This window comes from Microtus oregoni, unplaced genomic scaffold, assembly GCF_018167655.1.
Source record: "Microtus oregoni isolate MIOR12 unplaced genomic scaffold, Mior012 000006F_ref0000085, whole genome shotgun sequence".
Lineage (NCBI taxonomy): Eukaryota > Metazoa > Chordata > Mammalia > Rodentia > Cricetidae > Microtus > Microtus oregoni.
The window spans coordinates 20708907-20843921 of NW_024543065.1; the positions used below are offsets into that span (position 1 = coordinate 20708907).

Below are 135015 nucleotides of genomic sequence, written 5' to 3' on the forward strand. Positions count from 1 at the left end.
GGTAAGCCATAGCCACATGGTGAGACACGAATTAATGGTGATGTTAATATATAAGAGTTATCTAGTTAGAAGCTAGAGCTAATGGACCAAGTAGTGATTTGATTAATATGTTTTCTGTGTGATTATTTTAGTTCTGGGCAGCTGGGACAAATAAGCAACTTTCTCATCTAACAAATTGGTACCAATGTGAAGGACTAAATCCATGTAAAACCTGAGAAAGTTTAAAAAGTAATCCGAGACACAAAAGAACAGAGGCAAACATTGTTTGGTAGCAACAATTTGTTGGCTGGGCTCTGTTTGCTGGAAACAAGGCACAGATCCTTTAAGAGAGGTTTTCTTGATTCAGCCATAGCAGGAAAAAAGCCACACCATTTTGAAATGCCTGCATTCTGGTCATGCTGCCAGGGCAAACTCTGACTGTTTCAAGCAGGAGTTCAGCTACAGAGTATTTGAATGGGGTTTGTGAGCAGCATGCTGCAGCTTGTTTGATGGCAACTTAGACCAATGTGTGCCTGCAAGTGGGGTGTGTATGACTCTCAGAGGCAACAAGCAGCTCTGCCATGCTGGACTGTGTAGTGCAAGCAGGAAATGCTGTATTTTCACTACCAATAGCACAGCTTAAATTTTTAAGAAGTGCTTAGCATTTTAAGTAGCATTCCTGGGCACTAAAGAATTACTGATATACAATAAGACAAAATCAGAAGAAAATGAGCACAAAATGTAAATAGTCTTGAGAGAGAGAGAGAAGAAAAACAGTATAGAGAGTTATAAAATGAATAAGGACAGTTATAAAAAAAAGTAAATGGTTTAAAATAAGTTAAAGTCTTTAAAGAGACAGAGTAAAGATGGAAAATTCACAGAGACTCTGGATTATGTATATTATTGTTATTTTTTTTGAATTTTTTGACTGTGAAGGAGCTAAGTACAGGGAGAAATTTCATTATATGGGCACTAGGCTAAACCAGCATGTATATTATAAAGGTATCTTGACTATAGAATTTGGGTCTAAGGATATGCTGCTTTGGAAAAGAGGTTCTTTTGTCTCCACAGAGGATAAGAACCTGTAGATTGCTTCCAGACTAATATGGCTTGATTAACCAACACACCCTCAAAGGTCAATGTGAATACACCCCTCAAAATACTTCATCCAATAAATAGCAAGAAGCAGTTTGGAGAGCAATAACTACACCTATATTCCCAAATATTGTTTATAAAATTTTGTTTATATTTACAGGGGGATATGCTATAGAAATGGATACTTTGCATTGGTTTGGATCTTGTCTATTGATACAAATTTAGGTCAACTCTGTTATATATGTATATTTCTGCTCTTGATTAAGGTATTGTATTTGTTCAGCTAATTTAAAAAATAAGTGTAATATATAATTAAGAAATAGAGGTTAATAGATAATCATCTATAATAGTCACACTTGTAGTCATGTTAGCTAGATTTTCTAGATGTACAGAGATGTATTTCAAAACCATATTATTCAAACCTTTCAAAGACTACAGAATATGGCATTTAAAATGTTTTAAGAACTTAGGACTTTTCATGACAGTGAGACACATCTGCTCCTGGCAGCAACAGTTACTTAAAGGAAGATGGACATTGAAGAGTCTTTTTCTCGAGTTTGCTAGCCATTCGGGCAAGAAACTGTTCTTGCCTGGACTGCTCAACTGGACATGCAGGACCCACAGAGAAATGACTGCTAAACTTGCCTAAAGGTGATGCAATCCTTCAGTGTTCCTGTTTCATGAAAGAGTTTGCCAAACATTGTGCTGGACACAGAAGAAAATGACTAACAAACTGCCAATATAGGTGAAACTGTCATTGAAACTTCCCACTTCATGGAAAAGTCTATTGGAATCTATGGGCCTGTGGGCGGAAGATGGTGCCCCAATGGTATAAAAAAAACTTTGTGTGATTGTACAGGTAGCAAGATGTCTCTGTCAATTCTAGAGTTTTAAAAGTTGCTTACAATGAACTTACTGTTTACTTAGGTAATATTCTATCCTTCTGGAGTCTTTGATGGAATTGAAGAGTAGATAGTAATAATATAGCTTTCCTTCATTATTATAAGAGATAAAGTAGATATAAATATTGTAACTGTAATTCTTGTTTGATACCTGTTTTGTTATATTTAATTGTGCTATATTAAAGTTAAAATCTTTCTTTTTTATTTATACAGAAAAGGGGAGATGATGTGGGATTTAACTCTGTATGCTATGAATACTATTAGTTAATACTACTTTGAGCCCATAGCAGAGCATGGCTTTAAGAGCTGGGTAGGGTAGATAAAACTGGATGCTGGGAAGAAAAAGGCGGAGTCAGAGAGAAGTCATGGAGCCAGTGCCTGAGATAGACATTTTGAAACTTTGCTGGTAGGCCATGACCTTGTAGTGATACACAGATTAATGGAGATGGGTTAAATTAATATGTAAGAGTTAGCCAATAGGAAGCTAGAGCTAATGGGCCAAGCAGTGATTTAAGTAATATGGTTTCTATGTGATTATTTCAGTTCTGGGTGGCTGGGACAAACAAGCGGCTCCCTTCTTACTATACCCCTCATTGACTGTACCAGTCTGGACAGCAGGCTCTGGTTCTCCTTAGAACAACACAGGAGCTGTCCCTGCTCATGCAGGTTTGGGTGAGCAAACCCTGAAACCCTTTGCTCCTTGTTCCTCACCCATCAAAACAGAGCTTAGCTGTGATTAGACCATGGATTTAGACAGAGTTCTTTGTACCAGCCCTGGCTCAGATGTCACCACAATTCTAGTTGGCAATGCATGTCACTCAAATGCCATGGACCCAATAGAAGCACGGCTCTTTTACCCCCATATGTCTCCAGGTGTGAGCCCAGATCCTGGGCTTCCACACTTAAACCAACATATTTCTAATCTTTGATTATTATGTCTTTACTGCAAAATAAAATCCATTATATTATTTTAAAAAGCATATATGTTTTCATATGATATCTCTCTTTATTTCACATAGTACATTTAAATGAGTATATTGATTTTGAAAGCAATCAATTAAAGTTAAGTATAAGAGTAATTGGATTTTTAGTGTTTATTTTATCCTAAATTAATTAAAGGTAAAGAAAATGTGAACTATCAAAGAATCTCTGACGACTACAGCCATTTTTTATGTTTTCTGTTAAAGCATTTTTGTGAAAGATACCAATGCTAGTAGCTACCTTTGAAATCAATATTATGGCCAGCAAGCATAGCTTAAGTTAATTTTCTCATTCAAGAATTATGCTTTATATTCATAGTTAAGTGAGAGGAAGAAATTATTTTTAAAATTTAAGTACATTTTTATATGATTAATTCACATGTTAATTAAAATTCTACTCATTTATATCCCAGATGAACTTTAAGGGAATGTTTTTCATGTTCCTGTTGAATATTCTGTCAAATCTTTCATTCTGATCCACAGTCAAGTGATGCTTCCAGTCTCCAATGGTACCTAATGGGAGAAGCACAGAATAGCACCAACATAAGTAGCAGTATTGGGGCAAGTCCACCCAACTCACTCTACTATCTACAGCTCACACTGTTCATCACTCTCAGGAAGGTTAGGTTGGCTATCTCTCCTCTCTTCACAGAAGAAACTTCCGAGTAGCAACCTAATAAATAGGTATCACTAGCTACTACCACTGAACTGTAGACAATTTTTACTCACTCAACTATCTACAGCTCACACTGTTCATCACTCTCAGGAAGGTTAGGTTGGCTATCTCTCCTCTCTTCACAGAAGAAACTTCCGAGTAGCAACCTAATAAATAGGTATCACTAGCTACTACCACTGAATTGTAGACAATTTTTAGAAAGAAAAAAAATCTTTTTTTTTTTTCTTTTTTCAAGACAGGGTTTCTTTGTGGTTTTGGAGCCTGTCCTGGAACTAGCTCTTGTAGACCAGGCTGGTCTCGAACTCACAGAAATCCGCCCGCCTCTGCCTCCCGAGTGCTGGGATTAAAGGCGTGCGCCACCACCGCCCGGCTTGCCGGTTGTGGTGGCGCACGCCGGTAGGATTTGCTGAAGGAGGCAGAGGCAGGAGGATCACGAGTTCGAGGCCAGCCTGGGCTACACAAGAAAAAAAATCTTAAAAGTTTAAAAAAAAATTAGAATTTTAAAAGTACATTTTACTATGTGTCAATCATTATACTAAGAAAACACTTAGATTTCAAGCACAGTATATTTCAAACACAGTCTTTTGAGGTATAAACTGTTTGGTTCTTCATTTTTAAACAGAAAAAAATGAGACCCAGAGGTTTTTAGCACATTAGGTCAAGGCTACATAGATCTTCAGAGTGGTTACTGTTGTTATTTTACTGAGTAGGAATTTGAAATGATCACTACACTAGTTAAAATGAAAACAGCCATTTGGGGTCCTTAGTTGTCTGAGAGGATGTTATTATTGTTTGCATTTGGAACCGATGGCGGGCTATCCGTGGAAGGGTCTTTTTTTTTTTGTGATGATTTCATTGGTTAATAAAGAAACTGTCTTGGCCCATTTGATAGGCCAGTTCTTAGGTGGGTGGAGTAGACAGAACAGAATGCTGGGAGGAAGTGAGGCAGTCGCCATGCCTCTCCCCTCTGGGTCAGAGGTGATGGAATTCCAGCCCAAGATGGACATAGGCTAGAATCTTCCTGGTAAGCCAAACCTCATGGTGCCACACAGATTATTAGAAATGGGTTAGTCAAGATGTGAAAGTTAGTCAAGAAGAGGCTGAAACTAATGGGCTAGGCAGTGTTTAAAAGAATACAATTTGTGTGTTGTTATTTCAGGTGTAAAACTAGCCATGTGGGAGCTAGGTAGGACGAAAAGCAGGCCTGCTCGTCTGCTTCTACATCATGGGTAATACATTAAGGCTTGCTGATGAATAAGATATGAGAATCAATGTTAAATGGCAGAAGAGACAAAATAAAGGAGTTCTTAAAATATAAAAACACAGAAAAATTTAAATATATGCTAATTCTCACAGCAATGATAAGTTAAAAAAGTATCAAGAGGGAGATATTCATTCTTACCCATATCTCTAAGTATATAAGGAGATCATAATAAGTTTATTGCCTGTTTACTTTATTTAATTCGTGTCAGATAAAGTTATTAAGACATCACTCTAATTTTTATGATGAAAAAAATCTCACACATGAGGAAGCAGCATTTTAAACTTTGTTTTCACTATAAGCAGACAGTGAGTTTATTTGTTCAGTATCCTAGGAAAATAGTAAATAATATTGTTCTTGTCTAAGGAGTGCATCACCATGACTGGAATCCTAGCTTTCAGGGAGCATGTGCAGTAGAGGCAGGAGGATTATGAATTTAAGGTAGCTATGGTTGCTCAGACCAAACTGAGAAACACACATTCTCTCTCTCTTAGAAACACACACACACACACACACACACACACACACCCAACAAAACAAAATAAAACCAAAATAAAGCACAAAACAAAAGAAACAACATCAAGAAAACAATAGCACAATATCAATTAGAGTCTTCTAACACATCTATTGCCTAGGACAAGCCTGCTGACACCTTTGAAAAATTGAGTTGTGTTGCCTAAAATGTAGGAAACTCATATTTATTTAGTAAGTGAAATTGTCAATTTTAACTAAAACTATTATAGAGCCTTCAGGTTCTCTGTTTTCTAAAATGCTTGATGCTTCCAAATGTCATTATCACCTGGAAAAATATTTTAGAAACAGATATTATTTCTCCAAAGTACATCAGGAAAACTCAACAGTTTTTTTTTGTTTGTTTTTGCCTCTACAGACTAGTACATTTCACCTTTGCGGAGGAATGTTCCCTGATCATTTCTTGTCCCAATTTCCTTTTTTATAATATCGTCATAATTTGCTCGTGGTTCAGATTTCATGTTCTGAAATGTAGCTTGTCTCACAACAGCATCCACATCTTCTTTACTCAGTTCTTTCTCCAGAAAACTGCAGATTTTCAGCACTGAGCCCCTGAGGTCCTGAAAATGTCATGGGTTAAGAAGTTACTGACCTTATAATGGGGGTGTGAGTTACAGCGCAGTGTGTAACATGAACAGCTAGAATTTACTTTTGGAATGCAAAGATTGTTCAACACATGAAAACATCATAGAAACAGGGTGTATTAAAACTGAAATTATTATTTATTGTAACGGATACAGAATAAACCGTTAATAAAACACAGCTTTTTTGAGACTCTGTAGTCTAAGCTGGCCTGGAATTCAGAATGAAGTCTATGCTGCTCTCAAAATTAGGCATGGTCTTCCTTTCGTAGTATCCTGTGGGCTGGGGTTAGAGGTAGCAGCTACTACTCCTGTCTCAATATCATCATAAAATAAAATAATCAGCAAATGAGCAGAAGAACTCAGGTATCTCCATTCATATCACTGTGCTTTCAATATTTTTGGCTAGAAACATACTTGGTTGAGAAGAATACGATCATTTTTATCTGATGTCTGCAATCAGTCAGATGTTACTACTTCCATTTAACATTTACTGGGAAATAATAGGCAGATAATTTCGTCAAGAAAAAGAAACATAGCGTCTAAATTACAGGCAAAGAAGTAAAACTTTCTCTGTAAAATGGACGGCAGTATGATCTCATATGTAACACAAAAACTAGGGAAAGCAAAGCATCTGCTAGAACAGTGAGATTTTACAAAGCTGTGAGATATAAATCAAATCAACACACAAGTATTAGTTGAAATTATAAATACAAGTGATGAGAAATGCTAAAGTAAGGTAAAAATACATGAAATTTGAAATGGTAGCATTAAAATCTTAGGAATAAATGGAGAAAATGTTAGTGACAGATCCATTGAAACCAACAAAACATCAATGAAAGAAAAAGAAACAGAAGCAAACAGAACAGCATCTTACAATTATGAATTGGAGGACAGTTTTTATTTATTTATTTTGTTTTATTTTATTTTTTTTTTTTTTGTGCTAGGATTTCTCTGAAGTTTTGGAGCCTGTCCTGGATCTCGCTCTGTAGACCAGGCTGGCCTTGAACTCACAGAGATACCTCACCTCTGCTTCCTGAGTGCTGGAATTAAAGTGTGCACCACCACTGCCCAGCTGAGGACAGTTATTTTAAAGATGCTATACAAAGTAATCCACAATTTCTATGTAGTCTGTAACAAAATTGCTGGTTTTTTCATTTTTGCAAAAAGAAAAGAAATCTGTGCAAAATTCATATGAAATTTTGACACCTCATAACAGCTAATTCTCTTCTTTCAACATGTGTGCCTCAAGGACTGCAGTTAGCTCATCAGGTCTGGCAGGAAACCCTTTACCTACTGAACCATCTCTACCCACATGAAGTATTTGAATGTCATGGTGATTCTAACAGTGTGGTTATGACTTGAATACAGAAATGCACCAACAGAACAGACTAGACTTCCCAGGAAATTATTTCTCATTTATAATGGATAAATAATTTTTAATATGGGCTACCAAGGACGTTAAGTGGGAAAGGTCATTCATTTCCACAATTGTTCTTGATAAATCAGATGTCCATAAACTGAATTCTCACCTTACAATGTATTTCAAACAAATGAAAATTGGCCAAACATAAAAGCAAGGGCCTAAACTATGATGCTCTTAGAGAGAGTTAAAGGGAATGATTTACCACACAGGATTTCACAGTTCTGTTCTGAATATCCCTCCACAGGTATAGAGACATGGAGAATGATTTACATCATGTAGGGTATATCTCTAGAAGTACAGACAGCAAGAAAAAACTTATTAAATTGATTATATTAAATTCAGTAATGCCCTTATAAAAAAGGACAGATTCAATGAAGTGAAAAGTTTACCTATAGAATTGGAGCTTCTAAAGAGTCTATACATTTACTACAAAAAAAAAACAGAGATGGTTTTACATCTGGGGACCAGATATTTAGGGCCCTGCTAAGATGACTTAAGTATATTAGTCTCCATCTTTCTGTGTGGTCATTTGAGGAAAAAACTTAGAGTGTTGTGGTTAATAAAATAATAGGATCCTACTGCTAAGTGATTTACACAAATGGCTTTGATGAACAATGACTGACTACAAAACCAAGAACAGAAAGAACATTCTAGAGAATATTGGGAGTTTTCTCTCTCTTTAAAAAATAATGATGTCAATTATAATTATGGGCATGATGTGTGAGTATAGTCAGTAGGTAAATCTTCACCTTTTTTTGTTTACTCACATTTAGCATTTTCACTTTTAAAGTCATGGTAGGGAATGATATTTCAAAGAAACTAATTTTGCTCCATTGCTGTGTTTTTAAAAAATAACTCTTAATGTCTCTTCATTACTTTGGGATTACAGAAATAATCATTAGCATGACCCACAGATCTTGCGCAGTCCTGACTCCAGTCTCACATACTAGTTTCTTGTTCCCTACCCAACACCTTTGATGTTCAAGTCCTTTTCTTACTTGGTTTTAAGTACTGTATTGCTTCAAATAATATTATTCTTGTGTTTTGCCTTTACCCATTTTCTTTTTGTGATTTTATATATATCAACTTGTAAATCCTGTGTTACATTTACCCCCAAGAAAAGCCATTATCTTTAGTTATACCAGAAAACTTCGTATGAATGCTGACATTATATTTGGCATTTCTTTAATAACTACACTTACTAGTCTAAAATCTCTAAAAGTTTAATAATCATACTGTGTCTGTGTGTGTGTGTGTGTGTGTGTGTGTACGCGTGTGCGTGCGTGTATGTATGTGAGCATGCATCGTGATTGCTGTTTGATGGGAGCTTGTGCCATGGTGCATGGGTGGAGCTCAGAAGATAAATTTAAGGAGTTATTTCTGGCCTTCCACCTTTATGTGAGGATTGAATTTGGGTTTTCAGGCACACATTGGAAGGCCCTTTATCCACTTTGCCCTGTCACCAGACAAGATACACTTATGGATTTTTTACTTTGGGTATTTGCTTTTTGACTGTTTGCCTTCCTTGTTAACTCATGGATTCTACAAAAAGATAAGTCCTTGTTTACTCTTGTTGTGCAGCCTGTCACAGAGAGGACATTCACTTATTTTTCATTAATTAATATGTCAATAAGTACCAGAATTTGGTGAACTTTAATTCTCTTTTCTTTGATTTATAGATACTGTTTAATTGTGAAAAGTCAAAAATTATTCTCCATATTCTCTGAGAGTTGCTCCAGATGAAGCAATTAAAATTTAAAATAATTGCCCACCCTAAAGTGGCTCCCTTAACTAAGAATTGTGGTTCCGTGCTCCCCTATCCACTCTTCCTTTATCCCAATCCTCCTGTTTCCCCAAGTCCCTCCCTCCTTCCCTTCTACCTTTTCTCTCCCCATCTCTTCTTACCCCTATCCCACCCCACTCCCAAGATCCCAATTTTCTCCCCGGCAATTTTGTCTACTTCCCTTAGTCAAGAGGATAACTATATGTTTTTCCTTGGGTTCACCTTCTTACTTAGCTTCTTTAGGTTCACCTATTGTAGACTCTGTGACCCTTGTTTATGGCTAGAAACCAATTATGAGTGAGTACATCCCATGTTCATCATTTTGGGTCTGGGATACCTCACTCAGGATAGTGTTTTCTATTTCCATCCATTTGCATGCAAAATTCGAGAAGTCATTGTTTTTTACCGCAGCGTAGTACTCTAGTGTGTATATATTCCATACTTTCTTCATCCATTCTTCCATTGAAGGGCATCTAGGTTGTTTCCAGATTCTGGCTATTACAAATAATACTGCTATGAACATAGTTGAACAAATGCTTTTGTCATATGATAGAGCATCTCTTGGGTATATTACCAGGGACAGAGACCCACACTGGAGCACTGGACTGAGCTCCCAAGGTCCCAATGAGGAGCAGAAGGAGGGAGAACATGAGCAAAGATGTCGGGACCACGAGGGGTGCACCCACCCACTGAGACAGTGGAGCTGATCTACTGGGAGCTCACCAAGGCCAGCTGGACTGTGACCGAAAAAGCATGGGATAAAACTGGACTCTCTGAACATGGCGAACAATGAGGGCTGATGAGACGCAAAGGACAATGGCAAGGGGTTTTGATCCTACTTAATGTGCTGGCTTTGTGGGAGCCTAGCCAGTTTGGATGTTCACCTTCCTAGAAATGGACGGAGGGGGGAGGACCTAGGATTTACCACAGGGCAGGGAACCCTGACTGCTCTTTGGACTGGAGAGGGAGGGGGAGAGGAGTGGGGGAAGGGGGAGAAGGGTGGGTGGAGGGGGAGAAGGGTGGGAGGAGGGGGAGGGAAATGGGAGGCTGGGAGGAGGAGGAAACTTGTTTTTTTTTCTCCTTTTCTCAATAAAAAAAAAGTTAAAAAAAGAAAAAAAAGTTAAAATAATTAAAAAATTATTTAAAAAAAACCAGAGAACTTGTCCCATCAGTCAAATTATTGTCTATGGCTCTAATTGTTCACATTTTATAGTAGATACAAGCCTCACTGCTGTTTGCTGGCCTTTAGTGGTGAGCATGGGAAATATAGTAAAGTGGGTTATTATGTCAGTTCTAGCCTCCCTGAGAATATAGCCAAGAGAAATGAAGTCACCATTCAAAACCTTACTGCTATCTAGTGTTACTGCTATACATCTTCAACTACAAGACATGGACTTGGCCTGATGTCCACCAACAGATGAAAGAGTAAAGAATTTATAATATACATCATATACAATAATAATATAAAATATTTTTCAGACATAAAAATGAAATAAAATTCTGTCATTTGCAGTAAAATGTATGAAATTAAGGACATCAGGTTAAGTTAATAAGCTAGACAATGAGACAAATTTCTTGTGTTCTCTTTAAAAACTTAAAAGTCAACCTTAAACGACTTTTAAGTGTTTTTGTGTTTAGCAGTAATTGGGGAAGGTCTGAGGGGCAAGAAAGGAATGCCAGAATGTGACAAGATAAGATCAATGCATATTCTATTCATGGACAAGAATATAACATCAAATTTCACTAATGAATGTAATTAACATGTGATGATAAAGTTTTTAATTATGGAAGCCATTTGTGCTGTGAAGTTTAGGGGTTACCTTTGATACATAAAAAGGGATCACAAACGATGACTTCAAAGGGAGAAGAGAGCACAGAAGAAGTCCAGTGAACGAGGCAGAGGCTGGACATTAGGAATGATCTCCAACAAAAAGCCCAAAGAAGAATTAAAGTATGAAGATATCTTGGAGAATATGCTTTTAATCAAGAGAAGTGCTGTGTAAAAGAAATCATTTAAAAATACAACTTACCTTCTTCATATCTTCATAGCTCAGGAACATAATATTGAAGTCATGTCTGTGTCCATACCAGCCTCTTATGTGGTCAAACCAATTGCTTCCTACTACTGGGAAGAAAAGTAACAAGTGAGAATGCCAAGCTGTGTGTCCATGTAGTGGACAACCAACTCTGAGCCTTTTTTTTTCTGGTTTGGAATTTTTAGAAATAAAATGGAGGGCCTGCGATGGAAATCTAGATCCCTATTTTTAAAATGTTTAATGGTTTGTGGGAATAATTACCTGACATTTATAGAAACCTGTCTATATAATGTTACTAAAGGAGTATGAAAGAAATAATAGAGAAATAAAGGGCCTGAGGCTGCAGGTGGCTTTAAGGCACACTGGTTCTTTTTCCTTCTTCTCCACAGAGGGCACACGTCTCTGTTTTCTCCTCTTGTTTACTGTCAACAACCGTCAGAATCTATCATCTTACAAACCAGCGAAATTCTGATTCCACGTGTGTTGTGCTGTGGGATAATGCTCTTGTATCCTGTAAAGATTTGTCACTTGTATTGGTTTAATAAAATGTTGATTGGCCAGTATCCAGGCAGGAAGTATAGGGGGAGTGCCCACACTAGGAGAATTCTGGGAAGAGGAAAGGCAGAGACAGTGGTCATCCAGAGAAAGCAAAATGAAAATGCTGCACTGAGAAAAGATACCAAGTCAAGTAGTTAAATATATAGAAGAATTATGGGTCAATTTAAGTTGTAATAGCTAGTTAATAATAAGCCTGATCTAATAGGCCAAGTGGTTTATGTAATTAATATAAACCTCTGTATTTTTTGGGGGGACTGAATGGACTATGGGACCATGTGGGACAGAAACTTCTGTCTACAGTGTTGAGCCTCTTTCCTTAATTAATCCACCTATGCAGTAGAATGAACAATTCCACTGTTGCGGTATAAGCCAAACACAGGCTCATGCAAAACATTCAACCACCCTCAGCATTTTCTCTGACAGAATGGATTATTCTACCTTTGCACTAGTTGAAAGTAATTGATAGAATATCTGTAAACCAAAATAATTTTTACATGATATGCCTTTGTAATCCTGGCAATCCTCAAATGGTGCATAAAGATAGAAAACCCAGTTGATAGCATACAGAGTTGACATACCATTGTCACTAGATATTAGTTCTTTTTGTTTTGTTTTTTGTTTGTCTGATATTGATTTTTCTTGTCTTTTATTTTGTTGTTGTTGTCGTTCTTTTAAAAAAGAAGTGCCTGGGTCCATTTCTTTAAGTTATGTTCTGTAAGTCTGAGAATTTGGCTTACTGTTACTTTTCGTGTGATTCATTTGATTCTGGGTTGATTAATTAATGCTTACCTTTTCCATGTAGAAATGTTTGCATAAATGTTTCTATAGTGTTTGAGGCTTCAAATATAACTATCCAATTTGAAAAATGAAAGTAGGAGGTCAAAACATCTTTAGGATTTCTGTAGATATAAAGAATCTGTAGATAGAATTATGGAATTATTTCTTTAAGCAAATCTTGGTTATGCTTATAAGTTTTTTAATACAATTTTATAATATTTGCTTCTGAAAATAAGTGTAATTATTTATTCTAGTCTTTGAACTGTACAAAGTCAAGTGGTTATTATTTATATTTTGGTGTTCCAGAGAATACTGTAATGAACAACCTTTCTCTATGGCATTTCATGTTTAAGAATGTAGCTCAAAAGGAGATCAAGATCATAATTGGTACACCCACTAAAACAGTCTACCTGAGCTAATGGTAACTCACCAACTCCAGCCCGATATGGAAGGAATAAGCATATGTCCAAACTAGTCCCATTCAGTGGAACTGACAGTTTTATGGGTGGGGCAGTCTGAGGGGCCTGTGGCAGTGGCACCAGGATTTATTTCTACTGCTTGTACTGGTTTTTTGGGAAGCTTTTCTCTTTGGATGGATACCTTGCTCAATCTAGATAGAGTAGGGAGGGCCTTTGGACTTTGCCCAAAGCAATGTACCTTGTCCTTTCTGAGTGAGCAGTGGTAAGTTGAGTGAATGGGAGGAGGGGAGGGTTTGGAGATAAAACAAGACTAATAATCATATTGGTATAACTAGTAATCTACTTATAATCTTCAAAAATGAGTTTTTCCTTCATATCTTTCAGAAAATTAATTTAAACATGAGTTAAGAGCATAAGTAGTATAAAAACTCACATAGAAATAATAATCTGTGGGCATCTGTCCACAACATTAAAACGTGGGTATCTACTGCAGGAGGAGGAGCTCATGCCAGCTGTGGCTACATGAAATACTCTCTTAAAAAAAGGAAATAATGTAAGTGAAGGAGGAAAAGAATAAGAAAGAAAAGCCCAAACTCAAAGAACATATCTCAATAAACCTCTTAAAGAAAGTAAAGAATACCATGAAAAAAACAATCAAACAAGTGAAGGAAATAGTTCAAGACTTGAAAATTCAAATAGAGGCAATAAAGAAAACAAAAAAATTGAGGAAATTTTAAATGTGGAAAATCAGGGTAAATGATCAGGAACTACAAATGCAAGCATAACCAACAGAATGAAAGAGATGGAAGAGAGAATCATGGGCATTGAATATAAAGTAGAGAAAATAGATTCATTGGTTAAAAAAGAAGTTTAATCCAACAAATTCTTATCACAAAATATCTAGGAAATCAACGACACCATGAAATGACCAAACCTAAAAATAATAGGGATTGAAGAAGGCGAATACCAGCTCAAAGTCACAGAAAATATTCAACAAAATCATGGAAAACTTTCCCACCCTAAAGAAGGAAATGCCTATGAAGGTACAAGAAACATACAGAACACCAATTACAATAGAACTCCCTAAAAGTCCTCTTGCCATATAGCAATCAAACCACTAAACATTCAGAATAAAGAAAGCATACTAAGAGCTGCCAAAAAAAAAAAAGGACAAGTAACATAAAATGCAAACCTATCAGAATTACACCTGACTTCTCAATAGAAATTCTGAAAGCTAGGTGGTCCTTGGCAGATGTTCTGCAGACACTAAGAGACCACAGATTCCAGCCCAGACAACTATACCCAGCAAAGCTCTCAATTACCATAGACAGAGAAAATATGATATTCTGCGACAAAACCAAATTTAGATAATAGTTATCCACAAATCCAGCCCCACAGAAAGTAACAGAAGAAAATATCCAGCCAAAGGAAGCTAGCTGTACCCACAAAAATCACAGGTAACAGGAAACCTCACACCAGCAAAATCCAATAGGAAGCACACATACACTACCACCACCACCACCAAAACCAAAATTGCTAACATTAGCAATTAGCAATTAACAATCACTAGTCATTAATATCTCTTAATATAGGTGGTCTCAATTCACTTATGAAAAAAGGCAGGCTATCAAAATGGATACAAAAACAGGACTCATCTATCTGCGGCAGACAAGAAACACATCTCAATCTCAAAGACAGAGATTGTCTCAGAGTAAGGGTTGGGAAAAGATTTTCCAAGCAAATGGACCGAAGAAACAAGCGAGTGTAACTATTCTAATAGCTAAGAAATAGATTTCAAAATAAAATTAATCGAAAGAGATGGAGAAGGACATTTCATATTCATCACAGGAAAAAATCCATCAAGATGAAGTCTCAATTATGAACACCTATGCCCCCCAAACAATGACACCCTCATTTGTAAAAAAAAAATCACTTCAGCTTAAATCACTCATCAAACCCCACACGCAAATATTGGGAAACTTCAATATTCCACTTTCACCACTGCACAAGTCTACTAGACAGAAGCTTAACAGAGAAATAAAGAAACTAACAGACGTCATGACTCAAATGGACTTACCAGACAGCTATAGAACATTCCACCACCAAATAAAAGAATATACTCTCTTCTCAGCACCTCATGGAGCCTTCTCTAAAATTTACCACATACACCATTGCAAAGCAAACCTCAGCAGATACAAAAAAAAAATTGCAATAGCCCCCTGTATTTTATCAGCTCACCATAACTTGTAGTTGGACTTCAACCACAATGCTAATTGTAGAAAGTCTACAAATTCATGGAAATTGAACAATGCTCAAATGAATCATCAATGGGTCAAGGAAGAAATAAAGAAAATTTAAAGACTTCCCAGAATTCAACAAAAATGAAAGCACAACATACCCAAACTTATGGGACAGTATGAATGCAGTACTAAGAGAAAAGTTTGTCTATTATGTTGATTTTCTGAAAGAACCGACTTTTTGTTTTATTGATTCTTCGTATTGTTCTCAGGAAGGTGTGATCTACTGGCTTCTGCTCTAACTTGACAAACTACTAATATTCTGTATTACCCTTCACCTCGGTTTCAATTAATATAGGATCATAACCTAGGAAATTAAATGCTTATACAGGAAAAAGCCTGAGTCACTAAAACTAGCTTCAGAGAGAAAAATTCTCACTTGGGCACCCTGCCGGAGTCAAAAGCAAAGTCCCAAGAAGAGATTCCTTTATTTCAACTAGCTAGATACTAATGAAAATCAAGCCTGCAGGGTAGTATAGCTACCAAGGCTATGTTCCCAGCCACTGTGGAACTTCACAGCCACACCTGCTCTGAGACATAAGGCACCTCCTTGTCAGTTTACTGGTTTCTTGTGACTCTGAAAACACATGGTTGATACTATTGTTATCTCCTATGGGATTGCTAACTTGTCTGTATGCCTATAAACAGAAAGTTTTGTAATCATTCTTCTTCTTCCTCTTCTTCCTCTTCTTCCTCTTCCTCCTCTTCCTCCTCCTCCTCCTCCTCTTCTTCTTCTTCTTCTTCTTCTTCTTCTTCTTCTTCTTCTTCTTCTTCTTCTTCTTCTTCTCACTGCTTCTTCATTCCAAGGAATAAAGAACATGTAGTAGTAAAGTACATGAGTTGATTTATTAGATTTACCCTCAGATCCAATTAGCCAGGCTTTTGCCTGCCATAGTGAGTCTTTCTGGATCCTACCAGGTTTAATGTGCTTAACCCCAAAATAAATCTCTATACAATAAGGAAGGTTCAACATATGAAAATCTGTCATTTTAATCTATCATATAAATAAACTACAAAAAACCCACAATCATCTCATTAGATGCTGAAAAAGCTTTCAACAAAACCCAATACCTCTTCATGATAAAGGTCTTTGAGAGATTAGGGTTACAAAGGACATACCTAAACATAATAAAGGCAACATACACCAAGCCAACAGCCACCATAAAACTAAATGAAGAGAAACTTAAAATGATTCTACTAAAATCAGGAAAAAGACAAGGCTGTCCACTTTCTCCATATCTGTTCAATATAGTACTTGAAGTTCTGATTATAGCAATAAAACAACAAAAGAAAACCAAGGGGAAATGTATTGGAAGGGAAGAAGTCAAACTTTCACTATTTGTAGATCATATGATAGTATACATAAGTGACCCCAAAAATTCCACCAGGGAACTGCTACAGCTGATAAACATCTCCAATAATGTGGAAGGACATAAGATTAACTAAAAAAAATCAGTGACCCTCTTATATACAAATGATAAATGGGCTGAGAAAGAAATAAGAGAAACATCACCCTTTAGAATAGCCACAGATAACATGAAATATCTTGGAGTAACCAAAGAAGTAAAAGATCTGTATGACAAGAACTTTAATAAGTTTTTAAGAAAGAAATTGAAGAATATATTAGAAAACAGAAAGTCAGAAAAAAAACCATGCTCTTGGTTACTTAGGATTAACATAGTAAAAAATACAATATTACCAAAAGCAATCTACAGATTCAATCCAATCACCATCAAAATCCCAACACAATTCTCCATGGAGCTTGAAAGAACAGTACTCACCTTCATATATATATATAAAAAAAACCCAAAATCTCAGGATAGCCTAAACAACCCTGTATACTAAAGGAACTTGTGGATGCATCACCATCCCTGACTTCAGGCTCTACTATAGAGCTACAGTATTAGAAACAGCTTGATACTGGCATAAAAACAGATGTGTGGATAAATGGAATCAAATTGAAGACCCTGACACTATTCCACACACCTATGAACATTTGAATTTTGACAAAGAAGCCAAAACTTTACAATGGAAAAAAGAAGGCATCTTTAACAAATGGTTCTGGCATAACTAGATGCTAACATATAGAAGAATACAAATAGACCCATATCTATAACATGTACAAAACTCAAGTCCAAATGAATCAAAGACCAAATCCATTTACACTGCACCTGATAGAAGAGAATATGAGAAATAGCCTTGAGCATATTGGCACAAGAGACCACTTTCTAAATATGAAGCCAGTAGCACAGACTCTGAGAAAAACAATCAATGTATGGGACCTACTGATACTGAGAATCTTCTCTAAACAAAACAGCAGCCTCCAGAATAGGAAAACACCACCAATTCCACATCTGACAGTTGATCTCCAATAAATGTAAAGAACTCAAGAAACTAGACACCAAATTACCAAACATTCCAATTAAAAATGGGGTACAGATTTAAACAGAATTCTCAACAGAAAAACCTTAAATGTCCAAAAGACACTTGCTCAACATGCTTAACCCTCAGGAAAATGCAAAGCAAAATGACTCAGAGATACCATCTTACACCTATCAGAATAGTTAAGACCATAAACACTGATGACTGCACATTATGCTAGAGATGATGTGGAGTAAGGCAAACACTCCTCTGTTGCTGGAGGGAATGAAAACTTATACAGCCACTTTGGAAATCACTATGGCATTTTCTTAGAATGTTTGGAATCAATCTACCTCAAGACCCGGTAATACCATTCTTGGGCATATACCCAAAGGATACACAATCATACTGCGAGGAAATTTGCTCAACTATGTTCAAAGCAGCATTATTTATAAGAGTCAGAACCTGGAAATAACTTAGATGTCCATCAATTGAAGAATGGATAAGGAAATTGTGTTATATTTTCACAATGGAGTATTAGTGGTAAAAAAAATAATGACATCTTGAAATTTGCAGGCAAATGGATGGTACTAGATAAAAATCGTCCTTAGTGAGGTAAGGTGTCCCAGGTCCAGAAATACAGACATGGTATGTAGTCACTCTTAAGTGGATATTAGATGTAATCAAAGGATAACAAAGTTATAATCCACAGCCCCAGAGACGCAAGCTAAAAAGGGGGACTTTAAGACGGACACACATGGAAAGAGCCAGGAAGGAAAATATTAAGATCTCTTGAGTAAATGGGGAGGAGGGTAAAAGGGAGGAGTTGGAGGATAAGAATATGATGAATCAACAAGACCAAGTTAGGAGAGAACAATGAGGAAGATATCTTGATAGAGGAAGTTAGGGAGAAGAAACCTGGTACTAGAAAAATTCGCAGGAATCCATGAGGACGACTCCATCCCAGTCTCCTAGTAATAGTGTCTGAAAGGGCCTTCTTCTTTATTCAGATTAATGACTACCTTAATTGTCATCATTGATTCTACATCCAGTAACTGCTGGAAGCAGATGCAGTGACCCACAGTCAAGCATTCAGCTGAGCTCCTGCACTTCATCTGAAGAGAGGAGGATGGATCAAAATAACAAGGGAAGTAAAGAGCATGATGGGTAATCCCAGAGAGATAGCTGACCTGAGCAAGTGGGAACTCAGAGACTATAGACTGACAGGTGGGGAACCTGCATGGGACTGAACTAGACCTTCTAAATGTGGGTGACAAATATGTGGTTTGATCTTTTGGAGGGGGCTCTGGCAGTCACACAAGGACCTATCCCAGGTGCATAAATCTGCTTTTCAGGGTCAGTTCCCTATATTGGCTTGATATTAGGGGTAGGGGCTTGCTCCTGCCTCAAGTTAGTATTCCAGACCTTGTTGATTTCTGAAGGAAGGCCTTTCTCCCTCTGAGTAATGGATTGGAAATGGGAAGAGGGGAGGTGGGGGATGGAAGAAAATATTAGAGGGGGAAACGGTGTTGGGATATAGATTGAAAATTACTTTTTAACAAAAAATATGAAAAATAACAATAAAAAGAAAAATCAGTTTTCTAAAACTAAAATTAAGAATGTTGTTGATAAAAACACAAACAATGGGGATGAGGTAAAATAGATTCATATCTAGAAGTGATAGAAAGCATACTGACCAGAAGAATGTAGTAAAATATTGGGCTAATGATAGACACTTTCCACACAAACAAAAATAATGATGGCCAATAAACATCCTACATGCTACTTCCAATATAAGGATGAGGATGCAACTTAAGATACACTTGAGACACCTCTTCCTAGATGCCATGTTTATAAACATCTAAAAGTCTGATATGTCACATTACTAGGGAAACCCTAAGAAGACATCTATTGAGCATTTCTGCAAGAAATGACAAATACACTTTCTTCAGAATTACTGCACCACCTATGTAAGTGGAGTACTCTGGTCACTGTGGCTCTGCAGTCTATTCCTGGGTGTGGGTTCTAGGGAAGCTGCTGGGAGAGTACCAGGAGACACACTCAAGAACGTTCATAGCAGCTGCATCACAGTGGCAAAACATTGGAATAGCCTAATTATTCAGTACTTAGAGAAGGCATTTCATGGATACAGTAAGTCACTAAGCTCTATGACATACTTTGACTTTTTTGTTCTTGAAATCTTTTGGCACTAAATAATACGGGAGGTGGGAACAAAAGATACGAGGTGATGGCATTTTGGCAAAGTCCACATTATGAATATTGTACTCAAAGGATGGTACTCTGTCTATTATTTGGATGTTTTCAGTGTTGTTCCTGTGGCCCTCAAAATAAATCAGGCTGAGGATCTGTTGTGTCCAGGCGGTACCTGTAAGAACAAATAACAACCCCATTTTCAGTGCTGAAGTAGGTTTTAATAATACCAATAGTAATGTATCCGTTTTACAAATAATTTGGAGCTTTCTTTTCCTTTAGCATGCTAGGCATGCTTAGATATGCCACTTTTTCATTCCCCTTTGTCTGTAATGAACACTCACATCAGTAAGGCTGAATTCTACACCTCTTTGCTCCGTTCTCACTTACAAAGATGTGGTTATTGGTAATGAGAGTCCAGATAATTCTTGTAGTATTGTTGAAATGACAGTATGTGGAAAGGAGAATATTTATGCACTTATTATTAAACCAAAATACCACACAGTTGTAGCACACACCTTCAATGCCTGCAATCGTGAGGCAGAGGTAGATGTATCTCTGTGAGTTCGAGGCCATTCTTGTCTACAAGAGGTAGGTGTAGGACAGGTTCCAAAGTGACAGAGAAACCCTATCTTGAAAAACAAAACAAAATTGATGTGAGAGTCCCCTATGTTTGCTGTGATTACCATTAATGAATAAAGAAACTTCCTTAGCCTGTTAATAGGGCAAAACTTAGGTAGGTAGGGAAGACTGGACTGAATGCTGGGAGAAAGAATGGTTGTGTCTAGGACATGCCATAGCTCCTCTGCCAGAGATAGATGTGCTGAAACTTTGCTGGTAGGCCATGACCTTGCGGTGATATACAGATTAATAGAAATGGGTTTAATTAAGATGTAAGAGTTAGCCAATAAGAAGCTAGAGCTAATGAGCCAGGCAGTGGTTTAATTACTACAGTTTCTGTGTGATTATTTTGGTTCTGGGCAGCTAGGTCGAATAAGCAGTTCCCTGCAACACAAAATAAACAAAACAAACAAAACAAAAAACAAAGACGAATGCCATATGACCTATTTATGCCACTCACCAGATTTTGGATATGTGACTATGAAGACATCATCATCTCTAATTTCCTGATCATCCATGTTTTCCTCTATGTTCATGTTAACTAAACTTCTTTCAAAGTTATGGCCTCTGAAGTTAAGTACATATTCATCTTGATTGTCCATAGTGATTTACCTAGAAGGAAAAATTACAAAATTTTCTTCACTATCATAGCATTTTCCAACAGTGAGTAATGCTTTTGCGTGGTCTACATGTGTCAAGCACCACTGAAATGTCCCTCACATATTAATATTTACTATAATAAGCACTTATATATGCTATATTATTTAAATTTAAAAGAATCTTATGTTTTTACATTTTTATTATCACTCTATAAAATATGAAGAAACAAACATAGCAGGAATTTAGAAAGATTTTTCTGTCATTCCAGATGGAAAAAGTGATCTTAATTCTAAACATACAGGAAATTAGGGTACAGAGGATGCAACCGATCAAGTTATTCAAGGTTGTTCAGTTTGTCAAGTTAGAAAGAAGACAGCAAACAATTGGGGTAGAGTACATGTTTGTAACTGAAATGTTTCTTTGTAAAATAAATTTTTATTTTTTATATAGGGGTCATATTATACAGGCCCATATATCTACATTGCATGGCAGCTATAATTCTGAGCCTCCTTCAGGGCACAATTTACATCTGCCACACAGAAGGTGGTCACCTAGCCTTTTTAGGCAACCTGATGCCACCCTAAACAAAGGGTTATGATATGCTAATGTCACTCTGCTCCTTTTTTGTAATTTAGGAAGTTGCATGAGGAAGAGGTGTTAATTCAGTCTACTTGACAGAGCAGCCATAGTTGTGGAAGTTACCTAACTCATTCAGACCTGCTACCCAAGAAACAGAATGCTAATGAATTCCCCCTCAGTTTTCCTTTTGATATAAAAGCTGTTTGTATAATAAATGTGGGTGATCTTCAGGAATTGAATGAACTCTGAAATGCCCTCCTGATATTGCCCTGTGAACTCTGCTTCAATTATTCCCATGCCTCCACTCTGGTTCAAGATATAATGTTATTGTGGTTGGACCCCGACATAGTGGCATCCAATGTGGAGCTGATCAGTGAACCCTTAAAAGCACTGTAGAAGTGACCAGATATATGGAGGAGAATTTGAGAAACCCATTAGAAAATTACACTACACGTGGATATGTAAGTAGTGAGCACTCAGAAATAAAGAATAGAATTAAAAAAAAAGTATAGAATAAAGCAGGACAATAAAATTGGGAGTAAAAAGTTTGTAAATATATTGAACTATGGGTGAAGGAAGAAGCAATAAAATAGCATACAGTTGATTGGAGACATTTTAAAGGATAGAGGAGCAAGAGAACAGCAACATCAGATACAGGATTTTTTAAAATTTATAGGGCATCTATGTTCTTGGTTTTCTGAGTTCAGGACTTTACATGCCATGACGTGGAAAGAAGTTGGGATAAAGATTCAACATTATTGTGATTATGGATCAGAAATCATCCCCATAGATACACATCATTTCTGGATCCTAATACAGGAAAGGTTGGACTAAAATCCTGTACATCAGGAGATATTTCCCTCTGAGTCAGTTAGAAGGGAGACAATTTCTGCACCCTCTGTACCACCAGAGGAGTTGCTAGATGCTTTTACAGAACTGAGTGGTTCCAATCATTCAGAGCCTATTGAATTAGAGTATTATGAAGAGGAATCTTCATCTCCCTCATTAATAACCAGCAATGCTGAAAGACAGGAAAATGATAACGAGGTTCAGAAAGAGCTAAAAGGCTTGAAAAAGTTGGTAACCTCACTATTGCAGGGACAGGAAACTCTGCGGATCCAGGACTCTTGCCAGAAGAGTAATTCTCTTCCTACTGTAATAACTGGTTTAGATTCACTGATGGTACAAAATGCTACGAAGGCGAGGCAAATGCCTAACTATAATAACGAATCTCCTTTACAACTTTACAAGCCACTAACAGAGGGGAAGAGATGCAAAGATTTCAATTGTATCCCATAATAGAACAAAGAGATGCTCAAGAGAATTTGCTTAGGATACATACTCCCATATCATTTATGTTACCCAAAGAATTAAAAACTGACTGAGCTCAGTATGGCCTAATGGACCCATTTACCCAAATGCTATTAGAAAATATAGCAATAGAAGTACTGCCCCCAGGGGATTGGAAGCAGATAGCCGAAGCTTGCTTGACAGGAGGAAACTATCTATTGCTTAAACCAAATTTGCATAACAATGTCAGACCACTGTTAAGAGAAACAGGGCTCAGCAGGTTCCTATTTCATATGAAATGCTTGCAGGTGAGGGACGTTATATAGGAGCAGATCAGTCATTAGACTTTGATATGGCAGTGTATGTCCAAATTAGTGCAGTGGCCAAGAAGGCCTGGAATAGACTTCCATCATCAAAAGAAAAGACTGAGGAGTTGTCTAGTATAAGACAGGGACCTGTAAGAGGAAGGGCTGCTTGTTTGTCCTGGCTGACCACAACTGAAATAACCTCAGAGAAACTGTATTAATTTAATTACTGCTTGGTCCATTAGCTATAACTTCTTATTGGCTAACTATTGAATCTTAACTTAACCCATTTCTATTAATCTGTATATCACCATGAGGTTGTGGCCTAACAGCAAAGTTCCAGCACTTCTATCTCTGGCAGCAGATTCATGACTTCTCCCAGACTCTTCCCTTCTTCCTCCCAGCATTCAGTTCCATCTTTCCCACCTACCTAAGTTCTGCCTTATCAAAAGGCCAAGGCAGTTTCTTTATTTATTAACCAATGAAAGCAACACATAGACAGAAGGACCTCCCACACCAGGGACCAGATGAATTATTTCAGGACTTTGTTTCCAAACTAACACAGGCATCTTATAAGTTGATTGGAGACAAAGAAGCAAGACAGTTAACAATTAAACAGCTAGCCTTAGAGAATGCTAATGCTAAATGTAAGGTGGCTCTAAGACCTTGTAGAAAGCAGAATAACATTACAGATTATATCTGAATTTGCACAGATATTGGCCAATCATATACACAGGGAATGGCCATAGCTGCTACCTTGCAAAGAAAGACAATTAATGATGTCCGATCCCAACAAAGAGTTCTAGGCCCAGGGAGAATGGAAGCTACAGGTCTTCCTGGAAGCTGTTTTGGATGTGGTCTTACAGGGCTTCAGGTCAGACAATGTCCTGATAGGAGAGTAAACCTGAGGACAAGAAGAGAACCAAGAATATGCAGGAGATGCAGGAGAGGAAAACATTGGACTAGTGAGTGCAGATCAAAAGGAGATGACCTAGGAAATCCCCTTTTATGGGCTAGCCTCAGGCCCTGAGACAGAATTAATTGTGGGGCAATTCAGCAATTTGTTCTCCCATAAGGAAATCCATTCAGGACCTTTATAGAACAACCACAGGAAGTGCAGGGCTTGACCTCAGTTCTTCCATATGCATGGTTCAGACACCCAAAGTGGGGATGCAAGCTCTCCCCACTGGGGTTTATGGACCCTTATCAAAGGGCACTGTAGGTCTGTTACTAGGAAGAAGTTGCACCATTATGCAAGGAATTATTGTTGTTCCTGGAGTCATTGATGCTGACTTTGAGGAAAAGATCAGGGTGATGACTCACTCACCAATTTGAGTTTCTGTAATAAAAGCAGGTCAGAGGCTTGCACAATTAATTTTACTACCTGATATGCAAACCAAAAATCAGGTTAAGAAAGATAAGAGAGGAAAGGATGAATTTGGTTTATCAGATGCCCATTGTCTACAAGCCACAGGACCTCAGAGAGAAGAACTCACTTTGTTTATAAATGGAAGAAGATTTTCGGGTTGTCTATATACTGGAGTGGATATTTTGGTTATAACTTCTATCCAGTGTCCTTCTAAGTGGCCAAAGACAGATACTATTACACAACTACAAGGAATTGACCAGACTCGAAATCCTGAACAAACAGTAATGAGCTGCACTGGAGAGGGCCATGAAGGAACTTTCCAGCCACACAGTATTCCTCATTTACCTATGAATTTATGGGGCTGAGATATTATGTCCAGAATGGAGGTATATTTATATTCCCTCAGCACATCTATTACTAATCAACTGTTTCAACAAAGATTATTGCCTAATCAAGGTCTAGGCAAGGAAAATAAGGGAAGGATCGAACCTATCATACTGATGGTAGACATCCTAGGGCAGGATTGGGGTATTTTTAGGAGAGATCACTGAAAATCTGCACTCCATGCCTACCCAGTATCCTGGGAAATGACGAGCCTGTATGGATAAATTAGTGACCTCTAACAGAAGAAAAATTACAAGTTGCCCAACAGTTAGTGCAAGAACAACTGAATAATGGACACATTACACCATTAATTCACTATGGAATTCTCCAATTTTTGTCTTTAAAAAGAAATCAGGAAAGTGGAGATTGATTCAGGATTTAAGGGAGGTTAATGGAACCATGCAGCTGATGGGAGCATTATAACCAGGGCTGCCTTCTCCTACCACAATACCAAAAGGCACCCATAAAATTATTTTAGACTTAAAAGATTGTTTTTATACCATCCCTTTGGTGCCACAAGATTGCCAAAGATTTGCTTTTAGTATCCCCTCAGTTCATTTCAGACAGCCAATGTAGAGATATCAATGAAGCATCTTACCCCAGGGTATAACACAGTGCCACCTTATGCCAGAAGTTCATAGCTCAGGCTATACGAAATGTCAGAGATCAATTTCCACATTTTGTCCATTATATGCATATCTTGGTTGCCCATAGAGATGTAGGACTTTTACTTGAGATGTATGAACTACTACAACAGAGCCTTAGCCATGTGGGGCTAGTTACTACTCCAGAGAAAGTGCAGAGGCACCCACTTTTCCAGTATTTAGGTCATATGTTATACCCCAAAGAAATTAAGCCTCAAAACGTTGAATTCAGAAAGAATGGTTTAAAGACAATAAATAACATTCAAATGTTGTTAGGAAATATATAACAGCTGAGACCTTATGTAAGGTATCCTATAAGAGACCTTGAGCCTCTAACTGAAATCCTTAGGGGGGACAGTCACAAATTCCAGCAGACAGCTTTCAGAAACTGCCAGACAGGTTCTCTCCCAGGTAAAGCAGGCTATGCAAGATGAATAGTTACATATATTAATTACAGCCAGAAGTGGCAGGTGTGTATTTTACCCACAAAACTAGACCCTACAGTGGTTTTAGGGCAAAACAAGCCACTCGTATGGATGCACCTTCCTGTATTATCAGGTAAGGTATTAAATCCTTATTTGAAGCAGTGGCACACTTAGTCTTACTTGCTTTTCTTCTGTCCATGTCTCCTTTACCCAACACTGTTCCTTTATTTACCCTTATTATTTAAGTTGAGAGAGTTACATATTTTTAACAGGCTATTACTTTGTTTTCCTTATTGAAACACCCACCAGGTGTGGCTATTTCTGGAGTGTTCTGCTCTTGAAGTAGAATTGAAGCTCAAATGGGGTACCTTGAAACTACGTGGGAGGTTTTAAATGCTGAGCTATTCCTGAAGTCCAATGGAGCAGAAGGATGTCTCAACTTTAATAAAACTTGTTTTACATCAAATTGCAAATGCTACCACTGAAACAATACCAGCAACTAAAACATTACAATCAATCCCCCAAATAGAAGTCCCCAGACAGTACTGTGAGGAGTCAGGACTGCCAGGAATCTGAAAACTACTAACCCACTGTCATGGAATCTAAGAAGAGAGTTTGGTGAAAGATTCCATACATGGAAGAATGAAGCCAGATCACTATCACTCACCCTATATAAAAAGCAGTTCATAATGGGTCAAATACCTTAAAGTAAGACCAGAAACTCTGAAAATGCTAGAGGGAAACAGAAAGGAAACCTCTTTTTGAGGTAGGCAAGTGTTTGGCTTAGTCTTAAGAAAAGTCAGATTAGACCGAATTAAAATGGCTGTGTTTAATAAATGTGACACTCTTGGGTGGACCAAGACAGCATGGCAGGGAGAGGAGCCCACACAAACCCAAAACTATGTGTTTCTTTTTCTGAACTAAGCCTAATTACCCTGTTGCTTAAGTCCTGACCCTCCTCGGGGATGGGTTAGTGCTTGGCAGGCTGAGAGTTGGAGTCAAACTCAATATTACATTCCAGACTCTTTGGATATAAGAGTGTGTCACTTTTAAATTGGGGCTCCCTAACCTAAATTAACAATGCTACAAAAGCTCATGGTTTCTAAATGTGCATTCTTGTTCAGTCCCCACTACAGTTTCTCTCTCTCTGTCTCTCTCTCTCTGCTTATTCATGGCCCGCAGTTTGTCCTATCCCACTTCCATTTCTCTGTACCTTGCAGGCTTCCAACACACCACCTGGAGGTGCTGCTGGCTCCTGTCCTGCTCTGAATTTGGGAATCTAAACCTGAATCCCTTTCCAATAGGCCAAGGACAGTGGAGGCTAATGCCCATCACTTTTGTAATGGTGCCCGCTCATCAGCTGTTTTCCTGGCCTTTGCCACCTATTCTCGATCACTCTTAGCCCCACTCTGCTCCTGACCTTCCCTGCTGTTTCCCACTTGGGCAGCCTTTTACAAAAATTTCTTTTAAATTGGGACTAATGCCTAACTTAAACAAGGCTCCATAAGCCCGTGGTTTCTGCCATGTGCTCCTGCCCCACTATCAGCCTCACTGTTTCTCTAAACTGTTTTTAGTTTGTCTCACTCTAAATTTTTTTTTTTCAGGAAAGGAAAGGTTTATTGGCTTACAATTCCAAATCACAGTCAGTCATGAAAGGAAACCAGGTCAGGAGTTCAATCAGGACCTGAGGCATATTCCTTTTAAAGTTGCTTGTTTCTTGTTTGCTTAGGTAATATAATATCCTTCTGAAGTCTTTGATGGAGTTGAAGAATGGTTAGTTATAGTTTTCCATTGTTATGATAAAAGATAAATAGATATAAATATTGTAACTGTAATTCTTGCTTTATAACTGTTTTGTTATATGTAATTTTACTATTCTAAAGTTAAAGCCTTTCTTTTTTGTTTAAACAGAAAAAGGGGAAATAGTGTAGGAGGGTCATCTGTCTATGTGTTACTTTCATTGGCTAATAAGGAAACTACCTTGGCCTTTTGATAGGCCAGTTCTTAGGTGGGCAGAGTAAACAGAACAGAATTCTGGAGGAAGAAAGCAGAGTCAGGCAGATGCCATGAAGCTCCAGCCCAAGATGGACATGGGTTAGAATATTCCTGGTAAGGATCACTTCGTGGTGCTACACAGATTATTAAAAATGGGTTAATCAAGATGTGGGAGTTAGCCAGTAAGAGGCTAGAGCTAATGGGCCAAGCAGTGTTTAAATGGAAAAATTAAATTCCTTTTAATTTTACATCTACTAACATTGAAAAATGATAAGTAATTGGATAACATGCATGCCTAAATTTAGCTTATTTGACTAGTTTGAATAACAGGTAACAGTACCTTATTATCATGTGCCTTAACAGATCTGAGGGCATGGCATTCTAACAACAAGAGCTTCTAACACAGACATGCAACATCCATAGCACCCTTTAGCTCTTCAAAGATGACAGAAGATTTTTTTTTGTTTCCAGGCTTTGCCTCTGGTTTTGGCAAAACAACCCACACACCAGAAAGCAGCATTTTACCTCTTCAGCTTTCTGATTGCTTCTTCACCTAGGCAATCAATCATCTCATCCTGCCAAGACAGGTAGACTAAAATCTTTCCCCCACAGAAAAAATCTTTGGGCCTCTTGTACTCAGCAGCTAATGGTAAGAACTGCTTCTGAGACTGGTGCTGTCCAAGAACTAAGGAGAGTATTTGTGATTGCCTGTATTGCTAAAAAAGATGTCTCATATTTACTCATTTCCATTTGACAACTTAAAGCACTGTTAACTTATTACTTCATCCATGACACTAACATACAGACAGGTATGCCCCTTTTACAAGCTTCATAGTTTAGGACTAACAGGTTTCAGGTACGTCTCCAGAGGTTCAGAGTTCCCAATTTCCTTTATCTTTTAACCTAAAGCAACAGCCTTTTGCTATGGTACCAAGATGTAAATCTGTTCCAGCTCTCAAAACCAAGTCTAGGAAAAAAAACACCTAACAAGTCTTCAGAGCCTTTTGCTAACCCCAGCCAGTTTCAAGCATATTTTTTTAAGTTAATCCTGCTGTCTGGGCCAAGACCAACCTACAAAGTGCACCCCAGACAACACCAAAGACATGCAGCAGCTCCTGGGACTTCACCATTGGTCCCAACTCTCCTGGATTAAAAGCACCTGCCAATTAAAATCTGGTCTTAAATAACCCTGGGTTATCTGCTATTGTGTCCCATCCTATGGCTAGCCTCATTTCACAGGGCCAATAATTACAATGTTTTTTCTTCTGACTACCTTCCTTCTCATACTCCAGGATGACAGCAAACCATATGCTGCCCCAGCCATACCTCTCGCCAAGCATGAGCTCAACTCCCAGCTGTCCTCTCTCCCACATTGCCCCCGTGCACACAGGATATAGCCAGACTTGAGCTGATACCCCTATGTCCAAGGAGTCTAGTATGTTTAGTCAAAAGTGAAACCCCAGTCCTCTAACATCCCTATATCCAAAGAATCTGGAATGTGATATTGAGTTGGACTCCAATTCCTAGACTGCCAAGTGCTTGGACTCCAGCTCCTAGCCTGCCAAGCACTGACCCTTCTTCGGGGAGGATCACGGCCACTTCAACAGGGTCTTTAGGCTTGCTTCGGGAAAGGAAACATGTGGTTTGGGTTTATGTGGGCTCCTCCCCCTGCCAACCTATCCCAGCCTGCTAAGAGCATCACAATTATTAAACATGGGCATTTTAATTCGGTCTAATCTGGTTTGATTGGCATTCTTTGGGTTGGTGGCACAGCTTTTCTTTGGATTAAACCAAATGGTAAGGTTTTCTGAAAAGGATTTAATAGCTAAGAAAATAATACAACTAACAATGTAAGTTAAAAAGTTTCTAAACTCCAAAGTAACAATTAATTCAGTGAGCATAAAGCCTAGAAAATGAAGTTGTTGCTTGGTATACCAGTTATATCTAGAATTTATAAAAAAACTAAAAATTCCCATAACTATAAAAAACAAAGGCCCAATATAGAAATAATTGAATGAAATGAAACTCTTATATATTCATGTTATTTCTCATTTTTAGATTCTAGATTTTCTGATACATAAAAACGCATACAAATGAGGGTCTGAGAGAAGAAAGGAGAATGGCATTAGGGGTAGAGGAAAGGGAAATAAAGGGGGCATGGAAGGAGATGGGTTCAAAATGCATGATGAATTAATCCTTAAATGATAATTTCTTTATGAAACTTAGTGCAATAAGGTTATGCCACTAAACACAAATAATAGCCATTTGTGTATGCACTAACATCTCTGTTATATGATATATTGTCATAAGGGATATGAATAGGTATAGACTAATAGGAAATACAATGAAAATAAATAATTAATATATGTAAACATATTATTTGATAGACTAAAATAGATAAAAAATTCACCTATTAGTAATTACCAGCAAAATTTCAATGAACATATTATCAGTTAACAAATTTTTCACATTAGTAAGATTTTTGATTAATTATTATTTTTATCTGAAATTAAACACAAGAAAGGAATAGCTAAAATAAAATGAGACTAGCTACGCAAATTCAATAAATTTACCTTCATTCAGAGAGGGAGAGAGAGAAGAGAGAACTTAAAGACATATTACACCTTTGCACAATTCAGTGCATGCAAATATCTGCATAGCATCTGTCAGAAAAATCTCTACTTAATACTTAAATTGGTAAGAGGATATGCCCCCTTTATTTCCCTTTCCTCTACCCCTAATGCCATTCTCCTTTCTTCTCCCAGACCCTCATTTGTATGTGGTTTTTATATATCAGAAAATCTAGAATCTAAAGATGAGAAATAACACGAATATATAAGAGTTTCATTTCATTTGTTTATTTCTATATTGGGCCTTTGTTTTTTATAGTTATGGGTTTTTTAGTTTTTTTTTTATAAATTCCAGATATAACTGGTATACCAAGCAACAATACCATTAGAATGGTTTATTTCCCACAACCCACCCTGCCCTCAAGTCTGTTCTTTCACCTGCAAGGTCCTTGGACCTCTGTAATACTGCCCACTCCAGTGCTGAGGGGACCAGAGAGAACATTGCAACAGAGTTTGCTCCAATACTGAGGGGACCAAGTGAAGGCAGACCAAGAAAAACTCCCAGGTACTCAGACAGTCACAGCAAAAAGATCAGACTAAGACGCCAAGACTCTGCTGGCCTCATTTGAAGGAAGAGATGAGTAGGCGCCAATGCAAGAATTCCTCCAACATCCTAAAAAGAAACATGGTAACACTAGAACCCAGTGGACACACAACAGGAAGACTTGATCATCCTAATCCAAAAGAAGTAGAAGAAAATGATTTTAAACATAACTTTATGAATGAAGGAGACCTTAAAAGAGGAAGTAAAAAACTCCTTTAAAGAAATGGAAGAAAAGACAAACAAAAATGTAGAAGAAATTAGTAAGTCCCTCAATGATGCTCAAGAAAACTATGGAAAAGCAATCAAACAGGTGAAGGAAACATTTCAAGACTTGAAGACCAAAATAGAGGTAATGAAGAAACAGAGACTGAGGGAAGGCTGGATATAAAAAATCTGGGTAAATGAACAGGACCTAAAGAAACAAGTATAACCAACAGAATACAAAAGATAGAAGAAAGAATCTCAGGTGCTGAAGATACTATAGAGGAATTAGACTTCCTGGTTAAAGAAAACATTAAATCCAACAAATTCCTAACACAAAACATTCAGGAAATCTGGGACACCATGAAAAGACCAAACCTAAGAATAATAGGGGTAGAGAAAGGAGAATAACTCGCAGCTCAAAGGCACAGAAAATATATTATAGAAGAGAACTTTCCCAACCTACAGAAAAATATCCCTATGAAGATATAAGAAGCTTACAGAACACCAAATAGCCCAGATCAAAAAAAAAAAAAAACAAAACCCTTGCCCTATAATAATCAAAACACATAACAAACATAATAAAGAAAAAATATTAAGAGCTGTCAAAAAAATGGTCAAGTAACATAAAGGTAAACCTATCAGAAGTACACCTGACTTTTCAATGGAAACCATAAAAGTCAGAAGGTCTTGGATAGATGGCTGCAGACACAAAGACACCATGGATGGAAGCCCAGCAAAGCTTTCTTTTACAATCGATGGAGAAAATAAGATATTCCAGGACAAAAACAGATTTAAACAATTCGTATCCATAAACTCAACCTTACAGAAAGTACTAGAAGGAAAATCACAACCCAAGGAAGATAACAATACCATAAAAACACAGACATCTGATAATCCTCAATCAATACAACTCAAAGAAGGGAAACCCACAAACAGTACCAGCAAAAAATAACCAGAGTTAACAACCACTGGTCATTAATATCACTTAATATGAATGGACTCAATTCACCTATAAAAAGACACAGGTTAAGACGTGGATACAAAAACAGGATCTAGCATTCTGCTATTTCCCAAAACATACCTCAACCTGAAAGATAGATACTACTTCAGAGTAAAGTGTTGGGAGAATTTTTCAGTCAAATGGACCTAAGAAACAAGCAGGTGTGGCTATCCTAATATCTAACAAAATTGATTTCAATCTAAAATCAATCAGAAGAGAAGGAGAAAAACACTTTGTACTCATAACAGGAAAAACTCATCAAGATGAAGTCTCAATCCTGAATATCTATGCCCCTATTATAAGAGTACCCACATATGTAAAGAAAACATTACTAAAATTTAAATCGCACATCAAACCCCACAAACTAATAGTAGGAGACTTAAACATTCTTCACACACCAATGGACAGGTCAATTAGACAGAACTTTAACAGAGAAATAAGAGGACTAACATACGTAATGAATCAAATGGACTTAACAGACATCTATTGAACATTCCACCCAAACAGAATAGAATATACCTTTTTCTCAGCACCTCATGGAACCTTGTCTAAAATAGATCACATACTTTGTAACAAAGCAAACATCCACAATACAAAAAGAAATGGAATAACCATCTGTGTTTTATTGGGTCACCATGGAATGATGTTAGAATTTAAAAACAACCCCCAGAAAGCCCACGATCTCATGGAATCTGAACTATCATCTACTGAACCACCCATGGGTCAAGGAAGAAATAAGAAAGAAATAAAAGTATTCCTTGAATTCAATGAAAATGAAGAAACAACATATCCAAACCTATGAAGCACTATGAAAGTGGTGTTAAGAGAAAAGTTCATAGCACTAAGTGCTCACATAAAGAAAACAAAGAAAGCTCACATTAGTAACTTAATAGCACACATTAAAGCACTAGAAAAAGAAGAAGCAGACTCACTCATGAGGAGTAGAAGACTGGAAATAATCAAACTGTAGGATAAAATGAACAAAAGAGAAACACAGAAAACAATCCAAAGAATCAATGAAAGAGCTGTTTCTTTGAGAAAATCAACAAGATTGACAAACCCATATCCAAACTAATCAAAAGGCAGAGAAAGAACATTCAAATTAACAAAATCAGAAATGAAAAGGGGGACATAACAACACATACTGAGGAAATTCAGAGAATCATTAGGTCTTACTACAAAATCCTGTACTCCACAAATTGGAAAATGTAATATAAGTGGACAACTTGTTAGATAGATACCATATACCAAAATTAAATCAAGACCAGATGAGCATTCTAAATTGACCTATACATTGAGAGGAAATAGAAGTTGTCATCAAAAACCTCCCAACCAAAAAATACCCAGGGCTGGATGGTTTTAGTGCAGAATTCTACCAGAACTTCCAAGAAGAGCTAATATATATACTCCTCAATGTGTTCCAAATAATAGAAACAAAAGGAACATTGCTAAACTCTTTTTATGAGGCTACAGTTACCTTAATACCAAAACTGCACAAAGACTCAATCAAGAAAGGGAATTACAGACCAATCTCACTCATGAACATGGAAGCTAAAATTCTCAATAAAATTCCGACAGACCGAATCCAAGAACATATCAAAAAATATACATTATGATCAAGTAGGTTCCATCCCAGAGATGCAGGCCTGGTTCAATATATGAAAATCTATCAATGTAATTCATCATATAAATGAATTGAAAGAAAAAAACCCATATGATGATTACATTAGATGCTGAAAAGGAATTTGACAAAATTCAACACCCTTTGATAATAAATTACTGGAGATATTAGGGATACACAGATCATATCTAAACATAATAAAGGCAATATACAGCACGCTGAGAGCTAACATCAAATTAAATGGAGAGAAACTCAAAGTGATTCCGCTAAAATCAGGAACAAGACAAGGCTGTCCACTTGCTTCATATCTTTTCAACATAGTGCTTGAAGTTCTAGCAATAGCAATAAGACAACATAAGGAGATCAAGTGGATCCAAATAGGAAAGGAAGACGTTAAACTTTTGTTATTTGCAGATAATATGATAGTGTACATAAGTGACCACCAAAACTCTACCAGAGAACTCCTATAGCTGATAAAGACCTTCCATGTTGTGGCAGGATACAAGATCTATTCAAAAAAAATCAGTAACCTTCCTATACACAAAGGATAAAGAACCTGAGAGGGAAATCAGAGAAACAGCACATTTCACAACAGCCCAAATAGCATAAAGTATCTTGGGGTAACTCTAACCAAGGAAGTGAAAGGCCTATTTGACATGAACTTTAAGTCTTTGAAGATAGAAATTGAAGAAGATACCAGAAAATGGAAATATCTCCCATGCTCTTGGATAGGAAGGATCAACATAGTAATAATGGCAATCCTACCAAAAGCAATCTATAGATTCAATGCAATCCCCATCAAAATCCCAACATAATTCTTCACAGACCTTGAGGGAATAATAATCAACTTATTATGGAAAAACAAAAAAAAAACCAGGATAGCCAAAACAATACTGAACAATAAAGGAACTGCTGGAGGCATTACCATCCCAGCTCTATTATAGAGCTACAGTACTGAAAACAGCTTGGTATTGGCATAAAAACAGAGATTTTGGCCAATAGAATTGAATTCAAGACCAGGATATTAATTCACAAACCTACGAATACCTGATTTTTGACAAAGAATCTAAAATTATACAATGGAAAAAAAGAAAGCATCTTCAACAAATGGTGCAGGCATAATTGGATGTCAACCTGTAGAAGAATGAAAATAGATGCATATCTATCACCATGCACAAAACTCAAGTCCAAATGGATTAAAGACCTAAATATAAACCTGACCACACTGAACCCGAAAGTGGACAAAATGGGAAGTAGCCTTAAATGCATGGGCACTGGGGGGACCACTTCCTAATTATAACCCAGTAGTACATACAATAAGAGCAACAATGAATAAATTGAACCTCATGAAACGGAGTAGCTTCTGTAAAGCAAGAGACACAGCCAATGAGAAAAAAAGTCAACCTACTGAATGGAGAATAACTTCATCAGCCCCACATCAGACAAAGGACTGATCTCTAAAATATATAAAGAACTCAAGAAATTAGATATTAAGAATCTAAATAACCCAATTAAAATGGTATACTGAACTAAACAGATTTCCCAACAGAAAAATTTCAAATGGTCAAAAGATACTTAAGGACATGATCAACTTCATTAGCTATCAGAAAAATTCAAATCAAAACAACTTTGTATATACCATCTTACACCTGTCAGAATGGCTAAAATCAAAAACACTATGATTGCTTATGCTAGAGAGGATGTGGAGTAAGTGGAACGCTCATCCATTGCTGGTGGGAATGTAAACTTGTGCAACCACTATGGAAATCAGTGTGGTGATTTCTCAGAAAATTGGAAATCCACCTACCTCAGGTTGCAGCAATACCACTCTTGGGCATATACCCAAAAGATGCTCAATCATACTACAAAAGCATTTGTTCAACTATGTTCATAGCTGCGTTAGTTGTTATAGCCAGAACTTGGAAACAACCTAGATGCCCCTCAATGGAAGAATGGATAAAGAAATTGTGGCACATCTACACATTAGTGTACTACTCAGTAGTAAAAACTAATGACATCTTGAATTTTGCATACAAATAAATGGAATTAGAAAACCCTATCCTGAATGAGGTAACCCAGCCCCCCCAAAATGAATATGGTATGTAGTCACTCATACGTGGATTCTAGCCATAAACGAAAGACATTGAGCCTATAGTTCATGACCCTAGAGAAGCTAACTAATAAGGTGAACCCAAAGAAAAACAAAAATAGATCCACCTGGAAATTAAAAGCAGATAAGATCACCAGACACAGTTTGGAAGCATGGGGTTAAAGGGGTAGAAGGAAGGGGAGAAGGTGAAAAGAAGGGGAGAAGGGGGAAGTTAGGGAGAACTTGAGTGAATCGGATAGTTGAGATGGAGGAAGGACAGATATGAGTGCAATGAAAGAGATATCTTGAATGAGGAAGCTTTTTTCGGATTAGCGAGAAACCTGGCTCTAGAAAAATTCCCAGGAATCCACAAAGATGACCCCAGTTAAGATCCTGAGTAATAGAGGAGAGGGTGCCTGACCTGGCCTTGCCCTATACTCAGATGATGATTATTGTAAATGTCACCATAGAACCTTCATCCAACAACAGATGGAAACAGAGGCAGAGACCCACATCAGAGCACTGGACTGAGCTCCCAAGGTCCATTTGAAGAGTGGAATGAGTGAGATGATGAGCAAGGAGGTCAAGACCATGAGGAAATGACAAAATGTACCTGAGCTAATGGGAGCTTACCAACTCCAACTGGATGGGAAATGAACGATCATGGAATCAAACTAGTCCCTCTGAATGTGGTTGACAGTTGGGGCAGACTGTGTCAGCAATGGCAATGGCACTGGGATTTTTCTCTACTGCAAGTACTGGATATTTGATATCCTATTCTCTTTGGATGTATTCCTTTCTCAACCTAGTAGTGGGGAGGGCCACGAACTTTCCACATGGCAGGGTGCCTTGTCCTCTCTTAAGATTGGAGGTGGTTGGGGGTAGAGTTTGTGGAGGTAGAGGGAGGGGAGGGGGAAGAGGGGAGGAAGTGGGAATTTGGATTGATATTTTTTAAAGTAACAAAAAATGCGTTAAAAATTCATATAGAGCCTTGATAGTCGTTTTGTAAAGTGGTCTGTATTTCCTTACTATCATTTAATTCCAAGGAAAGGAGAAAGACAGAAAATTCGAGAGAAATGAATAAATAAGGCATGCAGAAGAGAAAATGAGGCTTGAGAGATGCCATTTACCTTTACTCACGGCTCCAGATTAGTTGAAGAAATAAAATCAAGTCAGCTCAAGTGATAAGAATGACAGGGATCAAGGGGTTGCTGAGGTACAAATAGCCTTGACAGAGTTTGTTTTGGCAGGTGCATAGTGAACTAGGGAAGGCATGGGTACTTCAGCCTTGATAAGTTGGGTAAAAGTTGACTTTTATAGAAACCTATCATGTTCCTCCAGGAACCACAAACAACCACAGGAAAACAAAGTTCATATTTACTCAGTTACTGATATCCCCAAGTAAATGTAGGATGTATTTGAAAGCGATAGCTGCAATGTGCTTTGATGACCTCCTTGAATAAAAGGTGATCTAGCCTGTCTGGGATTCTGGGCCTGGTTCCATACCCTAAGGTTTTATCTTCAGTGTCCCATGAGGCTCTCCTGTTGTTCATAAAGCCCATCTCTTCTGTTAGAAACAGTGTATAGTAACAGAGGATTCTGCGTTTTTTTTTTAAACCTTGCTGAGTAAATACATTCATTTTCAAATTCTCAAAGTGCCCTTTCTTAGCAATGCTTCCCAGTCCTGTCTGTTTCTTATTAGTAGATAACCTGCATTTTATTTTCTACAGTAGTGGGCTTTCGCTCCAGTTCTGTCCTACCATCTTCTCTCATCTCTTAATCCATTGTTCTGTCTTTTGTTTCTTACATAAACTGCTATTGAGTAATTTAATAATGACTCTCATGTTCCCACAAAACACAGAATTTGACCCCAGAAGAGATTCTTAATCTGTTGAATGTAAAACTTTCCCTGATAAGGGAACAGGACATAATCTGGGGGTAATTTAATCAAGGCGATTCCTATGTGCTCAGTGTTGCAAACTGAAGAAGTGTTTGCAAAATAATCCAATTTGTGAGGGCCCTACAGTGCCAAGTGTGGAAATCGGTATAGTAAATGGCTTACTCAAAGGAGCAGCCGAGCTAAGCATTTCTGACTGTGTGACACTAGACACTAATTGTCACTGAGCTGAATGCTTTCAGGGTCCTATGATGCAATAGAGATTTGTATTGGTATGGATCTTGGTTTACTGACACCAACTTAAGGTCAATGTTGTTATGTGTGTGTGTGTGTGTGTGTGTGTGTGTGTGTGTGTATTTCTGCTCTTGCTTAAGGTATTGTGATTGTGTAGATCATCTAAAAATGTAATGCATATTTAAAAATATAAGTTAATAGATAATCATCTATAATAGTCAAGCTTGTAGTTATGTTAGTTAAATTTTCTAGATGTAAAGATATGTATTTCAGTTACACAGGTATTCTTCAAATTTTTCAGAGACCTTCAGAATATGTTATTTAAATATTTTAATAACTTAGGACTTCTCATGACAATAAGACACATCTGCTCCTGGCAACAAAAGCTACATCAAGAGAAAGATTGGAGTCACAGAGGCTCCTTATGAAGTTTTTTATTCATTTAGGCAAGAAACTGATCCTGCCTGGACTGCTAAAATGGATATGCAGGACCCACAGAGAAATGACTGCTAAACTTGCCTAAAGGTAAGTTGGTTTTTCAGGGTTCCTGCTTCATGAAAGAGTGTGCTAGACATTCTTCAGGATACAGAAAAATATAACAAACTGCCAAGATAGGCAAACCTGCCTTTAAAATTTCCTGGTTCATGGAAAAGTCTTCCGGATACTATGGGCCTCTAGGCTTAAGATGGATGCCCCCACAGTACAGAAGAACTTTGGGTGACTTCCTAGCCAGCAAGATGTCTCTGTGAATTCTAGAGTTTTGGAAGTTACTTACAATGTACTTCCTGTTTACTTTGTTAATTTTGTATCCTTCTGGAGACTTTGATGGAGTTGAGGAATAGATAATTATTATTATAGTTTTTCTTAGTTATGATAAAAGATGAAGCATATATAAATATTGTAACTGTAATTCTTGCTTGATAACTGCTTTGTTATATGTAATATTACTATGTTAAAGTTAAAGCCTTCCTTTTTGTTTAAACAGAAGGGGAAATTGCATGGGAGGTCCTTCTGTCCATGTGTTGCTTTTATTTTATTTTATTTTTTGTTTTTTTTTTGAGACAGGGTTTCTCTGTGGTTTTGGAGCCTATAATGTGTTGCTTTTATTGGTTGATGAATAAAGAACTTCTTTGAACCTATGGCTCGGAAGAGTAGAGGTAGGCAAGAAGGATTGGAATGAATGTTAGGAAAAAGAAGGGTGGATTTAGGAGAAGCTATTGAGCTGATGCCAGAGTCAGATATGCAGAAACTTTGCCGGGAAGCCACTGTCACATAATGACACACGGATTAATAGAAATGGATTAAATTATTATCTAAGAGTTAGTCAATAAGAGGCTAGATCTAATGGGCAAAACAGTGATTTAATTAATATAGTTTCTATGTGATTATTTCTGGGGTCTGGGCAGTCAGGAAACAACAAATGGCCAAGTGACTTCCTCCTACACTATGAGACATTTGAAATTTATATATAGAATTTGGAAGTTATATATAGAAGGAACAAGATAAACCATATGCATACACGCATAGGGGTGGGACACATACTGTTGGAATAAAACACAAACAATTGTTGATTTAATGATGGTGAAAACATGAACAAAATTGCTTTTCTCTCAAATATCTTTCATTGAATTTGGAAGTATATAAAGATAAGAAAGGTTAGCTGGACATTGCAATGTGTACATTTAATGCCACCACTTAAGAAGCAGAGGCAGGTGAATCTCTATGAGTGCGAGGCCAGCCTGACCTACATCACAAGATCCCAGTCAGTTAAGGCTACAAAGTCAGACTCTGCCTTAAAAAAAATAAAAGGTTTTATCCAACACACAACTATCAATGATTGTTATTCCTTTTACATTTCTTTAAATTAGTAAGATAAATAAACCACCCAATAGAACATAAGACTAAAAGCATGAATAAGTAACAATAAAAGTAATCTGAATAAAGTATTAAGCTATACACTGAAATTTCTATTTTGCCATATTTATGGATATAACTTAAAATATTTCACAGAAATTAAGACATTGTATCAATGTTTTCAATTAAACTATCCAATTTGCTTGTATTGCTTAGGTCTATTAAGGAATATTATATAATAGTATGTGATGATTCTGTATCCTTTATGGGAATTTTATTCAATTTCAATCTTTTTATTTCTCAGAAATATTAGTTTTATTGTTGATAGATATGTAAACTAATCGATTTTTACCCACACTGACTTTGCAACAAGTTTATGAATAACAGCCTCGTGATTTGAAATGACATATTTAGCTTATGCACAATGGTCTCTAATTTACCATGGCTCAAATGAAATTTATTCCCTTTGTCAATTTTATCTAACTTTTATTATTGTTTTGCAGAATTTGACATTTTTCATTTCATTTATTTATTTATCTATTTATTTGTTTTGACTTTTCAAGCCATGGTTTCTCTGTAGCTTTGGAACCTGTCCTGGAACTAGCTCTTGTAGACCAGGATGGTCTTAAACTCACAGATATCTGCATGCCTCTATTCGCCGAGTGCTGGGATTAAAGGTGTGCACCACCACTGCCCAGCTTCTTTTGGAAAATTTTGTATTATGTGTTTAATAATATTCAGCCACCCGGTGTAAACTCTTCTCATTCCTCTCTCACCCAACTTTTGTTTTTTCTTTTTATTTCCTTTACCAAACAAGGTTAATGTATACTGCCCAAATATTATTGGGTTTGTGGTCTTCTACTGGTTTATAATTAATTTACCAGCATTACTTTTAGAGAAAACTGACCTTCCTCTCTCAGCAGCTACAGTAGCAAATAGCTCCATGGTGTAAGCTGGAACGTCCTGCCCAGTGCCTCCATCTTGGGATCCAGTCTGCCTTAGACTTGCACAGATCTTGTGTATGGTGTCACAACCAATGTGAATTCACATGCACAACTGCACGGCTGTTTCCAGAAGACACCATTTCTTACCATCCACTGCCACTGGCTCTGATACACTTTCTGCCTCCTCCTCTGCAATGTTCCCTGAGCCTTTGCAGGAGGGTGCACAGTCTGTATTCTCCACTGAGGGTTGGGCATTCTGTTGTCCCTTATGCTCTGCACCTTGGTGTGTGTTGCAGGTATAGTGAACCAAAGCAAGCCTCATGCATATGAGGCACATGCTGTTCAAATGAGCTTTATTTCTATGTCCCAACATGCAATTCTTTTGATTCTCAGTATCCAGAATAAAACAGAGTCACAGAAAACCCTGGAACTCCACAGTGCACTGTGTCACTGGGCTCTGTTTTCCAGGAAGGTGGGTGTGTCAGATACACTGTCAGCCTAGCACATTTTGAGAGTAGCTGCAGGCCCCTGAGCCTCCATTCTCTCTTGCACCGAGGAACATCTATACTGGCTTTCATTTCTGCCCATTCGTCTCTTTAGTCTCCTTTCATCCCATATTGATTTTTGTTATAATGTCTTAATACATGCATGAGTACATTTTTTTCCCAATCTCCCAAGGAATGTGTAAACAAGGTTAGGGGATGACTCAGTGGGTAAAGGCACTTGCTGCACAAGCATAAGGATTTAAGTTTGGGATACTCAGCATTATGTAAAAAAAAAATGGTATGACTGGGTGTGTTAATTCCAGTTCTATGAAGAACAGAGCCACAAGAGTTCTGGGGCTTGCTGGCCACAAGTTTATCTGAAAGACAAAACTCAGTGAGCTCGAGGTTAAAAGGGAGATCCTGTTTTTAAGTAATAAAGCTAAAGGTAATAATAAAGCAGGACTTGTGACACACTTCTCTGCTTTGGGTGGGGTAAATTATATTGTATGGTAAAGGGGACAGAAAAAAAGTGTAGAATTGTTAACTACCACAGACTTTTCAAATTATAGTAGGGCTCAGGCCCATTGTCTATGGTTGTTCTCCCGTGAGAGCTCCTCCAGCTCCTTCAATGAATTGCCTTTAAGATACCACCCTACTTGCCCATAATCTCTTATAGTATAAATACAGCTTTAAACTGTGAGCTCTCTCTTGCTTTTTGGTTCTTCCTTCTGGGTGCTAGATTTGATTCTTGTTCCCCATTCATGCTGAGGAGTGTGATCTAGGACAGTGATCTCTGTGTCTTCCCTAAATAAATAACCTTTATTATACGTAATTCTGAACCAGTGTGGGATTGTTTTCTGTTTTCCACCAGCATCTGGTGCCTGAAGGAGGGGCCCAGTCCACACTTTGGGATTGTTCCACCAGTTGCATGGCACATTGGGTACTGATTCTCCTGCCTGCAGCTTTAGCCAGCCCTCAGATGCAGCAGGCTGCAGTTCAGTCATCCCCAGCTAGTGACCCACATGCTGCCCCTATGTGTATTACATGCCAGCCAATAAATTGCTGCCTGCTATCCCTGTGATACAAACAGTCTGCCACTCATACTGATGGAAAACTTTGGGTCTTCATCCTGGGTCCCAACTCTCAAAATTATTTGATTGCCTTGTTAACTGCTCTTAATTTGTTAAACAAAGCATATTTTTAATTACCTAAGAAAGGAATACATGCTGTTCTCTACTGCTAGTGTCTCTCAGCCATGTGGCCGCAACTGCCACACCTGATGGCCAATAGCAATTATTACACCTACTCCATTCAATTCATTGTAATTGCCTTATAAAAGGTAAGATCTAAAATGTTATAAAAAGACTAATAACAACCAGGAGTTCATTAACTCTTGATTATACTAATAGAAGGGGTTTTGCTCTTGTTTTCACAAGAAAAACTATGGATACTGTCAAAATTAGTAAAAATTCAGTTTGAAAAAGAGAAGCCTCTTGAGAAATAGAAATAACAGCTCATTCACAGAGGTGACAATCATACAGGTTGTAAGAAAACCTCTTAAGGGTTGGGGCAGGGTTCTGTTCTTCTCTTTCCAGGAAAAAAATTCTCATCTTCAATGAATTGAGACACCTTGGATATCTAGATGCCTAAAGACAAAATGATACCTATCCAGAAGGAATCAACAAACAAATGGAAATCTGACTTATGGGGCTGTATTTTCTCCAGGGTTAAATTTAATTATCTGGGGCTATAGAGATGGCTCAGTGGTTAAGAGCACTGACTTTTCTTATAGAAGTTCTGAGATCAATTCCCAACAACTACACATTGGCTCTCAACCATCTGGTGCCCTCTTCTGGCCTTCAGACAAACACAATATACATAATAAATTAATTCTTTTATTATCTGGACATGTGGTGTACATCTCTACTTAAAATCAGAGCTGGCTTTGTAGTTGGATGATGGCTATATCATTCTCCAAATTCCAGTATATTGTTAAAAGAAAAATTCAGAATTTCTGCCTCATGTCAGGAGCTATCTGGTATGTGATAGAAAAAAGATAGATTTTAAGGAAATATTTTACTTTTCTCCATGCCAATCTTGTTTATATTGTATCTTTCATCGAATAATGTTTAAGTTTTCAACAATGAACAGTAAATTTTCCTGCAATAATCCTTGAAGCTTCTAAGAAGAAGATGGGGACCCAAACAATGACTCTATCTGGTTAGTATGATGTCATGTTGTTGGTAGCGTTACTACGAGACCCGTTTTTTGGTACCAGCTGTGGAAATGGTGCACCTTGTTACATCGTTCTGGTCTGAACTTCAAACAAGAACTTCAAAAACTTCTATCAACTACTCAGAGACCATATGCTACTATACAAAACAGCAATCTTGAAACTTAAACATAGTTTTACTATTACCGGAAAAAGACATCACCCCAATGACAGAAGGAAGTAATTCTAAAAGACCATCTTTCCTCTCCCAACAAAGTTTGTCCTCATGGATAGAGACACCATTTAGGGGCTGATTATTACTCATATAGGGTTAGGGGTTGGGGTGAAAATTAGGTAAGTCCACAGATCAAAAAAGAGGGAAAACTGAATGACATAATAGGTAATTTAGTGTGAACTTATTCACACTAACAATAATAGTGGTGATTAATAGAGTGAATATTTGTGAGCTATTATTTATGGCCAATTTACATTGGTATAGATTTTTTTTTGTATATTGGTACAAGTTTAAATGATATTTGTTATATTGAATAGGCTCCTATTTTTATTTACAATATTTGTACACCTATACAAAGTTATTTTTTATTTTGTATGCATGCATGTTTCTACCGCTATTTAAGACATTTTGTATATTGATACAATTTTAGGATATATCTATCATATTGCATTATATATTTCTATTTTTGATCAAGATATTTATACATTACTCATATTTTGAGGTCATTGTCTTCTGTTTTATTACTTTATAAATAATACCATTCAAAATTTCCACTTCTTTCCCTCGTCCCACTTCCCTCCCACTTTAGTGAACAGTTGTTTCTGATAGAAAGTCTTAATGTTTAAGTTATACAGCTATTAAGTATTATAGGTCAATAGTCACTCATGTTTGTTTTACTTTTAGTCAGACTAATCTGCTTTTTTAGATACATAGAGATTGTATTTTGCATAGATAGGTAACCTTCAAACTCTAAGTTCTGTAGAACATGGCATTTAAAAAGGATTCTGTTGATGTGAGACATGATTGCTCCTGGTAGAGCCAATCTCTGCCCGAGAGAGAATTGAACATTAAGACACTTCACCTAGAGGTGGTTTTATTCTTGGCACAACTGGCCTTTGGGCAAAAAACTGTCCATTACTTGAGTACTGACAAAGTGCTAGATGTCCAGACTGGACATCAGGATACAAGAAAAAACACCATCAAATCTTACCAAGACAGGGTAAGATGTTTTTAAAAATTTTCCTGCCTCTGAAAATTGTCTGTCAATTACTCTAGGCCTTAGCCAAATCTGGTTGCTTCAACATTGCAAATGAGACTTTGGGTGATTGCTCATGCAGCCAGTTATCTCTGTCATCTACTGCACATTTTGGAAATTGCTTGATTGCACTTCCTGCCTACTCAAGTACTATTTTCTTCCTTCTCAAAACTTCGATGGGTTGAAGATTAGATAGGCATAGTTACCTTCCTTTTATAAGACATTTATCCAAGACATTTCCAATGCAAGACTTAGACTCCTTAGCATAGGATGTTTATTAAAACATTAGGATATCTTCCTTGTTTACTATTGTTTATGTTAATTGTAATTCTAATCTTATACTTGATATCTTTTTCTAGTGTATATAGTTTTGTATTGCGTTTAGACATTTCTTATTTAAATGAAAAGCTTAAATTATTCTTCCATTGTGCCCTATTCCCTTGTCAAAGAGGTGTTATACATTAGATACTTTATAAATCTCTTGATGAGTCAAATTGTATAATTTGTGGGAACCTTAAAATCACTATTAAAGAGTGGCTTATGTAGGTAAAAGAAGATTAGAAAATGGCCAACAGTTAAAAGAACATTTTAGAATAGGGTAAACACACACACACATATACACACAAACACACACACACATGGTGTAGAAGGTCCTTCTGTCTTTGTGTTTATTTTATTGGTTAATGAATAAAGAAACTGCCTTGTCCTGTGATAGGGCAAAAAAAAAACAGAACTAGGCATGGAAAACTAAAGTTAATGCTGGGAGAAAGGAGGTAAAGTCAGAGGGACACCATGGAGTCACCACTAGAGGTAGACTTGTTGACACTTTGCTGGTAGGCCACAACCACATGGTGATATACAGATTAATAGAAATAGGTTAAATTAATAGAAAAGTTAGCCAAGAAGAAGCCAGAGCTAATGGGCCAAGAAGTGATTTAATGAATACAGTTTCTGTGTGATTTATTTCAGTTCTGGGCAGCCAGGATGAACTAGCAGGCCCTCCTCCTACAGATTGGCACACACGTGGCCAACTAAATCCACATAAAACCCAAGAGGGTTTGAAAAGGAATTCAAAATAAAATACAGAGTTGAACACAGCTTCTTGTTGCTTGCTGGTGGCATGCTGTGGCTCTCTTATGAGAGATATTCCTGATTCAGCAGGCAAAAGAATAAACCACCATAGCTGTTTTGAAATGCCAGCTTTCTGGACTTTGCTGCCAGCATGACCTCTGGCTCTTCCAGGAGTTGGAATATTTAGATGGGGTGTATGAACAGCAGACTATGGCTTTATTGATGGCTACTTGGCCTGCCTGTGTGCCTAGGGATGGGTCACTGTGCAGGTTGCTTGAAGTCAGCAAGTAGCTCTGCTATGCTGGACTGGGTACGGCAAGAAGGCAATGCCATATTTATTCTAGCAATGGCACTGTTTAAGTTTTTAAAGAAGCAATTAGCATTTTAGAAAGCACTACTGGACAGTAAAGAATTACAATATGCAATAAGCACAAATTCAGATGAGTCACAGTGTTGGACAAATGTATGTAGGCTTGGAAGAGAGAAGAAAAGAGTATAGATAGTCATAAAAAAGGTTAAAGTCCTTAAAGAGACTGTACAGATAGTCATAGTTTAAAAAACTGAAGACAAATAAGTCACATAAAAATGGAAAATTCATAGAGAGTCTGGATTATGTATATTATTGTGTTATTTTTGAAATTTTTGACTATGAATGAGCTAAGTACAGAGATGCATTTCATTGTGTGGACTGCTAAGCTAAACCAGAATCTAAGGATATGTATCTAAGGATATGTTGCTTTGGAAAAGAGGTTCTTCTGTTGTTTCCCCAGAGGATGAGAACCTGTAGATTGTTTCCTATCTGGTGTGTTTTGATAGAGTATGACCCCCTGAAAGGTTGCTATGAACACCCTCAAAAAGTTACTTTGCCTAACTACTGAATATGCTGAACCTAGCACACAGGATACACTATGAAAGACCTAATTAATAGCACACCCAAAGCCAGAGTTAAGGGGCCAAGCAGTGCTATAAATAATATGATTTCTGTGTGATTATTTTGGATCTAAGTGAGCTGGGTGGCCTGAAACAACCAACATGCAACTTCTCCAGCACACACACACACACACACACACACACACACACACACACACACACACCAGTTACTATAGAAAACATAAAGCCTGATGATTTGCACATTTGAAAAATAATGCGGTATGGAAGGGCATCCTTGAGGAAGAAAACCTTGAGGCTTTGGAACTGAATTAATATATTCACTTCACAAACCCCTGGGACTTTCCACTGCTGTGATGCACTTTTACAAGAAAGAAAACAAAGGTAGAATGAGGTCAGAAATTATAAGTTAAGCCCTAAGTAGGAACTAGGAACATACCTCAGTGGTAAGGGAACTTGTCACCAAGGCTGACAACCTAAGTTCAGACTTTGGCATTCTCATGCTCAAGGAAAGATCTGATTCTCAATAGTTGTCCTCTGAAGCAGACCTCCTGAAGCCTGTCCTCCCTCTCTATTCATTCCCTGGGGACTCCATATACCACTGCTGTAGATTCAGCTTCCTTCTCTTACCCCATCTATTTGTGTCACCTACTGATAGCTGTAGGGAAAAATGGGAAGTAGAAAACAACAAGATCTCCTGAGTGAATCAGGAGCACGGGGACCATGGGAGAAGGTTGAAGGGGAGAGGAGAGTAAGGAAGAGGAATAGAGAAAGATGTATAGCTCAATAAAATCAATAATAAAAAAATTTAAGAAGACAGGTTTTCCCCGTTTAACAGTACTGGCTGTTGTGGAACTGGCTTTGTAGAACAGGCTGGCCTCTGCCTCCTGTGTGCTCAGATTAAAGGTGCAAGCCTCCACACTTAGTTGTGTTTAGCTTAACTTTAAATCAGGATTATGTAACTTATTCCAGGTCTTTCTCTGCATATTCCCAAATATAGTTTACAGCAAAGATTCTTTCCAAGTCCATATAGCCAAGAACACCTCACCCTTCCTTGTTGATGGCCCTCAACATCTGACTAGACTCCTTATCCATCCTCTTCATGCAGTTGACAACAGGTTATCCTGACCTGGCTTCAGCCAGGATCCCATTAAGTCAGTTTGCATGGTATTTCCCGCATTCCTGAGTTGTTCACTAATAGGGTTTTCACTGGCCCATTCCTAAATTTTTCCATAATACATTCTCAGTTGATCTCAGTCTCATTGCAAAATCTTACTGTGCAGGTTCCCACACCTGTCAAGTTAGTCTTCTTTAAATCACATTTTAATGGCTGTCATTAAAATAAAATTTTATGAACAGTGAACATATCACCTATAGATGATAAAACACAAAATGCCAAAATAAGAAACCAGAAAAGAAAGGTTGATAAACTGTAAATCCCTTTCTGCTTCATATTTCTCATTTATGGCTCTGCACTGGCTCAAGAAAATTTCTTTTACTCCATAAATCACAGATGAAATACTACATAGTATGTAAGTTTATTGGAACCAAATCATTCATATTTGCAAGAAATATTTGACTGATACTCTTCTGCAAAAGTTTCAAGCCATCGTGATGCTCTGTGTGATCATGGGTCCTGCAAGAAATCCAGTAAACCATGAGCTAAAACATCTGAACTGTCAGGGTCTGGTGGCTAGCCCAGATCATAAATCATTTTCTCTGAACCAGACCCCAACATAACTGTCTCTCTGGCTTGGTGTGGATGTACGGAAATAAAGACACAGCTCACCTGGTTTTATTGGGAAGGAGATTCTCAGTGGTTCCTCATGAAGTCCTGAGTTCACATCCTGAAGAATTCCTCTCATTTATTGTCCAAAGAGGTTTTATACCAAAACATGAACTGAGTGGGAAATACACCAGCCTTCTGTCTCCTAGGTAACAAGGTGAATGGCTTTTTGTCACATCCACATCTACCTGTCTGCCCTGATGCTAGCTGTCACATAGGCTCGAATCAGCATTTCTATCAGGCATCCTCTAAATTACAAAGAAAGGATCAAACAACATCTTAACCTTTTCTTAGGTAGTGATAGCCTGTCTGGAAGGATACATGACCATCCTCAGATACTGACTATGGCTTTAGAGCCTGGCAGCCACACCATATAGAAATATGGGCCTAGCCAGGCAGTGGTGGCGCACTCCTTTAATCCCAGCACTCGGGAGGCAAAGGCAGGTGGATCTCGGTGAGTTCAAGACCAGCCTGGTCTACAGAGCTAGTTCCAGGACAGGCTCCAAAGCCACAGAGAAACCCTGTCTCGAAAAATCAAAAAAAAAAAAAAAAAAAAAAAGAAAGAAAGAAAGAAAGAAAGAAATATGGGCCTACAATCCACTCTCTCTTAGAATTTTAATAAAGCCTGTGCTTCTGCAACAGGACACAGAATGATCATACCTGGCTTAGGCAAAGACATCTTCATTTACCCAAATTTTTCCATCTTTTTCATATGCGAGCTCCCATCTTAGGCATCTGGGGAGAAGGAGCTTCAAACCTGTCATTGACTGCTGATCTCTGTGAAGAAAAGAGATTAATGGAGAGAGATACCTTTTGGGCTCTGTGTCTTGGAGCCATACTTTCTTGTCAGGATAAATTATGATGCTTTATGAATAATCATGCTCCTAAAGAATATAGTCTCCTGTTTAAAGGAGAAGAGAGTCACCTGAGTTGAGAATGCTTCTTCAGGTAGTTTGGTACAGTTCTTAAATCTTTTGCATTGTATTAAAATGTAAAATTCTTAACATATGCATTAAGACCCAATATTTATGGGATATGTCAAACTTTTCTCAGCAGTTGACAGTCATTATCATAATTCTTAGCATTGTTGGTCAATACCAACTTTTGCAAATATCTTTGTCATTACCATAATTCTCAGCATTGTTGGTCAATACCAAATTTTCCAAATATTTTTGTCAGTACCATGATTCTCGGCATTGCTGGTCAATACCAGAGTTTCCAAATCTTTGGGTCAGTACCATGAATCTCAGCATTATTGCTCAATACCAGAGTTTCCAAATATCTTCAGGTCAGTACCATGATTTGTGGAATTATTGATCAACACCAACTTTTTTTCTTTTTTTTTTTCTTGCAGTCACAAACATCAGATCAATGCCGGTAAGAGTACAATGACATTGCTGTTATCAAATACCAGTTACAATCTCTGAACAGCAGTTAAATTTTTAGTTTGCCCCCTTCTTAAGTGAAGAGGGGCTTCAGTCATTTATTATTTTGAGTCTTTCTTTCCCTAAGGGGAAAGCTTAGTTCTTAGTTCTCAGGTCCAATATTTTAACCTAAATGAGTTCTGTGTCTTAGAAATTAAAAACAGACAAATGTTCAGTCTGCGTCTTAGTTCCAAAGCAAACAGGATTCAAACTGCAGAATATCGTAGCAATCATGGTCCAGTCATCTCACCAGGGCCTCTGGGTCCGTATGTGTCCCAAGTGTCTGGAAGCATCTCAGCATCTGTTCTTCAGAGCAGCATGGAACCCTGCAGTGTAGAGTGGTGGCAGTAGGTCCTGTAATCAAGCACTCCTCTCTGTGCAGGCAGGGAAGACTGGGCCAGGGACACTTCTCCAACTCCTTTCTCCATCTCCTCTATGGGGTGTTTGCAGCTATGATGTCAACAGGTCTGCCACTTCTTTACAGTATATGCAGTCATCTCATCCAGCTTTTATTTTCTTTCTGTGAAAAAAGAACATAAACACATCCTTGACCCCAAGTACATATGGGTTGGGTCTTTTTTATAATTCATTGCAAGGAATTTTTTTTACCTTGCCTTACCAAAGTCACCTTGGCGCCATTATGTCAGATCTGTCTACAACATTTATAAGTTGTTCTTATGCAGCCATATCATGATCCACAATTCCTTTTCATTAGTAATCATATATGCAGTTCTTTTATTGGAAGAACCATTTGTATAATTCAGCATAACATCCTTTAAGGGATCTTTAGCTATAACATTAGCAAAATACAGAAGGGCAAATTGCAGCAATAATCATCTGGGAAAAGACCATTACTCTGGTCTTTAAACTTAGCAAATACAATTGTCTAAGAATCGTTACCTTAAGACTAATTTTTAATTAATTAGGCTATTGCTTAATATAGGAAACATTTATCACAGTAAATACTCTGTTAAACTATCTCCTAGATTCCATCCTGATGGAGGAGGGTCATCTGTCTATGTGTTACTCTCATTGGTTAATAAAGAAAACTGCCTTGGTTTTTTTGATACGGCAGGATTTAGATAGGTGGAGTAGACAGAACAGAATGCTGGGAGAAAAGAAAGCATAGTTGGTCAGACACCATGGAGCCAGCTACTAGGTCAGAAATGCTGATTCTTTCCTGGTAAGCCACCACCTCTTGGTGCTACAAAGATTATTAGAAATGGGTTAATCAAGATGTGAGAATTAGTCAATAAGAGGCTAGAACTAATGGGCCAAGCAGTGTTTAAAAGAATACAATTTGTGTGTTGTTATCTCGAGGCATAAGCTAGCAGGTGGCCAGTAGCCTGGTGGCAGGAAAGCAGGCCTGCCTGCAGCTCCTCACTACACCATCCTGTTCTTTTATATTAGACAGGCTATTGCTTTAAATTAAAAGTTTAATATCATTTTTTTGTGTTTGCTGATTTATTTATTTATATTTGATTCAGTAAACTGTTAAATTGAATTCATATGGAAAGTCATTCTTGGGAAATGCTCCCTGATCAGACAGGCGGGGTTGTAAATTGTAACTTTTATTTTCTCATCATGAAAGCCCTTGATGTAAATAAAAGCTTCATTGATCAGATATAAAATTACAACATTAAATGTCAGGTTCAGTTAAAAAAAAATCTTTTTTTGGACAGGCAGAATGGAATGAAATAAAATCTCCTTTGCCAGTCATGCAGATCTCTTGAGTAATATATTTCCCACAATATTGTCTCCCATATTTCTTTTTTTTTTGTTTCTTTTGTTTTTGGTTTTTCAAGACAGGGTTTCTCCATAGCTTTTTGGTTCCTGTCCTGGAACTAGCTCTTGTAGACCAGGCTGGCCTCGAACTCACAGAGATCAGCCTGCCTCTGCCTCCCAAGTGCTGGGATTAAAGGCGTGCGCCACCACCACCCGGCTTTGTCTCCCATATTTAATGATTCATCTAGAACCATGAAATTATTTCTGGGTTTAAAATCTGGGGAGGCCACAGAAGAATAATGAAAAACTTTAGATCTATCTGGGAACTCTTAGTATTGTATTGCTGAAATATGTTTCCTTTCAAAACTAATTGTCAATTTTCAGTCTTTTTTTTCCTATTCTTTTTTTTCTTTATTTTTTGTTTAATTTTTTTTAGTTGTTGAAAAAATATTTCCGCCTCCTCCCCATTTCCCATTCCCCTCCCCCTCCTCCCACACATTGTCCCCTCCCCCACTCTCCTCCCCCTCTCCCCCCACTCCATTCCCCCTCCCTCTCGAGAATGAAGAGCAGTCCAGATTCCATGCCCTGCAGGAAGTCCAAGGTCCTTCCACTTCTATCCAGGTCCAGGAGGGTGAGCATCCAAACAGGCTAGGCTCCCACAAAGCCAGTTCATGTATTAGGATCGAAACCTAGTGCCATTGTCCTTGGCTTCTCATCAGCCTTCATTGTCCGCCATGTTCAGAAAGTTCGGTTTCATCCAATGCTTATTCAGTCCCAGTCCTGCTAGCCTTGGTGAGCTCCCAATAGATCAGTTCCACTGTCACAGAGGTTGGGTGCCCCCCTCGTGGTCCTAACTTCCTTGCTCATGTTCTCCCTGCTTCTGCTACTCATTTGTATCTTAAGAGCTCAGTCCGGTGATTCTATTTGGGTCTCTATCTCTATCTTGATCCATCGCCAAATGAAGGTTCTAAGGTGATATGCAAGATATTCATCAGTATGGCTATAGGATAGGGTCATTTCAGGTTCCCTCTACTCAGTTGCCCAAGGTACTATCTGGGGACATCTCCCAGGACACCTGTGAGTCCCTCTAGTAGTAGTCTCTTGCCAACCCTAAGGTGACTCCCTTAATTAGGATATATATTTCTCTGCTCCCGTGTCCACCCTTCCTTTATCCCAACCATCCCATTCCCCCAAGCTCCCCCAGTCCTCCCCTTCACACGTTTCTCACCCCAATTCCCCTTAGCCCCATGCCACCTCACCCCCAAGTTTCCAGTTTTTGCCCGGCAATCTTGTCTACTTCCCATATCCAGGCAGATGACTATATGTTTTTCTTTGCATTCACCTTCTTATTTAACTTCTCTAGGATCACAAATTATATGCTCAATGTCCTTTATTTATGGCTAGAAACCAATAATGCGTGAGTACATCCCATGTTCATCTTTTTGGGTCTGGGATACCTCACTCAGGATAGTGTTTTCTATTTCCATCCATTTGCATGCAAAATTCACGAAGTCATTGTTTTTTACCGCTGAGTAGTACTCTAATATGTATATATTCCAAACTTTCTTCATCCATTCTTCCATTAAAGGGCATCTAGGTTGTTTCCAGGTTCTGGCTATTACAAATAATATTGCTATGAACATAGTTGAACAAATGCTTTTGTCATATGATAGGGCATTTCTTGGGTATATTCCCAAGAGTGGTATTACTGGATGTTGGGGTAGGTTGATCCCAAATTTCCTGAGAAGTCGCCACACTGACTTCCAAAGTGTTTGCACAAGTTTGCATTCCCACCAGCAAAGGATGAGTGTGCCCCTTACTCCACAACTTCTCCAGCAAAGGCTATCATTGGTGTTTTTGATTTTAGCCATTCTGACAGGTTTAAGATGGTATCTCAAAGTTGTTTTAATTTGCATTTCCCTGATCACTAAGGAGGTTGAGCATGACCTTAAGTGTCTTTTGGCCATTTGAATTTCTTCTTTTGAGAATTCTCTGTTCAGATCAGTGCCCCATTTTTTTAATTGGGTTAATTAGCATTTTACAGTCTAGTTTCTTGAGTTCTCTATATATTTTGGAGATCAGACCTTTGTCTGTTGTGGGGTTGGTGAAGATCTTCTCCCAGTCAGTGGGTTGCCTTTTTGTCTTAGTGACAGTGTCCTTTGCTTTACAGAAGCTTTTCAGTTTCAGGAGGTCCCATTTGTTCAATGTTGTCCTTAATGTCTGTGCTGCTGGGGATATACGTAGGAAGTAATCTCCTGTGCCCATATGTTGTAGAGTACTTCCCACTTTCTCTTCTATCAGGTTCAGTGTGTTAAGATTGATATTGAGGTCTTTGATCCATTTGGACTTGAGTTTTGTGCATGGTGATAGATATGGATCTGTTTTCATTCTTCTACAGGTTGACAACCAGTTGTGCCAGCACCATTTGTTGAAGATGCTTTCTTTCTTCCATTGTATACTTTTAGCTCCTTTATCAAAAATTAGGTGTTCATATGTTTGTGGGTTAAAATCCAGGTCTTTTACTCTATTCCATTGATCGACTTCTCTGTTTTTATGCCAATACCAAGCTGTTTTCAATACTGAAGCTCTGTAATAGAGTTTGAAGTCAAGGATGGTAATGCCTCCAGAAGTTCCTTTATTGTATAAAATTGTTTTGGCTATTCTGCATGTTTTCTTTTTTCTATATAAAGTTGATTAATCTCCTCTCAAGATCTATGAAGAATTTCGTGGGACCTTGATGGGGATTGCATTGAATCTATAAATTGCCCTTGGTAGAATAGCCATTTTTACTATGTTAATCCTCTCAATCCAAGAGAAAGGGAGATACTTCCATTTTCTGGTATCCTCTTCAATTTCTTTCTTCAAAGACTTAAAGTTCTTGTCAAATAGATCCTTCACTTCCTTGGTTAGAGTTACCCCAAGATATTTTATGCTATTTGTCGCTATCGTGAAAGGTGATGCTTCTTTGATTTCCCTCTCTGCTTCCATATCATTTGTGTATAGGAGGGCAACTGACTTTCTTGGAATTGATCTTGTATCCTGCCACATTACTAAAGGTGTTTATCCGCTGTAGGAGTTCTTTGCTGGAGTTTTTGGGGTCGCTTATGTACACTATCATATCATCTGCAAATAATGAAAGTTTAACTTTTTCCTTACCAATTCGAATCCCTTTGATCCCCTGATGTTGTCTTATTGCAATTGCTAGAACTTCAAGCACTATATTGAAGAGGTATGGAGAGAGTGGTCAGCCTTGTCGTGTTGCTGATTTTAGTGGATTGGCTTTGAGTTTCTCTCCACTTAATTTGATATAAGCTGTCAGCTTGCTATAAATAGCTTTTATTATAGTTAGGTATGACCCTTGTAACACTAATCTCTCTAAGACCTTTATCATAAAGGGATGTTAATTTTGTCAAATGCTTTTTCAGCATCTAATGAAATGATCATATGATTTTTTTCTTTCAGTTTATTTATATAATGGATTACATTGATAGATTTTTGTATGTTGAACCAGCCCTGCATCCCTGGGATGAAGCCTACTTGATCATAATGGATAATTTTTCTAATGTGTTCTTGTATTCGGTTTGCTATTATTTTATTGAGATTTTTTGCGTCGAAGTACATGAGAGAGTTTGGCCTGTAATTCTCTTTCTTGGTTGAGTGTTTGTGTGGTTTTGGTAGCTTCATAGAAGTAATTTGGCAATGACTTTTCTGTTTCTATACTGTGAAATACATTAAGGAGTATAGGCATTAGGTCTTCTTGGAAGTTCTGGTAGAATTCTGCATTGAAACCATCTAGACCTGGGCTTTTTGGTAGGGAGGTTATTTATAACAACTTCTAATTCTTCGCGACTAACAGGTCTATTTAGATTGTTCACCTGGTCCTGGTCTAACTTTGGTATATGGTACTTATCTAAAAAAGTGTCAATTTCTTTAACATTTTAAAATTTTGTGGCATACAGGCTTTTGTAGTAAGATCTAATGATTTTCTGAATTTTTTCTGTGTCTGTGGTTAAGTCTCCCTTTTAATTTCTGATCTTGTTGATTTGTGTATTTTCTCTTCGCCATTTGATTAGTTTGGATAGGGGTTTATCAATCTTCTTGATTTTCTCCAAGAACCAGCTTTTTGTTTCATTGATTCTTTGGATTGTGTTCTGTGTTTCTATTTTGTTGATTTCAGCCCTTGTTTTGATTATTTCCAGTCTTCTACTCCTCCTAGGTGAGTCTGCTTCTTTATTTTTTTCTAGAGCATTCAGGTGGGCTGTTAGGTCTCCAATGTGTGCTTTCTCTGTTTTCTTTAAGTGGGCACTTAGTGCTATGAACTTTCCTCTTAGCACTGCTTTCATAGTGTCCCATAGGTTTGAGTATGTTGAGTCTTTATTTTCATTGAATTCAAGAAAGTCTTTAATTTCTTTCTTTATTTCTTCCTTGATCCAGGTGTGGTTCAGCAGTTGACTGTCCAGTTTCCATGAGTTCGTAGGCTTTCTTGGGGTAGCATTGTTTTTGAATTCCTACTTTAATCTATGGTGATCCGATAAGACACAGGTGGTTACTAATATTTTTTTGTAACTATGGAAGTTTGCTTTGTTACCGACTATGTGGTTGATTTTCGAAAAGGTTCCATGAGCTGCAGAGAAGAAGGTATATTCTTTCCTATTTGGGTGGAATGATCTATATATGTCTATTAAGTCCCCTTGATTCATTACCTCCCTTAATCCTCTTATTTCTCTGTTAGGTTTCTGTCTGATTGACCTGTCCTTTGGTGAGAGAGGAGTGTTGAAATTTCCTACTACTAGTGTGTGTGGTTTGATGACTGCCTTGAGTTTTAGTAATGTTTCTTTTACGTATGTGGGTGCTTTTATATTAGGGGCATAGATATTCAGGATTGAGACTTTGTCCTGATGAATTGTTCCTGTTATGTGTAAAAAATGTCTGTCTCCATCTCTTCTGATTGATTTTAGTTTGAAGTCAACTTTGTTAGAGATTAGTATGGCCACACCTGCTTGTTTCTTTGGTCCATTTGCTTGATAAACCTTTTCCCAGTCCTTTACTCTTGAGTAGATATCTGTCTTTGTGGTTGAGGTGTGTTTCTTGTAAACAGCAGAATGTTGGATGCTATTTTTGTATCCAATCTCTTAGCCTGTGCCTCTTTATAGGTGAGTTGAGTCCATTGATATTAAGTGATATTAATGACCAGTGGTTGTTAACTCCAGTCATTTTTTCTTTCTTCTTCTTCTTCTTCTTTTTTGGTATTAGAGTTTGTGTTTCCCTTCTTCATGTTGTTCTGGTGAAGGGTGATTAGATGTCTGAATTATTCTGGGCATTGTTAGATTCCTTGGGTTGTGATTTTTCTTCTATTACTTTCTATAAGGCTGGATTTATGACTACGTATTGTTAAATTTGTTTTTTTCCTGGAAAATTTTGTTTTCTCCATTTTTAGTGAACAAAAGCTTGGCTGGGTATAGTAGTCTGGGCTTGCATCCATGGTCTCTCAGTTTCTGCAGTACATCTACCCAGGACCTTCTGGCTTTTATGGTTTCCATAGAGAAGTCTGGTGTAAGTCTGATAGGTTTACCTTTATAAGTAACTCGGCCCTTTTCCTTTGCAGCTCTTAATATTCTTTCTTTATTCTGTGTGCTTTGTGTTTTGATTATTATATGGCGAGGAGATTTTTTTTTGGTTCATTCTATTCAGTGTTCTTTATACTTCTTGAACCTTCAAAGGAATATCTTTCTTTAGGTTGGGAAAGTTTTCTTCTATAATTTTATTAAATATATTTTCCGGACCGTTGAGCTGCACTTCTTCTCCTTCTTCTACCCCTATTATTCTTAGATTTGGTCTTTTTATTGTGTCCCAGATTTCCTGAATGTTTTGTGATGAGAATTTGTTGGTTTTGCTGTTTTCTTTGATCAGTGTGTTTATTTTCTCTATGGTATCTTCAGTGTCTGACATTTTCTTCTATCTCTTGTAATCTGTTGGTAGTACTTGTCTCTGTAGTTCCTGTTCGTTTACCCAGATTTTCCATCTCCATCCTTCCCTCGGTTTGGGTTTTCTTCACTACTTCCATTTCATTCTTCAAGTCTTGAACCGCCTTCATTACCTGTTTGATTGCTTTTTCTTGTTTCTCTTGGTTTTCTTGGGTATCTTTGAGCAATTTATTCATTTCCTCTACCTTTTTGTTTGTGATCTCTAATGTTTATGGCAGTTTTTCACCTCCTGTTTAAGGTCCTCTATTATTTTCATATAATTCACTTTTGAGTCGATTTCTTCTAATTCTTCTCGAGAAGGGTGTACAATTCTTCTTATTTCAGGATCTCTGGATTCTGGTGATGTCATGTTGCCTTTCAGGTTGTTAGAGGAATTCTTGCATTGGCGCCTTCCCATCTTTTCCTTCAAATAGAGCCAGGAGAGGCCTGGTGTCTTGGTCCATTTTGCTGTGACTGACTCTCTGGGTGTAACTCCTCAGTGTAGAAGCAGGAACCATTCCTGTGCAGATGGAACTCCTCAGCACCCTCCAGATGGAGCTCCTCAGCACTTAAACAGGGGTGCCTTGTAGCCCAATGTGCCAGGGACAAAAGGAAGAACATGGTAGGCAGGGCGGGGTCCAGTGGAGCACAAGAGACCCTGCAGCACAAGCTCAAGGTTCCCGGGCTCCCTTGCAGGGGACCTTGAGGCCTGTCCGGTATGCATGCACTTACCGCTCTGGGACAAAAGTTTAATATCTTAACTGGAAAAAATACAAAGGTATAACTATAAAAATCATTCTGTTTTTTTTCATAAAACTACTGTAGAATAAGTTTTGTACTCAATACACACTTAATATATACTTAATGTAATTGTTATAGCTGAATTATAATGAATATACTGTATTTGCTGATTATTTTATCCTCTACCTGTTGGAGTATCCATTTGGCAGCTTCTATAAAATCTCTATTAAAGATTGGCTCATTGCTCCTTTTAAGAATTTTACTAAGTAGCTTAATATCTCTCATAAGAATATTATAACTAAGGCCTTAACCATTGAATATCTAATTAAAAATTTTTAAACTATTCTCTCTTTAGTTCCAAGTCTGCATAGCTGATAGGAAAATGGAAAAAGAAAGCATATTTAACTAGTGTTGCTGGCCTAATTAGATATCAACATGTAGAAGAATGAAAACAGATCCATATTCATCTCTATGCACAAAACTGAAATCCAAATGAAGCAAAGACTAAATGAATCAACAATACTGAATCTCATAGAAGAAAAATTTGAAGTAACGCTTGAATGCATTGGTACTTCCCAAACATAGCCTTGGTGGCACAAACAATGTAGGAAAAAATTAATCAATGAGATCTCCTGAACTGAGAAGATCCTGTATAGCAAAGGATATAATCACCAAGATATAATATCAGACTATATGATGGGAAAATATGTTTGCTAATCACCAATCCACTCCAAAAACAAAAGAACTCAGGAAATTAGTCAGCAAAGAACAACCAATCCAATAAAAATATTACAGTCCTAAACTGAAAACTCTCAATAGATGAACTTAACATGACTGAAAGACACTCAAAAAATGCTCAAATGTATCATCCTTTAGCCATTAGAGAAATGCAAATCAAAACAACTCTGCGATTCCAGCTTGTCCCCTTAAGAATGACCTGTAGTAATATGAGCAGCAGGGCTGCGTCCCCAGCACCCCGCTGCCTGCTCAGCTAGCTTATGCCCCGAAATAATTACACGGACACTGTATTCTTTTAAACACTGCTTGGCCCTTTAGCTCTAGCACTTACAGGCTAATTCTCACATCCCGATCAACCCATCTCTAATAATCTGTGAGAACTGGTCTTACTGGGAAGATTCTAGCCTAGTCCATCCTGGGTCGGAGCTTCATGGCGTGTGTCTGCCCAGGAGCGGGGCATGGCATCTCTCTGAGGCATCTGCTCCCGAGAGGAGAGCTGTGGAGTCTGAGCTCACTTCCTCTTCCTCCCAGCGTTCTGTTCTGTTTACTCCTCCCACCTATCTTCTAACCAATAAAATGGGCCAAGGCAGTTCCTTTATTAGCCAATGACCTTCCTCCATCAATGACCCAAGATTAAAATACTGCTAATAAGTTATGCTGAAGAGAATGTGTGGTAAAGTAAAAATTTTCCACTGCTGGTGAAAGTGCAAACTGACACAGCTGCTTTGAAACTAGTGTGGCAATTCTGTGAAAATTAGGCAAACATCTACCTTAAAACTCAGCAATACCCCTTTTGGCCCTATATACAAAAGATGCTCAACCATAACATAAAGACATGTGCTCAGCTATGTTTATAGCAGAATTACTTTGTTATAGACAGAAACTGAAAACAACCCAAAATACACCTCTTCTACACATAAGGTAAATGAGAGAAATAATCTTATACAATAGCTACAATACCATAAAATACCCTTGAGTAACTCTGACCACACAAATGGAAAAACCTGTATGATAAGAACTTTAAATCTTTTAAGAAAGATCAGAATATTCAAAGATCTCCTATTCTCTTGTGGAATGTAGAACGAACATAGCAAAACTGACAATCTTACTGAAATCAACTTACAGATTTAATGCAAATGTCCATTAAAATTATAACAAGATTTTTCACAGTTCTCAAAAGAACAATCCTCAGCTTTACAAGAAAAAATAAAATATCAGGATGGTCTAAACAATCAAGGAACTTCTGAAAGCACCGCAATCTCTGACTTTAAAACATCATTACAGAGCCACAGTACTGAATCAATCCAACTTGGATACAAATTCACATGCCTACAAACAGCAGACTTTTGACAAAGAAGCAAAATTGTGAAATGGAAAAGAAACATATTTAACCTACTTATTTACTTTTAATCGACCTGAAGCTGCAGTTCTCAGAAGCTACTTCATTTCAAAACTGCCTTTCACCTTCCAATTGAAGCTGTACCTTTGTTGATAACATGTGCCCCTTGGCAGCGGGTAGGACACAGGCTCTCTCTGTCTGCTAGCCTGCCTTTCCAAGCTCAGGCAGGCAGATTTTTAACTATCTTTTTAATTTTAACTTGTAAATCATAAAATTAGAAGAATTTCGGAATCCTCTCCTCTGTTCTATTGACTGACTCTGGGGTACTGACTGTGTGAGGTTAAATTTGCTCTCTATACTTACTCTAGCTCCTGCTTGCCTTCTCCCACCCTCCCACATGTTTTAGATGTGTTAGATTCGCTGGCTATTGTGTGCTTGTGGTGCCTCAATCTTAGCAGTAACCTGGTGATTCTTGGGCCAAAAGCCGTTTTTCCTTCACTTTTTCTACCCATTTAGCAATCAATAAAGGTTACAATTCTGCGTCTATCACTCTTTCAGATTCTAAATATCTCTGCCATTGTTTCTGTTCTACTCTTAAAACTCCCTTTAGCTATCAACACATATAACTGAATAATTTTTATAATTTACATATTTAAATTTTGTCCTGCTTCTCTACATTTCTTTAAATTCTGATCCTTATTTCTGAGCACTCAATACTCACACATCCAGCTGTGGGAAAATTTTCTCTCACGGGTTCCTCATGTTTGGTCACTTCTTCCTTGTTTTGGGGGTTTGCGGATCAGCCTCACGTCTGTGTCCTATTATGCCAGGGTTCGTGGATCAGCCCCACGTTGCAGGCACCATTATGTTGGTATCTGGTGCTAGCCAAGACCCTCAATTATTTCTCTCAAGGGCACCATTATGCCAAGGTCCAGTGGATATCCCGGACCATAAATCATTTTTTCTGAACCAGACCCCAACATAAACTATCTCTCTGGCCTGGCGTGGAGGTACGGGAATAGAGACACAACTCATATTGTTTTATCGGTGGGGAGATTATCAGTGGTCCCTCATGAAGTCCTGACTGTGTTCACACCCTGAAGAATTCTTCTCATTTATTGTCCAAACAGCTTTTATATCAAAACGTAAACTGAGTGGGAAATACACCAGCCTTCTGTCTCTTAGGAACCAGGTGAATGGCGTTTTGTCACATCCACATCTACCTGTCTGCTGGGATGCTAGCTGACACAGGCTTGAATCAGCATTTCTATCAGGCATCCTCTAAATTAAAAAGAAAGGAGCAAGCAGCATCCTGACCTTTTTCTTAGGTAGCAAAGGGCTGTCTGAAAGGATACGTGACCATCCTCAGATATTGACAATGACTTTAGAGCCTGGCAGCCACACCATATAGAAATATGGGCCTACACTGAACCCAGGAACCAAGATGAATCTTTTTCTTCTAAAATGGATTCTTTCATGTATTTGCCACATAGATGTAGTGGCACAAACTGTAATCCCAGCACTCAGGACTTACAGGCAGGGTAGTTTGAGGCCAGCCTGGTCTACATAGAGAGTCTGGGTCAGCCAGGACTATGTAAAGAGACCCTTTCTCAAAATAACAAGAAGAAGGCCTCAAATAACAAAAAATATGACACACCTCGCTATCATCTGATGTGTTATTAATTTCCATATTTCTTCAGCTTACATGCATGATGAAATCTATGTTATCTTAACAAGTTTCCCACAAATGGACATATGGTAAAGCTTGAGCATTCATGGTTATTAGGATTTACTGCAAGGGTCTAAAGAGAGGAAATCAGTCACAGTGGCATGTCATTGAGTGGGATATTTAGCCCTTAGCCTCCATTTTCTTCTCTTTGTATCCAATGGTTCTGAAGAGGTCTGCTTTGCTGTACCACTTTCTACACTGTGCAATTCCTTGACACAGACTAGAAAGCAACAGCGCACTGAAATAGTTGAAACCACAAACTAAAATAACACTTTGGGACCCACAAATTAGCCGTCTTGTGTATTTGTTGCAGTGATGACCAAGTTTTTCTCGTTCCATCTGCTGTCATGGATGCTGCTACCATATATATATTCATGATTCAAATACAGTAGATTTTTAAGCATCTACAATTGCTTTATTAATTAAATTTTTTTCTCCATTGAAATTTTTTTTCTCATTATTAAAATGACTTTTTTGGCACGGGTTTAATGAGAATATGTTGCAGACAGAACTGTTTTCATCCTAATACCTTGTAATTAAACCAGCAGGATTTTTTATTTAACTTTTTTATTGATTCATTGTGGATTCCACACTATGTATCCCAATGCCACTCATCTTCCTATCTCCTCATTTCTACCTTCAGCTCTTGCAACTTCCACCCACAAAATAAAATCAAATTTAAAAGAAAAGCATAAAACAAAAACAAAAAAAAAAACAAGAAGTCTTTCAGCGTGGATGGTATTGGGTGAAATAGTGAGTCACACTGTATACGCTTTAGTCCATACACCTTAACTTGTAAGTGTTCATTGCAGTGCTCATTGGTTTGTTTTGAGGCCTCTGGCTTCTGCTATGCCTTGGATACTGGGCACTCACTGGGTTTGCTCTTGGATATCCCATTATTGCCTTGTATCATAGAGATCCAGTAGCTCTGGATCTGCAGGTCTGGCCTCATCACATGCTCCAACAATTCATAGATTCAGTGGATGTTGGGGTGGGCCAACTCAAAGACCAGTGTTGTAATATGAGCGATGGGGCTGCATCCCCAGCACCCCGGCTGCCTGCTAGCTTATGCCCGAAATAACAACACACAAACTGTATTCATTTAAACACTGCTTGGCCCATTTCTATCTAGCCTCTTCTAGGCTAATTCTCACATATTAATTTAGCCCATTTCTAATCATCTGTGCAGGCCACAAGGTGACTTACCAGGGAGATTCTAGCCTACGTCCATCCTGGGTCGGAGCTTCATCGCGTGTGTCTGCCAGGGAGCGGGGAGCATGGCGTCTCTGCTCCAGAGAGCAGAGCTGTTGAGTCTGAGCTCACTTTCTCTTCCTCCCAGCATTCTGTTCTGTTTACTCCACCCACCTATGTTCTAAGCTATGAGGCCAAGCAGTTTGTTTATTGCTTAACCAATGAAATCAACAGATTGATATATGACACTCCCACATCAGACCAGGTTCTGGATCTGGTGGTGGCTGAATTAGTCAGCATGCCAGCTTTCCTTCACCCTCACTACCTGGGAGAGCTCTCCAACACAGCCCTGGCTCGCTCACTCAATGCAGTAGACAGCAAAGAACAGGGCCAGTTTTCCTGTTATTACACCCTCAGGTCCAGCCTACCCATACTTACACTGCCAAGGCCAGCTCCACTGCTTTGCCCAGTCACTGGTGAAGGCAGAACCAGCTCTTCCATTCTTGTGCCCCCCAGGTTGGCTCTCCTGTGTGATTTAGGTGGCAAGGGGTGGGCAGTGAGGGCACATTTCCCTTACCCTTGCCATTCCTTGGCATATGAGGGAGGGTGCAGCTTTCCTGCTCTCATGCTCACAGGCCTGGCTACCTGCCCCCTGCCAACTGCGTAAGCTCTAGTGTTCTGCACAGGTGACATGTTGTGCACGCTCTGCTGTGTGCATGGACTGTAGAGCCACTAAGGGCCACACAAGCATCAGGAGTCTGGGCTGTTACCTAGGGTCAAGTTACTGTCCAAGGATTGAGTCTCTGTTGAGGCCATGTAGATCTGAGTAACCTGTGCTGCCACTCAGGGCCATGGGGTCATCTGGGCCTAGATTGCTATCAGTGGCCATATCAGGGTCCATGACCCTGCCATGATTGCCATTGTGTTGATGCCCATGATTCCTTTATCCTCCTAAAGGAATGAGGACAGGGCTTGACAGAGTTGGCCCTGCCCCTCACTGACTGTACCAGTCTGGAGAGCAGGCCCTGGACCTCCTCAGGGCAGCACAGTAGAGCTGTCCCTCCTCGTGCGGGTGTGGGTGAGCAGACCCTGAAGACAGAGAGTGAGAGAGCTAGCCCCACGATCTGCCACATGGTGGTGTGGGCAAGGGAAAGATACCCCCTTGCTCCTCACTCCTCACTGATCAATACAGATCCCAGCTGTGACTGGATGATGGATTCAGACATAGTCCTTTGCAGCAGCCTGGGCTCAGGTGTCACCATGAACCTGGTTGGCAGTACAGGTCAGTTAAAATGGCATGGACCCAATAGCAGCATGGCCCTTGAACCCCCGTATGTCTCTAGGTGTGAGCCCAGATCCTCGGCATCCACCCTAAAACCAGCATATGTTTAATCTTTGACTTTAATGTCTTTACTACAAACTAAGATCTGTTATATTAATTTTAAAAGGCATAAATGTTTTATATGACACCTCTGTTTATTTCACACAGCACATTTGAACAGTCATATTGATTTTGAAAGCAATTAATTAAAATTAAGTATAAGATTAAATGGATTTTTAGTGTTTATTTGATCATGAATTAATTAAAGATAAAGAAAATGTGAACTATAGAAGAAACTCTGAAGACTACAAGCCAAGTTTTATGTTTTTTGTTATACGATTTTTGTGAAATATACCATTGCTAATAGCTAACTTTAAAATCAGTGTTATTGCCAGTAATCAAAACATAAGTTAATTGTATTGTTCGAGAATTGTGCTTTATAATTCATAGTTAAGTGAGTGGAAGAAATTAATTTTAATATTTAAGTATGGCCTTTGGCTAGTACATTTTTATATGATTGATTCACATGGTAATTAAAATTCTACTCCTCATTTATATCCCAGATGAACTTTAAGGGAATGTTTTTCATGTTCCTGTTGAATATTCTGTCAAATCTTTCATTCTGATCCACAGTCAAGTGATGCTTCCAGTCTCCAATGGTTCCTAATGGGAGAAGCAGAGGATAGCACCTATATAAGTAAAAGTATCAGGAAACAGTCCACCCAACACACTCTATTCTCTACAGCTGACGCTGCACATCCCTCTCAGGAGAGTTAGCTTGACTATCTCTCCTCTCATCACAGAAGAAACTTCATGAGTAGCAACAAAATAAATAGATATCACTAGCTACTACCACTGAGTTGTAGCCAATTTTTAGAAAAAAAAACCTTAAAAGTTAAAAATATATATTAGAATTTTAAAAAGTACATTTTACTATGTGCCAATCATTATACTAAGAAAACACTGAGACTTCAAACACAGTACATTTCAAACACAGTCTTTTGAGGTATATGCTGTTTGGTTCTTTATTTTTAAACAGAAAAAAAAATGAGACCCTGAGGATTTTAGCAAAATAAGTCAAGGATATAAAGAGCTTCAGAGTGGTTACTGTTGTGGTTTTACTGAGTAGGAATTTGAAATGATCACTCTGCTAGTTAAAATGAAAACAGTTATTTAGAGTTCTTAGTTGTCTGAGAGGATGATATTATTATTTGATTTGGAACGGATGGTGACCTATCATGTGTAAGATATTTAGGCTTGCTGAGAAATGAGATGTGAGAATTGATGTTAAGTGGCAGAAGAGACAAAATAAAAGAGTTCTTGAAAAATATAAAAACCCAGCAATATTTAAATATAAGCTAATACAACAATGATAAGTTAAAAGGGTATCAAGAGGGAAATGTTCATTCTTACTCATATCTCTGGGCATATAATGAGATCATAATAAGTTTTTGCCTATTTACTTTATTGAATTCATGTCAGATAAAGTTATTATGACATAACTCTAATTTTTATGATGTAAAAAACCTCATATATTGAAGTAATAAGGGCGGCGGCGGGGCTGCGTCCCCAACACCCCAGCCGCCTGCCCGGCTAGCTTATGCCCCGAAATAATTACACAGACACTGTATTCTTTTAATCACTGCTTGGCCCATTCTCTTCTAGGCTAATTCTCACATATTAATTTAGCCTATTTCTAATCATCTGTGTGTAGCACCCCAAGGTGCGCTTACCGGGAAGATTCTAGCCTATGTCCATCCTGGGTCGGAGCTTCATCCCGGGAGCGGGGCATGGCGTCTCTCTCAGGCGTCTGCTGCTGAGAGGAGAGCTTTCGAGTCTCTGACCTCACTTCCTCTTCCTCCCAGTGTTCTGTCCTGTTTTCTCCTCCCACCTATCCTCTAACCAATAAAATGGGCCAAGGCAGTTCCTTTATTAGCCAATGACCTTCCTCCATCAATATATCAGGAAGCAGCATTTTAAACTTTGTTTTCAATATAGATAGACAGTAAGTTTACTTGTCCAATATCCTATAAAAATAGTAAATAAATTGTTCTTGTCTAAGCAGTGCATCCCCATGTCTGTAATCCTAGTTTTCAGGGAGCATGTGTAGTAGAGACAGGAGAATTATAAATTTAAGGGAGCTGTGGTTGCTTAGACTACACTAAGAAACACACATTCTCTCTCTCTCTTTGAAACACACACACACACACACACACACACACTCCAAACAAAACAAGATAAAAAAGAAAAATAAAGCAAAATAAAAAACCAACTCCAACAAACCAATAGCACAATATCAATTAGAGTCTTAACTTCTAACACATCCATTTCCTAGGACAAGACCACTGACATACTTTAAAGATTCATTTGTGTGGCCTAAAAAGAAGGAAAGTCATATTTATTTAGTAAATGAAATTGTCAGATTTTTAACTAAAACTACTACAAACCTTCAAATTCTCTGTCAATTAAAATGCTTAAAATTTCCAAATGTCATTATGTCATTATCACCTGGAGAAATACTTTAGAAACATGTATTATTTCTTCAAAGTATTCTAGGAACCACTCAACATTATTATTATTATTATTATTATTTTTGCTATTACAGACTAGTAAATATCACCTTTGCGGAGGAATGTTCCCTCATTATTTCTTGTCCCAATTTTTTTTTTTACAATATCGTCATAATTTGCTCGTGGGTCAGATTTCATGTTCTGAAATGTAGCTTGTCTCACAACAGCATCCACATCTTCTTCACTCAGTTCTTTCTCCAGAAAACTGCAGATTTTCAGCACTGAGCCCCTGAGGTCCTGAAAAAGTCGTGGGTTGAGAAGGTACTGACCTTTTAATGGAGGTGTGAGTTACAGCCCAGTGTGTAACATGAACTCGTCCGATTTACTTTTGGAATGCAAAGATTGTTCAACACATAAAAACATCATAGAAACAGGGTGTATTAAAACTGAAATTATTATTTATTGTAACGGATACAGAATAAACCGTTAATAAAACACAGCTCTTTTGAGACTGTAGCCTAAGCTGGCCTGGAATTCAGTATGAAGTCTATGCTGCTCTCAAAGTTAGGCATGGTCTTCCATTAGTAGTGTCCCATGGGCTTGGATTAGGGGTTGGAGCTACTAAATCATAATGTGTGTGTATGTGTGTGTGTGTGTGTTTGTGTGCGTGTATGCATGTGAACATGCAACGTGCTTGGTGCATGATGGGAGATTGTGCCACATGGGTGAAGCTCAGAAGACAAATTTAAGGAGTTATTTTTGGCCTTCCACCTTTATGGAGGCTGTGAGGATTGAATTTTGGTTGTCAGGTACACATTGGAAGCCCCTTTATCCGCTTAGCCATGTCGGCAGCCAAGGTACACTTAGGGAGTTTTGACTTTGTGCATTTACTTTTTGCCTTCTTTTTCAATTCATAGGCTCTACAAAAAGGTCAGGCCTTGTTTACTCTTGTTTTGGAGTCTGTCACAGAGAAGCCATTCACTTAGTTTTCATTAATCAGTATTTCAATAAGTACCAGAATTTGGTGAACTTTAACTATTTTTCTTTGATTTACACAGCATTTTAAGATACTGTTTAATTGAGACCAATCAAAAAATATTCTATAGATTCATAAAAATGGAGAACTTGTCTCATCTGTCAAATAATTGTCTATAGCTGTAATTGTCCACAATTTACAGTAGTTACATGCCTCACTGCTGTTTGCTGGCCTTCAGTAGTGAGCATGGGAAACTTTAGTGAAGTGGGTTATCAAGTCAATTGTAGCCTCCCTGAGAATATAGCCAAAAGAAATGAAGTCACCATTCAAAACCTTACTGTTATCTAGTGTTATTGCTACACATCTTCAACTTCGAGATATGGACTTGGCCTAATGTCCACCAATAGATGAAACAGTAAAGAATTTATGATATATGTCATATACAATATATTATTAACAATACAATAAATATATTATGTATTTATATTATATAATAAAATATATTATTATTCAGAAATTAAAAATGAAATGAAATACTGTCATCTGCAGTAAAATGTATGAAGTTAAGTGTCAGGAGCCATTTCAGGCTTCTCCTTTCTCACTTCTCACAGGGCCTTGAGGTGGAAATCTTGAGACAGAAAACTTAAAGTTAACTAAGACATTGTGGGCTGACCTTGGAGATTCAAGCTTCAGAGGGCACCTCAGAGTGTCTCCTTTGTTTGCTGCTTATCACTAACAGCAGGTGTTCTAGCCACTGACCTTGCAACTGCCTCACTTAGCTGCCTAGCTACTGAGCCCCTCTTTTCCTTCCCCCCTTCCCTCTTCCCCAGTTCCTTCTGCCCAAGCTCCTCACTGAGGAGTATTTAAGACATAGAACTTGCTTCAATTAATGGGATGCCTTGACAAAAGAATACTGCTTGGCGTCTGTCTCTCTCTGTCTCTTTTTCTTCCTCTCTCTCTCTCTCTCTCTCTCTCTTGCCCATGTCTTTCAGATAGTGCCTCTTCAGACCCTGGAATAACTTAGGACCTGCTGGGAGGGTCAAGTTAAGGATATCAGGTTAAGTTAATAAGTCAGACAATGAGACAAATTTCTTGTGTTCTCTTATATGTTGAAATTTAAAAGTCAACGTTAAAATAGAATTATTTGTAATAGTGACTGGGGAGGGTCTGAGTTGGAAAAAAGGAATGAAAATGACAGAAGTGTTGCAAAATAAGATCAATGCATATTTTATTAATGGGCAAGAATTTAACATCAAATTCCACTAACAGATGTAATTAACATATAATAATAAGTTTTTTAATTATGGAAGCCATTGGTTCTGCGAAGTTTTGAGGTTGCCTTTAACACAAGTGTTTGTATAAGAAGGGATCACAAAAGATGAGTTTAAATGGAGAAGAGAGTACAGAGAATGTCCAGTGAATGAGGCAGAGGCTGGACATTAGGAATCATCTCCAACAATAAGCCCAAAGAAGAATTAAAGTATGAAGATAGCTTGGAGAATGTTCTTTCAATCTAGAGAAGAATAGTTTAAAAGAAATCATTTAAAAACATAACTACCTCATCTTACCTTCTTCATATCTTCATAGCTCAGGAACATAATATTGAAGTCATGTCTGTGTTCATACCAGCCTCTTATGTGGTCAAACCAACGGCTTCCTAGCACTGGGAGGAAAAGTAACAAGTGAGAATGCCAAGCTGTGTGTTGCATATCATCTTAATAGTAAGTAAAATTCTGACTCCACATGTGATATGATGTGGGATAATGCTCTTGTACTCTGTAAAGATTTGTCACTTGTATTAGTTTAATAAAATGCTGATTGGCCAGTAGCCAGACAGGAAGTATAGGTGGGTGAACAGACTAGGAGAATTCTGGGAAGAGGAAATACAGAGAAAGTCGTCATTCAGAGGAAGCAAGATGAGAATGCTGCACTGAGAAAAGGTCATGTAGTTAAACATATATAAGAATTATGGGTTAATTTAAGTTGTAAGAGCTAGTTAATAATAAGCCTGAGCTAATAGGCCAAACATTATATATAATTAATATGTCTCTTTGTTTCTTTGGGACTGAGTGACTGCGTGACCAGGTGGGACAGAAGCTTCTGTCTACACTGATGAGCCTTTGGCTTTAATTAATCCACCTATATAGTAGAATGAACAGTTCCACAGCTGCAGTAAAAAGCCATACACAGGCTCATGCAAAGCACAACGACCTTCACCGTTTGTTCTGCCAGAATGGATTATTCTACTTTTGCCACTAGTTGGAAGGAATTGATAGAATATCTGTAAACTACAATATTTCCTACATGACATGTTTTTGTAATCCTGACAATCTTCAAATGGTGCAAAAAGATAAGCCAGTTGATAGTTTGTAGAATTGACATACAATTTTCACTAGAGATAAGTTCTTTGTGTTTTTTTTGTCTGCTATTGTTTTTTTGTTGTTCTGGTATTTTTTTTGTTGTTCTTTTTGTTCTTTTATTATTATTATTATTAAAAATTTCTACCTCCTCCCATTCCTCCCTCCTCCCTTTCTCCCTCCCTCTCCAGTCCAAAGAGCAGTCAGGGTTCCCTGCCTTGTGGGAAGTCCAAGGTCCTCCCCCCTCCATCCAGATCTAGGAAGGTGAGCATCAAAACAGACTACGCCCCCACAAAGCCAGTACCATTGTCCTTGGCTTCTCAGTCAGCCCTCACTGTCAGCCACATTCAGAGAGTCTGGTTTGATCACATTTTCCATCAGTCCCAGTTCAGCTGGCCTTGGTTGTTCTTTTTAAAAATGCCGGGTTCCATTTCTTTAAGGTATGTTCTATACGTCTGAGAATTTGGCTTTCTGGTACTTTTTGTGTAATTCATTTGAGTCTGGATCGATTAATTAATACTTACCTCTTCCATCTAGAAATGCTTGCATAAATGTTTCTATACTATCTGAGGCTTCAAATAGAATGACCAAATTTGAATAATGAAAGTAGGAGGTCAAAACATCTTTAGGATTTCTGTAGATATAAAGAATCTGTAGACAAAATTATAAAATTACTTCTTTAAGCTAATCTTGGTATGCTTATAAGTTTTTAAATAAAATTTTATAATATTTAATTATGACAATAAGCATAATTATTTCTTCTCATCTCTGATCTGTTCAAAGTCAAATGGCTATTATTTATATTTTGGTGTTACAGAGAGTAATGTAATAAACAACCTTTCTCTATGGCATTTCATGTTTTAGAATGTCACTCAAAAAGAGGTCAAGATCATGATGGGTGCACCCACTGCAACAATCTACCTGAACTAATGGGAACTTACCAACTTTGGCTGGACATGGAAGGAACAAGCATAGGTCCAAACTAGTCCCTCTTAATGAGGTTGATAGTTGTATGGCTGGGGCAGTCTGAGGGGCCAGTGGCAGTGGTATCAGGATTTTTCCATACTGCTTGTACTAGCTTTTTGGGAAACTATTCACTTTGGATGGATACCTTGCTCAACCTAGATATAGTAGGGAGGGCCTTTGAACTTCTCCAAAGCATTGTGCCTTGTCCTTTCTGAGGAGTGGTTGGAGAGTGGGGAGTTGGTAAGTGGAGTGAATGAGAGGAAGGGAGGGAATGGGAACTTGTATTTGTATGTATAATGAAAAAAGGATAGCTTGTTTTCTATCTTAAAAAATAAATATTAAGTTAAATTAAAAAGAATGTAGCTCAAATCTTAAAGAGCAGTATTAATTGTAATGTTCATAAATACTGAACATTAATTTGCCTCATATGATCAAAATATATTGTATAATATTTTAAATGTAAATTAATTACCCATGAGTGTCAATAGATGAGCATTATGTGATATTAGAAAACTAAGGTAGCAGAGGAAATAAATCTGAAAACAAAATCTAATAATCATATTGATATACCTAGTAATCTACTTATAATCTTCAAAGAACAATGAGTTTTTCCTTCATATCTTTCAGAAAAATAAGGTAAACATGAACTATGTGCATAAGTAGTATAAAAACTCACATAGAAATCATAATTTGTGGGCATCTGTCTATAACATTAGCACTTGAGTATCTATGGCAGGAGGAGGAGCTCATGCCAGCTTTAGTTACACAAAGTACACTTTTAAGAAAAAAAAAGGATGGGGCTGCAGAGATAGCTCAGAGTTATAATATTTAAAAAGATAAGTTCTTTCAAATACTTAATCTGACTGATATTCCTAACATTTTGCAAACATGGCCCAGAAATATCACAATAACACATAACTACTATGGTACTCGTCAAAGAGCGAAAGTGGCTGCTACTGTTGGCAAGTGAAGCCTGAAGTGTCTTAGTAAGCATACAAAATACGATCTAAATCACACAAAAACATTTTGAGGCTCATGAATCATTTTTCTACTTTGCCCTGACCCCAAATGTCAACCCTTTATGACTATTTCCTTCTTCCTGCTGTGGGATAATAACTTATACCCTGTCAATTGTGTTTTAATAAAACGCTGGTTGGCCAGTAGCCAGGCAAAAAGTATAGGCAGAACAACCAGGCAGGAAGTAGAGATAGGGCATCAAGAACAGGAGAATTCTGGGAAGAGGAAAGCTAGGTCCACAGTTGTGATCCAGCCACAGAAGAAGTAAGGTGTGATTACCTCGCTGAATAAGGTACCGAGTATTATCTATGTGGCTAGCATAGATAAAAATAGTGGGTAATATAAGTTATAAGAGTTAATAATAAGTATGAGCTAATGGGCCAATCAATTTATAACTAAAAAAAAAAGAAATTAAAGTAAGGGAGGAAGGAAAAGAATAAGAAAGAAAAGCCAAAATCCAAAGAACATAACTATAGGCTTAAAGCAAGGAAAATTTTAAAAATGTGAATTTATTTAAAAAAAAATAGGGCAGGCTCCACCGTCTGGAAAGCCCTGTTCTCTAGGCCCTAAACCCAGCACCTCCCCCACCCACAGAACCCCCAGCAATCAGGCAGAAGCTCTCTCTCCCATCAACCATCTCCTGCCCCAGGACCCACTGGCCCCATCTACACATGAAGGGAGAGCAACTCCTGGAGCCACAGGCTCAAACTGCACCCAGAGGAAGAAGCCCTAACTGCACCTGGATGAAGAGCAACCATGGGAGCTACAGAACCCACTTGTACCAATTAGAGGATAAGATGGGTAGATAGTAGTACATACAACTATGTAAAGAGCAACATGACATCACCAGAAATGAGTGGTTCTACAGCAACAAAACCTGAATATTCCAACACAGATGAAGGAGAAGAAAATGACCTTAAATATAACTTTATGAAAATAAAGGAGGCCCTTAAAGAGTAATTTCAAAGTTCCCTTAAAAAATGGAGGAAAGTTCTATGGTGGTATGCAACATATTCGTCAGTATTGCTATAGGATAGGGTCATTTCAGGTTGCCTATCCTCAGCTGCTCAAGGGACTAACTAGGGACATCACCATGGACTCCTGGGAGCCACTCTAGGGTCAAGTCTCTTGCCAACCCTAAAGTGGCTCCCTTAACTAAGAATTGTGGTTCCATGCTCCCCTGTCCAACCTTCCTTTATTCCAATCCTCCTGTTTCCCCAAGTTCCCCCCCTCCTTCCCTTATAACTTTTATCTGGTGATGGATGGAGATAGAGACAGAGACCCACACTGGAGCACTGGTCTGAGCTCCCAAGGTCCCAATGAGGAGCAGAAGGAGGGAGAACATGAGCAAGGAAGTCGGGACCACGAGGGGCGCACCCACCCACTGAGACAAGGGGGCTGATCTAGTGGGAGCTCACCAAGGCCAGCTGGACTGTGACTGAAAAAGCATGGGATAAAACCGGACTCTCTGAACATGGCAAACAATGAGGGCTGATGAGAAGCCAAGGACAATGGCACGGGATTTTGGCCCTACTTCATGTTCTGGCTTTGTGGGAACCTAGCCAGTTTGGTTGTTCACCTTCCTAGACATGGACGGAGGGGGGCGGACCTTGGACTTTCCACAGGGCAGGGAACCCTGACTGCTCTATGGACTGGAGAGGGTGGGGGAGAGGAGTTTTGGGGGAGGGAGAGAAGGGTGGGAGGAGGGGGAGGGAAATGGGAGGCTGGGAGGAGGCGGATACTTTTTTTTTCCTTTTCTCAATAAAAAAAAAGAAAAAAAAAAAAGAAAAAACCTATACAGTACAATGTATTTGTTAACTAGCAACATTACCATCCCACAATGTATTTCAAAATACTGTGTTCTATATGATAAGATCACATGATTATCTATACATTTAAAGCTATTCAAATAAAAAATCTCCAGAGTGTTAAAAAAAATGGAGGAAAAAGCAAACAAAAAACTGGAAGAAATCAATAAATCCTTTAAAGAAAATCAAGAATACCATGAAAAAGCAATCAAACAAGGGAAGGAAATAGTTCAAGACTTGAAAAATCAAAAAAAGGCAATAAACAAAATACAAACTGAGGGAATTCTGGATGTGGAAAATTGGGGTTAAATGAGCAGGAACTACAGATGCAAAAATAACCAACAGAATGAAGGAGATGGAAAAGAGAATCACAGGGGTTGAAGATACAATAGATGAAATTGCCTCATTATTCAAAAAAGGGTAAATCCAACAAATTCTTAGCAGAAAACATCCATGAAATCTAGGACACTGTGAAATGACCAAACCTAAAAATAATAGGGATAGAAGAAGAAGAATACCAGCTCAAAGCATAGAAAGTATTCAACAAAATCATAGAAAAATTTCCCACCCCAAAGAAGGAAATGCCTATGAAGGTACAAGAAGCATACAGAACATCAGTTACATTAGACCCCTCAAAAAGTCCCCTTGTCATATTTTAATCAAAACACTAAATATACAGAATAAAGAAAGAATACTAAGAGCTGCAAAAAAAAGGCCAAGTAACATAAAACAGCAAACCTATCAGAATTACGCCAGACTTTTGTCTTTTTTCTTTTTTAAATATTTTTATTCAAAAATTTACCCTTCCTCCCCTCCTCCAATTCCCCTCCCCCTCCACCACTCTTTCTCTTCCTTCCCTCTCCCTCCTTAAGAGAGATCAGGGTACCCTGCACTGTGGGAAGTCCAAGGCCCTCCCCCACTCCATCCAGGCCTAGGAAGGTGTGCATCTAAATAGATCAGGGTCCCAAAAAGCCAGTGCATGCAGTAGAAACAGGTCCTAGTGACATTATCGATGGCTTCTCAGTCTGCCCCCATTGGCAGCCACAATCAGAGAGTCCAAAAAAGATCGCTGGGCAAAAGTTACACCAGACTTTTCAATGGAAATTTTGAAAGCAAGGAGGTCCTAAGCAGATGTTCTCAAGACACTAAGAGACCACAGATGCGAGCCCAACTACTATACCCAGCAAAGTTCTCAATTGCGACAGAGAAAATAAGATATTCCACAACAAAACCAGAGTTAAACAATACCTATCCACAAATCCAGCCCTACAGAAAGTACTAGAAGAAAAACTCCAACCAAAGTACTAGAAGAAAAACTCCACAAAAAACACAGGTAACAGGTAACCTTACACCAGCAAACCCCAAAAGGAAGCACACAAACACTACCACCAAAACTAAATAAAACAGCAATTAAAAATCACTAGTCATTAATATCTCTTAATATCAGTGGTCTCAATTCACTTATGAAAAGATGCAGGCTATCAAAATGGATACAAAAACAGGACCCATCCATCTGTTGCATACAAGAAACACATCTCAACCTTGAAAACACAGATTACTTCAGAGTAAATGTTGGGAAAGGATTTTCCAAGCACATGGACTGAAGAAACATGCAGGTATAACTATGCTAATATCGAATTAATAAATTTCAAAATAAAATTAATCAAAAGAGATGGAGAAAGACATTTCATATTCATCACAGGGAAAAACCATCAAGATTAAGTCTCAATTATGAACATCTTTGCCCCAATACAAGGACACCCTCATTTGTAAAGGAAACATTACTCCAGCTTAAATCGCACATCAAACCACACACAATAATAGTGGGAAACTTCAACACTCCAGTTTCACCACTGCACAGGTCTACCAGACAGACACTTAACAGAGAAATAAGGGAACTAACAGATGTCATGACTCAACTGGACTTAACTGACAGCTATAGAACATTCCACCCAAACATAAAAGAATATATCTTCTTTTCAGCACCTCATGGAGCCTTCTTTAAAATTCACCACATACTCTGTTACATAGCAAACTCAGCAGATACAAAAAAATAAAAAATGGAATAACCCCCTGTACTTTATCAGCTCACCATGACTTACGTTTGGAATTCAACCAAAATGGTAATTGTAGAAAGTGTACAATTACATGGAAATTGAACAATCCTCAAATGAACCATCAAAGGGTCCAGGAAGAAATAATGTAGGAAATTAAAGACTTCCCAGAATTCAACAAAAATGAAAGCACAACATATCCAAACTTAAGTGACAATATGACAACAGTACTAAGAGAAAAGTTTGTCTATCTTTGGAAATCAGTATGGTAGTTTCTCAGAAAGTTTGGAATCAATTTACCTCAACACCTGGTAATACTACTCTTGGCCATATATCCAAAGGATGCACAATCATATCACAAGGACATTTGCTCAACTATGTTCATAGAAGCATTATTCATAAGAGCTGGAACCTGGAAACAACTTAGATGCCCATCAATTGAAGAATGGCTAAAGAAAATGTGGTACATTCTTACGATGGAATATTACTCATTGTTAAAAAAAATAATGACATCTTGAAATTTGCAGGCAAATGGACGGAACTAGATAAAAATCATCATTAGTGAGGTGTCCCGGGTCCAGAAACACAGATATGGTATGTAGTAACTCTTAAGTGGATATTAGATGTGATCAAAGGATAACCAAGCTACAATCCACAATTCCAGAGAAACTAGGTAAAAGGGGGAACCCCTAAGAAAGACACACACGGAGGGATCCAGGAAGGAAAATATTAAGATCTCTTGGGTAAACTTGTAGGAGGGTAGAAGGGAGGAGTTGAGGTATAGGAACATGAGGGATCAACAAGAGTGAGTTAGGAGAGAACAATGAGGAAGATACCTTGGCAGAGGACGTTATGGAGAAACCTGGTACTAGGGAAATTGTCAGGAATCCAAGAGGATGACCCCAGCTAAGACTCCTAGTAATAGTGGAGAGGGTGTCTGAAAGGGCCTTCCCTTTTATTCAGATTAATGATTACCCTAATTGTCATCATAGAACCTATATCCAGTAACTGATGGGAGCAGATGCAGTGACCCACAGTCAAGCACTCAGATGAGCTTCTGGAGTTCATTTGAAGAGAGGGAGGATGGATCAAAATAACAAGGGGAGTAAAGAGCATGATTGGGAAGCCCAGAGAGACAGCCGGCCTGAGCCAGTGGGTGCTCAGAGACTATGGACTGACAGGTGAGGAACCTACACGGGACTGAACTAGACCCTCTAAATGTGGGTGACAATTATGTGGTTTGATATGAGGTTGGGGACCCTGGCATTCACACTAGGACCCATCCCAGGTGCATAAACCTGCTTTTTGGAGTCCATTCCCTATAGTGGGATATTTTACTCAGGCTTGATATTAGGGGTAGGGGCTTGCTCCTGCCTCAAGTTAATATTCCAGACTTTGTTGATTTCTGAAAAAAGGCCTTACTCCCTCTGAGGAATGGATGGAGAATGGGAAGGGAGGCTGGGGGAGACAGGGAAAGAGAAGAGGGGGAACTGGTGATGGTATAATAAGATGAAAAGTAATTTTTAATAAAAATATGAAAATAACAACAAAAAGAAAAATCAGTTTTATAAACTGATAAAATTAAGAATGCTGCTGATAAAAACACACATGAGAAAACAATGAGGATGAGCTAAAATAGATTCATAACTAGAGGTGACAGAAAACAAACCAACAAGAAGAATGTAATAACATATTAGACTAATGATAGAACCTTTTCACATAATCAAAAATAATGATGGCCAATAAACATCAAACATGGTTACTTCCATTATAAGGATGAAGATGCAAATTAACATACATTTGAGACAACTTTTTCTAGCTGCCATGTTGAGAAACATCTAAAAGTCTGATATGTCATGTTACTGAAGAAACACTAAGAATTCATCTATTGAGCATTTCTGCAAGAAATGACAAATACACTTTTTTCAGAATTACTCCATCACCTCCTAATGTGGAGAACTATGGTCACTGTGGCTCTGCAGCACTATTCATGGGTGTGGGTTCTAGCTGCTGGGAGAGTACCAGTAGACACACTCAAGAATGTTCATAGCAGCTGCATCACAGTGGCAAAACATTAGAATAGCCTAATTATTCAGTACTTAGAGAAGGCATTTCATGGGTACAGTAAGTCACTAAGCTCTATGACATACTTTGACTTTTTTGTTCTTAAAAACTTTTGGCACCAAATAATATGGGAGGTGGGTAGAAAAGATACGAGGTGATGGCATTTTGGCAAGGTCCACATGATTACTGTACTCAAAAAATGGTGCTCTGTTTACTGTTTGGATGTTTTCAGTGTTGTTCCGGTGGCCCTCAAAATAAATCAGGCTGAGGATCTGCTGTGTCCAGACGGTACCTGTAAGAACAAATAACAATCCTGTTTTCAATCTTGAAGAAGGTTTTAATAATGAATACCAACAGCAATGTCATCCATTTTTCAAATAATTTGGAGCTCTCTTTCCCTTCAGCAACCTAGGCATGCTTGGATGTGCTCCTTTTTCAATCCCCTTTGTCTGTGTTGAACACTCAAGTCAGTAAGGCTAAATTCTACAACTCTGTTCCTTTCTCACTTACAAATATGTGCTGATTGGTAGTGATAATCCAAATGATTCTCATAGTGTCTGTGTGTTCTATGCTTCATGCCAAGTCCTTTCGTTAATATTTAACTGCTATTGACATATAACATTTGCAGACATTAACCTGTAAAGTGCAGTATTACTACATGTGGATACATACAGTATGGTCAGATCACACCAGGGATAGCAGCACTTCTGTCTTGCTGACAGTTTTTTCCTTTTTGGAACCTTCTACTTTATTTCTTAATTTTCATAAGATATATAGCAGGATACTGAATGCTACTTTATTGCTGTTCATGGGCAATTCTGACTCATTTCTGAAACTACTTTATTATTTACTTATCTTTTAGAACGGTGAGAAAACTAATAGAATTAAATATTTCCAGTTTCAATTTCTTATCTTGCTTTGCACCTCAAATACTGCCATATTCCCAGTGATTGATCATAATACACACGTAGAAAGAGGAAACCAAAGATTTCAGTGTTATTGATATTTGGTCTCTGGACTATTAAATCAAGTCACACAGTGGAAGTATTTTGGAAATACATGCAAAATTCCAATTCTATTCCCTTTAAGAATGGATCCTATGTGATCAAATACCGTCATGCTAAGATTTAGCTTTAATTATTAATGGCTACTCCAGATAATTTATTAGTGGCAGTGTAGATTTGATTAACTCTTAATTATGAATGACTATTTCAGATAATTCATTGGTGACAGTGTAGATTAGATTAACTCTTAATTATTAATGGCTATTCCAGATAATTTGCTGGTAGTTGTATATATTGGATCAACCAGTCACTATTTCCAGTGAGGAGTGATGATGCACCATATGAAGCAGATCCTGAAATTTTGAAAGAGCTAATCATGCCAAGACATCCCCGACTCCAGGGCTTCTGACAGTGAATATGTCAGTATCCTGTGTAGCACAATATCAACACTTATAGCCCATTACATTCTTTCTGAGGACCTCCAGAAGCACCCAGCATCTCTTCAGCAGCTGAGTTATTTAGTTATTATCTACAGTGAACCAGTGACTGACTCTCTGTCTCCTTCAAGTTCTGTACCACATTAAACATCACAAAGACAGAAAGCAAAGTATGATTTAATATGAACAAAAATATTTTTGCAAAGCATCTTTATTTACTGAAATGGTCAAATACAAACATATAATCTTGGTGTTGTTGTACAAGGACAATTGGGGTGGGGTGCGAATGTGACTCTTAACACCTATAGCTTTACTATTTAGTCTGTGTTAACCACTGCGAAAACTTACACCAAGACTTGTAAGTTTCACCATCTGCTGAAGTAGAAGGAACTTCAGTTCATCTTCATGTCCAACAGAAAACAGGAGTCAAATGGAAGTGCTTGTGCTTTCTTGTCCTGATTAGCTTCGCAAACCTCAAGGCTTCCAGGCTTCCAGGAAGTCTCACTGTTTTAATTTTTTTTTTTTGAAAATTTTAAGTACATTACAGCTGTCTTGGAAATCTTGTCAACAAAATTGCATGTGTTGGAAATTTAATCATTGTCTGAGATTAAAGTCTCTACATAATAAAGCATGTATCTTTTAGAGAAAAGATTTTTTGATTATCTCAGATTTGTTCAATAGGGTAAGGAATGTTGCCATCCTTTACCAATAGGCTTTTGTTGGCTCCATATTTGATTCCTACCCCCCAGCATTTTTCCACAATAAATTACAATTTATGTATGGCAGGTGTTCTTAACCTTAGACACTTGAGTTTTATTTGTGTTTTTATCATACATTGTTCTAAATTTTAGGTTGCTGTGATTACAGATACTGTTGTCTGATGGGATTTAGCATATTGATGGAGACAAATCATTGGACATGTATGAGGGGTTATCTATATTAGGTTCATCAAGTTGTACTGCAGGTGTAAGTTGACAAGGTAGCTTCAGCTGCCATTGTGGCTTCTCCAACATGACGATGTATTCTGTTGCAACAGTGAGAAAAGTCACTGATATTGTTGAAATGACAGTGTGTGGAAAGGAGAATATTTACGCACTTATTATCAAACCCAAATACTGAGAGTTGGTGAAGCACATTTTTAATTCAGGCAATTGGGAGGCAGAAGCAGATGGATCTCTACAAGTTCAAGGCTAGCCTGGTCTACAATCACTAGTTTCAGGAAAGACTCCAAAGAGACAGAGAAACCCTATCTCAAATAAACTAAGCAAAATAAAGAAACAAACAAGAAATAAAACAAAATCGAATGCTATTCGGACTATTTGTGCCACTCACCAGATTTTGGATATGTGACTATGAAGACATCATCATCTCTAATTTCCTGATCGTCCATGTTTTCCACTATGTTCATGTTAACCAAAGATCTTTGAAAGTTATAGCCTCTGAAGTTAAATAAATATTCATCTTGATTGTCCATAGTGATTTACCTAGAAGAAAAATTATAAAGTTTTCTTCACTATCATAGTATTTTCCAATAGTGAGCAATGCTTCTTGAGTGCTCTACATGTACCAAGTACCACTGAAATGTCCCTCACGTATTAATATTTACTACAATAATCAATTACATATGCTAGATTACTAAAATTTAAAAAAATCTTATGTAGCTACATTTTATTATCACTCTATAAAATATGAAGAAACAAACATAGTAGGAAGTTAGAAAGAGTTTTCTGTAATTCCAGATGAGAATGGTGATCTTAATTCTAAACATTCAGATGAGGAAATTAGGGTACAGAGAATACAACCAAGTTATTCAAGGTCGTCCATCAGGTCAAATTAAAAAGAAGAAAACAAACAATTGGGTCAGAACATGTTTGTAACTGAAAAGTTTCTTTGTATAATATGTTTTTATTCCTTATAGAGAAGCCATATTATAAAGGCCCTTATTTCTACATTGTATGGCAGCCATAATTCTGAGCGACCTTCAGGGTACAATTTGTACCTGGTCACCTAGCCTTTTGAGACAACTTGATGCCATCCTAAACAAAGAGTTAGGATATGCTAATGTTGCTGTGCTCCTTCTATTGTAATTAGGTGGTTGCCCAGGGAAGTGGTGTTAATTCAGTCTAATTGAGAGAGCAGCCATAATTCCATATGTGAGCTAACTCATTCTCTCCTTCTACCCAGGAAACAGAATGCTAATGAGCTTCTCCCTCACTTTATCTTTTGATATGAAAGCTGTTTTGATAATAAAAGTGGGTGATCTTAGGATTTAAATGAACCCTAAGACTCCCTCCTAGTATTGCCCTGTGAACTGTGCCTCAATTATTCCCATGCCTCAACTCTGGTTCAAGAAATAATATATGTTGTGGCTGAACCCTGAAATAGGGGCTTTCTATGTGGAGGTGATCAGTTAACCCTAATAAACACTGAAGAAATGGCCAGACATACAAAGGAGAATGTGAAAAAATCCATGAGAAAATGGTACCACAGTTGGATACCTGAGTAATGAGTGATCAGAAATAAAGAATAGAATTTGAAGAAGCATAGAATAAAGCAGAACACTAAAATTGAGAGTTAAAAATTTGTAAATATATTGAACTAAGGGGGAAGATAGAAACAATCGAATAGCTATACAGTTGATCGGAGCTATATTAAAAGATAGAGGAACAAGAGTACAGCAATATCAGATACAGAAATTTTTAGAATTTATAGAGCAGCTATGCTTTTGGTTTTCTGAGTGCAGGACTTTAGATGCTGTGACATGGAAAAAAGTTGGGATAAAGATTCAAGAACATTATTGTAAGTATGAATCAGGAAGTATCTCTGTTGATATGACTCATTTCTGGATCCTAATATAGGAAATGTTGGACTTAAATACTGTATGCAGGAGATACTTCCCTCTGAGTCAGTTAGAAGGGAGACAATACCCTCTGCACCACCAGAAGAGTTGCTAGATACTTTTATAGAACTGAGTGGTTACAATCAGTCAGAGCCTAAAGAATTAGTGAATGATGAAGAGGAGTCTTCATCTCACTTGTTTATAATCAGTAATGCTGAAGACAGGGAAATGATAAAGAGGTTTAGAAGGAGCAAAAAGGTTTGAAAAAGTTGGTAACTGTGGTGGGAGGTCCTTCTGTCGATGTGTTGCTTTTATTGGTTAATGAATAAAGAAACTGCCTTAGCCCATTGATAGGGCAGAACTTCGGTAGACAGAGGAAATTAATGGCATGCTGGGAGAAAGGAGGCCAGGTTGGAGAGATGCCATGAGCTGCTGCCAGAGTCAGACATGCCAAAACTTTGCCAGTAATCCACTGCCACATGGCTATACACAGATTAATGGAGATGGATTAAATTAATATGTAAGAGTTAGCCAATAAGAAGTTAGAGCTAATGGGCCATGGAGTGTTTTAAATGAAATCGTGTTTTCTGTGTTTATTTTGGGGCTAAAGAGCTGGGAACCCACAAGTGGCTCTCTCCTCCGACAGATTGGCACGACAATATGGGTAACTACATCCTCATAAAAACCTGAGAATAATTAAAAAGTAATCCTAGACACAAAAGAACAGAGTTAAGCATGGTTTGACAATGGCATTTTCTTGGATGGGCTTTGGTTGCAAGAAGCAAGCAGAGGCATGGCCCTTTAAAGAGTTTTCCTGACTCAGCGATAGCAGAAAAGCTGCACCATATTCAAATGCCAGCTTTCTGGATCTTGTTGCTAATGTGTCCTCTGGCTCTTTCGGGAGATGATGCATTTGGTTGGGGTCTGTGAGCAGACTGCTTCAGTTTGCTTAATGGCAACATGGACTGGCTGTGTGCCTGAGAATGGGATTGTGTGCATGGCTCTCAGTGGCCTGAGTGGCTCTACCATGATGGACTAGGTAGGCAAGTAGGAAGTATCATATATACCGTAGTAATGATGCAACTTAAGTTTTAATAATTTCTTAGCATTTTAAAAAGTGCTCCTGAACAGTAACAAATTAGAGATATGCAATAAAGACAAATCCAGATGAGTCAAAGTGTTGGACAAATGTGTGTAGACTTGGAAGAGAGACGAAAAAGTGTATAGAGAGTCATAAAAGAAAGTTAATGCTTTAAAAAAAGGGTAAAGTCTTTAAAGAGACAGAGTACAGATAGTCATAGATTAAAAGGAGTAAAGAAAAATACGCCACATAAAAATGGAAAATTCAGAGTCTGTATTATGTATATTATTATGTTATCTTTAAATTTTTGACTGTGAATGAGCTAAGTATGGAACAGTATGAAGAAAACTATGCCCATATTCCCAAATATTGTCTATAATGTTTGTTTACATTTAAATGGGGGTATGATATAGAATGAGACATTTTATTATATGGGCTGCTAAGCTAAACCAGATGCATATCATAAAGGTATCATGACTCCAAAATTGGGTTTAAGGATATGTTGCTTTGGATTGAGGATCTTCTCTTGTTTCACAGAGGATGAGAACCTATAGATTATATTCAGACTGTTGTAGTTTGATGGAACAAAGACCCCCAAAGTTCACTGTACATACCCCCAAAATTACTATGCCCAACAATCAGCAGAAAGCAGTATGGAGGAAACTTTGCCCATATTCACAAATATTGTCTATAAATATTCGTTTACATTTAAATGGTAGTATGATATAGATATGAACAATTTGCATTGGTATAGATCTTGGTTTATGGATACAAATTTAAGGTCAATCTATATATATATATATATATATATATATATATATATAAAATTTCTGCTCTTGATTAAGGTGTTGTGATTTTATAGTTCATTTAAAATTGTAATGTATAATTAAGAAATACAAGTTAATAGATACTCATATAAAATAGTCAAGCTTGTAGTCATGTTGGTGTTAGTTAGATTTTCTAGATGTATAGAGATATATTTCAGTTAGATAGGTATCTTCAAATCTTTCAGAGACCTTCAGAATATGGCTTTTAAAATGTTTTAATAACTTAGGACTTTTCATGACAATGAGACACATCTGCTTCTGGCAGTACCAATCTACTTTAGGAGGAAGATAGGCATCGAAGAAGCTTCTTATGACATTTGTTAGATGAACTAGACATGCAGGATCCACAGAAAAATGAGCACTGAACTTGCCTAAAAAAGAGACAATCCTGTGGGGTTACTGCTTCATAAAAGAGTCTGAAAGACATTCTGTAGGATACAGAAGAAAGTGATTGACAAACTGCCAATATATGTGGAACAATCTTTGAATTTTCTTGCTTCAAAGAAAAGTCTGCTGGATACTATGGGCCAATAGACTGAAGATGGATGCCCCAATGGTACAGATGAACTTTGGATGACTATCCATGTAGTGATAAGTCTCTGTCAATTCTAGAATTTTGAAAGTTGCTTGCAATGCTCTTTCTGTTTACCTAAGTAATATTATATCCTTCTGGAGTCTTTGATTTAGTTGAAAAATTGATATGGTTTTCTTTAATTATGATAAAAGATAAAGTAGATATAAATATTGTAACTGTAATTCTTGACTGATATATGTTTTGTTATGTATAATTTTACTATATTAAAATTTAAGCCTTCCTTTCTGTTTAAACAGAAAAGGGGAAAATGGTGTGGGAGCTCCTTCTATGTGTTACTTTTATTGATTAATGAATAAAGAAAATTCCTTGGCCTGTTGATAGGGCAGAAGATACATAGGTGGTGAAAACTAAATGGAATGCTGAAAGAAAGGAACAGAGTTAGGGAGATTCCATGGAGCCACCATCAGAGTCAGACATGGCAAAACTTTGCCAGTAAGCCACTGGCACAGATTAATGGAGATGGGTTAAATTAATATGTAAGAGTTAACCAATAAGAAGCTAGAGCTAATGTGCCAAGCAGTGTTTTAGATCATATAGTTTCTGTGTGATTATTTCAGGGTTAAGCAACCGGGAACCAACAAGCAGCCCCTCCTCCAACAGGTGACCTCACTATAGTGGAGACTAGAAATTGCAGATCCAGGAGTCATGTCAGAAGAGCAATTCTCTTCTTGGTGTAGGAGGTCCTTCTGTTTATGTGTTGCTGTCATTGGTTGAATAAACTGCTTTAGTCTTTAATAGGGCAGAACTTAGGTAGGCAGAGTAGACAGAACTGAATGCTGGAAAGAAGGGCAGAGTGGCAAACATCATGGTTCTCCTGCCAGAGATGGATGCTGGTTAGAATTTCGACAGTAAGCCACATTCATGTGGTAATACACATTAGTGGAAATGGGTTAAACTAATATGTTTATAGTTAGCTAATAAGAAGTTAGAACTACTGGGCCAGGCAGTGTTTAAATGAATACAGTTTCTGTGTGTATTTATTTCGGGTGTAAGCTAGTTGGGTAGCCAGGACAAACAAAGGACCCGCTCTCCTTACAAAGTCTTCCTACTGTAATAACTGGTTTAGATTTACCTACAGTACAGAGAGCTTCAAAGTAGAGCCAAACACCTAACAATAGTAATGAATCTCCTTTACAAGCATGTACCAGAGAAGCCAATAACAGAGGAAAATAGATGAATGGATTTCATGTTTTCCTCAATAGAACAAAAGGATGCTCAAGGAAATTTGCTTAGGATACATACTTGCATAATCAATTAAGTTACTCAAAGAATTAAAAACTAACTGAGCTCAGTATCTAATGGCCCCATTTATCCAGAAGGTATTAGAAAATATAGCAAAAGATGTTCTCCCTCCAGGGAATTAGAAGCAGATAGCCAAAGCTTGCTTGTCAAGAGGAGACTATCTATTGTTGAAAATCAAATTTGAGAACAGTGTCAGCTCACAGCTGAGAGAAACAGAGCTCAGCAGGTTCCTATTTCATATGAAATGCTTGCAGGTGAGGGACTTTATACAGGGGCAGATCAGTAGTTAGACTTTGATATGGCAGCATATGTCAAAATTAGCGGTGCCAAGAAGGCCTGGAAAAGATTTCCGTTGTGAAAAGATCAGACTGAGGAGCTATCTAGTATAAAACAGGAACCAGATGAATTATTTCCGAGCTTTGTTTCCAGACTAACACAGGCATCTAATGAGTTTATTGGAGACTCAGAAGCAGGGAGGTTACTATTAAACATCTAGCCTTTGAGAATGCTAATGCTGTATGTAAGGTGGCTCAAAACCTTTTATAAAGCAGGATATCATTAGAGACTATATCTGAATTAGCACAGATATTGGCCAATCGGGAATGGTCACAGCTGCTGTCTTCCAGGGAAAGACAATTAATGACATCCTGTTCCAGCAGAGAGATTTAGGCTCAGAAAGAATCCAAGCTACAGAACTTCCTGGACGATGTTTTGAATGGGGCATCAGGTCAGACTATGTCCTGATAGGAAAGTAAGCCTAAGGAAAAGAAGAGAACCAGGATAATGGAGGAGATGCAATAGAAGAAAACATTGGACTAGTGAGTGCAGTTCAAAAAGAGATAACCTAGGAAATCCCTTTGTGTGGAACAGGTGCAGGGTTCAGCGTTAGGCCCTGAGACAAAATTATGGGGAAATTCAGCAACCTGTTCTCCAACAAGGAAATCCATTCAGGACCTTTTGCGAGGAACCCCAGGAAGTGCAGGGCTTGACATCAATTCTTTCATATACACAGTTTTGATACCCAAAGTGGGATGCAAACTTTTCCACTGGGGTTTATGGGCCCTTACCAAAGAGCACTGTAGGGCTGTTACTAGGAAGAAGTTGCACCATTATATAAGGAATTATTGTTGCTCCTGGAGTCATTGATGCTGATTTTGAGGAAGAGATTAAGATGATGACTCACTCACAAAGTGGAGTTTCTGTAGGAAAAACAGGTCAGAGGCTTGCACAATTAATTTTACTTCCTGCTGTGCAAACCAAAAATAAGATTAAAAAAGACAAGAGATGAAAGGATAGATTTGTTTTATCTGACACCTATTGGCTACAAGCCACAGGTCCCCACAGATAAGAACTCACATTGTTTATAAATGGAAAAGATTTTCAAGTCTTCTATATACTGGTGTGAATATTTTGGTTATAACTGTTAGCTAATGGCCTTCTAAGTGGCCAAAGACAGAGACTATCACACAACTACAGTAGACCTTCTAGTGTATTTTTTGGAGAGGTCATTAAAATATCTGCACTCCATGCAGACCCAGTATCCTGGGAAATGACGAGCCTGTATAAGTAAATCAGTGGCCTCTAACAAAAGAAAAATTACAAGCTGCCCAACAGTTAGTGCAGAAACAGATGAATAATGGGCACGTTATACCATATAATTCACCATGGAATTCTCCAATTTTTGTTATTAAAAAGAAATCAGCATAGTGGAGATTAAATTAGAAGTTATTGAAGGTTAATGCAGCCATGCAGCCTATGGGAGCATTACAACCAGGGCTTTCTTCTCCTTTTGGTATCTGCTTCCTGTCCGTGAGTTCTGGGTGTCTTGCTCCATGTATGGAATTGATTTAATTGCTTTTAATTTGTCAGGCAAAGCATATTTCTCAGTATTTAACCAGTACCAAGGCAGGAAACTAAAATGGCTCAGAAACTAACACATTAGTTTGACAGAACCATTCCTGTTGCCACCAGTTGCATTGCTTCTAGCTGCAACTCTGCAACCACAGCATTTGCTGGACAATAAAGATTGCAGTTTACTGGTTCACATAACAGGTAATTACTAAATTTATATGGCACACTACATTAATATTGCATCTTTTAGTAACTTTTTTGCTAATACTATAGATTGTATTATGTGAGGCTTATATGGTTATATTGACACTTCAATTTATTGGGTACTGGGATTCAGTTTTCTTCTTCATATTCTATCATTAAGAAAAATAATGGCATCTTTAGGAATGATACAATCTTTAGAGACTAATAATGAACAGTTAGTTGACAGGATTAATACCATCGAAAATCAAAAGTTGCCTAAAAAATAAGACTATTAAAAAGGATAACATTAATTTGATAGACAAAATTGAATTCATATCTAAGGGTACTAAGAAGTTATCTGAGAGAATTCATACTGTTTGATTTGACAATCAAAATTTGTTAGAAAATTGTGATAAGTAAGCAGATAGACTGTCTCTCCAGGATAGCAAAGTGTACGCTATTCATGTAATGTACAAGGATGAGATGTTATCTTTAAAGGAGAAACTTCAGACCTTGGAATAATATGTGCAGAATGAGATCAAATTCTTGGTGAAGGCCCTTATGCTGACCTTCTGACTCACAGGTTCAAGCTCTTTATAATGAATAAATTTTGTCCCTATGCCACACAGCAGCCTTAAATGCTTGAGACAGGATTCAAGAACTGAATCATATACCAGGGTTAAGCAGGGTCACAGAGAACACTTTATTGACTTTTTACAAAGCTTAACTAAGGCTGTACAAATAGGAGCAACAGACCCAGATGCTAGATGAGTACTTTTTAAATCTTTGGCTTTTAAAAATGCCAGCTTAGAATGCAAAAAGGTACTTGGGCCTTAAAAGTTTAGATCAGCTCCTATGAATGAATAAATCCTGCATACAATGAACATTGAGACATGGGCTATAATAATGAATCTTTGGAAGGAGAAGCATTTTCCTAGAGAATGAGGAAACATCAAAAGGTCAAATGTTTTTATTGTGGTAGAATAGTGCATCTGTGAAGGGATTGTAGACAATAAATTCCTAGGAGTAATATCTCCTCTGAGAATGTCAAGAATAGGAGGACTCAGCCTTCAGGTATATGTAGAAGGTATGGCAAAGGCCGACATTGGACCAGTGACTATAGATCAACAAAAGACAGACAAGGCAACCCAAATCCATTGGGAAACTCCTTGAGGGGCCTCTTGCAGGCCCCCAAGTCAAAAGTGGCCCAGTCATTCCCAGTCACTGTGGAGTACATATCTCACAAGGAAAATTTAAAAAATTCAGAGAATTCTGTAAAAGACCATACTGTTCTAGATGATGACATAAACAGGGAAGATAAGTCAAAAAATCCAATAGGAAAGAGGAAACGTATATTCTGGCAGACTTCTACAAATGATCAAAGACCAAAGCTAAGAGTGTGTACAAATGGCATTGTAATTTTTGGTTTGATAGACACAGGTGTGAATGTGAGTATCATTATTCCAGAATCTTGGCATACAAATTGGCCTCTTTAAGAGGCAGATGTTCAATTACTAGGAATTAGAACCATATCACAAGTTAAACAAAGCACAAGATGTGTTGACCTCATTGGGCCAAAACATCAAAGAAGGAAGCTGAAGCCATATGGGGCTAATATTGCAGTAAGTTTATGGGGTCGTGATCTGCTGCAGCAATGAAATATCCAGATTAACATTCCAAATTGGCTTCTTCAAGAGGCAGATGTTCAATTATGAGGAATTGGAATCATATCTCAAACAAATCAAGAGATGGATTGATTATATTGGGCCAGAAGGTCAAAGTGGGAAGCCACATGTTGCTAATATTGCAATAAATTCATGGGTAATGACCTGCTGCAGTAATGGAATACCCAGATTAACATCCTTGCAGCTCCAGGAACTCATGCTTCTGGGAAGGATATTATAAGGTGCTATACACAAAGGTCACCAGCCATTCAGGCTGTACAAGAACATAAAGTAACTAGCAAACCTTTAGAGGTAACAGCAGCCCTACCTTTAAAATGGTGAACTGAGATACCAATATGGGTTAAGCAGTGGCCTCTAGCTGAAGATAAATGGCAGGCTTTGAAACAGCTGGTAGAAGAGCAAGTAGATGCTCACCATATTGAAGAATCCACCAGCCCTTAGATTTCTCCTTTATTTGTTGTGAAAAAACAAATCTGGCAAATGGAGAACGGTGACAGATCTAAGAGCTGTCAATAAGATAATTGAAACTATGGGCCCTCTACAATCTGTAATTCCTCTGTCTTCTCTATTATCAAAATGATGGCCTCTAGGTTATAAAAGAGGTTTGCAGAAAATTAGGCACAAATTTGGAGAGACTGGTTGCTGACTCTTAATGACCTCCAAAGATTGTTAGGAGACACTTCCAGCATACAGCTGGCTGTTGGGACAAAACCTGGTCTAATAATTCATTTAAAGAAAACCTTAGATGGTGATAAAGACTTGACTAGTCACAGAGAATTCACAGCTGAAGCAGAAAATGAATTGAAAATTGTTGAAGAGAAATTACAGGAGGCACATGTCGATACAGTGAATCCAACTCTTAATTGTATACCAGTCATATTGCCTTCCATAATTTCTCCTACAGGAAATTTAATGCAGAGGGATGATATCATAGAATGGATCTTTTTACCACATACATCCAGTAAAAAAAATTAAAAGCTATGTGGAAAAAGTCTCTGAATTAACAATAAAAGGTAAATTGAGACTTTGTCAACTTGAAAGTAAGACCCAGCAGAGATTATAGTACCTTTCATTACTGATGAAATAAAAAAGTATGGGAAGGGAATGAACCATGGGAAAGAGCTTGTGCTATTTTTTTGAGAGAAATTAATAGCAATTATCCCCAAAATGATAGACTTAAACTTATAAAGAGAACTTCTTGGATCCTTCACCGAATTGTACATGATGCTCCAATTACTGGAGCATGTACATTTTATACTGATGTAAACAAATCAGGGAAGGCAGGATACAAATCAGAAGAATTTAATAAGGTATAATAAAGCCCTTAAAATTCTGTCCAGAAGGCAGAATTATATGGTATTCTCATGGTGCTAAGAAATTTTAAAGAACCTCTTAATATAGTTACTGATTCACAATGTGCATAAAGAATTATCTTGCATACTGAAACTGCTGAATTTTCACAAGACGATTGCATAATTGACTTCATTATTTATCGAGATGTAAGACATGATTAGGAATAGGCTTTGTCCTACATACATATCACACATCTGATCCCAAATGGGTCTGCCAGATTCTCTAGCACAAGGTAATGCAGTAATTGATCAATTATTGAGTGGAAGCATTTGTAGGCCTCAGAATATCATAAAAATTATCATGTCAATAGCAAAGGTTTAAAGAAAAATTTCTTTATTAAATGGGAACAAGCTAAGGAGATTATAAAGAGATGCCCTACTTTCTCTTTCTATAACCAAACAATGCTACCTGCAGGGACTAACCCAGAGGGTACTCAAAGGAATGAATTCTGGCAGATGGATGTGATCCACTTTGCAGAATTTGGAAAATTAAAGTATGTACAAGACATCATTGGCACTTATTCAGGTTTTCAGTGGGCAACGGCTTTACGCTCAGAAATGATTGATTCAGTAATCACACATTTATTAGAGTTCTGGCCATCATGGATATACCTGCTTATATAAAGACAGATAATTGTCCAGAATATGTCTTTAGGAAAATGGAACAGTTTTTTCTTATTATAATATTAAGCATATTACAGGTATACCACACAATCCTCAGGTCAGACAGTTATAGAAAGATCAAATTGAACTATAAAAGATATGTTAAACAAGCAGAAAGGGGTGGATAATGCTTCCAGAAATAGATTGCATAATGCTTTATTAACCTTGAATTTTCTTAATGCTAATGAGAAAGGGACAACAGCAGCAAAGATACATTGGATAATAGAAAAGTCTTCTGAATTAAATCAGCCAGTTTATTTAAAGGATGTGCTGACCTCACAATGGAAGCCAGGAGATGTGCTGCATTGGAGAAGGGGTTTTGCTCTTGTTTCCACAGAAGAAAACTATGGATACCATCAAATTTAATAAAGATTCAGTTTGAAAAGGAGAAACTCTTGAAAAAGAGAAATGACAGCTCGTCCATAACAATGACACCCATACATGTGGTAAGGAAAGCATATAGGGTTGGGGCAGGGTTCTGTTCTTTGCAGGAAAATACTCATCTTCAAAAATTCAAGAGACCCTGGATGTTTGGATTCTTACAGAAGGAAAAATAACTATCCAATAAGGGTCATCAAGAAAAACAAATATGACTCATAAGTAGAGGTGTTAAAACATATACATATATGTATATATATTTATGAATACATAGAGATGGCTTTGGAGTTGTACACTGGCTCTGTCCTTCTCTAAATCCAAGAATGTTGTTAAAATAAAACTTCAGAATTTCTGTCTCATGTCAGGAGCCATGATATGGGACAGAAAGTAAAGATAATTTAGAAAAAATTAGTTTTCTTCTTATCTATTTTTTCTATTGTACCTTTTATTGAATATATATGACTGTATATGTCTATATAAATAATGTTTAAGTTTTCCACAATGAACAATGAAATTTCATGCAGTAATATTTGAAGTTTCCAGGAAAAAGAAGGGGTCCCACAATAACAACTACACCTGGTTGATATGAAGTCATGATGCTAATAGTGCTACTACAAGACCTGTTTTGGGTACCATTTGCTCAAGATCGTTCCTATCGGTTAGTGGAAATGGTGCACTTTTTAAATAATGTTCTTGCCAGACCTCCAAATAGGAAGATAAGAAAAATCCCACCAAATACTCAGAGAATATTTGCAATTATACCAGACAGTGATCTTGGAACTTAACCATCATTTTACTTTCAGAGGATCCCATAAAAAGAACATTGCCTCCATGATAGCTGGAAGTAATTCTAGAAGATAACATTCCCTCTTCTGACAAAGTTTGTCCTCAGGGTTAGGAACATCATTTAGGGGTTGATTATAATTGGTATAGGGTTGCCGGTTGTAGGCTCAGGGATATCTTTGAAAAAAGGGAAAATTGGATGGGATAATAGATTAGTATGTGTCTAATCACACTAATAATAATAGTGAGTAATAGAGTGAATACTTGTGAGTTATTATTTGTAGGCAATTACATTGGTATAGATTCTAATATATTGATGCAAAGTTAAATTATATTGAATATTGTGTGCACACATGTTCTACCTCTGCTTAAAACTTTTTTTATATTGATATATAGTTATCATATTGCAATGTAAAGTTCTACCTCTGATCAAGATACTTATACATTGTTTACATTTGGAAGTCATTTTCCTCACTTGTTGCACATTTGCTTATTATATAATATTCAATTATGAAGTCTTAGTCTTTAAGTTATATAGGAATCACGAATTATAGATCAATAGTCATATAGATTTGTCTTACTTATAGTTAGAATAGTCAGGTTCTTTAGATACATAGAGATTATACTCTGCATAGATAGGTATTCTTCAACCACTTCAAAGAGCTGTAGAGTATGTAATTTATATAACTTGGGGTTGCTATTTTAGTGAGACATGATTGCTCCTGGCATCTCCAATTTGTTCCTAAGAGAATGTTGAGCCCTGAAGTCACTCCATTTGGAGCTTGTTTCCTTCTTGGCAAAACTGGCCTTTGGGCAGAGAAATGCCCATCCCTCAACCACTGAGAAGATACATAGTATCTGGAAATGGATAAGCAGACTGTCAAATCATGCCAAGACAGAGTAAGATGGTTTGGCAAAGTTTTCTGCCTCTGAAAATGGTCTGTCAGTTATTCTAGGCTTTAGCTAAAGTTGGTTGCTTCAACGTTGCAAATGAGACTTTGGGTTATTGCCCAGGTAGCCAGTTGTCTCTGTCATTTATTGTACAAATTGGAAGTTGCTTGATTGTACTTCCTGCTTACTCAAGTAATATTATTTCTCTTCTCAGATCTAATATGGGGTTGAAGACTAGATAGTCATAGTTAATTTGCTTTCATGACTTAGCCAAATTATTTATTTATACAAGACTTAAACTAGTTAAGATAGGATAATTATTGAATATATTTGTTCTTATTGTATATAATTTTGTATTAGGCTTAGAACTCTCTTATTTTAACAAAAGTGGGGGGTGCTATAGAAAGTCTTACTGCCAGTGATTACCTGCCCACTGGGGCGTGGCCTCTTACTATATAAGTTGATGTAGAACATGCACCCACTCTCTTTCTGGTTGCTGGATTTGTCTAATGTTCTCCATTCATGCAGAGGAGTCTGATTTGTGGTTTACCCCTAAATAAATATCAACGTCTCAATTCTGAGCTAGTGTGTTATTTCTTTTAAGTGTCCTTTCACACAGCTCCTTGAAAACAGAACTTCAAAAGATAAAAATGGGAGAATTATATCCTCAAATGCCACACAATGCTTTAAATCATGCACTGTTTACGCTAAATTTCTTGAATATGGATGCCCATACGTGATCAGCAGTGGACAGATTGTGGCAAAATAATACAAAGACCACCTTTGCTAAAGAAAGATGGAAAGATCCTTGTACTGGAAAATGGAGAGAACCAGACCCTATATTAATACGGTGTCGAAGGCATTTATGTGTTTTTTTTTCCTGAGGATGAAGATCATGCAAGATGTCTTCTATAACAACTGGTTTGATGAGTCCAACAGGAGACCACCAGAAGTGATGACATAGTAACTGATAATGCTCTTCAGGAGAGTCAGAGTGAAAGGAGATTGAGAAACAAACCGTGGTCCAGCCTTCCCCACCACCAGAGAGAGGAGTGACTAATCCACTGTGCTTGGCTTGTTGCCACCACTCCACACTGTAGGGTGCCATTCTGTTCTACAGGACGCTGAGCTGCTTCCAGACACTCAGAACACAGACCAAGAAGCTTTGCTGCAATGACCTGACCACAATGACTACAACTTGCTTACAGTCTGAATCTTGTTTGCTTTGGAGTTGAAATGTAGACTGAATATTTCACTGTTATAATCTTGGGGACACACAACTCATTTAAAATATTGGATCTGAAAAATAGAACTAAACTTTCCCTTGGGGAAAGAAAGACACAAAATATATAATGACTGAAATCCTTCTTCATTTAAGACAGGTGCATCCTAAGGGTTTAACTACTGCCCAGAGACAGGAACTGGTATTGCTAACATCAATGTCATTGTAGTCATTGTGCTCTCACCCATCAGAAAAACTTTCCTTGTCTTTTGATTAATATGGATTTAAGAAGATTATGATACGTTAAATTGTGGATTTATTGTTAATTCCCAGTCTAGAATTATGGCATTGACCTAATAATGTTTTTAACTGCTTATACGATGTTGAGAAAAGTTTGACACACCCTGTAAATGTTTGGGTGTAATGCATATGTTAAGAATTTTATATTTTGATATAATGTAAAAAAATTAAGAGGTGCTTTAGACCAGCTGAAGAAACATTTTCAACTCAGGTGACCCTCCTCCCCTTTAAATAAGAGACTATGTAGGCTTTAGGAGCATGATTATTCATAAAACATTATGATCTATCCTGACTAGAAAGTATGGCTTCAAGATACAGAGCCCAAAAGTGCTTTTGTCCCTTAATCTTTTTTCTTCACAGAGGTCAGCAGTCAGAGACGTTTGAAGCTTCTTTTACTCAGAATCCTAAGACAGGAGCTCACATAATTAGGATGACTGTTTCCAAAGACAGGTAAATTTAGCTAAATGAAGAAGTCTTTGCCTACGGCAGACATGATAATTGTCCTGTTGCAGAAGTGATGCGGGAGTGTCATATATCAATCTGTTGATTTCATTGGTTAAGCAATAAAAAGAAACTGCTTGGCCCTCATAGGTTAAAACATAGGTAGGAGGAGTAAACAGAACAGAATGCTGGGAGGAAGAGGAAGTGAGCTCAGAGAGACGCCATGCTCCTTTCTACCGGGTAGACGTGATAGCTCTGCTCTCTGAGACACACGCGATGAAGCTCCGACCCAGGATGGACGTAGGCTAGAATCTTCCCGGTAAGACCAGTGCTCACTAAGATCGGTGCTCACAGATTATTAGAGATGGGTTGATCGGGATATTAGAATTAGCCAGTAAGGGCTTGAGCAGTGTTTAAATGAATACAATTTGTGTGTTGTTATTTCGGGGCATAAGCTATCAGGCGGCCGGGGTGCTGGGGACACAGCCCCGCCGCTCCTATTTCAACACAGAAGTGCAGGTTTTATTAAAATTAATAAGATAGAGAGGATTATAGGGGCAGTATTGTACCAGCCCATATTTCCACATTGTATGTTGGCCAGAATTCTGAGTGACCTTCAGGACACAATTTGTATTTACCACACAGAAGGTGGTCACCTAGGCTTTTGAGACAACCTGATGCCATCCTAAATGAAGGGACAGGATATGCTGATATCCCTCTGCTCCTTCTATTATAATTTAGGAGATTGGATGGTGATGAGATGTTAATTCAGTCTACTTGACAGAGCAGCCATAGTTGCAGACTTGACCTAACTCATTCTCCCCTGCTACCCAGGACATAGAATGCTAATGAACTTCCCCCTTAGTTTACCTTTTGATATAAAAATGTTTGGATAATAAACATAGGCATTCTTTAGTATTTGAATGAACTATGAGACTCCCTCCCGTTATTACCATGTGAACTCTGTCTCAATTATTCCCATATTCCCACTCTGGTTCTTGAAATAATTTATGTCTGGGCCAGACCCTGACACCATTATACTTTTGTTATGAAAATAATAAATTTCTTAAGGATTATACTTCAAGTGTCCTCTTCCTAAGGAAAGGATAACCTGCTGTCTCTGTGTAGTATTTCTGAGATTTGACATCTGAGAGAACATTTCTAATAAATTTTTTCTACCCGAATAAGACCATGAGACTTAAAAATATTGTTCTTATATAGTCACAAATATCATGTGAAAATATGATTATGATATACCTTTCAACAGAAGAAATTACAATAAGAATATAGTATAAATACTTTTTAAAATTATAATAAATGTGTCATATTTCCATATGCCATTTTTGTACATACATTTTGGGGTGATTCTCCCACACTCCTCCATATCTCTCCACCCCCTGTCACTGCACATGTCCCCTTTCATTATTTTTCTTAGCCGTCATAAATGTTATATTATTCCAATGTTTTCCTTTTATAACACCTTTTCCCTCTTACTATCTCTTTACTATTTGCATGACTTATATTTATATTATATTCATATACCTACACATGTATAAAAGCTGGAAACTAGAATCTGTGTATGATAGGGAACATGTGATAATTTTTCTTAGTGAGCCTGAGTTACTTCACTTAATATAATCTTTTACAGCTTCATTCATTTTCCTTCGAATTCTATAATTTCATTGTTTTTACAACTGAATAAAATTCCACTTTCATTACCCATTCATTAGTAGGTAAATATTGAGGTTGTGTCCATTTCTTTGTTATTGTAAGTAGAACATCAATAATAATAATAATAATAATAATAATAATAATAATATCCATAAAGCCCCATTAAGAGAACTATTTTCCTTTTGGTCAGGAGAATGAAATCTCTGAATTTTACAGTTGGGCATTACAATGACCTGGCTATGGTACCCCTGTAGGGAGGCAGGCTTATTTTAATGCATGCTAAAGAGATAAGAGGAACATTTATCCCTTTATTGAGAAAATACACTTTTCCTTCCCAGAATTCCAGCTTTCTAGACTAGTCACTATAAGTTACCATGAGTTTCTGTTGGGTCTGCCCAACTCTTCTTCTTCTTCTTCTTCTTCTTCTTCTTCTTCTTCTTCTTCTTCTTCTTCTTCTTCTTTTGTCTTTTACTTTCAGAAGCTAAGCAGAAGTAAATATGCTTTCTCTAGTACTTTGGACCTTTTCACTCATGTCTCAATCTCCCACTGTGCCATGTGACTGCTTGTCCACCAAGTGACTGACCTCTGTCTTGTCCCAACTCATAAGGCATGCCCCCTTCCTCTTCTCTGCCTCCTTCCTCCAAGCAGCTGCTGAGGTTTATAGCTTGCCTGCTGTGGAGTTTTACTTTAAAACTCTTTTAATGAAATTATCCTTTGTCTGTGCTTAAATTCTTATATTACTGGGACAAAGAATTCAGAGAGGGGACTGTGAGATTTTGGTAGACTCCCCAAAATATCTAGTAATACATGAGTGTGTTATACACTGAACAAATCTATATCTCTGTGATAGTATGTTGACTCTCTTGGGTATGTGTGCAAGAGAAGAAGAACTGTCAGATTTTAGCCCTATTATTAGAATTTTTGAGAACACTCCATCCTGATTTCCACATAGTAACTTCAACAGCTTACACTCCCACTAATAGTGAATAAAGGTTCCTCTTGCCTCACATCCTAACAAGTGCATGTAGTAAAAATGTACAGTAAAACAGGGAAGAGAGTGGGACATTGGGACATGGTGAGCAGCACATGAATGGACTTATGAGCTCTCCACAGACTAACCCAGGGGCAGCTCGGGAGCATCCATATGTGGTTTAGGTCTTGGCAGAAAAATATTACTTTCAGCAGCAAGGGGAAAAACAAATTTCAGATAGCGGAGGAGAAGTAGATGCCAGAGTCTGTTCTAGAGGCTCAGCTTCAATGAAAGATTTTTGTCCTTCTAGTATGAGAGTCAATGTTGGGGGCTGGAACTTCAGCTCAAAATAGATAATGTTTCAGAATATTTGTTCTGTGCTCTTAATACCAGTGCATCTTAAGGAGAGGTGGAGAAGGACACACACACACACACACACACACACACACACACAGAGAGAGAGAGAGAGAGAGAGAGAGAGAGAGAGAGATAGAGAGAGAGAGATGAGGCAGTGCTGAACTTCCAACAGAGGATAAAGTTGTTTTAACAAGAATCTTGTTGAGTTGGAAGCTAAGCATTCTAGAGGCAAAGATCCCTCCCTACATGACTGCATGGAAGTTAAGAGGAAGAGCCATGGACTGTACTCATCAGTTAACCTGCAGAATATTTCTAGCTATAGAGGAAAAACTTCAAGCCAGAATGTAGCAATGTTCTGTAATAAGGATATCTGGTTTGAGCCATAGAGTGTGATGGACTAGAGACAGGCCTGAAAATGTAAGAGACCTGTGAAGAATGGAGGATCATAGGGGCTGGTGTTTGTTTGGACAACACAGCCCAGATACTGATAAAGTACAGCCAAGATAGATAGTGCTGAATCTTAGCAAGTGAGCACAAAATCAGTGACACCAGGAACCTATAAACAGTTATATAAATTGTTATACAACCATTTATTCCAAAAGTAACACCTTTATAGGATTCTGTATAAATGTGTCCTTAAGGAAAGAGGCCTGAGATTTCATCTTCTCCCTATTCTTGACTGTCACCTGTGTGTATACCTCCAAACAGCCTGAGTGCTGGTGAATGAAGCATGTCACATGTACCCATGTCTCCTTACATTCTCTTCCACCTGCAGGCCTCCCATGACTGGTCTCCTTTCCTGGTATGGAAACTTGAAACTTACAGGACTATGTACAGAGTTCTTCCCCTAACACACAATTTAGTAGATCAGTTTTGTTCTCTCTCTCCCCTCTCTCTCTTCCTCTCTCTTCTCCCTCCTTCCTGTCTAACAGGTTCAAGTGTGTCTTCAGAGGTTCAGAGTTTCTAATTTCTTTTACCTTTTACCCGAAAGCAATAGCCTTTTGCTATGACATCAAAATGTAAATCTGTTCCAGTTATCTTACAGATTCCTGGGAAACTACTGCTATATCAAAATCAGGTCTTGTAAAAAAAAGTAACTGTCTCCAGAGCCTTTCACTAACTCCAGCCAGTTTCAAGCATATTTTATAGGTCACTCTTGCTGCTCAGGCCAAGACCAATCTAAAAAGCACTCCCTAGACAGTGTCAAAAGACCTGCAGCAGCTCCTGGGACTTCACCATTAGTACAAAATCTGCATTAAAAAAAACCTGCCAACTAAAATCTGGTTTTTAAAACCCAGGGTTATCTGTGGTTGTGTCTTTTCCCATGGCTAGCCCCATTGAACAGGGCCAATAATTACAATAATTTTTTCTCTTAACCACCTGCCTTCTCAAACTCCAGGATGACAGCATACCAGATGCTGCTCCAGCCACACTTCTCGCTGAGTGTGAGGCACGAACTTCCATCAGTCCCCTCTTCCACATTGCTCCATGCCTGCAGGAAGTAGCCAGACTTGAGCCAATCCCCCTATATACATGGACTCTGGGATGTTTGGTCAAAAGTGAGATCCCAATCCTCTAACACCTGTATAGCCAAAGAGTCTGGAATGTAATATTGAACTGGACTCTAATTCCCAGCTGTTTAGACTCTAACTTCCAGCCTGCCAGTGCTGACCCCACTTTGGGGAGGGACAGGACCACTCCCACAGGGTATTTAGTTTCACTCTAGAAAAAGAAACATGTGATTTTGAGTTTGCTTGGTCTCCTCTCCCCACCATGCTGTCTTGGTCCACCCAAGAGTGTCACATTTATTAAACACGGGCATTTTAATTTAGTCTTATCTGGATTGATTGGAGTTTTTTGCATTGGTGGACCATCTTTTTCTTAAGATTAAACTAAACAGTACATTTTTCTGAAAAGGACTCAACAGCTAAGAAAATAATACAACTAACAAATGGAAGTTAAAATTTTTCTACACAGAAAAGGAGCAATTAATCAGTAAACATACAACCTAGAGAATAAAGTTGTTGCTTGGTATATCTGTTATATCTAGAATTCACAAAAAACTAAAAAAATCCATAAATATAAAAAAGCAAAGGCCCAATCTAGAAATAGACTAATGAAATGAAACTACTGTGTATTTATGTTTTATCACATACCTAGGCCCTAGATCTTCTGATATATAAAAACCACATATAATGAGGTTCTGACAGAAGAAAGAATTTGGCAGTAGGGGTAGGGGAAAGGAAAATAAAGGTGGCAAGAAGGTAGACATGTTCAAAATACATGGTAAATTAATGCTTGAATGATATTTTCTTTATGAAACTTGGTAAAATGAAGATATGCCACTAAACACAAGTAATAGCCAGTTGTATATGCACTTCTCAGTTATGTGATGTATCATCATAAGGGGTATGAATAGATACAGACTAGTAAGAAACACAAGGAAAATAAATGATTAACTTAATCATCATTAAATGATTTACTTAATATGTAAACATATTATTTGATATACTAAAATAGATAAATCTTACCTATTAGTAATTACTAGCGAAATTTCAATTAATATAATCTCAGATAACAATAAGTTCTCAACATTAGTTAGAGTTTTGATTAATTATTACTTTTTATTACTTTTTACCTGAAATTAAACTCAAGAAAGAAATAGCTAAAATAAAATAGAACTAGCTATGCTAATTCTGTAAGTTTATTTTTATTCAGAGAGAGAGAAAGAGAGAGGGTGAGGGAGAGAGAGAGAGGAGAGAACTTAAAAAACGACTATACCTTTGCTCAATTCAGTTCTGGCAAATATCTACATAGGGTTTGCCAGATAAATCTCTACTTAATGTTTAAATAGGTAAGAGGACATTACAGGTTTTAAACATTAGAATGTTTTATTTCAGTTGTCTATTCTCAAGGAATTTTGGTGTACATTAAGAAAATAAATGTGTTAAATCTAAAAACACAGTTCCATCTAAATTGCATGCCAGCAAACAGCATTTAATTTCTTTTAAACTACAGGGTTTCGATTTCTGCAGAGAAGAAATAGTAAATCTTTTACTTTAGATTCACCTGTGTACAATCAAAAAATGCAATCTGGGTCTTAGCCTCTATTGATTATATTTCTGTGAGGCAAAGTCCAGGCAATCTGACTAATGAGTAATGGGAGCAGAATACCTCGGGTCTGTTAACAAAAGGTGGTATCAAGATGGTAAGTGAAGCAATATGTTGACACTGGCACCATAAATTTTCTACCAAGTGACCTATCTATTCCCAGCATTATCATTATGATTTCCAGAAAGTCTGGTCAATGAGCAGTGTGTTAGGCTGATGTTGGAAGTTACAAAATAATCCCACACTAGTTTAGAATTATAAATATTAAAAGGGCTATTTATTTAAGGGAAAAACTTACAGATCACTGTCCTAGACAACAGTCCTCTGCATGAACAGGAACAGAGTCCAGGATCCAGAAGCGGGAGCCAGAAGCAAGTGAGCAGGCACACATTTCACAACTGCTTTTAGAGTATCAGAGATCATGCCCAAGTGGGCTGGTATCTTAAAGGCCATTGGCTGAAGGAGTGGAATCTGCTCTCACAGCACCTCCCCCTTTTGTTAAAATAAGAAAGTTCCAAATCTGAGCCAAAACTATATACACTAGGAACAGATATCAAGTATAATTAGAATTACAACCAGCACAAACAATATTAAGAAAGGAACATATGATACATGTTTTAATAAACATTCTACCCTAAGAAGTCTAAGTCTTGTATAGGAAATGGCTTGACTAGATTATAAGAGTACAGTAACTATGGCTACCTAATCTTGAACCCTGTGGAAGGCCTGAGAAGGGAGATAATATGACTTGAGGAGGCAAGAACAATCCAGCAGCTTCCAAAGCAAATAAACTATGATGGAGACAATTACCTACCTGAGCAATCACCCAAAATCTCATTTTCCATTATTGAAGCAACCAACTTTGGCTAAGGCCTAGCATAACTGACAGACCATTTTCAGAGGCAAGACATTTTTTTTTTTCAGAACCATCTTACTCTGTCTTGACAAGATTTGACAGAATTTTTCCTTGTGTCCTGCTCATCCTTTTCAGATACCATATACTTTATCAGTTGTTGAGACATGGGCAGTTCCTTGCCCAAAGGCCAATTGTTCCAAGAAGAAAAAAAAACTCTGAATGGAGTGTCTTTGCTGCTCAACATTCTCATGGAATAGATTAGTCTGACAGATTCTTCTATATGTTGAGCATGTAGTCGCTCTTGTACCAGCTATTCTAAAGCCTGCAACCTTTCCTCAGCTAGAGGCCACTGCTTAAACCATATTGGTTTCTCAGTTAACCATTTTAAAGGTAGGGCTGTAGGCACCTCTGAATGGTTATCAAATGCTTTGTGTTCTTGTACAGCCTAAATGGCTTTTGTCTGTTGAATATAATATCTTCTAATATTTTCCTCAGAAACGTAAGTTTTTGGGGCTGTAGGAATATTAACCTGGGTATTCCATTGTTGCATTAGGTCAAGACCCCACAAATTTACTCTAATATAGGTTATATATTGCCTCAGTCTTCCTTTTCTCCCTTCTGGCCCTATGCATTCAACCCATCTCTTGCTTTGTTTTACCCAAGATAGGGTTCCAGTTTCCAGGAACTAAACCTTTGCACGTTGAAGAGCCCAGTTCAGATGACAAGATTCTGGAGTAATGATACTTACAGTAGCACCTGTGTCTAATAAGCCTTCAATAAAAATGCCATTTTTTATCCACTTTTAGCTTTGGTCTCTGATCATTTATAGAAATTTGCAGGAGGGAGACCTGATCTCTCCGCGCCAGGAGAGCCAACATTGGGGTGAGTTTCTGACCCTGTGGTGCCAGCCCGGGACAGGGAACTCAGGGGTTCCTCAGCGCCCTATGCTTCTTGGGCTCTCTGCAGGGCCTCTACTCCCTGCATGCTGCCTCTTTCTTCCTATCCCACCCAGCTTGCATCCAGAACCCTCCCCACTTCGGCCCCACTGCCCTCTTTTGGCACATAACTCACCCAGCCCAGTCTGTCTGGGCACTGGGTCCTAATCCTCAGGGCACCCAAACAGGCGGGAGTTCCTTTGTTTCTATAGCCTGCCTACACCAAGCAAGGTAGGCGCTTTGTTTGCTAGCTACCCAACCAGCACGGAGACCTGATCTCTCAGCACCAGGAGAGCCAACATTGGGGTGAGTTTCTGACCCCACGGCGCAAGTCCGGGTCAGGGAACTCAGAGGTTCCTCAACCCCCTATCCTTCTTGGGCTCTCTGCAGGGCGTCTACTCCCTCCATACTACCTCTTTCTTCCTATCCCACCCAGCTTGCATCTAGAACCCTTCCCACCTTCCATCCTCTTTTGTGAGAAGTTTGTCTTCAGTCTGTAAAGACTGTACCGTTTCTAAAAGTGCCTCATTCTTAGCCCTATTGTCAAACCATATTTTTAAGAAAAAAAGTATTGAGGAGAAGACTAATCCCCAAAATAAAAATGGTGATGTATAAGGGTCATCATATAAGGCTTGAAAAAACCTTGTACATAGTGTAAGTAAAGAGGCTAATGAAACCTTGACAGGTTGTCTGACATACTACCCTTTTAAATTAGAAACATGATTTATGTTTTGGATATTAAATCTTACCTGTGGTTAAATTAAGTGCAATAAAAATTACTTGCCAGTAGGTGTGACAGGCCACCTACAAAACCAACCCCGCTGGGCATAGCAGCACACTTGGAGTCATGAGGCTGATCTGAAATCGGATTTTAGAGTGAAATACTGAAAGATAAATACCAGAATTGTGATCTGTAGATGTCTCTAGAGCAGTGGAATAGGCAAATGCAATCAAAAAAAGCTGCAGAACACCTGGCTCAGACTGGGTAAGCCCACATTTGGCCTGAATTTCCACAGCATGTGCTGGCAGGAGGCAAATGGTGGGGTACGCGGGGACTTGAAGCCACTCCAAGGCACGTAAATGGAAAATATAAAGAACTAGCCCTGATCTGTAGCGAGAAAAGCGACTGTGTGAAAATCTAGTTGACTTTTGTAAAAACCTATCCTGTTCCTGGAGGAACCACAGACAACCACAGGAAAACAAAGTTCATATTTACTCAGTTACTGAAATCACCAAGTCAACATAAGATGTATTTGAAAGCGACAGCTACAATGTGCTTTGATGACCTCCTTGAATAAAAGGTAATCCAGGCTGTCTGAGGTTCTGTGCCTGGTTCATACCTTAAAGTCTCCCATCCCCCTCTCCCATTGTTTATCAAGCCGATCTCTTCTGTTATAAACAGTTTGTAGTAACAGAGGACTCAGTGGTTTTATGCAGGAATTTATTTGCTCTGAGTAAATACATTCATTTTCAAATTCTCAAAGTGCCCTTTCTTAGCAATGCTTTCCAATCCTGTCTGTTTTCTTATTAGTACATAACAACCTGCATTTTATTTTCTACAGTAGTAGGCTTTTGCCCCAGTTCTGTCCTAGCATCTTCTCTCATCTTTTAATCCATTCTTCCATCTTCTCTTTTCTACATAAGGTGCAATTTAATGATGATTCTCAGGTTCCCACAAAACACAGAATTTGAGACCAGAAGAGATTCTTAGTCTGTTTAATATATAACTTTCCCTGACATGGGAACAGGACATAATCAGAGAGTAATTTAATCTTCTAAACCTCAAGGCTATTCCTACGTGCTCAGTGTTACAAACTGAAGCAGTGTTTGCAAAACAATCCAGTTTGTGAGGGCCCTACAATGCCAAGTGTGAAAATCAGTATAGTAGCTGGCTTACTCAAAGCAACAGCCTAGCTAAGTATTGCTGACTGTATGACACTAGACACTAATTGTCACTGAGATGAAAGGTTTCAGGGTCCTATGAGATATTTGGGTCATATATATATATAATCTATATATACATCAAGAAAACTACACACATACACAATGGGGGCAGGACACATACAATTGGAATACAATTGAAATAAAATACAAACAATTTCTGATGTAATGATGGTGAAAGCATGAACAAAATTACTTTTCCACTCAAATGACTCTCACTGAAGTATATAAAGCTAAGAAAGTTTAGCACACTTGGAATGACGGTGTGTACCTTTAATGCCACGACTTAAGAGGCAGAGGCAGGTGAATCTTTATAAGTTTCAGGCCAGCCTGACCTACATAACAAGTTTTAGGTTAGTTAAGACAATGCAGTGAGACCCTGTCTCAAAAAACAAAAAAAGGTTTCATCAAATACAATAAAAGAATAGCTATCAATAATTGTGACTGATTTTACATTTCTTCTAATTAGTAAGTAAAATAAACAACATAATAGAACATATGACTAAAATCATGATTAAGTAACAATACAAAAGTAATGTGATAGAGTATTAAAATATACATTAAACTTTCTACTTTGACCATATTCATGGATATAACTTAAAATATTTCACAGAAATTAAGTCATCATGTCAATATTCTCATCTAAACTATCCAATTTGATTGTCTTGCTTAGGTCTATTACAGGAATATTATATAACAGTATATAATGATTCTGTATGGCTTATGGGAATTTTATTCAATTTTGGATATTTCATTTGTCAGGAATATTAGGTTCATTGTTGATAGACATGTAAACTAACCGAATTGTACCTATACTGACTTTGCAACAAGTTTATGAATGTAATTTGAAATAACGTATTTAGGTATATACACAGTGGTCTCCAATTTACCATGGCTCAAATGAAATTTATTCCTTTTGTCTCCCATGCCCCTGTCCTGTTGCTCATCAAGCCCATCTCTTCTATTAAAAACAGTTTGTAGTAACAGAGGACTCAGTGATTTTATAACCCTGCTGAGTAAAAAATTCATTTTCAAATTCTCAAAGTGCCCTTTTTTAACAATGCTTTTCCAATCCTGCCTGTTTTCTTATTAATACATACAACCTGCATTTTATTTTCTAGGGTAGTAGGCTTTTGCCCCAGTTCTATCCTACCATCTTCTCTCATCTCTTAATCCATTCTTCTATTTTCTCTTTCCTACATAAGCTGCAATTTAATGATGATTCTCAGGTTCCCACAAAACACAGAATTTGACCCCAGAAGAGATTCTTAATCTATTTAATATAAACCTATTCCTGACAAGGGAATAGGAAATAATCTGAGGGTAATTTAATCTTCTACACCTCAAGGCTATTCCAGATCTGTGAAGAATTTTGATGGAATCTTGATGGGGATTGCATTGAATCTATAAATTGCCTTTGGTAGAATTGCCATTTTTACTATGTTGATCCTCCCAATCAAAGAGCAAGGGAGGTCCATACATTTTTTGGTATCGTCTTCAATTTCTTTCTTCAATTCCTTAAAGTTCTTGTCAAATATATCTTTCACTTCCTTGGTTAGATTTACCCCAAGATATTTTATGCTGTTTGTGGCTATCGTGAAAGGTGAAGCTTCTCTGATTTCCCTCTCTGCTTCCATATCCTTTGTGTATAAGAGGGCGACTGATTTTTTGGAGTTGATCTTGTATCCTGCCGCATTACTAAAGCTGTTTATCAGCTGTAAAAGTTCTTTGGTGGAGTTTTTGGGGTCGCTTATGTACACTATCATATCATCTGCAAATAACGAAAGTTTAACTTCTTCCTTTCCAATTCGAATCCCCTTGATCCCCTTATGTTGTCTTATTGCTATTGCTAGAACTTCAAGCACTATATTGAAGAGGTATGGAGAGAGTGGACAGCCTTGTTGTGTTCCTGAGTTTAGTGGGATGGCTTTGAGTTTCTCTCCGTTTAATTTGATGTTAGCTGTCGGCTTGCTGTATATAGCTTTTATTATATTTAGGTATGACCCTTGTATCCCTAATCACTCCAACACTTTTATCATAAAGGGATGTTGAATTTTGTCAAATGCTTTTTCAGCATCTAATGAAATGATCATATGGTTTTTTTTCTTTCAGTTTATTTACATGCTGGATTACATTGATAGATTTTCGTACGTTGAACCAGCCCTGCATCTGAGGAATGAAGCCTACTTGATCATAATGGATAATTTTTCGGATGTGTTCTTGGATTCGGTTTGCCAGTATTTTGTTGAGGATTTTTGCGTCGATATTCATGAGTGAGATTGGCCTGTAGTTCTCTTTCCTGGTTGAGTCTTTGAGTGGTTTTGGTATCAGAGTAACTGTGGCTTCATAAAAGGAATTTGGTAATGACCCTTGATGGAGGAAGGTCATTGGCTAATAAAGGAACTGCCTTGGCCCATTTTATTGGTTAGAGGATAGGTGGGAGGAGTAAACAGAACAGAACGCTGGGAGGAACAGGAAGTGAGGTCAGAGACTCACAGCTCTCCTCTCGGGAGCAGATGCCTGAGAGAGACGCCATGCCCTGCTCCCTGGCAGACACACGGGATGAAGCTCCGACCCAGGATGGACATAGGCTAGAATCTTCCTGGTAAGCGCACCTTGGGGTGCCATACACAGATGATTGGAAATGGGCTAAATTAATATGTGAGAATTAGCCTAGAAGAGAATGGGCCAAGCAGTGTTTAAAAGAATACAGTGTCCGTGTAATTATTTCGGGGCATAAGCTAGCCGGGCAGGCGGCTGGGGTGTTGGGGATGCAGCCCCGCCGCCGCCCTTAATACTACAGACCCTTCTGTTTCTATATTGTGGAATACATTAAGGAGTATAGGTATTAGGTCTTCTTGGAAGTTCTGGTAGAATTCCGCATTGAAACCATCTGGTCCTGGGCTTTTTTTGGTAGGGAGGTTTTTGATAACAGCTTCTAATTCTTCGCAACTGACAGGTCTGTTTAGATTGTTCACCTGGTCCTGGTTTAATTTTGGTAAATGGTATTTATCTAAAAAAGTGTCCATTCAACTATGTTCATAGCAGTATTATTTGTAATTGCCAGAACCTGGAAACAACCTGGATGCCCTTCAATGGAAGAATGGATGAAGAAAGTATGGCATATATACACACTAGAGTACTACACTGCAGTAAAAAACAATGACTTCTCGAATTTTCCATGCAAATGGATGGAAATAGAAAACACTATCCCAAGTGAGGTGGCCCAGACCCAAAAAGATGAACATGGGATGTACTCACTCATAATTGGTTTCTAGCCATAAATAAGGGTCACGGAGTCTACCATAGGTGAACCTAAAGAAGCTAAGTAAGAAGGTGAACCCAAAGAAAAACATATAGTTATTCTCTTGGCTAAGGGAAGTAGACCAAATTGCCGGGGAGAAAACTGGGATCTGGGGGGTGGTGTGGGATGGGGGTAAGGGGAGATGGAGAGAGAAAAGGTAGAAGGGAAGGAGGGGGGACTTGGGGAAACAGGAGGATTGGGATAAAGGAAGGGTGGATAGGAGAGCACAGAACCACAATTCTTAGTTAAGGGAGCCACTTTAGGGTGGGCAAGAGACTTGACCCTAGAGGGCCTCCCAAGTGCCCAAGATGAGGTTCCCAGTTAGTTCCTTGGGCAGCTGAGGATAGGGAACCTGAAATGACCCTATCCTAGAGCAATACTGACGAATATCTTGCATATCATCATAGAACCTTCATCTGGTGATGGATAGAGATAGAGACAGAGACCCACACTGGAGCACTGGACTGAGCTCCCAAGGTCCCAATGAGGAGCAGAAGGAGGGAGAACATGAGCAAAGAAGTCGGGACCACGAGGGGTACACCCACCCACTGAGACAGTGGAGCTGATCTACTGGGAGCTCACCAAGGCCCTCTGGACTGTGACTGAAAAAGCATGGGATAAAACTGGACTCTCTGAACATGGCGAACAATGAGGGCTGATGAGACGCCAAGGACAATGGCACGGGGTTTTGATCCTACTTCATGTTCTGGCTTTGTGGGAGCCTAGCCAGTTTGGATGTTCACCTTCCTAGATATGGACGGAGGGGGGAGGATCTAGGACTTACCACAGGGCAGGGAACACGGACTGCTCTCTGGACTGGAGAGGGAGGGGGAGAGGAGTGGGGGGAGGGGGAGAAGGGTAGAAGGAGGGGGAGAAGGGAAGGAGGGGGAGGGAAATCGGAGGCTGGGAGGAGGTGGAAACTTGTTTTTTGTTTATGTTTTTTTCTCCTTTTCTCAATAAAAAAAATAAATCCATAGTCACCATCAAAAAAAATAATTTTTGAAATACAAAAAAATTGTAGTAATAGGAGCGGTGGGGCTGTGTTCTCAGAACCCCGGCCGCCTGCTAGCGTATGCCTCCAAATAATTACCTTGACACTGTATTCTTTTAAACACTGCTTGGCCCATTAACTCTAGCCCTTACAGGCTAATTATCATATCCCAATAAACCCATCTCTAATAATCTGTGTAGGATCAGTCTTACCGGGAAAGATTCTAGCCTACGTCCATCCTGGGTCTGAGCTTCTTGCGTCTGCCTGGGACAGGGGAGCATGGCATCTCTGAGCTCACTTCTTCTTCCTCCCAGCATTCTGTTCTGTTTACTCCTCCCACCTATGTTTTAACCTATCAGGGCCAAGCAGTTTCTTTATTGCTTAACCAATGAAATCAACAGATTGATATATGCCACTCCCACATCACTTCCCCTTTTTCTGTTTAAACAAAAAAAAGGCTTTAACTTTAACATAGCAGAATTACATATAACAAAACAGTTATCAAGTAAAAGTTACAATATTTACATCTATTTTATCTTTTTCTATAACTAAGGAAAACTATAACTATCTATATATCTTTAACTCCATCAAAGACTCCAGAAAGATATAATACTACCCAAGGAAACAAGAAATCCAAAACTCTAGAAATGACAGAGACATCTTGCTGCCTGTACAGTCACCCAAAGTTTCTCTGTACCATGGGGCATCCATCTTCGGCCTACAGGCCCATAGCATCCAGTAGACATTTCCATGAAGCAGGAAAATTCAAAGTCAGTTCAGTCAGTATCTGTTGTGTCCTGCAGAATGTCTTGCAGACTCCTTCATGAATCAGGATCCCCGAAATATCATCTCACCTTTAGGCAAGTTCAGTAGTCCTCTCTCTGCGGGTTCTCTGTTTCCAGTTTATGCAATAGTTCAGGCAAGAGCAGTTTCTTGCCCACATGGCTATCAAACTCCATAAGGATCCTCTTCGATGCCCATCTTCCTCTTGAAGTAGATTGGTGCTGCCAGGAGCAGAGTGTCTCATTGTCATGAAAAACACTAAGTTATTAAAACATTTAAAATGCCATATTCTTTAATCTTTGAAAAATATGAAGAATGCCTATCTAAAATGTATCTATGTACATCTAGAAAATCTTAACTAACATGACTACAAGCTTGACTATTATGATTATCTATTAACAAGCTATATATATTACATTTTAAGTGAACTACACAATCACAATACCTTAATCAAGATCAGACACACATATATATATACCTTAAATTTATATCACTAAAGCAAAATCCATGTCAATGTAAAATATTCATACCTATATCATATCCCCCTTTAAATGTAAAGGAACATTTATAAGCAATATTTGGAAGCATGGGTGCAGTTTTTTTCTCCAAACTTCTTCCTGCTGAATGGGGGCGCTGTTAATCATATCTTTCATGGGATAACCTGTGTGCCAGGGTCATCTCAGTTGGCAGTTGAGTGAAGCATTTTTTTGAGGGTGTTCAGAGCAACCTTTCAGGAGGGCGTGGTCCATCATACCATATTCGGATAGAAGAAATCCACAGACTCTCACCCTCTGTGAAAACAAAATAAGAAACTCCTTTCCAAAGCATCATGTCCTTAGATCCAAATTTCAAAGTCAAGGCTTTTCAAAATATCTATGTTGGATAGTTTAGCAGCATTTATCAACAAATATCTTTTAGCAGCAGTTGCTCCTTCCTCAGCATTCAAACAATTCAAACAGAGCATAATAGCATACAGTATCAAAATTCTCTGTGTATTTTCCATCTTTGTGCACTTTATTTTAACCTCTATTTTGTTTATTTTTACTTTTATTTTTTTTGCTTTTTGAGACAGGTTCTCTGTATCTTTGACCTGAAGTAACTCTGTAGACCAGGCTGTCCTTGAACTCTCAGAGATCCGCCTGTCTCTGCCTCCCAGGCATTAGGATTAAAGGTGTATGCTACTACACCTTGAACTCACAGAGATCTGTTTGTCTCTGCCTTCTAGGCACTGGGATTAAAGGCGTGTGCTACCACACCTTGAAGTCACAGAGGTCAATCTCCCTCTGCCTCCCAAGTGTTGGTATTAAAGGTGTGTACTACCACACCCAACTACTCTCTTTCTTACTTATTTTTTGTATTTTTACCTTAAGAACTTTAACTTTTAGTCTGCATATATTTTTAACACTGTAAATCATTTAAATATTTTCTTTGTCTTTGACGCTCTCTTTACTGTATCTCTCTCTGTTTTTCTGACCACATGAGTCTTTAATTTACCAAGCAATCTCAGTAGGACTAAAGCCGTGGTTTTGCCAGCTAAATGTAGCCCATTCCTTAGCTTTCTGCCATTCCAACCTTGTGGCTGAGGTACCGGCCAGAGCGGCATTCAGTGCCACAAGGCTACAGTGTTTCAAGGTCCTTGCCATCAAACAAGCTGCAACAGACAACACTCAAGTCCTCTCTCTGTAGCTGGCCCTCCTGACTCAAACAGTCAGAATTTGCCCTGCAGGATGGCCCAGAAAGCTGGCATTTTAAAACAACACAGTTTTTTTTCTGCTGCTGAGTCAGGACAATTTCAAAATTGAGGATGTACCATTTTGTGCTAGCTCTGGGGCCGCCAGGTAGGAGCGGCACTCAGCACTTTAATTCTGAGACTGAGAGTGCAGCACAGAAATTCTTTTCATCCAAGTTACAGCCAAATCCGACAGGCAGAGCACTGCACAGTCTGAAAATGCGTCTCTCAGTCGGTAGAGCATGAGATTCTTAATCTCAGGGTCGTGGGTTCGGGCCCCACGTTTGGCACCATTCTGTAGTAATAGGAGCGGCGGGGCTGCGTCCCCAGCACCCTGGCCGCCTGCTAGCTTATGCCTCCAAATAATTACCTTGACACTGTATTCTTTTAAACACTGCTTGGCCTATTAACTCTAGCCCTTACAGGCTAATTATCATATCACAATCAACCCATCTCTAATAATCTGTGTAAGATCAGTGTTACCGGGAAAGATTCTAACCTACGTCCATCCTGGGGCTGAGCTTCCTGAGTCTGCCGGGGAGAGGGGAGCATGGAGTCTCTGAGCTCACTTCCTCTTCCTCCCAGCATTCTGTTCTGTTTACTCCTCCCACCTATGTTTTAACCTATCAGGGCCAAGCAGTTTCTTTATTGCTTAACCAATGAAATCAACAGATTGATATATGACACTCCCACATCAAAAAATAAATGCCTATTTTCTAAGGTTGGGAACATTGTTCTTCTGTGGGAGATCCTTTAGCTCCTTCAGCCAATAACCTTTGAGCATGGTGTCTTATAGTACAAATGTAGCTGTAAAGTGTAAGCTCACTTTCTTTCTTCTGGTTCTCACTTCTGCAGCTAGATTCAGTTCCTGTTCCTCATTCGTACAGAGGATTGTGATTTAGGATGGAGATCTGTGAGCATTCCCTAAATAAATTACCATTTATTATGTGTAATTCCAAACTAGTGTGGAATTGTTTTCTATCTTCTGCCATCATTTGGTGCCCAAACATGGGGAACAGTCCACATATTTTGTGATTAGTCCACCACCTGCATGGCACATTGGGTACTGACTCTCCTGTCCACAGCTCTAGCTGGCTCTCAGATGTATCAGGCTGCTGCTCAGTGTTCCCCAGCTCATGACCCACATGCTGCCTCTCTGTGCATTACACACCAGCCCATATGCTGCTCCCTGATATCTCTGTGGTGCACAAAATAAACAACACACACTGATGGAAAACTTTGGGTTTTCTCTTTATCCTGGGATCCAAGTCTTGGAATCAGTTGATCACCTCATTAACTGCTCTTAATTTGTTAAACAAAGAATATTTTTAAGTACCTAGGAAAGCAACAATTGCTGTTCACTGCTGCTACTTTCTCTCAACCATGTGGCTGCAAGTACAACACCTGGTGGCTGATTGCATTTATTACATCTACTCCTATTCATTGCAAATGCCTTATGAGAGGTAAAGTCTGAAAAGCAACCAAACAACCTGCTAAAACCCAAGAGTTCAATAATTATTTTTCTTATACCACAGAAGATATTCTGCAAGGCTTGTGTGATTTTCCTTCTACATCCCTTTATTTAATCTAGGATTAATTTTGTTGTCAATATTATCTCATTAAAAAATGGTTCAATACACTATCATATCATCTGCAAATAACAATAGTTTAACTTCTTCCATTCCAATTCGAATCCCCTTGATCCCATTATGTTGTCTTATTGCTATTGCTAGAACTTCAAGCACTATATTGAAGAGGTATGGAGAGAGTGGACAGCCTTGTCGTGTTCCTGATTTTAGTGGCATGGCTTTGAGTTTCTCTCCGTTTAATTTGATGTTAGCTGTCAGCTTGCTGTATATAGCTTTTATTATATTTAGGTATGTCCCTTGTATCCCTAATCTCTAAAATACTTTTATCATAAAGGGATGTTGAATTTTGTCAAATGCCTTTTCAGCATCTAATGAAATGATCATATGGTTTTTTTTCTTTCAGTTTATTTACATGCTGGATTACATTGATAGATTTTCGTATGTTGAACCAGCCCTGCATCTCTGGAATGAAGCCTACTTGATCATAATGGATAATTTTTCTAATGTGTTCTTGGATTCGGTTTGCCAGTATTTTGTGGTGGATTTTTGTGTCGAGGTGCATGAGTGAGATTGACCTGTAATTCTCTTTCTTGGTTGAGTCTTTGTGTGGTTTTGGTATCAGAGTAACTGTAGCTTCATAAAGGAATTTGGCAATGACTCTTCTGTTTATATATTGTGAAATACATTAAGGAGTATAGGTATTAGGTCTTCTTGGAAGCTCTGGTAGAATTCTGCATTGAAACCATCTGGTCCTGGGCTTTTTTTGGTAGGGAGATTTTTGATAACAGCTTCTAATTCTTCACGACTAACAGGTCTATTTAAATTGTTCACCTGATCCTTGTTTAACTTTGGTATATGGTATTTATCTAAAAAAGTGTCCATTTCCTTTACATTTTCCAGTTTTGTGGCATATAAGCTTTTGTAGTAAGATACAATGATTCTCTGAATTTCCTCTGTGTCTGTGGTTATGTTCCCCTTTTCATTTCTGATCTTATTAATTTGCAAATTCTCTCTCTGCCGTTTGATTAGTTTGGATAGGGGTTTATCAATCTTGATTATTTTTTCCAGGAACCAGCTTTTTGTTTCATTGATTCTTTGGATTGTTTTCTGTGTTTCTATTTTGTTGATTTCAATCCTCAGTTTGATTATTTCCAGTCTTCTACTCCTCCTAGCTGAGTCTGCTTCTTTTTTTTTTCTAGAGCTTTCAGGTGGGCTGTTAAGTCTCCAACGTGTGCTTTCTCTGTTTTCTTTAACTGGGCACTTAGTGCTATGAACTTTCCTCTTAGCACTGCTTTCATAGTGTCCCATAAGTTTGAGTATGTTGTTTCTTTCTTTTCATTGAATTCCAGGAAGACTTTAATTTCTTTCTTTATTTCTTCCTTGATCCAGGTGTGGTTCAGCAGTTGACTGTTCAGTTTCCATGTGATTGTAGGCTTTCTGGAGGTAGCCTTGTTGTTGAATTCTAACTTTAATCCATGGTGATCCTATAAGACACAGGTGGTTACTAATATTTTTTGTAACTCTGGAAGTTTGCTTTGTTGCCGAGTATGTGGTCAATTTTCGAGATGGTTCCATGAACTGCAGAGAAGAAGGTATATTCTTTCCTATTTGGGTGGAATGTTCTATAGATGTCTGTTAAGTCCATTTGCTTCATTACCTCCATTAATTCTCTTATTTTCCTGTTAGGTTTCTGTCTGATTGACCTTTCCATTGGTGAGAGAGGAGTGTTGAAGTCTCCTACTATTAGTGTGTGCGGTTTGATGACTGGCTTGAGTTTTAGCAAATTTTCTTTTACGTAAGTGGGTGCTTTTATATTAGGGGCATAGATATTCAGGATTGAGACTTCATCCTGATGAATTGTTCCTGACATGAGTATAAAATGTCCCTCTCCATCTCTTCTGATTGACTTACGTTTGAAGTCAACATTGTTAGAAATTAGTATTGCCACACCTGCTTGTTTCTTAGGTCCATTTGCTTGATAAGCCTTTTCCCAGCCCTTTACTCTGAGTAGGTGCCTGTCTTTGTGGCTTAGGTGTGTTTCTTGTAAACAGAGAATGTTGGATCCTGTTTTCTTATCCAATCTCTTAGCCTGTGCCTTTTTATAGGTGAGTTGAGTCCATTGACATTAAGTGATATTAATGACCAGTGGTTGTTAACACCAGTCACTTTTTTAGTAGTAGAGTTTGTGTGTTTTCCTTCTTTGAGTTATGTTGGTGAAGGTTCGCTAAATGTCTGAGTTATTGTTGGACTTCTTGGTTAGTGATTTTCCTTCTATTACTTTCTGTAAGGCTGGATTTGTGGCTACGTATTGTTTAAATTTGTTTTTATCCTGGAAAATTTTGTTTTGTACTCCTGTCAGAATGGCTAAAATCAAAAACACCAATGATAGCCTTTGCTGGAGAAGCTTGGAGGAAGGGGCACCCTCATCCATTGCTGGTGGGAATGCAATCTTGTGCAACCACTTTGGAAATCAGTGTTTCGTTTTCTCACGAAATTCGGCATCAACCTACCCCTAGACCCAGCCATACCACTCTTGGGAATATACCGAAGAGATGCCCTATCATATGACAAAAGCATTTGTTCAACTATGTTCATAGCAGTATTATTTGTCATAGCCAGAAACTGGAAACAACCTGGATGCCCTTTATGGAAGAATGGTAGAGGAAAGTGTGGAATATATACACATTAGAGTACTATGCTGCGGTAAAAAAACAATGACTTCTCGAATATTCTATGCAAATGGATGGAAATAGAGAACACTATTCTGAGTGAGGTAACCCAGACCCAAAAAGATGAACATGGGATGTACTCACTCATAATTGGTTTCTAGCCATAAATAAGGGTCAGGGAGTCTACAATAGGTGAACCTAAAGAAGCTAAATAAGAAGGTGAACCCAAGGAAAAACATAAAATTATCCTTTTGGCTATGGGAAGTAGGCAAAATTGCTAGGGAGAAAATTGGGATCTTGGTCATGGAAAGGGATGGGGTAAGGGGAGATGGGGAGAGAAATGTTTTCTCCATTTATAGTGAATGAATGCTTGGCTGGGTATAGTAGTCTGGCTTGCATCCATGGTCTCTTATTTTCTGGAGAACCTTTATCCACGACCCTCTGGCTTTCATGGTTTCCATAGAGAAGTCAGTTGTAAGTCTGATAGGTTTACCTTCATAAGTAACTTGGCCTTTTTCCTTTGCAGCTCTTAATATTCTTTCTTTATTCTGTATGCTTTTTGTTTTGATTATTATATGGCAAGGGGATTTTTTTTTGATCCAGCCTATTCGGTGTTCTGTATGCTTCTTGAACCTTCATGGGTATATTTTTCTTAATTTGGGAAAGTTTTCTTTTATAATTTCATTAAATATATTTTCTGGACCTTTGAACAGCACTTCTTCTCCTTCTTCTACTCCTATTATTCTTAGGTTTGGCCTTTTTATTGTGTCCCAGATTTCCTGAATTTTTGTGATGAGACTTTGTTGGATTTGCTGTTTTCTTTGATCAGTGCGTTTATTTTCTCTATAGTATCTTCAGAGTCTGAGACTCTTTCGTCTATCTCTTGTATTTGTTTGGTTATGCTTGTTTCTGTAGTCTCTGTATGTTTACCTAGATTTTGCATATCCAGCTGGCCCTCTGTTTGTGTTTTCTTCCTTCCCCCCATTTCAGTTTTCAAGTCTTGAATTGTTTCCATTATCTGCTTGATTGTTTTTCCTTGTTTTGCTAGGGTATCATTCACTGATTTACTCAATTCTTCAAACTTTCTGTTATCCTTCTCATCCATTTCTATTAGGGTGTTTTTTACATGCTGTTTATGGGCCTCTATCACTTTCATAAAGTCAATTTTTTCTACTTCTTCTTGATTAAGGTGTTCATGTCCTCCTGTTGTGAGGTCACTGGTTTCTGGTGGTTTCATGTTGTTTTTCAGCTTGTTGGGTGAATTCTTGCATTGGCGCCTGCCCATCTTTTCCTCCGATGGTCCCCTATGGATCTTCTTTTACAGGATCAGGTCTCCTTGCCTACTGATGTACCTTGCCAGTGATGTCACTCCCCAGTGATGGCTCTCCTGGTGCTCGAGTGATGTCTCTCCTGGTGCCTAGATCGGATCTCCGTGCTGCTTGGGTAGCTTGTACACAAAGGGCCTACCTTGCTTGCTGCAGGCAGGCTATTGAGACAAAGGAACTACCGCCCTCCTGGTTGCCCTCCTGATTCTGATTCCGTCCCAGTGCCCAAAGAGGCTGAGCTGGGAGATGTTATGTGGCCAAAGAGAGGAGGGTGGCAGAAGGGGGAACGTTCTGGATGCCAGCTGGGTGGGATAGGAAGAAAGAGGAGGTATTGGGCAGTGTAGCCCCTGCAGGAAGTGTAGGAGGGATTAGAAATGTCTGAGTTCCCTCTCCCCTTTGCATTCTTTTTTTTTCTTTTTTTTAAAATTTTTTTATTGCGAAAAGAAGAAAAAAAACATAAACAAAAAAAATAAGTTTCCGCCTCCTCCCAGCCTCCCATTTCCCTTCCCCTCCTCCCACCCTTCTCCCCCTCCTCCCACCCTTCTCCCCCTCCCCCCACTCCTCTCCCCCCCCTCCCTCTCCAGTACACAGAACAGTCCGGGTTCCCTGCCCTGTGGTAAGTCCTAGGTCCTCCCCCCTCCGTCCATATCTAGGAAGGTGAACATCCAAACTGGCTAGGCTCCCACAAAGCCAGCACATTAAGTAGGATCAAAACCCCTGCCATTGTCCTTGGAGTCTCATCAGCCCTCATTGTTCGCCATGTTCAGAGAGTCCGGTTTTATCCCATGCTTTTTCGGTCACAGTCCAGCTGGCCTTGGTGAGCTCCTCGTAGATAAGCTCCACTGTCTCAGTGGGTGGATGCACGCCTCGTGGTCCCGAATTCTTTGCGCATGTTCTCCCTCCTTCTGCTCCTCCTTGGGACCTTGGGAGCTCAGTCCAGTGCTCCTGTGTGGGTCTCTGTCTCTATCTCTATCCATCACCAGATGAAGATTCTATGATGATATGCAAGATATTCGTCAGTATTGCTCTAGGATAGGGTCATTTCAGATTCCCAATCCTCAGCTGCCCAAGGAACTAACTGGGAACCTCATCTTGGGCACTAGGGAGCCCCTCTAGGGTCAAGTCTCTTGCCCACCCTAAACTGGTTCCCTTACCTAAGAATTGTGGTTCCGTGCTCCCCTATCCACCTTTCCTTTATCCCAATTCTCCTGTTTCCCAAGTCCCCCCTCCTTCCCTTCTACCTTTTCTCTCCCCATCTCCCTTTACCCCCATCCCACCCCATCCCCAAGATCCCATTTTCTCCCCAGAAATTTGGTCTACTTCCCTTAGCCAAGAGGACAACTATATGTTTTTCCTTGGGTTCACCTTCTTACTTAGCTTCTTTAGGTTCACCTCTTGTAGACTCCGTGGTCCTTATTTATGGCTAGAAACCAATAATGAGTGAGAACATCCCATATTCATCTTTTTGGGTCTGGGATACCTCACTCAGGATAGTGTTTTCTATTTCCATCCATTTGCATGCAAAATTCGAGAAGTCATTGTTTTTTACCGCAGCGCAGTACTCTAGCGTGTATATATTCCATACTTTCTTCATCCATTCTTCCATTGAAGGGCATCTAGGTTGTTTCCAGGTTCTGGCTATTACAAATAATACTGCTATGAACATAGTTGAACAAATGCTTTTGTCATTTGATAAAGCATCTCTTGGGTATATTCCCAAGAGTGGTATTGCTGGGTCCAGGGGTAAGTTGATCCCGAATTTCCTGAGAAACCGAAACACTGACTTCCACAGTGGTTGCACAAGATTGCATTCCCACCAGCAATGGATGAGGGTACCCGTTCCTCCACAGCCTCTCCAGCAAAGGTTATCCTTTTTGTTTTTGAGTTTAGCCATTCTGACAGGTGTAAGATGATATCTCAAAGTTGTTTTGATTTGCATTTCCCTGATTGCTAAGGAAGTTGAACACGACCTTAAGTGTCTTTTGGCCATTTGAATTTCTTCTGTTGAGAATTCTCTGTTCAGTTCAGTGCCCCATTTTTTAATTGGGTTAATTAGCATTTTAAAGTCTAGTTTCTTGAGTTCTCTATATATTTTGGAGATCAGACCTTTGTCTGTTGTGGGGTTGGTGAAAATCTTCTCCCAGTCAGTAGGTTGCCTTTCTGTCTTAGTGACCATGTCCTTTGCTTTACAGAAGTTTCTCAGTTTAATAGGTCCCATTTATTCAATGTTGCCCTTAATGTCTGTGCTTCTGGGGTTATACATAGGAAGCGATCTCCTGTGCCCATCTGTTGTAGGGTATTTCCCACTTTCTCTTCTATCAGGTTCAGTGTGTTCTGACTGATAGTGAGGTCTTTAATCCATTTGGACTTGAGTTTTGTGCACGGTGAGAGATATGGGTCTATTTTCATTCTTCTACAGGTTGACATCCAGTTGTGCCAGCACCATTTGTTGAAGATGCTTTCTTTCTTCCATTGTATACTTTTAGCTCCTTTATCGAAAATGAGGTGTTCATAGGTTTGTGGGATAAAATCTGGGTTTTCTATACGATTCCATTGGTCGACTTCTCTGTTTTTATGCCAGTACCACACTGTTTTCATTACTGTAGCTCTGTAATAGAGTTTGAAGTCAGGGATGGTAATGCCTCCAGAAGATCCTTTATTGTATAGGATTGTTTTGGCTATCCTGGGTTTTTTGTTTTTCCATATAAAGTTGATTATTGTCTTCTCCAGATCTGTTAAGAATTTTGATGGGACCTTGATGGGGATTGCATTGAATCTATAAATTGCCTTAGGTAGAATTGCCATTTTTACTATGTTGATCCTCCCAATCCAAGAGCAAGGGAGGTCCATCCATTTTTTGGTATCCTCTTCAATTTCTTTCTTCAATGCCTTAAAGTTCTTGTCAAATAAATCTTTCACTTCCTTGGTTAGATTTACCCCAAGATATTTTATGCTGTTTGTGGCTATCGTGAATGGTGAAGCTTCTCTGATTTCCCTCTCCGCTTCCATATCCTTTGTGTATAAGAGGGCGACTGATTTTTTGGAGTTGATCTTGTATCCTGCCACATTACTAAAGCTGTTTATCAGCTGTAAAAGTTCTTTGGTGGAGTTTTTGGGGTCGCTTATGTACACTATCATATCATCTGCAAATAACGAAAGTTTCACTTCTTCCTTTCCAATTCGAATCCCCTTGATCCCCTTATGTTGTCTTATTGCTATTGCTAGAACTTCAAGCACTATATTGAAGAAGTATGGAGAGATTGGACAGCCTTGCCGTGTTCCTGAGTTAAGTGGGATGGCTTTGAATTTCTCTCCGTTTAATTTGATGTTAGCTGTCAGCTTGCTGTATATAGCTTTTATTATATTTAGGTATGACCCTTGTATCCCTAATCTCTCCAAGACTTTTAATATAAATGGATGTTGAATTTTTTCAAATGCTTTTTCAGCATCTAATGAAATGATCATATGGTTTTTTTTCTTTCAGTTTATTTACATGCTGGATTACATTGATAGATTTTCGTATGTTGAACCAGCCCTGCATCTGAGGAATGAAGCCTACTTGATCATAATGGATAATTTTTCGGATGTGTTCTTGGATTCGATTTGCCAGTATTTTGTTGAGGATTTTTGCGTCGATATTCATGAGGGAGATTGGCCTGTAGTTCTCTTTCCTGGTTGAGTCTTTGAGTGGTTTTGGTATCAGAGTAATTGTGGCTTCATAAAAGGAATTTGGTAATGACCCTTCTGTTTCTATATTGTGGAATACATTCAGGAGTATAGGTATTAGGTCTTCTTGGAAATTCTGGTAGAATTCTGCATTGAAACCATCTGGTCCTGGGCTTTTTTTGGTAGGGAGGTTTTTGATAACAGCTTCTAATTCTTCGCGACTTACAGGTCTGTTTAGATTGTTCACCTGGTCCTGGTTTAGTTTTGGTAGATGGTATTTGTCTAAAAAAGCGTCCATTTCTTTTACATTTTCCAGTTTTGTGGCATACAGGCTTTTGTAGTAAGATCTACTGATTCTCTGAATTTCCTCTGTGTCTGTGGTTATGTCCCCCTTTTCATTTCTGATCTTACTAATTTGCGTGTTCTCTCTCTGTCGTTTGATTAGTTTGGATAGGGGTTTATCAATCTTGTTGATTTTCTCCAGGAACCAGCTTTTTGTTTCATTGATTCTTTGGATTGTTTTCTGTGTTTCTATTTTGTTGATTTCAGCCCTCAGTTTGATTATTTCCAGTCTTCTACTCCTCCTAGGTGAGTCTTCTTCTTTTTTTTGTAGAGCTTTCACGTGGGCTGTTAAGTCTCCAGTACGTGCTTTCTCTGTTTTCTTTAGGTGGGCACTTAGTGCTATGAACTTTCCTCTCAGGACTGCTTTCATAGTGTCCCATAAGTTCGAGTATGTTGTTTCTTTATTTTCATTGAATTCAAGGAAGACTTTAATTTCTTTCTTTATTTCTTCCTTAATCCATGTATGGTTCAGTAGTTGACTGTTCAGTTTCCATGAGTTTGTAGGCTTTCTGGGGGTAGCATTGTTGTTGAATTCTAACTTTAATCCATGGTGATCTGATAAGACACAGGTGGTTACTAATATTTTTTTGTAACTGTGTAAGTTAGCTTTGTTACCAAGTATATGGTCAGTTTTCGAGAAGGTTCCATGAGCTGCAGAGAAGAAGGTATATTCTTTCCTCTTTTGGGTGGAATAATCTATAGATGTCTGTTAAGTCCATTTGCTTCATTACCTCCATTAATTCTCTAATTTCTCTGTTAGGTTTCTGTCTGATTGACCTGTCCATTGGTGAGAGAGGAGTGTTGAAGTCTCCTACTATTAGTGTGTGCGGTTTGATGTCTGCCTTGAGTTTTAGTAATGTTTCTTTTACGTACGTGGGTGCTTTTATATTAGGGGCATAGATATTCAGGATTGAGACTTCTTCCTGATGAATTGTTCTTGTTATGAGTATAAAATGTCCCTCTCCATCTCTTCTGATTGATTTAAGTTTGAAGTCAACTTTGTTAGAAATTAGAATGGCCACACCTGCTTGTTTCTTAGGTCCATTTGCTTGATAAGCCTTTTCCCAGCCCTTTACTCTGAGTAGGTGCCTGTCTCTGTGGTTGAGGTGTGTTTCTTGTAGACAGCAGAATGTTGGATCCTGTTTTCTTATCCAATCTCTTAGCCTGTGCCTTTTTATAGGTGAGTTGAGCCCATTGATATTAAGTGATATTAATGACCAGTGGTTGTTAACTCCGGTCACTTTTTTAGTAGTAGGGTTTGTGTGTTTTCCTTCTTTGATTTGCGGTGATGAAGAGTCTCTAGATGTCTGAGTTATTGTGGTTATTGTTGGACTCCTTGGTTAGTGATTTTCCTTCTATTATTTTCTGTAAGGCTGGATTTGTGGCTACGTACTGTTTAAATTTGTTTTTATCCTGAAAATTTTATTTTCTCCATTTATAGTGAATGAAAATTTGGCTGGATATAGTAGTCTGGGCTTGCATCCGTGGTCTCTTAGTTTTTGGAGAACATCTATCCAGGACCTTCTGGCTTTCATGGTTTCCATAGAGAAGTCAGGTGTAAGTCTGATAGGTTTACCTTTATAAGTAACTTGGCCTTTTTCCTTTGCGGCTCTTAATAGTCTTTCTTTATTCTGTATATTTTGTGTTTTGATTATTATATGGCGAGGGGATGTTTTCTTTTGATCCAGCCTATTTGGTGTTCTGTATGCTTCTTGAACCTTCATAGGTACATCTGTCTTCAGGTTGGGAAAGTTTTCTTCTATAATTTTATTAAGTATATTTTCTGTACCGTTGAGCTGCACTTCTTCTCCTTCTTCTACTCCAATTATTCTTAGGTTTGGTCTTTTTATTGTGTCCCATATTTCCTGAATGTTTTGTGATGAGAGTTTGTTGGACTTGCTGTTTTCTTTGATCAGAGTGTTTATTTTCTCTATGTTATCCTCAGAATCTGAGATTCTTTCTTCTATCTCTTGTATTCTGCTGGTTATACTTGATTCTGTAGTCTCTATTCGTTTACCTAGATTTTCCATGTTCAGCCGGCCCTCTGTTTGTGTTTTCTTCTTTGCCTCCATTTCAGTTTTCAAGTCATGAACTGTTCCTTTATCTGCTTGATTGTTTTTCCTTGGTTTCCTAGGGTATCATTCACTGATTTACTCAATTCCTCGAACTTTCTATTATACTTCTCATCCATTTCCATAAGGGCGTTTTTTATATGCTGTTTAAGGGTGTCAATCACTTTCATGAAGTCAGTTTTTTCTACTTCTTCTTGATTAAGGTGTTCATGTCCTCCTGTTGTGGGGTCACTGGCTTCTGGTGGTTTCGTGTTGTTTTTCAGATTGTTGGGAGAATTCCTGCATTGGCGTCTGCCCATCTCTTCCTCCCAATACTCCCCTTTGGATCTTCTTTTACAGGATCAGGTCTTCTTGCCCACTGATGTACCTTCCCAGTGATGTCACTCCCCAGAGATGTTTCTCCACAATGATGTTTCACTCGGTGCCCAGATCGAAACTCCACGCTGCTTGGTTAGCTCACGAACAAAGGGCCCACCCCGCTAGCTGTGGGCAGGCTATGGGAACAAAGGAGCTACCGGCCACCCCTTTGTCCTCCCGGTTTGGTCCCAGCGTCCTAGCAGGCTGGGCAGGGACGCGCTATGCCCCAAAGGAGGGAGAGAGGGAGGGAGACAGGGGGTGTGGGGATCTGGATGTAAGCTGAATGGGATAGAAACAGAGAGGCGGTTTGGGCAGTATAGCCCCTGTGGGATGGCCTGGAAGTGTGGGCGGGCTGAGGTATGTTCCCAGCTGCCGCAGCACTCACTCACCACAATGATGTTTCACTCCTGGTGCCCAGATCGAAACTCCGCGCTGCCTGGTTAGCTCGCGAACAAAGGGCCCACCTCCCCTTTGCATTCTTAAAGTACTGTCCTAAACCTTGATTCCATCTGAGTCCTTAATGTTTCTGTTGCTAGAGTGTCTGTTCCATACCACTTCATCATTTTTTCTCTTCATGTATAAACTTACTACTCAGTCACAAGTCATTTTTGTTGTTCTTTTTTCTTGAATGTGAGTCTTGTTTACTCTTATTTTTTAATATCAAGTTTTTTTTATGATACTGGTCATAGCTACAGCTATTGGCTAAATGATTGTTTTGAATTTTTTTTAAAGTGTGTCTCTCTAAAGAAGTATTTCCATGTATTTCATTCAAGTAAAATACATATAATTACTTTAGTTTTTTCATGCCACATACCATGAGAAAACTTGAACTACATAAAAGACACCACTGCCCATTATCTTCTGAGTTTTTAAAGAAAACAGAATAGTTACAAAGAGCTATAATGCTCTACTCTGACACAGTGTGACTAGATAAGTTAGGATCATGAAAAATAAATGTTCTCATTGTTTTTAAAGAGTCAGAAAAAAGTAACTTGAAGGTGATGTTTGGTTCTTCCAGGATTCTTAGAATTTTAAATGGAAGAATTTTCTAAAAGGAAGAATCAGATATAAACTTGTCCAAATACTTCACTTAACCATATTCTAGACACTAGTCTAGGGTCATGTTTCTAGAAATATTGTCATATTTACTTTTCTTTGCTTAGCACTTACTATCCTGTTATGTATACAGAGTACAGTGCTGAAAATAAATTATAAAGTCATTAGCAGAATATTTGCTTGTTAGGTCAATAATAATAATAATAATAATAAGAATTGAATGTCAGATGCAGGACACTGGCTTAAGCTTTATATACTGCAGATTAGTACTAATGCTGTAGACTAGCAGGAGACATACACTTTCAGGTGGAAGCAGACTGATGAAGACTGAGCAAGCTCTAATAGTGAGTGTAACAAATGGAAGGACAAGAAGAGCATTTGTTCTATAAGGGTGGGTGGGTACTCTTGTGTCCCAGGCTTTGCAGTTGAAGAGCTTGAGGATACAGACAACTTCAGATCAATGGAGGGAGTACTATTTTAGTGTTAGAAAACGTGGGTTTATTTTCATGTTAGAAAACTTAGTTTGTGCGGCAGTGAGATCATGAGCTAAGGTCGTAGTGGGAAAAGATGAATTAAAAGTGGAATTGGTGGGTGTTTTCTGTGCAGCTTGAAGCTGATGTTAGACATGAACAGCCATGTTATGGAGATAATGAATCTTTTTAAGTATTCCAAATATCTTCTATTCTAAGAATTATTGAAGCCCTCCATAGATATTATCAGAACACTGCCACAGATGTGAGGTGTGTGTGGCTCTCTACAGTGGTGGACCACTTTCATTTATCCTTTGGGGACAAAGGTTGGGGTTGTGGTTATAGAAATTACCAGATGCTACTTACATCATTACTACAAAACGATGTGTATGGTGACTGCTTGAAAGGTATGTAAAGTACTGTTATCCCCTGAGTTTATACACACAGAGGGTCTTGCCAAGAAATGTCTTAGAAACTCTTTGGGTGTTTAGTAGAATACATGTTACTATGTGCTATTATTGTCTAGAATATTTGTACCTGACCTTGTGACTTGTTTGCTTTCATGATTTTAGGTATGACCATTCCTTGTATTCCAAAAATTCAGTCCATGATTGAAGATGCATGGAAGGAAGGTTTTGTTTTGGAGAAGGCCTGCTTGTTGGTTCCTCCTGCCCAGTTCCTGGCTGCCAGGCCAGCTTAGCCCAGAAATAATCACACAGAAGCTGTATTAATTAAATCACTGCTTGGACACTGGGTGGATAGGTGTGAACTCACACTTTCCTATGCTATTCACCAGTATTATCTGTAGCAGGAACTGAAAAAAAAACTGAATATATTCAGAATAGTTTTATACTTATTTATTTTTGGAGTAAAGTATTTAGAACACTTTTGATGTAAAAATGACTCCTTCTAAGGATTAAACATAGAATTCAGATTCTTTTTTTTTCTTTTACATGGATACATACAATAACTTGATTGTACTTTATTATGTATTCCTGTGTTTACACTTTATAAATTAGCTGAGTAGAAAGAATTCTGTAAAATATTAGTTTTCCTTCAAAAACATGAGAATTGTTATTTTACTGTTTTTAAGTTATGTGTATATGTGCATGTTTGTGTTTATGTGCATATGAGTGCGGTGCCTTTGGATCCTTTAGTACTGGAGATAACAGGCAACTGTGACCAAATGTGGGTCTTCTGCAAGAGTAGTGTGTGATTTTAACCACTGAGTTACTTCTTTAAGTCCCAACATTTTTATTGTTATGCATGTGTTGGAGAGTGCCTGAGGAGGTCAGAAATCTAATGTGTGGAGTTGGTCTCTTCATCTTTTGTTCCTTGATGTGAGTTGCAGAGATTGAACTCAGGTCATCAGTCTTGCAAAACAAACATCTGTACCCATGGAATTATATCGCCAGCCTTAAAGTCAGTGTCTATCTGATCATTAGGGATAGAGTCATTAGAATAAACCTGATTGTGTCCCAGGTTAGAGCACATGGGTTATAAAAGTCCAGCATGCTTCTTTTTTTTTAACTTTTTTTTTTATTGAGAAAACAGAAAAAAAAACAAATTTCCTCCTCCTCCCAGCCTCCCATTTCCCTCCCCCTCCTCCCACCCTTCTCCCCCTCCCCCCACTCCTCTCCCCCTCCCTCTCCAGCCCAAAGAGCAGTCAGATTTCCCTGCCCTGTGGTAAGTCCTAGGTCCTCCCCCCTCCGTGCATTTCTAGGAAGGTGAACATCCAAACTGGCTAGGCTCCCACAAAGCCAGCACATTACGTAGGTTCAAAACCCCGTGCCATTGTCCTTGGGTTCTCATCAGCCCTCATTGTTGGCCATGCTCAGAGAGTCCAGTTTTATCCCATGCTTTTTCAGTCACAGTCCAGCTGGCCTTGGTGAGCTCCCAATAGATCAGCTCCACTGTCTCAGTGGGTGGGTGCTCCCCTCGTGTTCCCGACTTCTTTGCTCATGTTCTCCCTCCTTCTGCTCCTCATCGGGACCTTGGGAGCTCAGTCCAGTGCTCCAGTGTGGGTCTCTGTCTCTGTCTCCATCCATCACCAGATGAAGGTTCTATGATGATATGCAAGATATTCGTCAGTATTGCTCTAGGATAGGGTCATTTCAGGTTCCCCATTCTCAGCTGCCCAAGGAACTAACTGGGGACCTCGGCTTAGGTATCTGGGAGCCACTCTAGGTTCAAGTCTCTTGCCAACCCTAAGGTGGCTCCCTTAACTAAGAACCATGCTTCCGTGCTCCCCCATCCAACCTTCCTTCATCTCAATCCTCCCCCTTTCCCAAGCTCCCCCCCATTCTCCCCCTCTCCCCCCTCTCTCCCCATCTCCCCTTACCCCCATCCCACCCCACCCCCAAGATCTCAATTTTCTCCCCGGCAATTTTGTCTACTTCCCTTAGCCAAGAGGACAACTACATGCTTTTCCTTTGGTTCACCTTCTTACTTAGCTTCTTTGGGATCACCAAGTGTAGACTCCGTGACCCTTGTTTATGGCTAGAAACCAATTATGAGTGAGTACAACCCATGTTCATCTTTTTGGCTCTGGGATACCTCACTCAGGATAGTGTTTTCTATTTCCATCCATTTGCATGCAAAATTCGAGAAGTCATTGTTTTTTACCGCAGCATAGTACTCTAATGTGTAGATATTCCACACTTTCTTCATCCATTCTTCCATTGAAGGGCATCTAGGTTGTTTCCAGGTTCTGGCTATTACAAATAATGCTGCTATGAACATAGTTGAACAAATGCTCTTGTCATGTGATAGGGCATCTCTTGGGTATATTCCCAGGAGTGGTATTGCTGGGTCCAGGGGTAAGTTGATCCCGAATTTCCTGAGAAACCGAAACACCGATTTCCAAAGTGGCTGCACAAGATTGCATTCCCACCAGCAATGGATGAGTGTTCCCCTTCCTTCACAGCCTCTCCAGCAAAGGCTATCTTTGGAGTTTTTTATTTTAGCCATTCTGACAGGTGTAAGATGATATCTCAAAGTTGTTTTGATTTGCATTTCCCTGATTGCTAAGGAGGTTGAGCATGACCTTAAGTGTCTTTTGGCCATTTGAACTTCCTCTGCTGAGAATTCTCTGTTCAGTTCAGTGCCCCATTTTTTAATTGGGTTAATTAGCATTTTAAAGTCTAGTTTCCTGAGTTCTCTATATATTTTGGAGATCAGACCTTTGTCTGTTGCGGGGTTGGTGAAGATCTTCTCCCAGTCAGTAGGTTGCCTTTTTGTCTTGGTGACAGTGTCCTTTGCTTTACAGAAGCTTCTCAGTTTTAGTAGGTCCCATTTATTCAATGTTGCCCTTAAAGTCTGTGCTGTTGGGGTTACACATAGGAAGCGATCTCCTGTGCCCATCTCCTGTAGGGTACTTCCCACTTTCTCTTCTATCAGGTTCACTGTGTTCTGACTGATAGTGAGGTCTTTAATCCATTTGTACTTGAGTTTTGTGCATGGTGATAGATATGGGTCTATTTTCATTCTTCTACAGGTTGACATCCAGTTATGCCAGCACCATTTGTTAAAAATGCTTTCTTTCTTCCATTGTATACTTTTGGCTCCTTTATCAAAAATGAGGTGTTTATAGGTTTGTGGGTTAAAATTCGGCTCTTCTATCCGATTCCATTGGTCAACTTCTCTGTTTTTATGCCAGTACCACACTGTTTTCATCACTGTAGCTCTGTAATAGAGTTTGAAGTCAGGGATGGTAATGCCTCCAGACAATCCTTTATTGTATAGGATTGTTTTGGCTATCCTGGGTTTTTTGTTTTTCCATATAAAGTTGATTATTGTCCTCTCAAGATCTGTGAAGAATTTTGATGGGACCCTGACGGGGATTGCATTGAATCTATAAATTGCCTTTGGTAGAATTGCCATTTTTACTATGTTGATCCTCCCAATCCAAGTGCAAGGAAGGTCCTTCAATTTTCTGGTATACTCCTCATTTTCTTTCTTCAATGCCTTAAAGTTCTTGTCAAATAGATCTTTCACTTCCTTGGTTAGAGTTACCCCAAGATATTTTATGCTGTTTGTGGCTATTGTGAAAGGTGAAGCTTCTCTGATTTCCCTCTCTGCTTCCATATCCTTTGTGTATAAGAGGGCGACTGATTTTTTGGAGTTGATCTTGTATCCTGCCACATTACTAAAGCTGTTTATCAGCTGTAAAAGTTCTTTGGTGGAGTTTTTGGGGTCGCTTATGTACACTATCATATCATCTGCAAATAACGAAAGTTTCACTTCTTCCTTTCCAATTCGAATCCCTTTGATCCACTTATGTTGTCTTATTGCTATTGCTAGAACTTCAAGTACTATATTGAAGAGGTATGGCGAGAGTGGACAGCCTTGTCGTGTTCCTGAGTTTAGTGGGATGGCTTTAAGTTTCTCTCCATTTAATTTAATGTTCGCTGTCGGCTTGCTGTATATAGCTTTTATTATATTTAGGTATGACCCTTGTATCCCTAATCTCTCCAATACTTTTATCATAAAGGGGTGTTGAATTTTGTCAAATGCTTTTTCAGTATCTAATGAAATGATCATATGTTTTTTTTCTTTCAGTTTATTTATATGCTGGATTACATTGATAGATTTTCGTATGTTGAACCAGCCCTGCATCCCTGGGATGAAGCCTACTTGATCATAATGGATAATTTTCCTAATGTGTTCTTGGATTCGGTTTGCCAGTATTTTGTTGAGGATTTTTGCATCGATGTTCATGAGTGAGATTGGTCTATAATTTTCTTTCTTGGTTGAGTCTTTGTGCGGTTTTGGTATCAGAGTAACTGTAGCTTCATAAAAGGAATTTGGCAATGACTCTTCTGTTTCTATATTGCGAAATACCTTAAGGAGTATAGGTATTAGTTCTTCTTGGATGTTCTGGTAGAATTCCTCATTGAAACCATCTGGTCCTGGGCTTTTTTTGGTAGGGAGGTTTTTGATAACCTCTTCTAATTCTTCGCGACTAACAGGTCTATTTAGATTGTTCACCTGGTCCTGGTTTAACTTTGGTATATGGTATTTATCTAAAAAAGTGTCCATTTCCTTTACATTTTCCAGTTTTGTGGCATTCAGGCTTTTGTAGTAAGATCTAATGACTCTCTGAATTTCCTCTGTGTCTGTGGTTATGTACCCCTTTTCATTTGTGATCTTATTAATTTGCAAATTCTCTCTCTGCCGTTTGATTAGTTTGGATAGGGGTTTGTCAATCTTGTTGATTTTCTCCAGAAACCCTCTTTTTGTTTCATTGATTCTTTGGATTGTTTTCTGTGTTTCTATTTTGTTGATTTCAGCCCTCAGTTTGATTATTTCCAGTCTTCTACTCCTCCTAGGTGAGTCTGCTTCTTTTTTTTTCTAGAGCTTTCAGTTGGGCTGTTAAGTCTCCAATGTGAGCTTTCTCTGTTTTCTTTAAGTGGGCACTTAGTGCTATGAACTTTCCTCTTAGGACTGCTTTCATAGTGTCCCATAAGTTTAAGTATGTTGTTTCTTTATTTTCATTGAATTCCAGGAAGACTTTAATTTCTTTCTTAATTTCTTCCTTAATCCAGGTATGGTTCAGTAGTTGACTGTTCAGTTTCCATGAGTTTGTAGGCTTTTTGGGGGTAGCCTTGTTGTTGAATTCTAACTTTAATCCATGGTGATCTGATAAGACACAGGTGATTACTAATATTTTTTTGTAAGTGTGGATGTTTGCTTTGTTACCGACTTTGTGGTCGATTTTTGAGAAGGTTCCATGAGCTGCAGAGAAGAAGGTATATTCTTTCCTATTTGGGTGGAATGTTCTATAGATGTCTGTTAAGTCCATTTGATTCATTACCTCCATTAATTCCCTTATTTCTCTGTTACGTTTCTGTCTGTTTGACCTGTCCATTGGTGAGAGAGGAGTGTTGAAGTCTCCTACTATTAGTGTGTGCGGTTTGATGGCTGCCTTGAGTTTTAGCAATGTTTCTTTTGTGTATGTGGGTGCTTTTAAATTAGGGGCATAGATGTTCAGAATTGAGACTTCATCCTGCTGAACTATTCCTGTTATGAGTATAAAATGCCTCTCTCCATCTCTTCTGATTGATTTAAATTTGAAGTCAACTTTGTTAGAGATTAGTATGGCCACACCTGCTTGTTTCTTAGTTCCATTTGCTTGATAAGCTTTTTCCCAGCCCTTTACTCTGAGTAGGTGCCTGTCTTTGTGGTTGAGGTGGGTTTCTTGTAAACAGCAGAATGTTGGATCCTGTTTTCGTATCCAATCTCTTAGCCTGTGCCTTTTAATAGGTGAGTTGAGTCCATTGACATTAGGTGATATTAATGACCAGTGGATGTTAGCTCTGGTCATTTTTTTAGTCGTAGAGTTTGTGTGTTTCCCTTCTTTGATTTGTGTTGGTGAAGGGTCTCTAGATGTCTGAGTTATTGTGGTCATTGTTGGACTCCTTGGTTAGTGATTTTCCTTCTATTACTTTCTGTAAGGCTGGATTTGTGGCTGCATATTGTTTAAATTTGTTTTTATCCTGGAAAATTTTATTTTCTCCATTTATAGTGAACGAAAGCTTGGCTGGGTATAGTAATCTGGGCTTGCATCCATGGTCTCTTAGTTTCTGAAGTACATCTATCCAGGATCTTCTGGCTTTCATGGTTTCCATGGAGAAGTCAAGTGTAAGTCTGATAGGTTTACCTTTATAAGTAATTTGGCCTTTTTCCTTTGCAGCTCTTAATATTCTTTCCTTATTCTGTATGCTTTGTGTTTTGATAATTATATGGCGAGGGGATGTTCTTTTTTGATCCAGCCTATTCGGTGTTCTGTATGCTTCTTGAACCTTCATAGGTATATCTTTCTTTAGGTTGGGAAAGTTTTCTTCTATAATTTTATTAAATATATTTTCTGGACCATTGAGCTGCACTTCTTCTCCTTCTTCTACTCCTATTATTCTTAGGTTGGGTCTTTTTATTGTGTCCCATATTTCCTGAATATTTTGTGATGAGAGTTTGTTGGACTTGCTGTTTTCTTTGATCAGAGTGTTTTTTTTCTCTATGGTATCTTCAGAATCTGAGATTCTTTCTTCTATCTCTTGTATTCTGTTGGTTATGCTTGTTTCTGTAGACTCTGTTTGTTTAGTTAAATTTTCCATGTCCAGCCGGCCCTCTGTTTGTGTTTTATTCTTTGCCTCCATTTCAGTTTTCACGTCTTGCACCGTTTCCATTATCTGTTTGATTGTTTTTCCTTGGTTTTCTAGGGTATCATTCACTGATTTATTCAGTTCTTCAAACTTTCTGTTATATTTCTCATCCATTTCTATAAGGGCATTTTTTACATGCTGTTTAAGGGCGTCAATCACTTTCATGAAGTCAACCTTTTCTACTTCTTCTTGATTAAGGTGTTCATGTCCTCCCGTTGTGAGGTCGCTGGTTTCTGGAGGCTTCATGTTGCTTTTCAGCTTGTTGGGCGAATTCTTGCCTTGGCGTCTACCCATCTCTTCTTCCAAATGCTCCCTTATGGATCTTCTTTACCGGATCAGGTCTCCTTGCCTACCCAATGCTGGATCTCCCCAACGTTGTCTCTCCCCAATGCTGGGTCTCCCCAAGGCTGGGTCTCCTGGCGCCGAGAGATCAGGCCTCCATGCTGATGGGCAGGTGGCAAACAAAGCGCCTACCCTGCTTGGTGCAGGCAGGCCATAGAAACAAAGAGACTCCCGCCCGCTTGGGTGCCCCGAGGATTCGGAACCAGTGCCCAGACAGGCTGGGCTGGGTGATGTTATGTGCAGAAAGAGGGCGGTGGGGCCTCCAGCATGCTTCTTATTTGCTATGCAGGAGCCTTTTTATGGCAGGAAATTGTTGAAGTCTTTAGCTCATTTATCAGTCTTATGAAGAATGGTGATTTGAGTTATTATTTCCCCCACAAAAAGATAGTTTCTCTAAATAAAGAGTAAAAATTTATATTTACGTTTTCCTTCATAGGGAAGTCATAGATATATAAATTTGTTCTGGGTTAAGATGTTTTTTGTTAGGATAATTACATTTATGCAAACATTTGTAAAATATTCCCTAAACTATCTGCTTTGTTAATTGTGTAGATGCTGCAGTATTGATTTTCACAAGTCAACTGGTCCTTCGGGTATACACCCTCGCTTAATTGCTTGAATATTGAACTATTATTCTTCAGATAGAGAAGGGAATCCAAAGGTTGTTTGTACATCTCAACCTCCTGTCTATCTCCAGCACCAGGGTTAGTAGATCACACACATAACTATCATTTTTAAGACAGCAGATTGGCTATTGTTTAAGGAAGGTCAAGATTGCAATAGTAGAGGTGACACAGTGGAGAG

At 38.3% G+C, this 135015-nt stretch overlaps 2 protein-coding genes across 5 annotated transcripts; both read right to left on the bottom strand.

The window, feature by feature from the left end:
• Positions 1–2906: 2906 nt before the first annotated feature.
• On the bottom strand, positions 2907–48870 carry LOC121449721 (amine sulfotransferase-like). Of its 2 annotated transcripts, none has more exons than XM_041654374.1 (7): positions 48819–48870; positions 20955–21106; positions 19840–20048; positions 12598–12724; positions 11245–11339; positions 5798–5984; positions 2907–3469 (listed from the first exon to the last, which is right to left on the bottom strand). In XM_041654374.1, exons 2-7 carry the CDS (start codon positions 21094–21096, stop codon positions 3351–3353), a joined length of 879 nt encoding a protein of 292 aa, XP_041510308.1. In that variant the 5' UTR covers positions 21097–21106; positions 48819–48870; the 3' UTR covers positions 2907–3350. The 2 variants fall into 2 exon arrangements, with proteins under 2 accessions (XP_041510308.1, XP_041510307.1); XM_041654373.1 differs by lacking the exon at positions 48819–48870 and adding an exon at positions 37304–37356.
• A 16252-nt stretch (positions 48871–65122) lies between these two features.
• On the bottom strand, positions 65123–102990 carry LOC121449992 (amine sulfotransferase-like). 3 transcript variants are annotated; one of them, XM_041654649.1, is made up of 7 exons: positions 102920–102990; positions 81512–81663; positions 78954–79030; positions 71354–71480; positions 70041–70135; positions 67607–67793; positions 65123–65649 (listed from the first exon to the last, which is right to left on the bottom strand). In XM_041654649.1, exons 2-7 carry the CDS (start codon positions 81651–81653, stop codon positions 65528–65530), a joined length of 750 nt encoding a protein of 249 aa, XP_041510583.1. In that variant the 5' UTR covers positions 81654–81663; positions 102920–102990; the 3' UTR covers positions 65123–65527. The 3 variants fall into 3 exon arrangements, with proteins under 3 accessions (XP_041510583.1, XP_041510580.1, XP_041510582.1); XM_041654646.1 differs by having other exon boundaries at positions 78825–79030; XM_041654648.1 differs by lacking the exon at positions 102920–102990 and adding an exon at positions 98557–98669 and having other exon boundaries at positions 78825–79030.
• Positions 102991–135015: the final 32025 nt, after the last annotated feature.

What these genes read in the sequence shown, in the direction of transcription:
- LOC121449721 (XM_041654374.1), bottom strand. Translation starts at nt 21,096, where the DNA reads ATGGACAATCAAGATGAATATGTACTTAACTTCAGAGGCCATAACTTT. An exon ending in GCTATGAAGATATGAAGAAG is followed by an intron (nt 5,985 to 11,244) that starts GTAAGTTGTATT and finishes TGACATTTTCAG; the next exon opens with GACCTCAGGGGCTCAGTGCT. An exon ending in GGGAACATTCCTCCGCAAAG is followed by an intron (nt 3,470 to 5,797) that starts GTGAAATGTACT and finishes TTCTCCCATTAG; the next exon opens with GTACCATTGGAGACTGGAAG.
- LOC121449992 (XM_041654646.1), bottom strand. Translation starts at nt 81,653, where the DNA reads ATGGACAATCAAGATGAATATTTATTTAACTTCAGAGGCTATAACTTT. An exon ending in TTAAGAACAAAAAAGTCAAA is followed by an intron (nt 71,481 to 78,824) that starts GTATGTCATAGA and finishes TTTTGTCTACAG; the next exon opens with ATTCTTTATATCTACAGAAA. An exon ending in GCTATGAAGATATGAAGAAG is followed by an intron (nt 67,794 to 70,040) that starts GTAAGATGAGGT and finishes CGACTTTTTCAG; the next exon opens with GACCTCAGGGGCTCAGTGCT.